Source organism: Aplidium turbinatum, chromosome 10 (genome assembly GCF_918807975.1).
Source record: "Aplidium turbinatum chromosome 10, kaAplTurb1.1, whole genome shotgun sequence".
NCBI lineage: Eukaryota > Metazoa > Chordata > Ascidiacea > Aplousobranchia > Polyclinidae > Aplidium > Aplidium turbinatum.
Genome location: NC_137481.1, coordinates 15,980,815 through 16,100,457, shown reverse-complemented (window position 1 = coordinate 16,100,457; position 119,643 = coordinate 15,980,815). Strand labels below are relative to the sequence as shown.

Sequence of the window (119,643 nt, the reverse complement as noted above, 5' to 3'; positions counted from 1 at the left end):
TTTAATCTCATTTCAAAGATAAAAAAGATGACCTGAGTCCAATCTCCAACAGCCTAACATTAAACCCGGTGCATTGAAAACAAAAAGTGATTGGAGATTGTTTGGAGGGTTTACTGTCTGAGTTTTCTTTTAACAATCACAAGTCCATGAGAGATGACCAAATTGACCAAGCTTGCTTTTTGGCACTAGTGTGCTTCACTTTCATGGATGTTCCACAGATCTTGCTAAAGTCTCTGTTCTAAAAACAAGAGACAATTCATCATGCCAGGTGGCCGACAAAAGTCAGTAGATATTTGAGAATTTTAAACTTCAATCCTTTCGTGTTGACTAAGGGTCGAATGCAAAAAGGTCGCTCAAAATAAACCTACCTTAACGACAAGCTCTTCTCAGGCAAGCGGAGTTTCAGTCAAGCTTTGTTTAAAACTTGAGCGCACTGCAGGAAACTAATTTGCAAGGTTGCTTGGCCAAGCCACCTATTGAGCTGCGCTTCATAATAAAACTTTTAAGCCACGTTTTTGACGCAAAGTGTGACGTCACTCGACTTGCCATGGTGATTTTTGAAACCTACCCGACAAATAAAGTAATTGTCAGTTTAGAAAGTTGTTCGTGTAATTAGAGATGCTTTATTAGTGACATCATAATACATTTTGTTACATCACAATTGAATTTGAAATGCAGTTTCCAGTTGGTGGTAGCAAGTTAGTAGCCTGTTACAAGACAAGCATGTTGACAGTAACTAGCAAGCATGTAGTAGACAACAATTTGTAGGCTACAAGAAGCAGTTGTTTTTTAACAAATTTGTAACTGAAAAATGGCAGTGAACTATAAATATCTGGAGGTTTGTCAAGGGGCTAAATAGGGAGGGGTATTAATAAAAACAAAAATTAGAAGTATTATTGAAGTCTACAAAATGGCAAGAGAGGGATTATGCCTTATGAGAGCCAAAAAATCAACCAGCAAGTATGAACAAACAGCAACTTGTACAAGTAGAGTTTTTTCTTTTATGTGTATAGAACTTCGTTGATAAAAAATGGTTGTAGAAAGGCAGAGCCTCATCTTCCTGAATGTATAGCCATAAAATAGCTCACCTGCATGCTGTACTACAGCCTCTGCAGGTATACTTCGGAAGTAGTTTTTACAACAAAAACAAAAAGTTGCCGAAGTGATAAGCATTGGTTAATCATGCATCCAACATTTTGTTTGCTAGCAAGAGGGGGATAACAAACGTTTGTTTATTTTTTTACCAGAAAACGATTTACTTTTCAGCAATAACATACTTTATGGAGACATTAGACTTGCTTGAAAGATTTATTGAAGATGAAGAACCAAGGGTTAACTTATCACGCTGGATGATTAGGGATGCACAAAATCCATTTGATTATTACGATGATGACCAGTTTCATGCACGCTACAGATTTAGCAAAGCTGTTGTAGTGGAACTGTGCCAGCAACTATACGATAGTTTCACAGAGCGAAGTCAATCCTTCTCACCAATGCTACATTTGCTTGTTACCTTAAGATTCTATGCAACTGGACATTTTCAACGGAGTGATGGTGACTTGATTCAATGTCACCAAACGACTGTATGCCATACAGTAAAAAAGTTTCAGCATATATTGCTGCAAGGAAAAACACATATATACATAAAGTTTCCATCCTCGCCAGCAGAAATTCTACATATCAAAGAGAAGTTTTATGGTATTGCCAATTTTCCTTGTGTAATAGGTGCAATTGATTGCATGACGCACGCATATACCTATAGTTTCACCTGGTGGTGAAAACGCTGAAATTTTCCGGAACAGGAAAGGCTATTTCTCAATAAACACTCAGTGCATTGTTCATGCAGAATTACGCAGCACAAATATTGTCGCATCATGGCCAGGAACAATCCATGATGCACGGATCTTTGATAATAGCCAGATTTGTTACCAATTTCAACAAGGCAATGTTAATGGAATACCGCTAGGAGATGGTGGTTACACTTGCCGAAGTTATTTACAGACTCCGCTACAAAGCCCATTAGGTGCAGCACAAGTGCGCTATAATAGAAGCCATATCCAGACACGAGGAGTTGTGAAAAGAGCTTCATTGGTCATTTCAATTTATGTCAAGCCAACTGCTATAGAAGGGCCAGCTTTGGTGGTGCTAAATCGTGATTTGATGAAATTATCACAACCTGCCATAGTAAAACATACAGAATTTTGTTTTTTGAAACATGCAATGACTTGGTTATCTCCAAAAAATTATTGCATTGTCATGCCATTCTAGCAATCCTCCTGTGAAAGCTGCAGATGTATCAAAAATCTCAACCACTGTGCACAGTAAACATCAGATACTTGCTCTGGAGTAATCGTCCACAGGCTGCTTTTTTGATGTCACAAGCCAATGTTCTCCTTGCATATCATTGGGCTAGCTTAAAGATTGGATTTCATTTAAGAATAATCAGATGGTAAATGAGAGACTCATAGGCAACATTACAAGATGCCTGAGTAGCAAAAAGGTCAAGAACAGTGATGATGAAATGATGCATGATCAAATAAAAGAAATTGATAATAAGATCCGAGCATACATGAATGCAATGACATCCGATCTCGATCAGCTTTGAAAACAGTAGGCTTGGCCTACTGTATTTTAAAGGAGAAGGCTATTCTGAACTGTTAATGTTTTTATTTGTTCAATTGCGTTTAGTGTACACTTTTTCATATTTTCGTGGTGAGCGTGGGACCCCAAAACCTTAAATGTATTGTAATTGAATAAACTAATGAAAAAGTAATTGAAAGTTAACTGCTGAATTAATTCAAATCTAAAGTCTATATTTTATAAGTGAAGTGAGATATCTTAAATTTCGTCATACCATACACATGTGTCAGATTTGTTCAAAGAGTCTTAAGCAAGAGAGAATGTTATCTAAACATGTTTGAAATAAAGTGCAAATTATTATTAGCTAAAGTGTTGTTACATTATTATTAATTAGCATACGACTGGCGTTTTACTAATTGACCAAGAAAGCTTTTAAAGGAAACGAAACGAAGGGTTTCAGACGTCACCCTGGTTAGAAAGGCCAATATCTACCAATAGCCTATGTGATAAAAGACAATATGAAGTCCCTTTGTTTGGTTTCTTGCAATTCAGCAACAAGAAAAAAGCATGTAAGCACTTGTAATATTTATGTCTCTGGGACTTACAATTTTACGAAACTGAAGATATCCAAATATTGTCGTAAACTTTTGAAATAATGTACAATCAACCCCACTCAATCAACTCTACAATTTCTTTTAAAACTATTGAGGTGCCATCTTGCAAGGCACAAACACAAAAACAAAATGTTGATTATAAAGGCCTTTTGGAGGGGCCTAGTTAAGTAGGGAAAATTGCACAAAAAATGGATTCTAATTTGGGAGTGGTCCAAATAGGTGGGGTTAACTGTATTAATATTTTATTTGATTGTACAAAATCATTAAAAAAAAATCTGACTAAACGATATGGGGTAATAAAGTTAATAAACAATTACATTCAGTAAAAACAAGCAATTGGGGAACATTGAGTCAATTTAAATGATGCGCACATTAAACATATAGCCTATCATATACAATAGCAAACTAAACAAACCACTTGCAGACCTTGTTAATTAAAACTTCGAAATAATTGGGCTTTTTTACACTTGCTAAAACAACTTTCTTGAGGTGGTTTATTTCCTGTTATTTGCAATAAAATCAGATAACATTGCTAAACAGAATTGCCAGAAAAAAGTAATGAAAAAGTCTGAATGTGCTTTGAAAATGGTGTTGTGGGTGCCCATTAATTTTCTAGAAGTATGCAGAACTTGAATTAGTTTTTTTTTGGTGCTTTTGTTCTTAATTGAAAAATCAAGATTGTCTTTAGTCAGGTTAAAACTTCCAATTTTTTACATTTTTTAAAAGAATCACGATTGAAATGCTAGTAACTAGCCTAATGAAATGTATACACCAGCACTGCTTGTGCTGCCAAGTATAATGTAACAAAACCAAAACACATGAAAAAATAGATTGCGACATGTGGTATGACCATAAAGTCATTTGATAGAAAAACAAACTGCAAAACATATACCAAACAAAAAAACAACAATAAGAGAAAGTTAGCCTACAAAAGCAGTAGCTTTATTAATCCTTCAAATATACAAAACTGCTGCAAACAAAAAAGTCAATACAGTATAACAAAACTTCTATTGTACAGAATCATGGTGACATTTGGACACAGGCCATGCCAACCTGTAGTTTTAAGTTTGTTAGGATGCTGGTCTGTTAGCAGCCAAAATCACTAGTATAAGTTCAGGCCTCGAAATTCGTTTTTGTTGACGGCGGACAAACGTGTCCGGTCTGAGCAGCTATCTCGGCGGACAAATTAAGTCTTACGGCGGACACACCAGTTTTAACGTCGATCGTCATACTTAATCCCTTTATCTTGATAAGTCTTTGCCATTTGAGAACCATAGCTACGGTTTAGGCTTTTTAAAATTTCAGCAAAGTCACTCTGAAAGGCTTTCATCAGACCAACGCCGTGTAGCTACTAAATATGATGATAATATGATGATTGTTAAAAATTTAAATTCTATGGACTTTTTGTGTCTGATGCAAATAAATAATGAAAAAATAATCCGCCGCACAACTGATTAACTTCCACCGAACGAGGTCGTGTGGCTTCTTGCGTCACAATACTCTGGGCACGAGTCGGAAAACTTCTACACTAACGCGTAACGCTACTATTTTCTAATGTGCAAAGTTTCACTAGGCTTTTTTCTTTAGGTTTATTTTTGCGTGTCATGTGAGCGAAAGTGACAAAAAATTATTTTTTTCCCTCTCCGTGATGCGGTCGCCTCTCCAAAATAGTATCAGTATTCCACGAGACCACGGCAGGCTCGGAGTTATAATCAGCGCAGTCAAGGCCATTCAAACATATTCGCATGATTAGAGCTTCAATAACATCGATCTTCAAAGACGTGCGCCAATCTTCACGAGATCACTGCTTGTCGTTAAGATACGTGATACCGAGATCTATTCCGTGTCTTTTCTCCAGACCGGCTAGTTGAGGAAAAAGCGTAAATGCGAGCTCTTCTTTAGCGATAAAATATGCGATTTCAAACAACCTCTTAATTTTGATTTTTTTTTTGTCACTCATATTGTCGATGGCCTTGATGACCGGAAATTGATGGCTTGGGGTAAACGATGTGTTGTGATCTTTGACAGAGCTAATCCTTACATTCGTTGTTCCTTTCATATATGCGTCTATCACCACTAAAATTCCTAGTACAGTAGTAGGTTCATCGCCCTCATTCTCACTTTCAGAAATTTCCCTGGGCCTCTTCTTTCTTACTGTAATACCAAAACTTAAATTTTGCGGCATCTTGCTGTAGTAGCCTATACTCTTATAATCTAACTTTGTAACCAACCTTGCATTATCAATATTACTCGGAGATCAAAGCCAGACATTGTGACATACCTAAGACTTGAACTAAGTTGCGCGTGATTAGTGTAGAAGTACCGGTACTCCCATCAACTCTTAGCTAAGAATTCACCTCTGTTACGCTGATTCAATGTCATCAATCGTTGAAGCAACGTAAAATTCGAAAGTTTTTCTGCTTGAATGGAAGGTAAGAGATACAGTAATAACTTTTTCTAGATGCGCGCTTGGAATGCGATAATTTCGCAATCCCAGCGCAAATTATATTCTTGCAACAGTTGTTCGTGCTATGCAATGACGATTTGTATCGCCAGTTTCTGCGATATTTCTCGGCGGACACATATGACCGATCTAAAGGGTACTTCCCGCGGACATCACATGCTGTGACGGCGGACATGTCCGCCGTGAATTTCGAGGCCTGAAGTTGATAGGCTACAGTAGTTTGAGTAGAAGAGTAGTTAATAAAGGTAGACTTTGTGTATAATTTGTGGGATCTAAGCTACTTTTGTCCTATGGGCCATACCGGAATGGCTCGTTTCAGCTAGTCCAATTCGGCTAAAGTTTTGAATTGTATTTGTATTTTATTCCACAACATTGTTTCTTTTGCATTCCGACAAAGAAAAATAAATTGAAATGAAATTTAGCGCAAAATGTTTGAACTATTAAATTGAAATGTTAAAATCGACATGTATCCTACGTCACAGTCTGTATGCAAACTTAAAATATATTAGAATCCTCAACTATTAATATTACAAAATTCCAAATCCAACGACGCCTTCGGTTTATTTAGAGAATGTTGTATTTTATTCCACAATATCGTTTCTTTTATAGTTGAAATTATCGAAGCTTTAGATGAGTGGGATTTAGACCTAACCACTGAGATCTTAAAACTAAAAAGCAAATTAAATTTATTTTTGAACTATTAATGTTTGCTTAGATAAACTTTACATGTATATATCCTGCGTCGCTTAGAGAATTTTGTATTTTATTCCACAAAATCGTTTCTTTTATAGTTGAAATTATCGAAGCTTTAGATGAGTGGGGTTTAGACCTAACCACTGAGATCTTAAATCATATTTATGACACCGGAAACATCCCTAGTGAATAGTGATATGTTCCATATTCATAACTTTACCAAAGAAAACCGGAGCAACAGAATGCTCACTCCACAGAACAATTAGCCTTGTGAATCATCTTACAAAGATCTTACTCCGAATCATGATGATGTGATTGAGACCAAAACTAAAATCGGAAATTTCAACAGCACAGTTTGGATTTGTTTCAGACAAAGGGACCACAAAAGGAATTTTTACATTAAAAATGATAACAGAGAGATGTATGTCCGATTCTTCTGTTTATTTAGAGAATTTTGTATTTTATTCCACAATATCATTTCTTTTGCGTTCTTGCATTTTATCCAGCTGTTTACCTTTGAGTGCCTTCCCAGATGGCAAAATCCGTAATTTTACAATGTAAAAATGGCGAATTTTGTTGTCTGGGTTTGTTCAAAATAAGTGTTTTACATCAAAACAACATTTTTCATGATTAACAATAGAGGTTAATGAGACAAAGTCTCAGCGAAAACGTGTCAACGAAGAAAAGACAGTTGCCAAATAGCGTTTGACATAAAAGATGAAGTTAAAACCTAAGTGGCAGTTTAGAATAAACCTGGGTTTTGGCGTTGCATGTCTTTGTCTTAGTTGTCATTGAAGTTGACCATTTAAATGCTTGCATATGTTCGCAGGTCATCCGTCGAAAAAGACTGTAGCCGAATAGGGTAGCCTACTAGCCGAATCGGACTAGCCGAATCGGACTAGCCGAATAGTACCAGACCCGGGCCATACATACCTAGATTTAGGCACTTGTGCTGAAAATCCTACAAGCATCTGGCAACACTGGTAATAGAGCCAGCTTTGTCCTTTACTTGACGTATAATTGCGAATTTTGCAGTAATTTCAAATTCAGTGATTACACTTTAGCGATTTGGATTCTTAAAACTATCATTTCAAAGAGATATAAAATATATTTAGCAACTTCAAAATTGAGATTACATTGGAATCCAATTTACATGTTGGTAAAACCTGTGTACGTACATAGATCTCCATGTAGTCATGCACATAATATACAATAAGATAAGCTGATAAGTTGTACTTACAAACAGAAAATAAGCGGGTAGTCAATTCTTTACACCTCTGTGTACAATCCTACTTATTGCTTTTTTCTTGCCAAGATCTTACGCTCAGACCAAATAAACTAGTTTTGAGCTGACTTACAGTTTATGATTCAAATACTCACGTCACTTTCTTTGTCATTATCTTTATCACCATCATAGAATTCATTGTCGGGCTCAACTCGTTCGTCAATATCATCAGACGTACTTCTAACATCACTGTCATGAATGTCTTCATAGTTATCAAAAGAAAGGAGATCTGGAGGAACTTCATGCATTTGAACACTAGGCGCATGAGCAATCATTTTTAAATTTTCCAAAGTCATTTGTTTTAGTTGGTCTAAATACTGTTTTGTATTTTGATTTTCAATGCCACGACTTGTGTCTGGTCTGAGATTATAGTCTGGGCCAAAATACTCAAAGTATTCATTATATGGAAGCTCGTCATTTATTTCTTCTCCAACAATGATGGAGGTCTCATGAGTCCAACAACGAGCAACGTTTCTCACAGTGTATCCTCCTCCTCCAAGAAACATCAGAGGGACCCCAAATTGCTTCATGTATTTCACACATTCACCATGCCCATCAATTGTAAGGTTAAAACAACCAAGTCTATCACAACCGAGTGAATCAGCACCACATTGCATCACAACACAAGTTGGCTGAAATGACTGCATCACTGCTTCCATGATTGGGCGAAAGAGCTGTAAATATGCTTGATCATTAATGCCATCTTTTAGTGGTACATTAATGGAATAATACCGTCCACTTTCAGCACCAAGTTCATACATGTCTCCGGTTCCAGGAAAAAAGTAGTTTCCGTATTTGTGAAACGAAACAGTCATCACTCGATCGGTTAAATAAAACGCTTCTTGAACACCATCACCATGGTGAACGTCTATATCAAGATAAAGTACTCTTGGATGATATTTCAAAAGTTCCAATATGCCAATGACAATATCATTCACATAACAAAACCCAGAAGCTTCATATTTTTTTGCATGATGAAGACCACCAGACCAATTCACAGCAATGTCACATTTTTTGTTGTTTAGCATAGTAGCTGCTTGAAGAGATGCTCCTGTGTACATGGAACAAAAGTCATACAGACCAGGAAACACAGGGCAGTCATCACCAACGTTAAACATCTGAAGGTTTTTAGTGAATCCAGCTAGATTCATGGGAGTGACTCGCTGGAGAAAATTTATGTACTCTTCCGAATGAAATCTGCTCATGTCATGTTGTGTAGCACGATAAGGTTTGTACATCTGCATTTTATTGTGAAGTCCATAATGAAGTACAAGTGTATGTGTAAGAGCAAGACGATGGGGCTTCATGGGGTGTCCAGGACCATAATGAAACCGGGAAACATCCATATCATAAAAGTAAGCAACCTTACCCTTATTGTCAGCATCAGTCATATTCAACCTTAGTTGGTATAATACAGATAAGGAAATTTAAACCTTTAATGTAGATTTTAACCTTTAACACATAAATCAAAATAACATGTTAGAGTAAGTATAATTGCTAATGAAGTCCCGAAGTCAATTACGACTTAGGTTATTTTCCTTACTAGAAGGTCTTGGCCTCCCTGCAACAAAATTGTGTTTTGAGGCACAATATCCAGTGCAGCTGTGCCCACACTGCCCAGTGTAATCGCATACAGCAATCTGCAGATGAACTAAGGCATATTAATGCATTTTCAAAACACAAACACCTTAAAAAGCAGCTGGGTCAACATATGAAGAGCTTGTTTCCAAAACCGCTTACATCCACTTTCGGTGATTTCGAGAAAACCACGAAAAACGTTTATGAGAGTTTCGCTTGGTAGATGTAATGCGCTTTTGATTTCTAACGATGTATAACTACCTACTGAATTGAGCCATGACGTTTGTCCAGATCTAAGGAATATTAGAAGGCTTAGAATCGCCTTTTTATAAAATTAGAAATGTGGATATAAGCGGTTTTGGAAATAAACTGGAGAATAAAAATTGCCAGAATGACAGAAACCAATTTTTGAAACCATTTTTCCAAGCTGACCACCACTAATTCATCACCACAATCCAAATCTACTTTAAACAAAGCAAAAAAACACAGTTATAAAGCTCAAATAGGCTACTAAGCAGTCTAAGCACCGTTGGTAGCTGCAACAATAGGCTGCAAGCCTATAACAGTGCTTATCAGTGTTGCCAGATAGTAGATGCTTCAAACTACCAAACACATTTCAAATTTTGCCAAACTGACCAGAGACTGACTGTCAACTCACCAAAAATGTTTGCCAAAATTCAGCCAACTTAAAATTTTACTGCCAAACAACGTAAAATTCTGCCAAATCTCGAATTTGGTAGTGAAATTTGCCAAATGGTAACACTGCTGCTTATCACGAAACGATGACGAAAACGGTTTAACAATCAGCGATATGTCACGTGATACAATGGCTTAATATGATTGGTTAATTGTGGATACAAGTGGTTTTGGAAACAAAGTGTGATGGCGCGTAAGCGGTTTTAGAAGAAAACGCAATTTTTAGTGTCGAATTTGAAGCAGAAAGAGAAGGTTTTGGAAAAAAAGGAATTGATAGTAGGTACCTATGGTAATACTCTACCTAATGACACTCTAAACTCAATTTTGGTAAAAGTGGCGCCTAAGCGGTTTTGGAAACAAGCTCTTCATATACACAGGACAAGATTTTGTATCCAATTGAATTGCTTTGCACGACTTCTTACTGCTTGCCATACGTAAGCTATTGCCATGCAATTTGTCCTAATGCTTTGAGCTGTATTGAACATGAGGCTCTTAATAAAAAGTTTAATAATAAAAGCATTACATAAAACATGAAAATCACAATACAAAATAAAGCCAGAAAAACAATTGCAATACTACTGTTTGCTTTTACAACACAATAAGGATAAACTGTTGCATGAGCTTTTCAGGTACCATAAGGCAACAAAGAATTTTTGAAAATCTGTGCCAAGAGGAGGATATCAGTTTTAAAATCCATCAAACTCTTCACTGTCATCATAGTCATAAAAAAGTTTGTTCCATTCTTCTTCAAATGTGATTGTTATATGGAACATCCTGGTTTTTTTTTTGCTGAGACTTTTCGGTCATTTGTCCGAAATAACTTGAAAAAATTCGGTCATTTTTTATTTATTTCGATCATTTTTTCTGATGAAAATATTTCCTTTCAAGTAGCTGATACAAACCAAAATTTGCACTTTCTGACTAGCTACAACATTAAGTTACGCAGAGAAACGTTGTCATGTTTTATCTGAGAAAAGTTAGAACAGACAAACGTTTCTTCAAACATTTTGACCGAGTTGATTATACATTTTTTCCGACATTTTGACCAAATTAACTATATTTTTTTTGGACATTTTGCAAAAAAATCAGTCAATGACCGATAAATGACCGAAAAAAACCCCCAGGGAACATCTGACTCACTTTCGCTATCATCTTAGAAAAAAAACACATCTTCGCTGACATCAAGGGCATTAGAAATGCCACATTTCTTACATGAATTTTCCAAAGTATTTAGCTGGACGCTTTTCCATGCTTCTAACACTCACTCACATGCAGTTAGTAATGATGGTGCATGAATATTGAATACTGCCACCCTTCATAAAACTCTGTTCTGTTTTGAATATCTACAATTCTACATACTCCAGCATTATCGAATGTTGTTTTTGAAAGGTTTATTTAAGCACACATCTAGTGGTTGAAATAAGTTTGTCAACCCACCAGGTGTGAGAGCAGTGTCAACTGTCAGTGTTGCTTTGAGGGAGTGCATCTGTAACAAACGTCATGAGATGGCACCTAAACATGTCCTACCCTACACTAATAAACTTTTTTTCTTTTTGTAAACCACCTGGTGGGTACTCCACACTTTGAGAAAATCTTGATTTTCTTTTTGTCTATCCAACCGTTCTCGTGTACTGTACATGCAGCACCAGCCTAGATGGGAGGTTTAGCTTAGGTAAGGTCGTTCGTTCGTAAATCACCATTGGTTTCAACTGTGTGCAATCGACCAAGTCAAAACGACAGTAAACCGAGCTTGTTTATGACTGGTGGTTTTCACTAAAATAGTGTTATCTCTTGTACCAATCAGTTTACAGACATGTCAAAATTTATAGGCATTTAGTCTACGTTGCTGAGGCATGCCAGCCAGCAATCACTTTAATTACACTGTTTGATGACACAACCTTTTCGTCAAGTTCAGCAGAAAAGTGTTGAAAAAAATGTTTTTTTTTAGGTAAATTGTGCCACTCCATAAACCTAGTGCACCAATGGACGCTTGCTTTGAACACAATATTAATGCTTAATTCTTCAAAGCCAGGAGTCACATCTGTCCTCTGGAGATACTTTGCTCATTTTTCCTGGTATCATTGTTTAATAGCAGCCTATTACACCCATGAGCAGCAGAATTGTTTTTTTTTCGGCAAATTCAAAAATAATTTGAAAAAATTTAACAGGTTATTTATTTATCAATAATGAGATCATAGTAGTGTAATTTTTTTCTTTTTATGCTAACTATGCAACTTGTTCTTTGTTTTTAGAAATGCGTGTTTTTTACAACAAAAAAATGAAAAAACAGTATCCTGACTGTCAAGCGGCTTAAAAATAAATGTGAACAAAGTCGAAAAGTGCTTTTATCACGGTCCAAGGCCGTCCGCACATAGGGGCAAATGGGGTCAGCTGACCCCCCCTGGAAAATTGTTGGATGAAAAATGGAAAAGCGAGAACATGTAAAAATAGGCAATTTTCTGAAAGGGGGAGCGGAGGGGTGAAAGTGATACAAGTGATGACTGGCTGGTCAGGCTCTCCGATTGTGATCATCACCCTTCTTCGGGAGTGTCCCACTTCCTCTATTAATTTACGAAGATACCTACAAGCTACCCGTAATCGCGAAATTCGACAACTTGAGCTCCTGTTCTTTTAGAACAGGGGTCAATCTTAACTTTTTTTTCACTAGCCCACTGGACTAGTTGCTTCCCGTTTTCACTAGCCCTCACGATTTTTCACTAGTCCGACCAGTTTACTGACTTTTCACTTGTCTGATGACGTATTAAGATAAGTGTTTTGGCTTAGACTGAAACTAACTAAAGGCTTTTAGATTTCAGTACGCACAAGAGAGCGACATCATAACGCACAAAAACACCTTCTAGGTCACGGAGGCACACAAGCTCTTCAACTACGACAAGGTAGCAATCCAAAGAAGAGGGAAAAAGTAAAATAAAAGTCAAATAAATTATTGTTTGTAAAAATGTTCAAGCTTGGGGACGTATCAATATTACACAGTGACAAGCTCTTCTACGCTGTCAGAATCAAAGGACATGTCAAAATCAGAAGCTTGCTGGGATGCTGGCTTCTCCGTGTTGGCATGCTTACTACTACCACGTGTCGTGTCTAGCAAAAATGCAAGAAAAAAATAGTCACGTGCTCAGTTGACCGACTTTGCAGCCTTCTTCGTACAATTTCGCCTCTGGCAAGCAAATTTTTGCAGTATTTCAGAGTGACGTCGCCAATCGCCATTTCGTAAACCAAAACTTTTCACCGGTGAATATTTTCACTAGCCAATCGGACTAGTACTGCAACATTTCTACTAGTCCGAGCAAATTTTCACTAGCCATTGGCTAGCGGACTACCGCCAAGATCGAACCCTGCAGAACCACATTACTAGTGCGGGCACTGGCTTTATCTCACATAAATCTGAAGAAGGATAATTCAGTTTCAGATAAAATCACCTCGTATTTTGTGAATTTAATGAAGTTGTTCGTAACATTGAATCATACAGAAAAAAGCAATCAGCAACCAGTTTTGTTAATCAGTTCTTGAATAAAAAGTGAAGTCGACGTTAGTCTTTGCCGAATTTTTTGATGACTTTTTGGATGAACAAATTTTTGCCCGAGTTTATTCAGCTTCTGTGGACACTCATCATATACAGCCCGGATAGCCTGTCGTCAGACATGGTTGATCTGAACCATGTTTTGACCGCTTCATTGTGCTGAATGATCTTTCTACCGTATTACAAGTAGTGGCGGGGAGTGTCAGTAATGTTATCATCGCTTGACGTACAGCTGGAAAAAGTTTCATATTTTTCCCCAAGTCCACAAATTCCAATTCGTCCTGGTCTTCGGACTGAGGAAATTTTCCTTTTATGGTTATGTCATACCACAACATGGCGTCCTGCTGAAAATTGTCAAAGTTGTAGAATTGGTGTGTGGTTTTGACCAGGGCTTTCTAGTCTAAACGTTTAATTTTGTCCATCTGCGCTGGATGCAGTCGGTATAACATGAATGTCAGCATGGTCGTCTCTGAGAAACGGTTTTTCAGAGACTGGATTAAAGAGTCCATGTAAGGAACGTAAATGGAGCGGCGATAGTATTTCTCACTGGTGCCACCAGTATTTGCTCTGAATACTTGATGGACACATTAACATGGGACAGATATGGTGACACCAATTTCTTCGACTGACTTCAATGCCGCTGTATAAATGTTTTCTGCAAAATGTTTCTGCATTTTGCCAGTGATCACAAAACATTGATACGAGTTTGTCAATGTGCTTCTTGACACCTAACATGTTGTTGGACTGCCTGAAGGGCTTGGGTGACAGGCTCCAAAATTGATGAATACTTGGCGATGATATATAGCGTTACTACAAAAGTAGCGGTTCCAGAAGCAGTCCGCAGCTGGTGTGCGGTCTGCCGTCCCTTTGCATTCGATTCGTGTTGCGCTAAATTCTCCAACTGCCTGTGAATTTTGGTGAAATTTTCCGCGAAGAGTCTTACACATTTATATTTCGTGCTCAACTTAATTTCACATAACAATGGCGTGTTTGGTATTAGGCATCTTCGTTTCGGGCTCTCTCTAAAAAATTTGGTGCTCTTCCGCAAGACGCCCTGTTGGTCAACCAGACAAAATGATGACGTCACACATTGGAATGGACTATTATGAAGGAGGAAGTGCGGGGTGGAAATGGAACGAAATACACCAGAAGGAAATTGTCTCCCATTCATTCATTTCTTGTTCAATTTCAACAAATTTGCTATTGTTGGAAAGCACAAGCATAGATCTAACCAACTAAATTAGTACCAAGTCCCAAAATACTACTAGCTTCATCTGGTGGCCACCTAAACTTGACCAAATTCAAACCATCACCAAAACTTCATTTTAAATGATAAACAATCTAAATCAAATCTAATTAAAAGAACTTAGTACCAAGTCCCAAAATACTACTAGCTTCATCTGGTGGCCACCTAAACTTGACCAAATTCAAACCATCACCAAAACTTCATTTTAAATGATAAAAAATCTAAATCAAATCTAATTAAAAGAACATGTTACTGTTTGTTGAAGTGCTAACTTTCATTGTTATATCTTATTCAATATGCGCGCAATCGTGGCCACCTAAACTTGACCAAATTCAAACCATTATCAAAAGTTTATTTGGAATGATCAGAACATTAAACGACAGCCAATTAAAAGAACATGTTACTGTTTATTGAAGTGCTAACTTTCATTGTTATATCTTATTCAATATGCGCGCAATCGTTGTTCGAAGACAGCCCCCCAACGAAGCTTTTGCCCAATGCATTTCAATGGCGAATCGATCGTCTTCCAGTTCACGCCCTGCATGTTCACGATAATTAATTGTCTCCCATTTATTCATTTCTTGCTCAATTTCAACAGATTTGCTATCGTTGAAAAGCACAAGCATAGATCTAACCAACTAAATTAATACCAAGTCCCAAAATACTACTAGCTCCATCTGGTGGCCACCTAAACTTGACCAAATTCAAACCATCACCAAAACTTCATTTTAAATGATAAACAATCTAAATCAAATCCAATTAAAAGAACATGTTACTGTTTATTGAAGTGCTAACTTTCATTGTTATATCTTATTCAATATGCGCGCAATCGTTGTTCGAAGACAGCCCCCCAACGAAGCTTTTGCCCAATGCATTTCAATGGCGAATCGATCGTCTTCCAGTTCACGCCCTGCATGTTCACGATAATTAATTGTCTCCCATTTATTCATTTCTTGCTCAATTTCAACAGATTTGCTATCGTTGAAAAGCACAAGCATAGATCTAACCAACTAAATTAATACCAAGTCCCAAAATACTACTAGCTCCATCTGGTGGCCACCTAAACTTGACCAAATTCAAACCATCACCAAAACTTCATTTTAAATGATAAACAATCTAAATCAAATCCAATTAAAAGAACATGTTACTGTTTATTGAAGTGCTAACTTTCATTGTTATATCTTATTCAATATGCGCGCAATCGTTGTTCGAAGACAGCCCCCTAACGAAGCTTTTGCCCAATGCATTTCAATGGCGAATCGATCGTCTTCCAGTTCACGCCCTGCGTGATCACGATAATTAATTGTCTCCCATTTATTCATTTCTAGCTCAATTTTAACAGATTTGCTATCGTTAAAAAGCACAAGCATAGATTTAACCAACTAAATTAATACCAAGTCCCAAAATACTACTAGCTCCATCTGGTGGCCACCTAAACTTGACCAAATTCAAACCATTATCAAAAGTTTATTTGGAACGATAAGAACATTAAACGACAGCCAATTAAAAGAACATGTTACTGTTTATTGAAGTGCTAACTTTCATTGTTATATCTTATTCAATATGCGCGCAATCGTTGTTCGAAGACAGCCCCCCAACGAAGCTTTTGCCCAATGCATTTCAATGGCGAATCGATCGTCTTCCAGTTCACGCCCTGCATGTTCACGATAATTAATTGTCTCCCATTTATTCATTTCTTGCTCAATTTAAACAGATTTGCTATCGTTGAAAAGCACAAGCATAGATCTAACCAACTAAATTAATACCAAGTCCCAAAATACTACTAGCTCCATCTGGTGGCCACCTAAACTTGACCAAATTCAAACCATCACCAAAACTTCATTTTAAATGATAAACAATCTAAATCAAATCCAATTAAAAGAACATGTTACTGTTTATTGAAGTGGTAACTTTCATTGTTATATCTTATTCAATATGCGCGCAATCGTTGTTCGAAGACAGCCCCCCAACGAAGCTTTTGCCCAATGCATTTCAATAGCGAATCGATCCTCTTCCAGTTCACGCCCTGCATGTTCACGATAATTAATTGTCTCCCATTTATTCATTTTTTGCTCAATTTCAACAGATTTGCTATCGTTAAAAAGCACAAGCATAGATCGAACCAACTAAATTAATACCAAGTCCCAAAATACTACTAGCTCCATCTGGTGGCCACCTAAACTTGACCAAATTCAAACCATCACCAAAACTTCATTTTAAATGATAAACAATCTAAATCAAATCCAATTAAAAGAACATGTTACTGTTGATTGAAGTGCTAACTTTCATTGCTATATCTTATTTAATATGCGCGCAATCGTTGTTCGAAGACAGCCCCCCAACGAAGATTTTGCCCAATGCATTTCAATCGCGAATCGATCCTCTTCCAGTTCACGCCCTGCGTGTTCACGATAATTAATTGTCTCCCACTTATTCATTTCTTGCTCAATTTCAACAGATTTGCTATCGTTGAAAAGCACAAGCATAGATCTAACCAACTAAATTAATACTAAGTCCCAAAATACTACTAGCTCCATCTGGTGGCCACCTAAACTTGACCAAATTCAAACCATTATCAAAAGTTTATTTGCAATGATAAAAACATTAAACGACAACCAATTAAAAGAACATGTTACTGTTTATTGAAGTGATAACTTTCATTTTTATACCTTATTTAATATATGAGCAATCGTTGTTCGAAGACAGCCCCCCAACGAAGCTTTTGCCCAATGCATTTCAATGGCGAATCGATCCTCTTCCAGTTCACGCCCTGCGTGATCAATGGTGAATCGATCGTCTTCCAGTTCACGCCCTGCATGTTCACGATAATTAATTGTCTCCCATTTATTCATTTTTTGCTCAATTTCAACAGATTTGCTATCGTTAAAAAGCACAAGCATAGATCGAACCAACTAAATTAATACCAAGTCCCAAAATACTACTAGCTCCATCTGGTGGCCACCTAAACTTGACCAAATTCAAACCATCACCAAAACTTCATTTTAAATGATAAACAATCTAAATCAAATCCAATTAAAAGAACATGTTACTGTTGATTGAAGTGCTAACTTTCATTGTTATATCTTATTTAATATGCGCGCAATCGTTGTTCGAAGACAGCCCCCCAACGAAGATTTTGCCCAATGCATTTCAATCGCGAATCGATCCTCTTCCAGTTCACGCCCTGCGTGTTCACGATAATTAATTGTCTCCCACTTATTCATTTCTTGCTCAATTTCAACAGATTTGCTATCGTTGAAAAGCACAAGCATAGATCTAACCAACTAAATTAATACTAAGTCCCAAAATACTACTAGCTCCATCTGGTGGCCACCTAAACTTGACCAAATTCAAACCATTATCAAAAGTTTATTTGGAAGGATAGGAACATTAAACGACAGCCATTTAAAAGAACATGTTACTGTTTATTGAAGTGCTAACTTTCATTTTTGTATCTTATTTAATATGCGCGCAATCGTTGTTCGAAGACAGCCCCCCAACGAAGCTTTTGCCCAATGCATTTCAATGGCGAATCGATCCTCTTCCAGTTCACGCCCTGCATGTTCACGATAATTAATTGTCTCCCATTTATTCATTTTTTGCTCAATTTCAACAGATTTGCTATCGTTAAAAAGCACAAGCATAGATCTAACCAACTAAATTAATACCAAGTCCCAAAATACTACTAGCTCCATCTGGTGGCCACCTAAACTTGACCAAATTCAAACCATTATCAAAAGTTTATTTGGAAGGATAGGAACATTAAACGACAGCCATTTAAAAGAACATGTTACTGTTTATTGAAGTGCTAACTTTCATTTTTGTATCTTATTCAATATGCGCGCAATCGTTGTTCGAAGACAGCCCCCCAACGAAGCTTTTGCCCAATGCATTTCAATAGCGAATCGATCCTCTTCCAGTTCACGCCCTGCATGTTCACGATAATTAATTGTCTCCCATTTATTCATTTTTTGCTCAATTTCAACAGATTTGCTATCGTTAAAAAGCACAAGCATAGATCTAACCAACTAAATTAATACCAAGTCCCAAAATACTACTAGCTCCATCTGGTGGCCACCTAAACTTGACCAAATTCAAACCATCACCAAAACTTCATTTTAAATGATAAACAATCTAAATCAAATCCAATTAAAAGAACATGTTACTGTTTATTAAAGTGGTAACTTTCATTGTTATATCTTATTTAATATGCGCGCAATCGTTGTTCGAAGACAGCCCCCCAACGAAGCTTTTGCCCAATGCATTTCAATGGCGAATCGATCGTCTTCCAGTTCACGCCCTGCATGTTCACGATAATTAATTGTCTCCCATTTATTCATTTCTTGCTTAATTTCAACAGATTTGCTATCGTTGAAAAGCACAAGCATAGATCTAACCAACTAAATTAATACCAAGTCCCAAAATACTACTAGCTCCATCTGGTGGCCACCTAAACTTGACCAAATTCAAACCATCACCAAAACTTCATTTTAAATGATAAACAATCTAAATTAAATCCAATTAAAAGAACATGTTACTGTTGATTGAAGTGCTAACTTTCATTGTTATATCTTATTTAATATGCGCGCAATCGTTGTTCGAAGACAGCCCCCCAACGAAGATTTTGCCCAATGCATTTCAATCGCGAATCGATCCTCTTCCAGTTCACGCCCTGCGTGTTCACGATAATTAATTAATAAGCAGAACTTGTTTTCTTGGTTTTCATCAATAAATAGACCCGCTTTTCTTTTCAGACATGATAAAATAAGACACTTTAAAGGTTCAATGAATTGAAATCTAAAAAGGTATATACTTTTGCCATGATCTATAGCAAAGTGTAGTGTAATAAGGCTTTTCAAGATTGTACAAAATAAAGCAGTAGCTCTTATCTACATCCCTAGTGAAAAATACTTTTTAAGTGAAAAAAATTTCTTTCAGCCTTAAAATAACGTAGGAATATGTCCCAAAAGTGATTGCTTGCACAGTCCCATTGGTCATTCAACCACCAGTTTGTGTTTAGCTTGTCTGAAGACATATCACAGTACAATGTGTACTTTTCTGTTGTGATAGCATCAGACCCAACCATTTGGCTTAAACTGTCATGCCAGGTCCCACTTGATACAACTTATTCATAGTGTAGAAACTGTTAACAACAATTAACCATTTAAAGTTACTTTGGGAGCAGAAAAAAAAATCAACTGACCTCGCCACTTAACTGCACAGCTCCTTTTCAAAAAGCACGATGGCTCATGCCAAAACAATTATGCATCCATTAAAAATAAATTTAACAATTTAACATGTTTTTGTTATTTCTATTTGGAAACCGTTGCAGCAAGCATTTTAGGCTGAAATTTATTTAAAGTTGCTTTCGTATTTTTTAGATCTTGGATATCGCCACCAAACGGTCAACCATCACCATCATTATGTTTCGGCCACAGGGGTTCATACGAACCACATTGAAAACCTGTGGCTGAATTGTAAACGGAAATTTAAAAGAATGGGTGGCACCACAAGGCCCATGATACCTGGGTATCTTGATGAATTTATGTGGCGACATCAGTTTCCACGGGGACGACATTTTCCGGAAGTTCTCCGCGCCATAAGGGAGTCCTACCCCTTACTGTAGCCGCCACATCGTCCATTTGCCAAAAAAAAAAAAAACAGCCCTTTTCAGGGCTACCTAATGATAAAAAAGAGTTGCTGCCCACATAGCCTACTTTGTGATATTTATTCTATAACAAACAAACTAGGCTAAAAAAAGTGCAATGTCACATGAAACAAAATAATTTTTTTAACTTACGTTTGTAACATGATTTTTGTGTGTTAACGTTTAAGGTTTGGACCTATGAATCATTTTGTTTACACACACGGATGCCTTTGGGAAAAAGACTTCGTGTGGTAATGAAAGAACACGAGAATGCAAGCCCAAGTCATTTCATTACGGTTTCGTTACTTACCTTTGATCCATATTTAAGCCTAGGTTTATTAGGCTTAGCCTATGTGTTGCGAAAAAATTTCTTGGCTAAGCATTGAACAAAACATAAGTATCCGCACCCACTGTCTCGCTGGTTGTTGTTGCTTTTTATTATTTGCAGAGGTTTCTCCATCCAAATAGGAACAATTTTCTGGCTCCTGCACTTGGAGCTGACATCACTTGCTTCCTCAACCGAGCTTTTCCAATAGATGTCGACTGAGGGCCGAGTGACAAGAATTCTTCCACGACCTCCCAAAGGATCAAAGTTCTACACCGCTCTAGAGCACACATCGCTTTCCTATTGATCAGTGTTTGTTACATTACTTGATTCGGACAAGCCATCACACCACCAACTAGGCTATTTGTGTGCCTGATCCTAATACTTTCTATGACTTTAGCATTTTTTCAATATAAATGGGACACAATTAATTATCGCGATCACGCAATGTGAATCCAGAAAGACGATCGATTCGTAATTGAAATGCATTGTGCAAAAGCTTCGTTGGGGGGCGGTCTTCGAACAACGATTGCGCGCATATTGAATAAGATACAAAAATGAAAGTTAGCACTTCAATAAACAGTAACATGTTCTTTTAAATGGCTGTCGTTTAATGTTCCTATCCTTCCAAATAAACTTTTGATAATGGTTTGAATTTGGTCAAGTTTAGGTGGCCACCAGATGGAGCTAGTAGTATTTTGGGACTTGGTATTAATTTAGTTGGTTAGATCTATGCTTGTGCTTTTTAACGATAGCAAATCTGTTGAAATTGAGCAAAAAATGAATAAATGGGAGACAATTAATTATCGTGAACATGCAGGGCGTGAACTGGAAGAGGATCGATTCGCTATTGAAATGCATTGGGCAAAAGCTTTGTTGGGGGGCTGTCTTCGAACAACGATTGCGCGCATATTGAATAAGATACAAAAATGAAAGTTATCACTTCAATAAACAGTAACATGTTCTTTTAAATGGCTGTCGTTTAATGTTCCTATCCTTCCAAATAAACTTTTGATAATGGTTTGAATTTGGTCAAGTTTAGGTGGCCACCAGATGGAGCTAGTAGTATTTTGGGACTTGGTATTAATTTAGTTGGTTAGATCTATGCTTGTGCTTTTTAACGATAGCAAATCTGTTGAAATTGAGCAAAAAATGAATAAATGGGAGACAATTAATTATCGTGAACATGCAGGGCGTGAACTGGAAGACGATCGATTCGCCATTGAAATGCATTGGGCAAAAGCTTCGTTGGGGGGCTGTCTTCGAACAACGATTGCGCGCATATTGAATAAGATACAAAAATGAAAGTTAGCCCTTCAATAAACAGTAACATGTTCTTTTAATTGGATTTAATTTAGATTGTTTATCATTTAAAATGAAGTTTTGGTGATGGTTTGCATGTGGTCAAGTTTAGGTGGCCACTAGATGGAGCTATTAGCATTTTGGGACTTGGTATTAACTTAGTTGGTTAGATCTATGCTTGTGCTTTTCAACGATAGCAAATCTGTTGAAATTGAGCAAGAAATGAATGAATGGGAGACAATTAATTATCGTGAACATGCAGGGCTTGAACTGGAAGACGATCGATTCGCTATTGATCACGCAGGGCGTGAACTGGAAGACGAACGATTCGCCATTGAAATGCATTGGGCAAAAGCTTCGTTGGGGGACTGTCTTCGAACAACGATTGCTCATATATTAATTAAGGTATAAAAATGAAAGTTAGCACTTCAATAAACAGTAACATGTTCTTTTAATTGGTTGTCGTTTAATGTTTTTATCATTGCAAATAAACTTTTGATAATGGTTTGATTTTGGTCAAGTTTAGGTGGCCACCAGATGGAGCTAGTAGTATTTTGGGACTTGGTTATAACTTAGTTGGTTAGATCCCTGCTTGTGCTTTTCAACGATAGCAAATCTGTTGAAATTGAGCTAGAAATGAATAAATGGGAGACAATTAATTATCGTGAACATGCAGGGCGTGAACTGGAAGACGATCGATTCACCATTGATCACGCAGGGCGTGAACTGGAAGAGGATCGATTCGCCATTGAAATGCATTGGGCAAAAGCTTCGTTGGGGGGCTGTCTTCGAACAACGATTGCTCATATATTAAATAAGGTATAAAAATGAAAGTTAGCACTTCAATAAACAGTAACATGTTCTTTTAATTGGTTGTCGTTTAATGTTTTTATCATTGCAAATAAACTTTTGATAATGGTTTGATTTTGGTCAAGTTTAGGTGGCCACCAGATGGAGCTAGTAGTATTTTGGGACTTGGTTATAACTTAGTTGGTTAGATCCCTGCTTGTGCTTTTCAACGATAGCAAATCTGTTGAAATTGAGCTAGAAATGAATAAATGGGAGACAATTAATTATCGTGAACATGCAGGGCGTGAACTGGAAGACGATCGATTCACCATTGTTCACGCAGGGCGTGAACTGGAAGAGGATCGATTCGCCATTGAAATGCATTGGGCAAAAGCTTCGTTGGGGGGCTGTCTTCGAACAACGATTGCTCATATATTAAATAAGGTATAAAAATGAAAGTTATCACTTCAATAAACAGTAACATGTTCTTTTAATTGTTTGTCGTTTAATGTTTTTATCATTGCAAATAAACTTTTGATAATGGTTTGAATTTGGTCAAGTTTAGGTGGCCACCAGATGGAGCTAGTAGTATTTTGGGACTTAGTATTAACTTACTTGGTTAGATCTATGCTTTTGCTTTTCAACGATAGCAAATCTGTTGAAATTGAGCAAGAAATGAATAAATGGGAGACAATTAATTATCGTGAACATGCAGGGCGTGAACTGGAAGAGGATCGATTCGCCATTGAAATGCATTGGGCAAAAGCTTCGTTGGGGGGCTGTCTTCGAACAACGATTGCTCATATATTAAATAAGGTGTCAAAATGAAAGTTAGCCCTTCAATAAACAGTAACAAGTTCTTTTAATTGGTTGTCGTTTAATGTTTTTATTATTGCAAATAAACTTTTGATAATGGTTTGAATTTGGTCAAGTTTAGGTAGCCACCAGATGGAGCTAGTAGTATTTTGGGACTTGGTATTAATTTAGTTGGTTAGATCTATGCTTGTTCTTTTCAACGATAGCAAATCTGTTGAAATTGAGCAAGAAATGAATAAATGGGAGACAATTAATTATCGTGAACATGCAGGGCGTGAACTGGAAGACGATCGATTCGCCATTGAAATGCATTGGGCAAAAGCTTCGTTGGGGAGCTGTCTTCGAACAACGATTGCGCGCATATTGAATGAGATATAACAATGAAAGTTACCACTTTAATAAACAGTAACATGTTCTTTTAATTGGATTTGATTTAGATTGTTTATCATTTAAAATGAAGTTTTGGTGATGGTTTGAATTTGGTCAAGTTTAGGTGGCCACCAGATGGAGCTAGTAGTATTTTGGGACTTGGTATTAATTTAGTTGGTTAGATCTATGCTTGTGCTTTTCAACGATAGCAAATCTGTTTAAATTGAGCAAGAAATGAATAAATGGGAGACAATTAATTATCGTGAACATGCAGGGCGTGAACTGGAAGACGATCGATTCGCCATTGAAATGCATTGGGCAAAAGCTTCGTTGGGGGGCTGTCTTCGAACAACGATTGCGCGCATATTGAATAAGATATAACAATGAAAGTTAGCACTTCAATAAACAGTAACATGTTCTTTTAATTGGCTGTCGTTTAATGTTCTTATCGTTCCAAATAAACTTTTGATAATGGTTTGAATTTGGTCAAGTTTAGGTGGCCACCAGATGGAGCTAGTAGTATTTTGGGACTTAGTATTAATTTAGTTGGTTAAATCTATGCTTGTGCTTTTTAACGATAGCAAATCTGTTAAAATTGAGCTAGAAATGAATAAATGGGAGACAATTAATTATCGTGATCACGCAGGGCGTGAACTGGAAGACGATCGATTCGCCATTGAAATGCATTGGGCAAAAGCTTCGTTAGGGGGCTGTCTTCGAACAACGATTGCGCGCATATTGAATAAGATATAACAATGAAAGTTAGCACTTCAATAAACAGTAACATGTTCTTTTAATTGGATTTGATTTAGATTGTTTATCATTTAAAATGAAGTTTTGGTGATGGTTTGAATTTGGTCAAGTTTAGGTGGCCACCAGATGGAGCTAGTAGTATTTTGGGACTTGGTATTAATTTAGTTGGTTAGATCTATGCTTGTGCTTTTCAACGATAGCAAATCTGTTTAAATTGAGCAAGAAATGAATAAATGGGAGACAATTAATTATCGTGAACATGCAGGGCGTGAACTGGAAGACGATCGATTCGCCATTGAAATGCATTGGGCAAAAGCTTCGTTGGGGGGCTGTCTTCGAACAACGATTGCGCGCATATTGAATAAGATATAACAATGAAAGTTAGCACTTCAATAAACAGTAACATGTTCTTTTAATTGGCTGTCGTTTAATGTTCTGATCATTCCAAATAAACTTTTGATAATGGTTTGAATTTGGTCAAGTTTAGGTGGCCACGATTGCGCGCATATTGAATAAGATATAACAATGAAAGTTAGCACTTCAACAAACAGTAACATGTTCTTTTAATTAGATTTGATTTAGATTGTTTATCATTTAAAATGAAGTTTTGGTGATGGTTTGAATTTGGTCAAGTTTAGGTGGCCACCAGATGGAGCTAGTAGTATTTTGGGACTTGGTACTAATTTAGTTGGTTAGATCTATGCTTGTGCTTTCCAACAATAGCAAATTTGTTGAAATTGAACAAGAAATGAATGAATGGGAGACAATTTCCTTCTGGTGTATTTCGTTCCATTTCCACCCCGCACTTCCTCCTTCATAATAGTCCATTCCAATGTGTGACGTCATCATTTTGTCTGGTTGACCAACAGGGCGTCTTGTGGAAGAGCACCAAAAATTTAGCAGATTGAAACTAAGCTATTTGAACACTCGCTAATTTTCAAAGTTTCTGTTGATATAATTACAACTCATAACTTTTTTCTGTGTATGGTTTTAAAGATTATAGGGACTCCCAAATACCATCGCGTAATTGAAATGCTTCTTTTTCTCTGTTCTTACCTTTACTATCACTTCTTGGAACTACTAGCTACTAGCAGTCGGTCGCTGCGGAAACCACACAGTTATGACAAAACAAAGTGCATTATTACCCCAAATGTATATATTACACCTTACGCAGGGTTCACTTGAGCACGATAATAGTACATATGCAATAAAACGATTATATAACTCTGATAATTTTTGCTCTGGCCAATTTTGATAAAAATCCGTAGAAATGTAAACACTGATAAAAACCCACCTTGACCCCCCTTAACCGAAAACCTGCGGACGCCCTTGTCACGGTCAGCATGTTGTTTGCACATTCCGCAGAATTATTCTTCCAGAATAACAGTAGTGTTTGAATGCATTTTGGAATAAAAACAGCAATTACAAAATGCGCTAATATTGTAATTTTAATACACACAATACCACCAAATTATTACAGTGCATGTATAAAAAAAATCTTGTCATTTCAGACTCCGAATTCACTCCACTCCATAACGAAATTCTGAGTTGTTAAACTAACCAATGCCTATAAAATAGCTCAGGGAACGCACAAATCTTTGTCTGGTTTAGTAGTACGGAAATGTTTTTAGTGGCGTAGGCTACACTTATAATGTACATGTATCACCGCTTGGTCAAACATTTGGTCCGGTTTTCTTTCTCATCGTATTATTATTATTATGACTGCTCATCCACATCAATATTGGAACTGGCAAATTCAATCCACAACACTTTTCATTAGGCTGTTATTCATTACTACATGTGTGCTTCTCTGTTTTTGTTTTATTTTTTGCTATTTGTTTTTTTGGGTTTTGTGGCCGTGCTAACTACTGATATATATAGCCTACTACCGGTACATACCGTAATTTTTCATTCAGGCACGTTTTAAACCTTTCAAGGTTTTGCCACCTTTTCCCGTTCGTTAACGTGCTAGTAGGTTTATATCAATTTTTGTAGTTAGTATCTTTTTCGTCCCGGACGCGTTAATGACAAAAAATAAAATGATTGTGGGGACAGTTTTATTTATTCCTCTACACACAAAACTAAATGGGCTTACTTGCTTTAACTAAATGCAATGATGCTGAAGCAAACTCCGAATCCACTCCAAAGCTTTGTGGAATATAAAACTCCGAATCCACTCCATTTTCTGGAAACTGGTCGAAGTCCGACTCCGACCCCTCTGTTTCCCCTCCATGCTCAAGTCTAGGTCCAGGAATCGGAGAGGAGACTCAGTGTTGCCAAGATTGCGGTTTTTCTGCAACTTTGGGCTTGTTTTTTTTCGTGTGCGTATTTTTTCATTTCAATTTCAATTTTTTTTAAATTTATTCTTCTTTGTCGGAAAACAATAGCAATGATAAAGTTACTAATAGTTTACGGGAACAAACCAACAAAAGGAAACGGCGGCAAAATTTGAAAATTTTTTTTTTAATTTGCAAGTTGCTTGTTTTAAGTAGCCTAAAAATTTTTTAGCTTGTTTTTGATACTGAAATATTAAAGAGTTTTTTTGTATTTTATCCTTTCTTTTCAACACTTTATCCTTTCTTTTCAATATAATTATTGCGTAAAATGGCGAAAATAAGTCTCATTTTTTGAAATAAACCTGATTTATGGACTGTAAAAGTTATTTCAAAACAAGTTAAAATAAAGTAAATAATATCACACCAAATCAGAATAATTCATTAATAGAGCTTTCGCAACACAAATGTGGTTTCTTCAGTAGCTTATATTCTGCAACAAATATTAAAAAATGCAATAGGCTACTATTGAAATGATTATTAACTTTAAAGAAAGTGTTAAGACTTAAAGTAGGTAATATTGTATAAAAAAATCATAGAAAAGATCAAATATTATACATAACTATAAGACTGTAGGCCAATAAATAAGATTATAAGATGATTACAATCAATCAATCAATGTTTTATTTGTCAGTAACAGGAACGTAGGTACATGTTTGAAATATGCAATAAATACCTAATGCAAAGTTACACAAGTTCCCATACCGACAGGGAGACAACGAGACGACCATACGGTCTACTAGTCAATTACCATCCTACGGAAATGACGATTTTGCCATTTAACATAAGCTTACAAGAGAAAAATAAAATAAAACATTCCGCGCTTCAACATATGCACCAAAAAAAAAAAACATATTTAAGATAACGTAAGCCTAAACACAAAATTCCAAGAAGCAAGCAGAGATTAATCAAGTTTCCGACTGAACATTGTATTGCATAATAATGAAACTGGCAAGTTGGTTTCCGTAACATACCGGTATCACTTACTTATTACAAAAACATAGTAAAAGCAAATCTATTAAAATGTTGTTGAAGAAGAACTTTTAACTATAAAACTGGTTTGCACGTATTAGGCTATAGCTTCTGTCCTTTGCTTTTAAATTTTCTTTTAATTGCCTTTAAATTAAATTTTATGCCAAGTATCCTCCCCTGGATTCGTTATAGCCTCCTCAAGGACAGTCCTGAGCATTTAGCCTACTTACTTTAAGCAACCCCACAAGATCTGCTCTCAGTTTTGAATTGACCTGAAATACAAATTAGTCTTGTTCTTGAAATGACAATTTTTCAAAATTATTAATGTTGATAAGTTCAGGTGATTATAGTTAGAGATGTAGCCTACGTAGGCCTATACCTACGCCGCAAATTCGACGCCATAGACTTGCGGGGTAGACTTTTTGTTTGCGCTAACCAGGGATATCTATAACTACGGGATTGGAAACTCCATGGAACTGAAAACCATTTTATACACCAGTAGGGTCACTTTTCTATGTGCGCTGCTGTGATAAATAATCACATAAATTGACCTCAAAGGACAGCAAGTACTAGGCTAAACGAACAATCAAAAGTGTAACAATCAATTCACCTGCTGTAAAGTGTAAGGTCTACGCTTGCCTGGTTTGTTTATTTGTTTGTATTCCATTAGTGTAGTCATGTTGTATTTTGTTTGCTGCTTAAAAATTTCCAGAATGACTATTGGTTTTAGTTCTGATGACATCGTAAACGTGTTGGTTTCGTATTGGGTTGGTCTGTGAACAAGTTGGTGATATAACAGCATATTTCACTGATTGCTGAACACTCCTCATTTACTTCTGATCCTATTTGCAGTACGCAAAATGCTAAAGAACAACAGTATCCGGTTTTTGGACTCGTTGCATTCATTCATTTTTTGGATTCATTGTTTTTTTTCTAGCAGCGTAAATGTACTTTTATAATCAATTAAGTTTTAATATGAGTGTACATTTTGTATTATTATTGTAAAATCGAATTTTGTACATCTTTTAGTCTGCATTTTATTTTGTTAATCTTTCTGTAGTCGTAGTAATGTGATGACCCTACTGATGTATAGCACTGAATAGAGTTTCCAATCCCGTAGTTATAGATATCCCTGGCGCCGGTCCCACGAATTACCCATAAGTACCCATAAGCACCATAAGTACCCATAAGTACCCATAAGTCGCGTCGAATTACCCATAAGTACCCATAAGTCGCGTCGAATTACCCATACGCCCCATAAGTCGCGTCGAATTACCCATAAGCCCCATAAGTCGCGTCGAATTACCCATAAGCCCCATAAGTCGCGTCGAATTACCCATAAGCCCCATAAGTCGCGTCGAATTACCCATAGGCACCATAAGTAGCATTGAATTACCTAGAAGTAACGTCGAATTACCCATAAGCCTGTATAGTGTAGAGTGTAGTCTATAGCCGTCTAGAAGCCTAGTACCGTAGTCGGCTGCATAGCCGAGTGGTGAGGAGCACGGGCTGGGCGTTCCAAAATATAGTTTGACACCGCTCAAGAGCAGGACACTTGAAGGCATGCCTAAAGGTGGAAACAAAGGTTGGCTTCGTTGCCTTCTCGTCAGCTTATGTGTAATCTGCAGTTTGCTGCAGCAGATGGAGTGTTTTGTCCGATAAAACACCTTAACATTGGGCAATTTTCCCTATGAACCAGGTGACTGCAGCATAGCAATCGTTCTCGCACTCAGCCAGAGACTTAATTCTTGCTTTAAACTTGATAATTAAAGAAAAAAAATAATAATGGCAAGGGTGGGAATCAAACCCGTGTCACCAAATTCAATAGCCTTTGCCTTAACCACTCAGCCACGTAAGCGCTCGTGAAATCTTCGCTTAATTTGTTTATATGGGTAATGTTTCGAGAACGTTCACAATATTATCAGTTTAGTTTGTTTTTATTTCTGACCATCACAACGAAAAAACAATACAAGACAAACTTAGCACAGATCTATAAAAGGTAGAAGCGACAAAACGCGGACGTTATAACGTGCACGATACCAAAGCCTGCAGATTACATATACGCTGACATGAGGCGTAAGTAATTCCACGTTGCTTATGGGTAATTCGACGCAACTTATGGGGCATTTAGGTAATTCGACGCGACTTATGGGGTTTATGGGTAATTCGACGCGACTTATGGGGCTTATGGGTAATTCGACTCGCGTCGAATTACCCATAAGTCGCGTCGAATTACCCATAAGCAACGTGGAATTACTTACGCCTTCATGTCAGCGTATATGTAATCTGCAAGTCGCTGTTGCGACTTGCGATCGTGTCACTTAAACTGATTGTCCTGCTTTGGTATCATGCACGTTATAACGTCCGCGTTTTGTCTCTTCTACCTTTTATAGACCTCTGCTAAGTTTGTCGTATATTGTTTTTTCGTTGTGATGGTCAGAAATAAAAACAAACTAAACTGATAATATTGTGAACGTTCTCGAAACATTACCCATATAAACCAAATTAAGCGAAGATTTCACGAGCTCTTGCGTGGCTGAGTGGTTAAGGCAAAGGCTATTGAATTTGGTGACACGGGTTTGATTCCCACCCTTGCCAATATTATTTTTTTTCTTTAATTATCAAGTTCAAAGCAAGAATTAAGCCTCTAGCTGAGTGCGAGAACGATTGCTATGCTGCAGTCACCTGGTTCATAGGGAAAATTGCCCAATGTTAAGGTGCTTTATCGGACAAAACACTCCATCTGCTGCAGCAAACTGCAGTTTACACATAAGCGGACGGGAAGGCAACGAAGTCAATCTTCGTGTCCACCTTTAGGCATGCCTTCAAGTGTCCTGCTCTTGAGCGGTGTCGAACTATATTTTGGAACGCCCAGCCCGTGCTCCTCACCACTCGGCTATGCAGCCGACTACTATAGGCTTCTAGACGGCTATAGACTACACTCTACACTATACAGGCTTATGGGTAATTCGACGTTACTTCTATGTAATTCAATGTTACTTATGGTGCCTATGGGTAATTCGACGCGACTTATGGGGCTTATGGGTAATTCGACGCGACTTATGGGGCTTATGGGTAATTCGACGCGACTTATGGGGCTTATGGGTAATTCGACGCGACTTATGGGGCTTATGGGTAATTCGACGCGACTTATGGGTAATTCGACGCGACTTATGGTGCTTATGGGTACTTATGGGTACTTATGGGGCTTATGGGTAATTCGTGGGACCCCCTGGCGCTAACGCTTACAGCCACAATTTTTTGGATAGTTGTCGCTTAAGGCTACGCCGTAAAGTTTTTGCGTTTTTTTAGCGCATAGCGTCAACGCATACTTTTTAATGTCTTTTTTTCGTTACAACACGCCAATAGCCTACCTTCCAGCGCTGCAGTTGAAAGAATATTTTTAATGGGCAAAGACATATTGAAACCAAAACGCAGCAAAATGTCAGATGAACAATTTCAGATGCTTGTGTTTCTTCGTGGAAATTCAAAATAAAACTTGTTTGCTTCGAGTGGTTTATACCGTGTAAATGTTTGGCACCCAGCAAACAAAATGAGTTTACTCTAGTGTATGCGCTGACGCTGACAACTTTTTTTACAAGTTACGTTGACGCATACGGCGTATGGTTTTTCGAACGTTTGCGTTTACGCTGACGGCGTCAATATTTGAGTAGGCCTAAACTATTTGAGTAGGCCCTTTTCCGAGTAGGCCTAAACGTTTTCAAAACTTGTTTTTGAAATACAACACACCAGTAGCCTACCATTCAGCGCTGTTGTGGAACGCATGTTTTCACTTGGAAAGGACAATAAGTTATGCGTCCCAAACGCAGCAGATTGTCAGACAAACGTTTTGAAATGCTTGTGTTTTTACCTAGTCCCGGGTTTCTACAAGTAAATAAGTAGGCTAATCAGCTAAGCAACTAATTAGCCTACAATAGCCTACAGTTTCAAACATCCCTGGTCGCAAAACATAAAACCTGCTCTTTATTTATAGCCAGGGTTGCCATGCCGTCCTTATTTCTAAGATTTGTCCTTATTTTGAAGAGCCAGGTCTTAGAAAACTTAAATGTCCTTATTTCTAAGAAATGTCCTTATTTTTGACTTGCGTCCTTATTTTGTCTTATTTCCACCAATTAAAGAACTTCGATCGTTTTCCTCTGGTATCCAGTGTTGCATAATATTCTGAAATTAGTCTAATTAGTTTCCGCTAGTCATCAGATTCTTCAACGCCAAAGTTGGAGTGCGAAGGCGTCTTCTTGACCTGCGATCAATGCCAGGCGAGACCTCGGCACAGGGGCCTAAACATGAAACAGTTGTCATCCTTTTGTGCCGATAAGGCACCAGTGAATTTTGGAGGATCACAGCATAATGGAAAAAACAATGTCTTCTCTCGTCTCAAAGAGCAAAAATTGCATCTGATCGCAGTCGGCTGCCCTGCTCATACTTTGCATAATGCAGCAGAGAAGGGATCAGAGCGCCTCACACTTGACATAGAAACAATCGTACTGAAGATTGGTAGCCACTTCAAAAACCAAACTGGTAGAACGATGAGGCTCAAGCATTTCTGTGAGGAGCTTGAACACACACGCCGACTCAATAGACCACACTTGATGCTGTACTCAAGCGAATGATCGATCTTTGGGAACCACTCAAAGCGCATTTTCTTCCGCTGAAACGTCCACCAAGAATATTGGAGGATTTCTTTAAATTAGAAGAGTCACTGATCACCGTATCATTCCTCCACAGCGCTCTCTTGCTCTTCAATAAACCACTGCTACTCCTGCAAAAGTCAACTGCATTGTTTCCAATTCAATTTTTTTTTTCAATTTAATTTATTTTTCTTTGTCAGAATGCAAAAGAAATGATATTATGAAAAAGAAATACAGTAACAAAACCAACAAAAGGAAAAGGGGGCAAAACCATAATGGTTTAAGACGTGCATGAAAAGATCTAATATTGCGGTAGCACAGCCACCAAACCTGATATTTTAAAACAAGTAAATGAATTAAGATAAAATAGTTAAAAAAAGCTTTGTTTTTAAAATTAATTTCTTGCACATGAAAGAGCATAAGAAGCATGATGATATAGCAGCGTGTTTTTGGTATTGCCAATAAGAGTTGAATCATTTTTTATAGCGTCAGTGAGGGATGGAATGTTTGGTATCGCTAATGAGAGGTGGAGAGTAGGGTGTACCATTTTTCAAAAAGTTTTTAGAAATTATTGCGGCTATGTATTACGGGTTTCCACTTTTGTTAAAAAGTATTTTGGTAGAGTTTCAGAATTTTCCCGCCAAAACTGTGGTTCTGCCGCCATTTTGAAAAAATGGCGTCCAGATAGGATATTATGAAAGTCTACAGCTGTAAACTGGCGCAATGTGATCATATAATATGTCGATTACGGGGTTTTTGGGGTCGCAGAACTCGAATTTGAAGTTAAAAACACTCTACGGCAACAATTTTTCAAAGTGAATTTTGACATATAGATGTGACCACACTGTTTTGGACCGCAGATTTACATGAAAAGAGCATCTTATTGTCATTTTAACCTTGAAATGCATGTAGGCTATGCATAAACTTTTCTAGTCGGTGTGATTATATCAATCAGTATGAGGGAAAAATTAACATGTACTTTCTTGTGTACTTTCACATCCGATGAAAATCTACTAACTAGTCCACAGTATAGCCTATAGCCTGTACTTAGTTACTAACCTACCTGCTTATTAACTAATGGACGGCAACAGAGTACCCCATGGCAGACCAAAAAGTTCGAAAAGCCGAAGTGAACTCTCCCAACTGGGTAAATGCTTTACTTCTACACGACGAAGATCATCATTAGCTCAGTGACTCGAAGAGTAGCTAGTGATCGTACGCAAGTTACAAGATTCCGATCAGTAATAAATGGCACTGAATGAGACGGCCGGTGAAGCACACCACTCACTGGCACAAAAACCAGAAAGAAAGTTCTTCCTCATTGGGAACACTAGCGAAAGACTATAGGTGTTCCAAAGCTTCCTAAAAGCTCTGACGTTCTTGCTAGGCTATTGTTCCTCAGAGACGAAAGTCACAGAACGATCAACCAATCCATCGTGATAGCAAGAAAGGAAATTCCCCTGGTATGGAAACATCATTTTGGCGTGGGTTAGGTATTTGGCAAGAAAAACGAGAAACAATCTGGAAAAGAGAAGTAATCGTGAAAGGTTATTGTTAAAAATGCGGATATAGACCGGCATCTGAAGAATTTGTATGAAACTTGGTATCTAGAACTTGATGCCAGGCGTGAGAGGAATAATAGTGATTCATTTAAAAAAACGTTTGCGTGATATGGAAGAAAAGCTCAAGGATCCTCTGAATATATGTAAGACTACTTAGCGATCAATTTTCATGCATTCCGGTATTATTGACTGGGAGACAGATTTGGAACATCTGAAAAATTAGCTCCAGAGCGATCAAGTAGGCTAGGTTGCGCATTGGGCAGAGATGCTCTGTAGAAGAGACGGGACTGAGCTAGAGAAAAATGACACAGTGCATCTGGTGAAAGGAAACAGAAAGAGGATGTTGCTGACAATCTGAAAACCGTGAAGTTGAACTTAAGTGCAGATGAAGAAACAGAAAGTGACAGTGACAACTGGAAAACTCCTGAATGGAAAAGAAAATGGGTATTACGTCGCCTAGCCTATACCTTTAACATCTGATCGACTTGGATGAGCTATCGGCAAAGAACAATGTTCGCTATGTGGCTCAAGCGTCCGGCATACAAGTCGAAGATACTAATATCAGTCACAGCAGCTCATAGACTGGCTAATAAGACTATAGGTCCTCTCACTCCCAAATTAATTATCAGAGATGAGTTCCAGGCCCCTGATTTGGCAATAATTCACCGGGCCGGTAAGATTCTGAAAATGAGAGGAAATGTTTCATCAGAACAGTGCTGTGTATATGTATCTGGCGTTAGTTTTGATGATGAAGGTAATGCAGAAATGAAAGCTTCTGGGGGTGCATGAGACCAGACGGCACCAGATCATCTCAGGAACAGGCCATTATAAAATTGGTGGAAGACTGGAGAGAGAAAGGTGTCATTGATGGAGGTATTTGATACGACTGCCGTCAATTCAGGGAAGTGGCAAGGTAGGCCTACTTGTAGGCTACATTGCTGGAGGCAACAATTGGGAAAGCAATTTGGAACTTACTGATCAAGAGTGGCAACAAATGCCAGTATCAGAATGGAAAAACTTCAGTGATTATAAGAAACTAAGCAAATTCGTTTTGAACGTAAGGATGGTCAACGATATTGCGGAACGCGGGATTAAGCTAATCACTGATTTTTTTGACAGGTGTTCTGACGAAAGCCACCGGCAAGCTCTCTTGCTTGCCATGCAAAGGCACAGTTCTCAAATTACAAAAAAGGTACCTTAGCCAAACTCAATTGTTAAAGAAATTCTTCAAAAATTCAGTGAATTGAGTGCTTGCATAACTTTGGTAGGCTATTGTGTTGATGAAATACTGAGAATTGAAATCAATCAGGACTGAAGCATAAAGAATAGCATGCAGAAGAAACAGGGATGGATCGTGTTTGAGAGTGATTAACTCAATTTGTTTGTAAATGAATCGTGTTGTTATTTCAACAGTTTGACAATATTTCAGGAATGCTCATTCTGGGGTGAGGTATTCTTGGTCAGGTTGTGTCCATGTCTGCAAAATTTCACCATAAATTTCAAGTGGTAAAATTTCACTTTGCAAAATTGTTGTCGTAGAGCACTTTTGACTTCAGATTCGTGTTCTGCGACCCCAAAAACCCCGTAATCGACATATTATATGATCACATTATGCCAGTTTAAGGCTGCAGATTTTCATAATATCTTATCTGGACGCCATTTTTTCAAAATGGCGGCAGAACCACAGTTTTGGCGGGAAAATTCTGAAACTCTACCAAAATGCTTTTTAACAAAAGTGGAAACCCGTAATACATAGCCGCAATAATTTCTAAAAACTTTTTGCAAAATGGTACACCCTAGTGGAGAGTCTTTGGTAGTGCTGATGAAGGATGTAGTGTCTGAGTTGTTTCAAGCATCTTTTCTAAACAAACCTAAACCATAATCTTACGAAAAGTCAAGCGATCCTCTGAACGAACATAATAGCTTACAATAATCAGGGCGTAGTTAGATGCAAGCTTGTAGTAACTTTGTGATATATTCTTATATGGCAAATATTAAATTATGCAATAAGGTATAGTAGCTTATTCATGGAAGAGTAAAGACAGTACGATAATCAATATCATTCTTATCCATTCGGGTGTGATATATGATAAGATATAGTGTAGCGATCCATTATTTCATCATATAAGTTTTCCTGCCTTTTACTAAAGTTTCTGTAATTTTCCATGCAACTGCTCCCAAAGAAAATAGAAAAAAGGGCGCACACAATAAAATGGTTTGTTCGTCCTTTGACGAGAGCTCTATCACATTAAACCAGCTCAATTAGACAAAGAGCTCTATCAAATCGGACTAGCTTACATCAAACCAGCTCAGTTAGACCAGTTCAGCTCTTAGAAAAACATTAAATTGATTGTTTAATTAAAATGTAATAACTCGTGATAATGTTTCACTATCCTGTAATTTCATTATTCTGTACTGTTTGAATTCAAATTGTGTTATAGACCTACAACATTATACGAACACCTTCTGATAACTTAAAATTATAATTCGAATAACAATTGTGTGGAAGTTAGATTTCATGGAGTCAGATAGCCAAACTAGATAAATTAGATAGATAGAAATTTCATCACCCAGTCAGACAGCCTTACTATTAATTCTTATCAACAACACTTTTATAAGTTACGTAAAATAAATATAACCACAATAGTAAGATGTTAATGTATAGCCTAATATAACTTAGTAATATATGTAGGATAAATTTACAAAAGTGGAATTTGGAAAGTTTCCAAAACTGTCAAAGATATTTGAATCTTTCAAGATCAAAATATTGCAACGCCAGTGTTCATGGTTTTTCGGAGCAACAACAGACAAACTACTAAGAACAGTCGATGAATTGAAGAGCATGCTAAGGTTCTTAAAGCGAGTTTCCAAGAGTTTTACACTATTACTTTGGAATATATCAACAAGTTGTTCCAGACGGTTGTTCGCCTGGTCAAACGTCATGTAGAAACCGTTCGGGTCTACTGAATATTACGTCATGGAAATTCCTAAAACATGAGCCAAAATTGCACCATCGTCCGTAAGACTCGTGTCAAACCTGTTTAAACCGGTTTAAACCTGTTTCAGTTTGAAACCTGTTTGGACATGTTGTTGCGTCGCGCTACTGCTGGCGTGCCTTTGAGTTATCACAAATTTTTCTGATTCATTCTTGAAGTTGTTTGTTGGAAGTCGGTCGCACATTTAACTAGTTTATTTGATGCTTGCTAGCTGGACAAACTCTCCGTCTTTTATCCAAGTAATCTGTATCGTAGTGACAGTTTTAGAGGTGTAGGCATTGCATCTCCATTTCGATAGCCGCGGGCTAATTTTACAGGAATACACTTATTGAATAGACGTTTCAAGAAGTGTTTCTTTTTCGGTCACTATATGCAGACAAACGGATCCGGGAACTTTATGTTACAATTTTCCCACGAAGAGATTATGGTTTACCGCTGTGACCACAAGTGGTATTGATTTAAGAAACATCCAACGCACATCAACTGGACCTGCTGAAAGATCAAGCAATCGAGTACGAGGAAGTCAAGGGATTGGCGAAGCAAGTTGATCCACTAATGGCAATGAAAGATGAGCTGTTCGATGAGGTCTCGGCTGTTAACGCTCTGCTCAAGAAGATTCCAGATGATGTGTTCAGCAAGGATGAACCTGAGGCTATGTGGATGAAGATCTTTACCGGAAACAACTATTTTCCGTTGCTGTACATGCTGGTTAGCATCATTTTCTCCTTTGCGGTCAGCAATGCGTTTGTGGAAAAAGTGTTCTCTCTTGTTTCGGCGCGGCGCGGTGGACCAAGGAAAGAAACAGATTTAATGAAATGACAGTCAAATCCCAGCTACAAGTAAAGATAAACCTATAGCCTACTTGAGCTGCCGTGAGAGCCATGAAGCAATTTCTAATAACAAAGAGTTACTGGAGCACACTGTTTTTGGCAAAAGTATGGAATGTGATATGTCACGACTCGTATAAATACAAAGTATGTACAAAAGCGTTTTTTAAATGTTGATCAAATTTTTCGGTTGTCCTTATATTTGGGTCCATGTCGATGGCAACTCTGTTTATAGCCATTGTTTGCCTGAACTTGGTTGCAATACTCCCGTTTTGCGAGACCCTGGCTGAAATAACGCTAGAAATTAACGTTGGCGCTGACGCCGTCAATTTCTTAAAGAGCTGACACAGTAGGCTACTTTACGCCGTAAAGTTTTTAGGCAATTCGCGCTGACGCCGTCAATTTAATTCACTGACGCGTACATCACTGCTAGTGGGTTCATGCAAGTTTCACTGATGGGCCAGGCAGGTAATGAGATTTTGGCTTTGTCAAACGTTTTAAAAATTGTAATCCTTTTATCAAAAAAATTAAAAAAATCATTTTTTAATGAAAAGAAAGGACATGTCCTATTCTCATCGCGTGAAAACTAACACACCTCAGTGTAGATCAAGGACGAATTTTGAGAACAGCTCAGTGCAATGAAGCGTGACGTGGAAAACAATTACGTTGGCTGTTTCATCTGCAAGCACCAAATTGCTTGTGAAATAAGCTACTTTAATAACTTGTTTAGCACTAAAAGTAGAATTTTCGTAAAACCTCGGAATCAACGAAGGAAGTGACTGTCATATTTTATTCAAATTTCTTTTATAAGAAAAACAGACCAACTAGCCAAATACAATATGACAAGCCACTTATTAATAGGCTCTCGTAACTGTGCAATGCGCATACGCTATGGCGCTTGAAAGAACTGTTGGTAGTGTGTTACTGTGTTGGTGTGAAAGAAAAATAGTGTTGGTCTACAATTCTGATAGACTTGAACTTCCTTTCACGTTAGGCTACTGTTTTTTTATAATAATAAGTGAGAATTATTGTCTTATTTGCTATAATATTTCAGTTGGTTAGCGAGTGACTTCATCAAGGTCAAGCGGCGCTGGTTCGACTCTCGGGGTGTGCGCTTGAGCAACGTACGTTTAAGGACTGCTCTCCATTCAGCGTCATCTATTGGATGGAATAAATCCTCGGCAATAAAATTTTAACAATCGGAAACTTTACTCTGTCAATCTCGGCGACGGGCATGCATCAGTGGTTCAATGCCTCTACAAGTAGCCTACCGTATGCGAAACTGCCAGAATTAAGCTCTCGAAGAAGCTTTCGCAGTCCGAGGATAAAGATTCAATCAGTTAATAAGTAGGCTAAATAGGTATTGGGTGGTTCCATAACCCATATGCGCTGTAGTCAAATTCATAATGAAAGCGTAGCTTAAATGTGTTGCAAACTTGTGATGTGATTGTTCCAATTTCGACAGAGAGTAATAATTGTAAAAAATACAAATGCTGTTTGATTTTGTATAATTCCATAAGAGCAAAATAAGCCGAACCAAACACAAACATTAAGTGGCTAAAAACCTGGAGTGACCCGCCTAAGCATAGGCTAAGCAAGGACAAAAGTATCCACTAATAAAACGATAATACTACACAAAAGATAAAAATGTAGGCTAAATTTGAAATGAAATAATAAAAAGTTTAGGTTACCATACCTATTTTAATTGTTAACTGAAATATTTGAAAAAGAAAATTTATCAATGCGAGATCATTTCGTTGAGTGGCCCCATGCAGTAGGCCAGGGCTTCCCAAAGTGGGGGTCGCGACCCCCAGAGGGGTCGCGTAACGAACTTCGGGGGTCGCAGAAAGTATACAAATTTTACACAAAGCACTGCATATTATCACTTATATGCAAAATGCTGTGAAAGTTATTAACTATTAAGAGTCGTGCACTCAATAGGCTATCCGTATTTTTTAAATTTATATAGCCTAGTGAAACATGGAATAGGAGTTTAAAATCCTCTTTTATGCATTGCAAATGTGGATTTCAAAACTAAAGGCAATGCTTTAACAGATTATTAGTGTTAAAAAATTAAGTCGTGAATTTTCCAACGGAAAAAGTGTAGCCTTTGTCCTAGGGATCCCTACCTTTGTCCACCGTGTTTTGTAAAGACGTTTTGGGAAAGGCTTTTCAAATTATGTTATTTGTCAGGTTTGCCTAAAAAACGGGTTCGAATTTAATTTGTCCTTCCAAGGAGAAAAACATTTATGCTTTTACATGGAAACCTAAAGTTGGAGCGTTCATCAAAAAATTAAACATCTAGAAACAAAACATTGAAAATGATTTATTTGAAATAATCTCATTTACTGAAAAGTTTTTTGGCTAACAATGGCATGGAATCAAACGTTATATTAAGCCTCTGGTTATCGACACTTCTCAAGACTGTTGAAAGAGCTTAAAAGTATTTTCTTCCAGAATTGGACAATACTTTTAGATTTGATCCAAAACCCATTTGGTTGGTTGGTTTTGAATCTTTATCCTCGGACTGACAAAGCCTTGATGGATTATTCCTGGTAGTTTCGCATACTTGCAGAGGCTCTTGACACAGGGCCGGTTACCGAGATTGGCAGAGTGAAGTTTTCCGATTGTTGCCGAAGAAGTATTCCATTCACTAGGTGCCGTTTAATGGAAAGCCGTCCTGAAATGCGTTGCTCAAGCGCACACCCCGAGAGTCGAACTTGCGCCGCATGATCTTGAGCTGGGCGCGTAACCACTGAGCTAACGGGGCGGATCATGCAAAAAAAAAGTACCGATTACCTCTCTTTCAAATTTCAAGAAAAATTTGCAGATCTATCTTTTAACTAAGTTGTGGCTTGAATTTTCTGGAAAAAAGTTTCACACTTTTTGGCTTAGCCTAATGTTAGACCGGAATATACACCATTAGGCCTATATGGCTTAGGAGTGACCGCACTCCTTCCGTTTGTCTCCACGTATATGTGCGTGTCAGTGTTTTCAAAGTTGATAAAATACCGTTCCAGCGCAAATAACATTGAAGCTGCCTTGAGACCAGCATTGACAAACATTGAGTGACGGCTAGACTTGCTTTGTCGCAGCGAGCAGTCGCACCCATTACACTGAATAAATGTGTTTACTGTTGTTTGGTTTTGTTTTCAGCAGGCTACAAGGCCTAGTAAAGTAGTAGGCTTCGAGTACGGAAAACTTGCTTTTAGTTTTCGCTCAAATTAAACCTTTCAATATATATCACAAACGTATATTTCGCATTGTTTATTCCTTTAACCGTAAAGGGGGTCGCGGAAAATTTTAGGAGATTAAAAGGGGTCGCGAGCAAAAAAGTTTGGGAAGCCCTGCAGTAGGCTATAGCGCTGTGTCGGCGGTAGTTAAGTCCATGGGCTACGGCACTGCAGTAAATTTAAGTTTTTTTCTGAAACTATAGGCTATAACTTAATTCTAATACTCAGTCAAAAAAGTACTTTTAGTACAAAACGTACGACTAAAATAAGCGATTGTTTGATCAAAACAACAACTAAAACGTTGAAAAACTGTGCTTCACAACTATGAACTCAGCTCGTGAAGTGCTTTGTTTTCCACGTCACGCTTCATTGGTTGGCTGGTGAATATAAATGGTTTATTTTTACCAACTTGAGAACTTTGATTTGACTCCAATGTAAACGTTGTGCAAAGCATGCAGACTTTTTAAATTAAAAGATACGTCATAGGCTAGCTACCACCGAAAAGATCTTCGAAAGTAGCACTCTGCGAGAGGTAGGAAACCTCTTATTTGAAATCACTGGTCTACACTTGTTTGGAAAGCTTTTTCGCCCTTGTGTAAAAAAGCGATGCACAATGTCTTTTGAACTGTGTGATTTTGCAGGAAGTCGTGACACCAATCAAAGTGTTTTTTATATGATTTCATCTTTCGTTCAACACGAAATCTATCCCGGGAGAAATCTGGCACGCTTTTGCGAGCACTTGAGTGCAGTCTACAGCGTCATACACCATATTAAGCCAATTTTTGTTTGTAACGCAATTATAGCGCAAGAAGCATGAACAGTTTTAGCACTCAAGCTTCCTTTTATGTATTCTACTGATCTTGTAATATTGAGGTAGTAGCCTGCATAGCCTAGCCTACGCGTCATGTTTTCTGTACTGTCCAATGTCCATACTTTAGTTGAGCAGTCAGAAGTTTGTGCAATGAAACAAAAGCTAAAGTTACAATAGGTCTAACTAGAAATGAACACAAAACGAATAAATTATTACGGTTAACCTATAAGCTATAGGCTATAAGCTACTGTAGGCCTATAGCCTATGTTGTAAAGTGTAAACCGAAAGCGTAGTTTTGCTATTAAATTAAATAGCCAACCGTAGGTAGCCTATCAACAAACGTTCTGATATGATAACTCTATGTTTACGCGGCTTCAATTTTAAAACGCTTTATACACTTGATATGAGTTTAAAAATTGGTAGGTAAACCTAATAATAACGAACTGAATTAGTCTTTTAGTCTAAACTTATAAAACTAGAATAGCGTGCTAGATTTGACATGTGGGCTAATTATGTATACCAGTTTAGGTTTTGTTGACTATTGCAATCTTACTCAGTATCTAATTGTTGCAGAGCAAAAAAAAAAAACATATAAAATAAAACTAGAATATTTATTCTAACGGAAAGTAAAACTGAGTCGTAAAAATGCTTGTGGTTTTGTACATTTTAGTTGCTTATGCGTTTCTGTCCTTTGTCGGTTCCGTGGCCTTCGTATATTTAAACAGTGCAGAGTTTGAAGGTAAGTAAAGTAGTGTACAAACATAACCTACTAAATATAAAAGTGCATTTACAAAAGCGAACAAATAACTACAAGGTTTGTCTCTTTTTTTTGAGGGAGGGGAGTGGTAAACTAGCCTACTTGACCAAAGCGCACTCCACCCCCTGTAGGCCTATATCTGTTAGCCTAAGTGTCTCCGGGATAGATATGAAAAGAGGTAACAAAATTTGTTGCCTACTTGCTATTTATTTTTCTCAGATGCCCAAGATATAACTTACTATAATTATCTACTTTGAGCTTTGTTACATTAAACGGTTAAACCTAATCTTCTTGAATTGCAGCAGTTGACAGTAGCCTAAGCTGCATTCTTGATCAAACTGGGCTAACAAAAAAGGAAAGTTTTAGAATAACTGAAGCATAGAGTCGATACAAGCCTGCCTAATTGTTCCCTTTTTTCAGTGCTGTTTTACAACACAACTGTTGACGTAGACCAGAAGTATTTTCAATTTATCACACCTGACGGAGTCGTATTCACCATTATATGGCCAATTATCTATTTGTGGAATGTCATTGGAATTCTTTATATTGTAACCGGAGCATTCCTGCCACCTCGGATGAGTCCAGTGAAGCTCACTCCTACAATCACTCCTGCTGTGCGACACTTAATGCTAATTTTTGTTTCCATTAATGTTTTGCTTACAAGTTCGTGCAGCAGTGAAGATAATCTCATTGCTTTTCTATTATAGCCTTACCGCGTTTTTTCTCACCTCAGAAAGTAGACCTTCTATTTCAATTAATTTTTTGTTGTTGTTGTTGGAACGCTAAAGAAACGATAGGCTACTATGGAAGCAATATAGCCTACAGCAACAAAACCAATAAAAGAAAAAGGTGGCAAAACCGTAATGGTTTAAGACGTTCATGTAGGCTACAAGGTCTAATTTTGTGGTACATGTGTCGATGAATAGGCTATAATTATATCAGTTAGGCAAGGCCACCAAACCTGATATTTGAAATAAGTCGCCTTGATGAATTATTTAAAAGAATCAGTCATCTCCTTGTTCCTAAAATTTTATAAATGCTTAGCCTAAGCATTACATAACAAGTAACCTACCTACGGTATGATTTTTTCTTAGTTTTGACGGGGTAAGTGACCAAATGCCTCCCCAAATCCTGCCACTACACACAAGGAAGTGGAAAAGTAGCCTATTTTTTTTTATAATTTGTTTGTCACTAACGATTATTATTCAAACACAACTTATTATTTGCAGCCATTTTTGATCACATACGGCTTTACGTTCTTGACGACAATAGGATGGGTCTTTTCACATGATGTTGAAATCTTGCCTCTTTCATTTGCTTTCTTGGCGACTGGAGCACTGACGTGTTATATTTGCGTTGGAATCAGTTATAAAAATATCAATGACAACCGTCTGGAATTAGAGATTAAAGGAAATGGTAAGAAAGTTCAATCGAAATTATATTTGTTAATGTAGGACAAGTCGAACCTTTTGTTTTGTTTCTTTTCCTGTTACCGGTACTTCACAGAATGGTTGCACAAAGTATAGCCTATAAGTATTGTTAAAAGGCGACATCAAGTTTATTGTATTTTTGGGTCGATCCTCAACACACGGAGTACCGTAATACGTTAAACAGCGATATATAAGTTATGAATCTATTGTACATTTCAAAACAAAAAATTACTTGGTAATATAACAGTGCATAACTGTAAGCTATATCCTTGGCTCAAGAAGGTCAAACAAAGAAAAAAAAAATGCAGGCCTTTTACCCTTAGCCTACTATACCAGAACCGCAGCAGCATTCTCGTGCGAGAAGAGACAAGAGTAGACAAAAAGAGCCGGTCGACTCATTACAGTATTCATGCAGAAATCGTACTTTAAGAATAATTGGCCTAACATGTAAGCAACCTGAAGGCACAGTTTCAATCTTTTTTTTACATTGGAACAGATCGCTCTTTAGCTGCATTCCTGAATGGCACACCACTATTCGTTTAGGCTACCGTATTTCTTTGTAAAAGATCAAATCATGTCGCCTGCCAAGTCACACAGCCTACGTTTATTTTTTTTCCAAAAATAACTTACAAAACGTGTATCCTGCAGACGGATCATTTATAAATGCCGCAATTTGTTCTTTCAGAAACAATTTAATCTAAATCAAAAACTTTTTTTTTTCAGTGATGATGTGGATGATTCGTATCTTTGTGCAAAACGGTCTCAGCATTCTTGCTTCCTGGCTGACCTTCTCCATGATAGTAAACTTGGCAAATCTTATTATTTTTCGTGACAGTTTTTTCAGTCTAAATGCTGAAGAACGAGGTAAGACAACTCTGAAATGCAAGTGATATCCCAATGTTTATTTTCAAACAATCCTGTTGAAAATCCATGAAATCTGACGTCATAGCTTAAAACTTTAGCCTCGTAAAATCATGGCTTGTTGAAGGGTAAAAAAATGGTGTCTATATTGTTTTGCTGTTCTTATTAGGCCTATTGATGTGAATGTTACGGTTTTTGCATTTTGCATATAGATCTAACGTTGCTTTCAAGAACACTTCTTTATACATCAAAATAACCTACAGCGTACAAGTTTGAAAGATTGAGTTGGAAAACTGATGAGATTTCTTATTCGTACCTTTATTACAGGAATTGTAACAAGAGAAGTCGGGTCACTGATCGGATTAGGGATTTTATTTGTTTTCATAATAGTTTGGTTTATTGTGGAAAACTTCGTTTGGGAAAAGTACTGCCGGTATACCTTCACAATCTATCCTGTGTTCATACTTGCATTAGGAGGCCTTATTGCAAAACTAACTCAAAATATCCAGGAAAACATCGATGTGAATCGTGTCCTGATCCTAGCCTCAGTGGAGTTAGGTGTTTGTGCAATCGCATTTCTTGTTCGAATTGGCTTGTTTGTTTATAAAGTACGAGCCAGAGCTTCACTTACTGCAGCATAGCCTACGTTTTTTGTTGAATATGATCTCTTGACCAAACGATTTCAGTTCCACAGAAAGTTTGTCGCTTCGAGTGGTTAAAAGAACGTTATTGAAATTTCGAGCTTCATGGTTGCTCCTTGTAAACATAGGCTACTGTTGTACACTAAGCTACTGAACTTTGATAAGGTAAGCAAAGTTACCTGCTTTGTTTCCTATGTTATACGTATGTCATTCTGTCATTCCATTGCAAGCCACAATAGGCCCATAAACTATTTTACTCACACCAGTTCTGAGGTAGCCTATACATTAATCCAGGGGTCACCAAACTTTTTTCTCTGAGGGCGGGATTGCTGCGAGATTAACAGCTGCGAGCAGGATGCAAATTTCGAAAAGATATAGGCCTACAACTATTTAGAATCTCCATTGACTTGAATTGAGCACAAGAGTCTTAAATAACAAAGTCAGCGGTGGAATTGCAAAGTTGTGATGAAAATTGAAAAGTTGCTAGAAAAGTCATCCCCTGCTGTGATACACTACAGGGCATCGTGCTCTTGAAAAAACATTACATCTTTTCTAATTTGGCCTAAGCTGCCCCCATTTGTGGTGGCCTAATGATAGAAACAGAACACCAACATGTAGGCTGCCTGGTGGAAAAATGTGCCAATTCAACATACAACAACGAACTATAAGAATGAACAATTTTAACAAAAAACTTTTTCACTTTTTTCCTTAACAGTTGTGCTTCCGCAGCACGTGGCGGGCCGGATGAAATCAGTTCGCGGGCCGGTTCCCGCCCGCGGGCCGTAGTTTGGTGACCTCTGCATTAATCTATCAGCATCAGAGATTTCTGGAAGTTGGAGCTTTGCAATCTAGCCGTATTACTTTCTTTTCGGTTCAAAATTATATGTCAGTTTTTTTGTTTCCTTCTGAAGGTGCCGGAGTGGGCCCTGATGAAACACAATCATTGACCTGAATTCATTTGATCTATAAAAATTTACAGCCTTACAATGTCGGTATTGAGGAGGATTTGATTGCTTTGATACAAAGCCTATTCTCGCAACAGTGTATGAAATGTTTGTGTATTTTGCGAAACGTTTTGTAATGTTCTATAGCTATAACCTGTGTTGACAAAGAACTGTAATAAAATCACTTAGTAGCCTATGTTTAGCTGATGGGTTATCACTATTTTAGTACGGTAGCCTACAGATAGCCTTCTGGAGTTGTTAAATTAGCAAGACTTTCCAGAGTCATTGCTCAAGGTATAAACAGTCGTGGTTTCCCTGTAAATAAAAAAAAACTGTTGAAACTGTCGATGCCATCAGTAGGCAGAGATAGGCAAGATCACCAGTATTGGTGATCTTGAAAGTTAAGATCGTGATCTTGAAGATCAAGATCACTTTCAAGATCACTTTTCGTGTACTTGAAAAAAACAAAGCTTTTAATCAGTGATGTTGCAAAAAATAACTTAATTACTTTAAGCAACCTAGGTAAAGGTATATAGTTGAAAACCTATTGCTAACTTTTACTTTTAACTACTCGATAGCTGGCCTAAGAATTGTAATAAGTTAGTGACTGTTGCTATTAAGCCTATCAATTGTTGACGTAGTTTGCATAGAGTCGCAACGTCACACCCAAGGCCGAGGTTAACTACAGTAGTATAGGCCATAGGGTCTACTGAAAAAGTCGCAAAATTTGTAATTAGTTTTATACTTTTTATTTATAATAAATAAATAAAAATAAACTTTGAACTGCATCATTTTTTACCAAATTTTTGTCTGGTTCATGTGGGAGTTTTTATTAGTGTTACTAAGTAGTTTTAACTTTCACTGCATTATGTCAATGTTTATTGCACCATTTACCCATCTGGCAAGCTTGATACTGTTGTCTGCTATCAAAAAAGTTCAGAGGATTACGGTCAGACAAACCGTCCCATACTCAGACCCTAAACAAGTCTTGGTCTGGTTGATTTGCTGCAATAAACCACTTTACATAACCAAAGTCGGCTAGAGTCCAGATTTTTTAACACCGCCATTCTAGACTTTTGAAACATCTAAAATTGGGTCAAAGAAAGCAAGCATTTTTTTAAATTCACACATGGAAATTGTCAACAAAGTTAAATCAGTTTTTATTATACGTCAACATAAAGTACACGGAAGTTGACTTCTTTATTATGACTAACACAGAACACTTTTTCAATTTTGAAATGGCAACACTGACCAGATTAAATGAAGTCTTTAAATTTAAATCGTCTTTTGTTGGACACATAGCCTAACATATTAACAGTGGATAAATGTTAGTAGTTGCCACTAACTAGGCTACTTTGTACAGTACGAGTTCTAAAAAATGCCTCTATCTAGTACAGGGCTGGGCAAACTTGTTCAAAGAAAGAGCCGCTCGCGGATAAACCATAAACACCAGCGAGCCGCAAAATCAGTTGACATAACATAACAGCAATAAAAACACAATGATTGTTTATCCATATAAGTTATGTACTTGACTCACTAATCTCTGAAAATTTGGACGATAAGTTGTTATTGCTGTGCGAAATAATTCTTCCATTTGTCAAGGTTGCACGATATTTTGATTTTACAAAGTTATAAATTCTTGTAAAAATGAATAAGTAAGTTCTGGTACTACTTTTAAGCCTCAACTAATCGCTGCTTATAGCGACTTTACTAAACTTCCAATTGTTGCTGACTGAACGCAAAATGAGCCAGGAGAAGCACAATGTTGCTTTTGCAAAGTCACAATTCCATTGATTAACAATGGCTACAGTAAAAGAGAGACCCTTGTTTGATCTTTGTGTTGTACTGGCCGCAAATTAGATTTTGAAGAAAGTGTAGGCTAAGTCACAAATTTTAATTTATACCAACCGATTTTTGCGCCCCTATCAATGTGGCGCCAATGGCTCGATCGAGCCATAGGCTACCTGCTATACCCTAAATACGCCACTGCTTGGTTGACAGTCCGAGATACATTTATAAATTATAATCTTAATTTTTTTGTAATATTACGATTCAATACAAGAGCCACACAATTTATGTTGAAAAGCCGCAGTTTGCCCACCGTTGATTCTAGTAAGTAAACTTCAATTTTAAAGTGATCTTGATCTTATTGTTTTTCAAGATCAAGATCACACAAAAAAAAAGTGATCTTAGATCAAGATCACCAAAAAAAAAGTGATCTTCAAGATCAAGATCATGCCCATCTCCGTCAGTAGGCTACCTGTCATCCCTGTCATGAAACACATTTTATTATACGATAACATTTAATCTGCCATATCTTACGGTATCTGCATAAAGCAAATAAAAATTTAAAAAAAGTAGCCTACAAATAGGCAACTACGACCAAAAGAATGAGGAAAAACAAAAAGTTAAGACAATATAACGACCAATTAATTATAGTAGCCTACAGTAGCCTATATAGGCCTAGTTCATCTTATGTTATAGTTAGAGATGGACAATGGTTAGGCCTACCTGGAAGGGTGAGAACTGAGAAGATATTTTGTTGGTGTTTGAATGAGACATTCAGTCACTATCGGCAAGAGGTTGATAATGATGCTGTTAATGGGCGAATATCTGCTCTTCGACCTCACCGAAGTGCACAATGCTCAGTAGTGGGGTGAGCAATTGCAAGGGTTGCTTTGAGCAGGGTTTCGTCACCGTGCGTTGTTTGGTCAAGGGTTGTTAATTTCTTGTGCAGTGGATCCAGGTGTTGACAGAACATAGCCTAACTGTCTTACTCTTAACTTACATAACAACGTTACGTTATTATAGCTTTTATAGTTATTAACAGCTTTTATAGCCTTTTTCCCCCAACGTCAGAAGAAGCGTGAACAGCAGAAAGGAAAGATCTTGTCAGGGCATGGATTTGAGACACCCACTATATGACCAAACCCCACCACGCGGGCGACTGAAACCAAGAAAAAGTTTCCTTTCTTCGGTTGTCCCACTGGATCAAGATGAGGTTGCCGCCAATGTGCTGGTCCAACTGTGGAAGGAGGAGCTGGCAACCGTATAGATATCGGCCAATATGGAGCTCTCTTCTACAGAAGGCCTTCCTTCCGGAAAGCGTAGGCTAAGCTTTGAAAGTATTGGACACGTCTCAACCGCCTGAGGACTGGTGTTGGAAGATGTAAAACGCTGATGCGACACTGGGGTATTCTTTAAAAAAGCACAAGCAGACAAGCTATTAATGTGGGCAGGAGCAAACAGTGTAACATCTAACTTACTCGAATGCCCTGTTTTAAAAGCAAGATGCTCGGCACAAGATTTAACTGAGTTCAACGATAGAGCAAGAGCTTGCATGATGCTCTGGGCTACGAGCCTACGACCGTGTGATACGAAGAAAAAGAAGTATGTTCTTGTTTTTGATCAGCCAAACACAACGAGAAACAACCCATGTCAAACATAGCAGATTCAAGCAGAGATCCAGTAAAAGGTAGAAGCGACAAAATTAGTTTGTTGATAAAGCTTTAGTAGAGAGTTCGCTTTGTTGAACAGACAGACAAAACAAAGTAGGCTAACTAAAACGGGTTTAACATGTTTTATTACACAAAGAGACGTAACATATCTGAAATAAACTCAAACATTTTTCGACACGTTGGGCTACTAATTAGGCTATGTCCCTGTAGCGCACCCAGCATGGGGCTAAGGGGGATCAAGCCCCCCCCAAACCCGCCACTAAAAATAAAGTTTTTGTATGCTCCTCATTTATACATTTTGCTTACAGGTTAGGTATGAATAAGACACAACAATACAACAGGACTTATCATTATTATATTTTTCATATTTTACGTACAAATAGTTTTAACAATCGAACGTTTTCGGTTTAATTAAGCCCTCATCAGGAATCTGAAAATATTTATAAAAATGCAATAAATTTTGACTTCTTAAAGCTAAAATTACATTAAGAAAAGGCAACTACATAAATAACTACGACACAATTTGCTCCACAGGGAAGGTGATACATCAAGTAAATGTTGAGGAGAATGGACTCGCATCCAGCAAATATTTTTTTGTTTAAATTAGAGTTATAACGTTTGATTAATAGTGCTTCCTAAATTTTGGTGTCAAATTGGGATTTGTCTTTGCGTAAAATGTTAAATGAGTCGGCAGAGAATTTTCGATCAGAGCAAAAAGAACACTCCATGATATGGTCTTTAATGGCACTTTTCTTTAACTCCCTAAAGTTCAGATGCTCCTGTACTCTCGTGGTCAAATGTCTCGGACATAGGCTACGTACCGATGTACTTTACGTCAATGCCGAATCACGCGGACATGTAGGCCTATGCGACGTTTGAGCAGAGAGACGAAGGCGTCTGGTACTTTAGTTGAAAATACGAACCAAATTTGAATGTTTTGTAAGTAGAAAAAACGTCCACATCAAATTTACTGTTTACAAAATTAGTGTTTTGTTTCAAACTGTTTTCGTGCTAGTTGCTGTTATTGCACTTAGCCTATTTGTGTTGGTAAACGGAACGCTAATTCTATTTTGTCATACGTGACGAAAACGTCGAGATCTATAGAAGATTGCAAGAGTGGACGTAGGGATGAGGAAGCTGATGCTGCTAGTAGCATGGGGTTCACTAGGCCAACTTCTAATCTCATTGAGAGAACGAATCCTGATGTATCGGCAACCGGTGAGTTGTGGGCTGTAAGCAGTGGCGTAGCCAAGGGGGTGTTGGGGGTTTTAACACCACCCCTTCCCTTTGACACGCATGTTAGGTCAAGATATTGAGAATGATGCTTTCAGTTTTTTTTATCTCTTGAAAACAAAGTTTGCCTAATTTTAAGCGAAACTGCATTAAAAGAGCGAGTTTTGCCCATACCAAACATTCACATATCTCAGCCAGGAATTAGCAACAAGAAAACATAGAGACTTAGCTTTATTTTGGAGAAATGCCGAAGAAAACATGATCTTATCCTTTTGCTATGCCACCTGACAGCACCATGTTACAGGAATATTCATACCCACATTTTTGTTGAAAAGATCTCGGAATGCACCAAATTTAAAGTGATTTTTCAAAATTTTCTGGGAGAGGCCCCCCAGGCCTCCCGCCGCTGGGTGTCGTCTTAGGCGAATACGTCGTCGAGCTTTGCCCGCCGGTCGTCAAAACCTCCCCCTTTCAAAATTCCTGGCTACGCCACTAGCTTTGAGTGCCTTTAAATATTAATCAAAGGGATGGGCATTGTCCTATTGTCACTGTCACTATTGTCGCAAATCACTCGGCCGACATTTCTGAATTAGCTCCCCCCAAACTTTTTTTCTGGGTGCGCTACTGCTATGTCCTCATCAGGAATTAGTTTAAATCTGCAGTAGGCCTATACATTAGCCTATACATAATATTATGTATCCCATGGTTAAAAGCATGGCGACCTTTGTATAGCCTGATGTTCGCCCTTCGTTTCCGAAGATGGCCAATGAGACTGAGATCAAGCTTCTTTTTTTTTAGTGTGGGCTTTGGTCACTGGTCAGTGTAGGCTATATGAGTGCGGAGATGGCTGATGAGGCCTATCTGTGCGGTGAAGCTTCTGCTGCAGGATGGACATTGGAAGAATGGTTGACTAGGTCCAGGGTTTTTTGAGGCTCGGGCCTTGCGATGTTCTCGTTTTCTGACAGCAGATAGCGTACCGGTACCATGTTTCTCAGCTGATTCTGCGCCTTTATAAATAAGACTGCGCCAAGTTGGTCGTTCTGCGGCTAAGTCTTCCCACGTATCTACGTCGATGGCGAATTCTTTCATGGAAGCTTTTAAAGTGTCCTTAATGCGTTTTCTTTGACCACCTACATGACGTTTGCCGTTAGTCAGTTCTCCGTAGAGCAGTTGTTTAGGAATGCGATGGTTCGGCATCCGGTGGACGTGGCCAGCCCATCTTATTTGTGCTTTTTTTATGAGGGTAAGAGTGCTGGGCATGCTCGCTTGAATGAGAACTTCGGTGTCTGGGACTTTGTCCTGCCATCGAATCTTGAGAAGCTTTCGGAGGCAGGAAAGGTGGAAGTGGTTCACCTGCCTTTCGTGTCTCCTATAAAGAGTCGAGGCCTCACATGCATACAGAAGGGTCAACAACGTTACGTTATTATATAGGCTAGGGTCAACAACGTTACGCAGTATATAGCCTACACGCCATGTCAACGTGCAGTTTCAAATTTGACCGGAGGCCGACCTGTTAGTAGGCTACTAGCCAGAATCATAAATGGCCTCCAATTTAGTACGGTACTAGTGGAAGTACCGGTATCAACCTTTTCATTTTAACTTTTTTAAAGGTGTTGTGTTGTAACCGTGACAATTTTTTTAACCTAATAACTTATTTCGATCTTAATCACGTTTAAACGTTCGTGTTTTGTTTAAACGTTTAAACGTCGTCCAGGACGAAAATGGTAGGCTACTAGGCTTACTAACTAGGCCTATACAAAGTCGACTTACCACTACCAGCACGTGGCACAAAAATGAGTTAAACTTACAGTACCGGTACACTAAATTTTCCCAAAGATTATATTTATTTACTGCTACTAAAACTATCAAATATAGCGACCTTCGCTATGCTATCAAATTAGCTACACGTTGACATGCCGTGTGCAATATGCATAAAGGTCGCCATGGTTTGACATCATGTTTGACCTATTTGTTGAGATGGTTTAGCTTTTTTAATTTTTTTTTATTTGGCCACTAGTTTGACAACGGCTCAATCATTTTATTGATGAACCATACAAAATGTACATAACTTTTATGACCATGATGACGTTTTGTAATCACGTGCCTGGAAGTACAAACATTGCAACATCTAGTGGTGATGTTTTCTTCGGGCAATTGGCAAGATTTAAATTTGCTTTCGCTTTGCAGTATTTTGAGATCTAGGCTACGTAAGAACAACGTAGTTTACTTTGAAATTTCCACACAAAGAACTGTCCCAGATTTGCTGAATTAGCAAGTTGACAAAGGAAAGAGTCAACAAGCGTTTTGGAAACAGTCGACGAACAGCGTTTGGGCATTGGGCAAACTGCATCACCCAGAAAAACAAGTTTAGTGGGGTTTGCTTTATGTTATCAAGATTTAGTATAAAACATAATACAGGTATATAATTTTCTTGTAGCCTACAGTCTCCTTACAGCCTTACCTATTTCCTCTTACCAGCCATGTGCACTGTGCAGGCTACACAATTTATTTTTTTTGTTTTTGCCTTAAGCTACTCATTTATTTAGGCAAAGAATTCAAGCGATAACATATGCAACTTATCAAGTTTTGTAGCCTACCTCAAAATTTAGCTTAAACTATGAAATTAGATGTGAGGATTTTTGTCTTGTAGAGATAGACACAGAGGTGCGCTACTTTTGTAGCGGCGCTACTTTTTTGGTAAAAGTAGCGGTAGCAGCGCTACTTTTTAGTTGGAGTAGCGGCTGCAATAGCGGCGCTATTTTTTTCCAAAGTAGCGGTAGCGGGAGAGGCGCTACTTTTTTTCAGTTCCCTAGTCATGTGCTTTGATGAATGGTGTAGAAGTCAGTGAGTGGTTCTTTACTGTGGTTCTTTCGTTTACTGTGGTTCTTTCGTTTACTACGGTTCTTTAATCGAAAGAACCACAGTAAAGAACCACTCACTGACTTCTACACCATTCATCAAAGCACATGACTAGGAAACTGTGTTCCGAAAGCTAGCGCAACTTACTATTGCCACAGCAAATAAGACAGATTGTTTAAATCTACCTTGTGAAGTAAGCAACGATCATGCTGCTAAAAGCGAAACTCAAATCAATTGCAAAAGAAGTTAGTATGTGATATAATGTGCAGACATCACAATTAGGATATTAGTGAATACCAAAGCCATCTGTTAACATCAATAGAAGATTTGAATCATAGCAACAACAATTATATATTGCATATGTGTTGACATGAATATAGATTTTTAAGGATTGACACAAGTTAAAAAATGACTGGCAGTGCTTTGAAAGTAATGGTTGACTGGTTGTAGCTCCCTAATTGTGAAACCAGCAAGAATTCACCTCCAAGCTTCACTCTCATTGATCACATCTAGATAAACGATGTAGTTCATAATAAGAAAACTGATATAGGCTAGGTCAGTGGTGGATTTCCAGAAGATTAGGTTCCGGAGCGCTAGTTTTTTACTTTCCAAATGCGCTAGGTAGGTGCCGTAGAAGAAATATGTCTTTATAAGACTTTGAAACAACACACTTGATGTACCTAAAACGTTGCTAAAGTAAGTATCATAGTTTATAGATTTGAAAAATTTTTGAAAATTTTGAAAAATTCGAAAAGTGCTGGGAAATCATTCCAGACGGCACTATAACTGTGCGGAAACTCGAGGCTACCCAATGTGTGTCCAGTAGGCCTACCCTTCCGATTTTCAACAACTGCACTTCAACAGCCGCTGCACATTCACCCAATTCCCTGCTATTGTTAGGAGAAGCGTGGTAAAGGCTATAGAGTTTGTCCATAAAAGATCGAAATCGATTCAAATTACTGACTGATTTTACAGCATGACAAACCGATAGTTCCAATCTATAGTTGCACAATCAATGTTTTTTACGAAATTCTGTAAAAAACATTGAAAAGAACCTGGTTGTGAACATGCAGGAAAATCCAAAAGCATTCTGGAAACATGTCAAGAGTATGACGAGTCATCAAGAAAAAGTTTCGGAAATTGACACACCAGATGGAAGAGCAACTGACGATACTGAAATTGCTAATGCTCTAAACAGTGCTTTTGCATCTGTATTCACAGAAGAAGAAGAAGATGATAAAATCCCACAACCAGTATGTGTTTCTGTTCCTGTGCCCATGGAGAAACTCCACCAATCTGTTGAAGATGTCGACAAGTTATTACTGTCTCTTGACAGTAACAAGGCTATGGGACCGGATGAAATCCATCCAAGATTGTTAAAAGAGGCTCATTCAGAAATTAAATATCCACTGCAAAAAATCTTCAACCGATCTCTTGCAACATCAAAGTTACCAACAACATGGAAAGAAGCAAATGTCACTGCTGTCTTCAAAAAAGGAAACCGGCACTCTGCTCTTAATTATCGACCGATCAGTCTTACCCCCATTGTATGCAAACTCTTGGAAACTTCTGTCAGGAACCATTTAGTACAACACATGCAGGCAAATGATCTTTTCTCAAAGGATCAGCATGGCTTCAGGGGTCAAAGATCGTGCTTGACTCAACATATTGAAGTCCTAGATGATTGGACAAGAGCGATAGATTCTGGTTCAGGTGTGCATTGTGTATTTGTTGATATTATGAAAGCATTTGATACTGTCCCACACAAGAGATTAGTAGCAAAATTGAAAGCATATGGTGTAGAAGCATCACTCCTGCATTGGATTGAAAACTTCCTGCAATAGAGACAACAAAGAGTCACAATTAAAGGTGCATTCTCCACTTGGACTCCAGTAAAGAGTGGTGTTCCCCAAGGGAGTGTTCTCGGACCCATTTTATTTCTGTGCTACATTAATGATCTGCCAAATGACATGAAAACCACTGTGAAGATGTTTGCAGATGACACAAAAATCTATAAAAATGTTAAGTCCATAAATGACTGCCTGTCCTTGCAATGCGATTTAGATAAACTTGTTGCATGGGGACAGAAATGGAAATTGAAATTTCATCCAAAAAAGTGCACCACAATGTCTATTGGGAAACACACTCCCAGCTTTGATTATAAATTTAAAAATACCAGTGGAACATCTACAGTCCTCAAATGCATTGAGAATGAAAAAGACCTTGGAGTGATTTTTGACAACAATTTAACCTTCAACACCCACATTCAATCGGTAGTATCTGGTGCAAACAGGCTTGTTGGATTAATCAAGAGATCATTTACATTTCTCGACATAAAGATGTTTCTTATCCTGTTCAAAACATTAAAACGACCCAAACTAGAATACAACAACACCATTTGGCACCCATACCTCAAATACAACATTGTATCTTTAGAAAGTGTGCAGCGCCGAGCAACAAAACTTGTCCCATGTCTCCATGACCTGCCTTACGATGAAAGACTAAAAAGACTAGACCTACCAACACTAACATTTAGAAGACTCCGAAATGACATGATTCAAACTTTCAAGTATCTTCAAAATTTTTATGATGTTAATGAAAAAGAAATTTTTTTCTTACATGAAGGTGTCCACAACACTCGAGGTCACAAATTTAAATTAAAAGTCAGTACCTTCAAAACAACAAAGCGAAGAAATTTTTTTCCGAATCGGATCGTAAATGAATGGAATAAGTTACCCGAGCAAATTGTCACAGCACCTAGTTTAAACAGCTTCAAAGCAAGACTGGATCACCACTGGCGAAATAGAGAAGTTAAATTTGACCCAATTGGGTAGTCATATTTTGCAAGTACTGGCCGCCTCCACTAATGCTGACATTCAGTACATCTTGTAACTTGTACAGTATATAACGTATGTAGCCCATTATTGTATGATGTATTGTATACCTATCTCTACTGACAGTTATATTCTATCTTATATGGTGTCTCCAGCCCCAGGTGTTTTGTTTGATTTTAGTGTTATGCTGTGCCTTAAATAAGATATGTATCATCTAGGTAGTATTGACTCGTTTTTCTTGGTGTTTTGTCTCTTGTTTATGACTTCCTTGTTGGTATTCTATTTCGTTTTTTTTTTATTTATTTAATATTGATACGTAAGTTATGAAGGTGAAAAAGCACTGCTGTGCTTGCAACACCATTATTATTATTATTATAATACCACACCACAATGTCTGGAAATTAATCACGAAGCCATTTTGCTACACCATTTTTGCGACCTATCATCACAGCCGCGCCATCACATACAGCACCAATCAAACAAGAAGATAAAAATGTTGTAGACATGCCATATGATTTTAGGCAGTTCTTCAAGGAATCAAAGATGCCATTCGCCGTAAGACTAGCGAGTTCAACAAGACAAATACATTCACAGGTTCGCTTCCGTCAAGACTGGTACGAAGATATATTACACTAGTCTACACGATTTTTGCTCTACGAACTTTGAAAACAGATTTAGAGTAATTTTGGGGTGCTGAATCCGAATCTGACCTCAGATTTATCCTATCACGTCAGGTTTGTGCGATATGATAGCAGCAAATTGTTACTTTTGTCAAAAGTGGAAGATTTGACGTTGCGTTTATTGTACATACACATTGTGCTATATCCAGAAATCCAGGTCATGTGGTCCATGAGTAGCTCAAATACACCCACAAACTACAATTTTGATACCAATTTGTTTTCTAAGCAACATTAATAACAATGCAGTAATAACAAGCTAAAAGGGAGGCTAAAAGTATAACTGACCCCCTCCCCGTCAATGTTTTGCATAAAACCACAAAGATTTAAGCAGGCCTATGGCAATGCTTGTCCAGTAACCTTATTTAGGTTGTGTTGGCCTGTCTAACATTAACCTTTCGTTATAGCACTGCATATGTTGGTGATAAACGCAACGGCAAATCTTCCACTTTTGACAAAAGTAACAATTTGTTGTTATCATATCTCACAAACCTGACGTGATAGGATAAATCTGAGGTCAGATTCGGATTCAGCACCCCAAAATTACTCTGAATCTGTCTTCAAAGTTCATGGAGCAAAAAATAAATCTTTGTTTGTAGACCAGTGTTATCACCTACCCGATTTAATGTGTTTTGACTCATCAAGAATTATGGATATACTGTTACTGAACAGGGCAAAGCATAATAAGAGTATAAAATATTTGAGCTTCCGGAGCGCCGTTCCGGAGAAGTCAATTTTTTGACCGAGCTTCCGGAGCGGCGCTCCGGACCGCTCCGGCTGAAATCCAGCCCTGAGCTAGGTACTGCTAAGTGACATATCCGATCATCTTCCAATTAGACTTGACTAAACCTAAATGTGATGCACACACTAGTCTCATTCATGATATACAAATTAACCCTGAACAGTGAACAGTTTCTGTGTGATCTAGAAAACCTGAAAAAAATGATTGATATATAAACTAGAAATAGCAAAATACATGCATAAGTCCATTTAAATTTATTACCAGAAACAGAATGTGATATCTTCCACAGACTATCCGAATGCCACTCATGCAATATTTGCCAATCATCTAGCAGTAACTATTTTGTTTCAATCGTGTGTACTGCACTGGGTCAAAGGCAGATCTTAATAAAGAGTTGTAATGTATGGCGTGAGGTTTCAGGTGAATTTACAGGTCTTCAACTTCTTTTAAAGAAAGTTCATGCGCTACCCGTCTACGCTAGGCTACCTTCTTGATATAAATGAAGCTGAATGAATATTAACTGTTTTGTGTATAATAATTACATTTTACTATTTGCTTCATTTCGTTGGTATTTTTTATGTGTTATAATTGTCAATTGATATCGTTTTTTTTTTGTATCTTTTGTGTGTTACTCTACCATATTAAATGTGTATGTTAGTTTCATCATTTATCATGAGGTGGCAGCTGACTCGATGATCAACTGGTCTTTTGCTATCTCCTCGTCATATGGCACATTTCTCAGTTTATGGCGTATCTCTTATTCTTAAACTTTATTTTTCATGGTTGCTTCGTAACATGTCAGGATACGCTATTAGTGTAGGTTCAAATGAGTTCTCATTAACAGGTAATCTAGGATGCTTTAAGATATATATATATCTATTTTACCTTACAGAAGTTGTAAAATTAAGTATATACTGTTTAAAGCAAGAAAATTAAAAAATATAATGGTAACTAGGCCAATTGTTTATGTGTTGGTTGTTGTGGCTCTGTTGGCTAATGTGGCTTCAATAGTGTTTGGAATCCTAAATGCTACAAATGCTGGAGGTAAGACCTTCATACTTTATTTTATACGAATATATAGATTTGACTTTAATAAGACCTTCTGATGATCCGTTAGGTGAAACAGGCTGTTAAGGATTCAGATAGATTTGACTTTATATGACAGATTTGTCCGACCACGATAGCTCAGTTGGTTAGCATGTGACTTCGTGAAGGAAGAAATTTCAAGATCAAGCGGCGCTGTTCCTGTTTTGACTCTCGGGGAGTGTGCTCGAACAATGCGTTCTAAGGACTGTTCTGCATTCAGCGGCACCTAATAGATGGAATAATTCCCCGACAACAACACTTCAACAATTGGAAACTTCACTGTGTCAATCTTGGTAACCATCCCTCCCTGCGTCAAAAGCCTCTAGAAGTATGCGAAGCTACCAGATAGAAAAATTCCTGGTAGTTTAAATAACTAGTTAGAATAACCTGTCAAGGCTTTGTCAGTCCGAGGATAAAGATTCAAAACGAAACCACCAATCTACGGCAGTATAAATCTAGTTTGTTGAATTGAAACAACATATGACACGCAGTCCCTAAAGCATGTTGCCACATTTTTCAAATTCAAAGCAAACCTTAATGTACAGTAAGCGTATGTATACCAAGTTGTATATACAGTTTATACACCAGACAATGTGTAAAGAAGTGTAAGCTACTCTCTGTTTACTGTGTTTATTTGTTTTCGTCACATCAAAATAAGTTTTTTTAACAGTTGAATGATGTCTGGTTTTGGAATTGTAAAACTATAATATTATTGTTCTGGAGGCTCATTTGCCTTATGTGCTGAGTTAGACCTGTTTGTCGGCTCTGGTCAAAATTTGTTGTGTGCACGCCTCGCTTTTAAATTTATTGTTAGTGTCTTCACCTGCGAGAAAGGCGCTTTCTCAAAGGAAAGGCAACACCAACACTCTTTGGTTTTCTTTAATTCAGTGTTATGTTAAATCCTGTCCGGATGGCTGTGGCTTAAATTCTGCATTCTATTTTTGTGTTCTATGTAAAAGTCTAATTTTAAGCCTAGTTTGATAGAAAAAGCAAAAATAAAAATGAACAAGTTGGTGATGGTTTTAAGTCTGCCAGACAGGATAGAGAGACTTATTTAACAAGCTCCCTAAATGCAGCAAGTGTTTTTTGACAGTTTTGAGGGATGCTCCAATTGTATAATATGGGTATTTCTACAAAATCAATTCTTTAAAAATAGTAAAGTACTGTAGTGCTTATACGGTATGCTATAAATGGCCATACCTTTTCTTTTCAGGTTTGTTTCGTAACACTCAGTTGAATTTGAGTGTAAAATATGTCACTGAGCTGAAACCAGTTCCTGTTGCTTTCTCCATCATCTGGCCAATTGTCTTTTTGTGGACTTCTGCCATCAGTGTTTATTTTGTTGTTTCTCTTTGCCTTCCAAATCATGAAAGTCCAGTGAAAGTAACACCAACTCTGACGCCAAAAGTAAGTTTTGAAGTGCTGATACTGCAATAATATCGATAGAATTTTATATGCTTATGTTGTGCAAGTGGCCCACCTCTTTGTTTTTATTTAGATCGGTGATGGGATGTATGTTTTTTACAATGTTAACCTACTTATCGTACGTAATTTCTGCATCTCAATTTTTCTATAAAAGCATTTTATGTCGTATTTTTGGTGGAAACCTAATCTAACTTATGCTCATCCGTAATATATTGTTTCAATACATAACGTTAAAATTGAGTTAAGTAGGCTAATGTAGTTTAGTTAATTAAGTTTAAAATGAAACGCTACAAAATCGATTGTTTTGATTACCGGTACTACTAACAGAACACACTGTTTTTCAGACTTTCTTGGTTGCTTTAACAGTAGGATTTTTATCTACTGTTGCTTGGCTGTTTGTGTTTGATCGTGAGTTGCTGGTATTATCCTTTGCCATTCTTTTTGTTGGAACTACAGCCTTGTGGCAAGCCATCATACAATCTCTGACTCTTGTTTATGATAACCAGAAAAAATTGGAATTCTACAGTGAAAGTAGGGTCTTTTTTCATTTTTAGCTATTTTTTATATGCGAAAATGTTTGATGTGATGACTTATTAGTTATTAATCAATGCAAATTGCGTAAACAGACCAATTAAATAAGGAGTTTCAGCCTTTCATGGTTTATAACTCCCTTGCAAAAACTTCATCTGTGCCCTTTTCTCATTTAATGAAAGATGTAGACCTTAAGACCTGTGTAACATTTTCTCTATAATGTTATGTTCGAAGTGCTAATTGGATAGTCACAAACACTAAGGCAGTGATTATCAATCTTTTTGTTTTGGCGGACCCCATTTGGTGCTTTCGAAGCGATTGCGGACCCCTACAAATTTTGTCTGAATTTTGGTATATCGCATCTCTTAACAGAAACAAATGTTACATGAGTTTCAAAGTGGCACACTTAGAATATCTTTATGAACTCGACAATTCGACATGCGTTTATGACGATTGAAGAGATCGACGGAGTTATGTCATGAGCTATATGTAGGCACATAGGATCATAAAGCAGTGATGCTAATTTAAAGTTTTTCTATAATTTCTATCGAAAATTAATAGAATTTTGCCATCCTTACAAAGAAATTCTCCCGTTTTCATGTGTAATCGTCTGCCCCGATAGCTCAGTTGGTTAGCGCATGACTTCGTGAACGAAGAAACTTCATGAACGAAGAAAGATCAAGCGACTTCGTGAACGAAGAAAGATCAAGCGGCGCTGGTTCGACTCTCGGGGTGTGCGCTTGAGCAACGCATTATAAGGACTGCTCTTCATTTAGCGGCACTTAATAGAGGGAATAATGCAACAACACTTCCACACAATTGGAAACATCACTCTATCAATCTCGGTAACCGACCTTGTGTCAAAAGGTACAACTCTGCGAAACTACCAGGAATAACCTATCAAGGCTTTGTCACTTCGAGGATAAAGATTTAAAACCAATCAAGTAGGCTAATTAAATTGCTGTGGACAAAGAAATAAAAAAGTTATATTCCGAGGAGTCGGAGTCGTACATTTTTCGCTTGACTCTATGTCCATAGCCTGGTTGTAACAATCGACATGAATGTTACCCAAACAGAAAGATTCAACATTTTTTTTCATTTTTGATAGCTCAGTTGGTTCAGCGTCCATTTTTATGAATAAAAAATTGGCAAGATCAAGCGGCGCTGGTTCGACTTGGTTTGTGCGCTTGAGCAACACATTTCTAGGAAAGTTTTCCTTTCAGCCTCACCTAATGGTTAACTTCACTTTGTCAGACTCGATAACTGGGTCTGTGTCATTGTTCTAAAGCTTCTACAATTTTGCAAAAATTACCAGAATAAAGTCTTCGTCAGAGCTTTTTCAGTCCAACTGCACAGATTCCCACTTTACATTTATCAAAATATTATTATTTTTATTTGGGCAAGGTCGCTTTATAGCTGAGCAGCAAACATATGAATTGTAGTTATCAGAAGTTAAAGACATGTTCTTTGTTCAAGTCAGAGTCATCATCGAATTTCTACTCTGTTAGCTCCTCGGCTTCTTAATCTTGTATGCATATTGCATATTGCTGGTTTTTATTCTGTGAGCATAAAACGAACACGTGTGCTTTACTGAAATAAGACCAATGCTCAGTTAGAAACCATTTTAAGCTTTACAGTTACAAGTTTTTATAATGTCAGAAAAATTCTTCCAGAAAAAATAAAGTGTTTTTGTTGAAATTCTTTTAATAAAAGTATCATTACATCTTTTATTAGCAGTGAACCACTCAGTTTGAAAGTTATATTATTTTCTGCATAAATCCTAAACTACTTTTACTAGTCATCTATCAATTTTGTGGTTTTTTTCACTTCAAGAATATACTTCTATTTGTATCATACAGCCATGCTTTTGGTGGTTCGCATATTGGTACACAATGGTTTATGCCTCTTTGCAACTTGGATGACAGTGGCTACCTTCTTGGGTTTTACCACTGCACTCATTTATGTGGACAGTGCCGGAGAAGACACAGCAATGTTTAGAGGTGGGTGGAAAATCTTGCTATCCGACTTGAAAGTTTTACTGTTTCATTACTGTACTACCACATTTACTAAGTTTTAGTAGTGTAATGAGACGCTACGTTATTGAATGAATTACTGATGGTGATTTGTTACCAACCACCGGTACGCCGAAATTAAGTTACGGAGCTTTCATGTAAGCATTGCGCTGCAAGCTTATTTTACCTCCTTTTCATAGGGATTGCCAACGAAAAAAAACATTTTATTAAATTTTAGTCATTTTAGTGGGCCTAACCGATAGTATCTCGGTACCCTTTGCACCGTGAGATATTTAACAGATTTTGAAAGCGTAAATTCAAATGAAAAGCTGTGATATTTTTGCTTACGTTTCCAGGGCTAGTTGGGATGGAGATAGGATCAACCATTGGTCTGGTTTTGATATTCGTGGTGATGCTTGCGTTGTTCGTGGCTGAAAACTTCAAATACGAACCGTACTTTCGCTACGTGTTCAGTATCTCCCCGGTTTTCGTCTTTGCTTTTGCCACTGTCGTCGCTCAGTTGCAGGCCACCCATCCCGGAGGTCGCAACATGTTGCTGGCATCGGTTCAGCTTGGCGTGGCAAGTCTTTGTTTCCTTGCTAGAGTCGCTCTAGGCGTTTATCGTCTCGTACGACCAGCTCCTGACAGCTATTATTACCCAACCAAGAAAGGCGACAAAGCCCCACTTGTGTGAGCTGTAGCCTGCACAAGTGCACATAGACTGATGAATTGTGATTGGACAATTTTTATTCTGTGACATTTATGTGTGCCCTATATGTATGGCTAATTGGCTATGTATAGAGTAGTATTCATTAATGAAGTAGGCTAATTTCTGCAAAATTGAACTCACACAGGCAAGCGTCATTGTGTGGAATTGTTGGATTGATCACTGCTGTATTTACCCTACTGTGTTATGTGTTTTTTCGTCAAGTATAAGTATTTAGTACGTACTTAAATCAATTAAATATACTTTGAAACTATATACTTCAATAATTGTGTTACGGTTCCAGTGGCTTACTTTTTGTTGATTTATTGTAAAAATATGTTCCACCAATCAATGCAAACATGCTAATGGCAGTGACTCGCCAAATACGTTTTCTGGACTTGGGCAAGTAAAAAGCAGTTGAAGCGCTATGTGCTTAATTATCGACTATCGTCGTCGCAAATGCTATTGCATAGCATAGCTGCATTATTCTGCTTTGCATTTGCAAAATGTAAATATACTCAATGACACTGCAATTGTGTGTTAATGGCAGCATGCAACCATGTAAAGTTATTAACCTTTAACTCGTATCATTTGAATCTTAGATCAAATGTTAACATTTTTACAACGTAAAACTGTGTCCTTGTGTTAGCTAAGATGGGTCGATCATCTGGATAGTCATTTCAACCACGAACGTTTATTTTAAAGCGATAAGTTACTATTTATAGCTGGTGAGGAATAAGTTACTCTATCTTTTCGCCCAAAACATGTGTAGGCTAACACAAAACCAAACGAATCTGTCCAATAGCCAATGAGTTTTATTGACACAGTTATATAAAGCTTAACAAAGCAGTTGTTATTCAATAGCCTATGTATTGTGTGTTTGTAGAAGTCATAAAAACCTGATGCTCTGTTTATGACGAAATATTGTGCTGATTATTCAAGTAGCCTACCTTACATGATAATGTCCGGGTATACCCAAATGGATGACAATATTGACTACGGTACGAAATTGAATGATAATACCATAGTGATCTATCTAATTCTAAACTAAGGCTACAGTAGCCTATGTTCAGATCTTGCCAATGTGCAAACTGCAGGTCGATGTATTTTCATTTTGAACTCCTAGCTAAATTTTCCTTATATGCTATCCCTTTAAAATTATAATTTTGAGAATCAAATTTGTCCAAGTGCTTAAATCACTGCAAAAAATCCTCATATTAAGTTAAAAAATATAATCTAATCCTTTCTATTATAGGCTACAGTATAATCTTTTCCTATTACCAGTGTTGCCATACGCTTTTTGAATTTCCAACACAAGTGCCAAAATCTAGTCCATTATCTGTATGGTACCGTAACATAACAATTATACAAAAGTAGCTCATCGTCACACAAATATACAGTACTGGTGCACAAAAACTTCCTCTCCGAGGCTAGAGATTTAGAGAATAGTCGTTTCGATGGCGTGGGTTCAATCAATGGTTTATTTGTCAGGAACATAGTACATGTTTAAAATATGAAAGAAGTAATATACACAATGCAAAAGTTACACAAGTTTCCATAACGACAACGAGACGACTATACGGTCTACTAGTCAATTGTCACCCTACGGAAATGACGATTTTGCCATTTAAAAAAAAAGAGAAAAAAATAAAACGTTCTCGCGCTTCAACATACGCACCAAAAAAAAACATAACTCTATTTAAGATAACGTAAACACAAAATTCCAAGAAGCAAGCAGAGATTACTCAAGTTTCCGACTGATAATGTTATATTGGTACTGCTAATTTGCATTCATCAAATGCTGGCATTTGCACAACAATCTAACCTCTTAGTGTAATAGCATCTTCAGCTAGCACATGTAAAAAAAGAAGAAAATTTGAAAAATACGTAAAACGAACAAATAAAGCAAACTCCGATGTTATCAACACGCATAAAAATTATATTTTAAATAGATGGTTACATAATATTAAAATCAAAACCTGCAAGCCTAAATCTTAACTGGTGTTCTCCCACGATTTCCAACAATATACTGGTACAAAATTCAAGAAATACATTAACTTGATCATCCGTCTAGTAAATTACAACAGTTTAAGAAGGCGAATACAAAGAAAAAACGCAATTTAGTTTCAGTCCATTGCCGTAAGTTTATATCGATAAAGCGTCAATAAAGAATAAGTGTAAATGGGCATCCATCTAGTAAATTACAACATTGCATATGAAACTGACAAGTTGATTTCCATAACATATCACTTACGAATCGTAAGTTACGATGCACTGTAGCTTTGTAAAATTAACGTTTTGATCTCTTTTTTGAAACAATGAAATGAAACAATAAAACGGGTTCGATTCACATCCCTGTCTAGTGGCGTACGCAGGATTTTCTCAAGGGGGGGGCCATTGAGAGTAGCGTAGCCAGGAATTTTGAAAGGGGGTTTTTTGACGACCAGCAGACGAAGCCCGACGGCGTTTTTGCTTAAGACGACACCCAGCGGCGGGGGGTCTGGGGGGCCTCCCACAGAAAATTTTGAAAAATTACTTTGAATTTGGTGCATTCTGAGAGCATTTTCAACAAAAATGTGGGTATGAATATTCCTGTAAAATGGTGCTGTCAGGTGGCATAGCAAAAGGATAAGATCATGTTTTCTTCGGCATTTTTCGGAAATAAAGCTAAGTTTCTATGTTTTCTTGTTGTTAATTCCTGGCTGAGATGTTTGAATGTTTGGTATGGGCAAAACTCGCTCTTTTAATGCAGTTTTGTTTAAAATTAGGCAAGTTTTTTTTAGACTGAAACCATCATTCCCAAGCATAAAGAAACTGAAAGCATCATTCTCAATATCGTGACGTCACACGCGTGCCAAAGTGGGCCTGTAACCCTCAAGGCCCACCCCCCCCCCCTTTGGCTATGCCACTGGCCATTGATATCCCAGACGTCTTCATGATATCCCAGTATGGTTTTAGTTTAGACTTTATCCATTTCTCTCTCACTAATCACTATAATAGGCTTACAGAACACTATGCTACATTGGCATACCCGGGGTGGGGTAGGTGGATTGGGCCATGTATTTCGTATTGGCTTAGTCTATAAAACAACATTGTTACAGTAATTGCTTTGACAGAGCAATGCAAAACATATTAAATGCCTTAATCTACATCGTTAACTACTAAAACATTTTTAAGGGGGGGGGGGGGTGCCATAGCCCAATGCCCCCCCCCCGCGTACACCACTGTCCCTGTCATTACTTTTCTTCTGTAGCCTATGCAGTGGCGGCTCGTGCCATGGGGCTGCAGTCCCACCTGAAAGAAAGAGAAGGGGAAAAATATGTTTTCCGCTGTGTTTGTCCGACCCGGTTACTTTTTTCATTTAAGGATTGCTGATCGAAAATTAAAATATTAAAAGTTTCGTTTGGCAACATGGATTTTAGGCAAACTTCTCTGGTAGGCACTTTAACATTACCCACTCGGCGAAAAGCGTACTCGCGATTCAGCTGATTTCAGTCATGTGACTCGACACGTGATATTCTGATCGAAAAATTTTGATACAAACAAATTAACTGAATGCTTCGCTACAACCAGCGTTGCCTAATGGTTAGGGCAGAGGAGTAGTAATTTCGATTTCATGGATTCGATTCCCACCCTCCGCTAATACTATTTTTTCTTCTGCAACTGAACTGAGTGCAAGAAGGATCTTAATGACTGCAATCAATGGAGTTTATAAGGAAAATTGTGACTAAAACACAAAGCAATTTCACATTGAAAAGCAGGCACTCTTCGACGTGTGGGTGATGTTTAAGTGCCTACCAACTTCTCTGCAGCCCAAGATTCCGGATTTCAAGCGCTCTGATTGGCTAAGCAGGGTGACCAATTTGGCTTTTTTGAAGCCAGATTTTGAGAATCTGGCTGTTTTTCAACTCCCTTGGCTTATTTTTTTTAAATAAAAAAAGCCAGAAAAATTAGGCTTTTTCTGGCTTTTTTTCATGTTTCATCGATTTTTTGTCAACTTAATAAAAAGCCAACATAATTTTGGCTTTTTTTGGCTTAATTTTATCTTTCCGGTTTTTTTTAGAAAAAAAATTCAGTCAGCGTCAATCGGAGCAGTAATTTCTAACTTATATTTGGTTGTAGTGTCCGACCGAATGTCGTTTTGAAGCCGAAACGAGAAAATTTTCTAGTTGCTTGTCTTTTCATTAACTATGTTTCTGCGTTGTCGCTGAAGTCAAAGTTCGGTGGAACACTATTTGGTTGTGCAATTTTTATATGTGTATGTTTAATGAATACTAATTGGCTTTTTCTTGGCTGTTTCAGCTATTTTATACTGGCTTTTTCAGCTATTTTCTTCTGGCTTTTTTTAGGCTTTTTTTGTGACTAGGTCTGGCTTTTTTTGGTGAAGACAGGTTGGCAACCCTGGCTAAAAGTTAGCCTTGTAGCTGCACCTCTTTTGATATTTTACACTTAACAGACACAGAACAGAACAGCAATTTTTGAATTATTTGGGGCTGCATGGAAAACAGTTCCCCTAACCGAATAACTTTACAGACTTTTTAAAGTTAGTTTTTAATTTGCAGAATAGCGAGAGCTATGAATGTAAAAGTGTTAGCTGTAGAGTTGGGTATTCAACAGGTTAGTGCTAGCTAAGGCATCTCAAAACCACCTTCAAGAGCCTTGTATGCAACGTTTAATACTAGTAAAGTTTGTCTCCTAAGCAATACCGCTAGTTTTTGTAAATATAGCTTCTGGCTAATAACGTTAGGGAGTGGCAACAAGATTTTTTTCAAAATTTGGAGTAAAAACATGCTCAAACGCACCCAATTTCATGATATTTTACACGGGGGAGACCCCCCCCCCCCCGCAAAATTGTTTGCCTTCGGCAAACTCAGCGGCGGGTTTCGTCCCCCGGACTATTTATTGCAGCCCCACTGCTCACAAACAGCATCAGCTTTATTTGAAAGTCTGAGCTATGTAAGAACTATGTACGGTAGTTTGCTTTGAAATTTTTATACAAAGAATTGCAACAGATTTTCTGATTTGGCATATATAGTAGGCTACTGTAATTGATGACATCCAAAGTGGCTCTCTGTGAGCTTTGTGCATTTGCAGTGTGTGTACTATTTCGTTGAACATTTTGGATATGGACAGCTTTGTCTGACGCAAATAAATAATAATAATTAAATAGGCTAGTCAACAAGCGTTTTAGCCAAGGTTGCCCGTTCTGCAGAATTGTGCATGTTTTGTTTTAAAGTTGCAGAAAAGTTTTAGCATTTTCGTTTCTTTATTTGAGTTCGTTCCAATTGCACAGAAATTTTTTCGATTTTCTGTTATGTTTTAAGCTTGTTTTATCAATTGTGACGATTTGTCTACGTTTGCAGTAGCAATTGGGTTGGAAATTTTGAAAACATCTAGCAACTTTGGCTTTTGTTAACAGGGGACACTAGAGTCTAGACTAGACTTAAGCATTTTGCAAACAGTCATCTCGGTCGAGTCAGCAGCATGTCACAAACTCTATCAACCAGAGTAAAGGTTTTTGAAGTTTGCTTGAGTTTCACAAGCTATCAATCAACAAAGATGCACCTAACAGACTGCAATAATAAATGTTGATTAACCCATTTATGCCTAGCGTCCTATATGTAGGACACCTACTCAAATTAAAATTTTTCTTTGCACGTTCAGTTTTTAGATTTAGCTGAAGTCAAAATACGTTTATGAGTGTTTTTGCAGCATATATCACAACTTTTTTCAAAGATTGCTTGTTTTGTTGAGACTTGACATCATTTTCAATTTCCTCGATTTTGCTAATTCTGAAATTTTGAAGATGCATGTCGAATTATATCAATAAATCTGCATATGCAAATAAGCTTCCAAAAATATTTGTCATTGTCTTTATTCGTTATGTATCAACATATTTTACAGCAAATGTTTAAATTTAATTGACAGCAACATTTTCGAGAAAATTGATTGAAAAGATTGGTGTCCTAGATATAGGCCGCTAGGCACACGTGTTAGCAAAATGAAGCAAAAGTGACAATCAATTCCCACGCATCCAGTGGTATCAAATAGCGATTCCCTATGATTTCCACGCTGTATATCAAAGTAGTTGTGTTTGTTTTTAGAATAACATAATTATCGTAATTTACTGAAATTTTGGTAATTGTTTAGTTTTTGTTGGCGTTTTTACATGGAGGGCATCTTGACGTAGGCGAATTCGGCCTCACAGTGATTTCAATCCGCTAAATGACTTATTTCAGTGATGTGTTGCTTTTCTAATTTTCATCTTCGTATTTTGTGAACTTTCGCTTCAATAAAATGCTTGATGACAAGAGATTTCCCATTTATCGTGCTTTGAGCGATGACGATTAGGCCTACGCATTACGCACAAGAAACTTGCGAAATTTGATAGCGGATTTGCCTAGCGTCCTATATGTAGGACGGTCTTTTTCTCGACCAGTACTAACATAATTAAGAAAAAATTAATTGTGAAATGTTTTTTAGGTCATGATTATGCAATACTTAAATTTTCAAAAAAATTTTTTAAGCACTTTTACTTTCGGCACAAATGGGTTAAGCATAAAACAAAAGTTTTTTCTTGCTCACTTCATCAGATACGGTAGCCTACTTCCTCTTATCAGCCATATGTCTAGACTACTGGCTACAGCACTGTATTATACAGTAGCTAACAATATATCTTTCCTTTACTTGTTTGGGCAAAGAATTCCAGCAATTGGCTACTATATATATCAGGCCTCAAAACAACTTTTTTTTTCCGGCGGCCAAACGTGTCCGACTGAAGCAAGCTGTTCGGCGGCCAATCACAAGCACATGGCGGCCATCAGAACTTCGACACGCATCAACGTACAGTCTTCAAAATTAGCACATTTTTACTTCGGCAGAAACGTTGCCGAGGCCAAATGACAAAAGTTGAAATTGCCTCGGCAATTGCTGTAAACGTTTATCACGAAACAGTTGTACTAAAACATGTAAAACGAGAAGCGAAAAATATACTAGAATAGTCTATCACTACCGCACTGTTTGATTTGTTGTGATGTAATAATACCAAAAGTAGCGATAAAGCGAGCAACAAGATACGCACGTCTCACGTAACACGTAATTCACCTTAAATAAATCTCGGGGAGAAAAGTAAGTTAATTTTAGGTTGATTCAACGTTCGAGTCAGCACAAATCGATTTAATTTTTCGGCGTGTTATATTGCGTAACAACAATGCCCTATAAGAAATTTACGTTTGTTTTACATTAATTTGACATCTAACAACGTTGAATGATCCATTCACGCATTGCCGACGCTAATTTCGAAGACTGAATATATCGCAGCAATGAAGTATATTGTGATGTCACTTGCATCCTGCTTATGTCAGACATCACCGTCCTGCTGGGTCAATCAATAATAACAATTCAAGCATAGACAGTGTCAGTGTGTATTGTGATTTATCGAGTGCTTTGGTTGCTTTCTAATCCTTTGTGATTATAAGTGGCTAAGTACTTTATTCACAAGGTCGTTTGCGTAATTTTTTTTTCCGATTTTTATGGCGGACAAATGCGGCCGACGGAAGGGCGAGACCCGGCGGACAAAATGTTGGTTTTTGTAGGTTAATCGCGGCCATGGCCGCGATGGCCGCCTTCAGTTTCGAGGCCTGTATATACAACTTATCAAGTTTTGTGGACCGAAGAATTTGCCTAAAATATATACAAAAGTAGCTATGGAAGTGGATGAAACATTTCTGTTTTCAATTTCTGTTCAAGTTCTGTCCAGTTTCTGTTCAAGTTTATTTCTGAAAAAACATTTCTGTTCATGACTTATACAATACAGTAACATACTAGCGCCCTAACCCTCCCATGTTTGTGCCACCTTAGAGAATCTTAACCCTTTCAAGGGAGGCAAAATCTCTCATTTAAGGGCCACTGCTTTAGGCTATCCTCGGACTAAGAAAAACTTCAAAATGTTATTCCTGGCAGTTTCATATATATATATACTACTTGTGTTGTAAAGGTTTTGAATCATTGACGCAGGGCTGGTTACTGAGTAGACAAGGTAAAGTTTTAAATTGTTGTTTTTTGTGAATTATTCCATCCACTAGGTGCCGCTGAATGTAGAACAGTTCTTGAAATGCATTGCTAAATACACCTCAAGAGTCGAACCAGCTCTACTTGATATTGTAGTTTCTTTGCAGATTTTGCAGCCTCCCACTGCTGTAGATATCATCATTTTTATTCGTTTTTTTATTGTAATCTTGTCTACAGTTTTATTGTACATTATGTTTTGATTTATTGTACATCTTTTTTGCAGCGGCCAATAAACAACTATCTATTTATCATTGTAGGTGACCTTGTACTTAAATTTATGTTAATTTTTACCCACATACACTTGACATAATTCACAAGCAGTTGGTGTAGTATCAAATTCAAAGGAATGTACCGGTATCCTGTATCCTAGACTCAATTATTCAAACTTTTATTTTTTGTGTTGCACATTGTCAGGATTTTCTACAGGTAGAGGTTCCAATGAGTTATAAGTAACAGGCATTCTAGGATGCTTTAAGATACCTATTTTCCCTCACAGAAGTTGTAAAATCAAGTTTGTTATGAAGCAAGACAATTAAGAAATATGAAAGTAACTACACCAAATGTTTATGTGTTTGTTCTTGTGGTTCTGTTAGCTAATGTGGCTTCAATAGTGTTTGGAATCCTAGATGCTACAAATGCTGGAGGTAAGGCCTGATATGATACTTTTCTTTCATTATTTTATATGTAGGCCTATTAAGATTTTATGACAAATGTATAGCGTAACTTACCGTAAATCTAGTTTGTGGAACTAAAATGTAATAAAAATAAAATGATTGCAACATGTGTACACACAGTGCCTGAAGCATGTCTGCCTCAATTTTTCTCATTTTAACTAAAATTTTAGATATATAATACTGTATAATATATGGTTCCTGTCCATTGTCCGTGATGTACATCAGACAACATACAAAGATGTATATAAACTTCTTGTTTACTGTGTTTTAACTTTTTTGTAAGATAAAAATAAGTTTTTGAACATTTATATACATAATGTCTGCTATTGGAACTCTAAAGCCAAGGTTTTATATTGTATAATATGGGCATTTCTGCAAAAACTACCCTTTGCTAATTTTAGCAAATATGCTCTATCAAAAAGCATGCATTTTTCTTTTCAGGTTTGTTTCATAACACTGAGTTGAATTTGAGTGTAAAATATGTCACTGAGCTTGAACCTGTTCCTGTTGCTTTCTCCATCATCTGGCCAATTGTCTTTTTGTGGACTTCTGCCATCAGTGTTTACTTTGTTGTTTCTCTTTGCCTTCCAAATCATGAAAGTCCAGTGAAAGTAACACCAACTCTGACGCCAAAAGTAGGTTTTGAAGTGCTGATACTGCAATAATATCGATAAAATTCTATATGCTTCTAATCTACACTCTACACTACAGTGTAAGAATAGCACATCAATTTCTGCAAGCACACCACTTCACTTTAAGTTAGTTCAGTCAGTAATAGAATTTATGTTTTTTACAATGCTAACTGTACTTTTCATTAGTAATTTTTGCATGTCTGTTGTCATCTTTTCTATAGAAATATTATATGTCATACCTTTTGGTGGAAACTTAATCTGACATTACATTTGCCAATTTGTGTTTGTCATAGAGATTTATAGGAAATAAGAGTAGATAGTAGTAGAGATAAGTAGATTAAGAGATTAAGTAGAGATAATCTTTCAAAGCATGTGTTGTTTTTCTGTGTAGTTTACAAACAAGCTTATTCTTTCGTTTCATATCAATAACAACTGAGTTGCAATGCAGTTAATTAAGTTGAATTAACAGCCTAAAATAATTGTTTGAATTACTAACAGAAGACAATGTTTTTCAGACTTTCTTGGTTGCTTTAACAGTAGGATTTTTATCTACTGTTGCTTTTATGTTTGCGTTTGATCGTGAATTGCTGGTACCATCCTTTGCCATTCTTTTTGTTGGAACTGCAGCCTTGTGGCAAGCTATCGTGCAATCTCTTGGTCTTGTCTATGAAAAGCAGAAATTGTACAGCAAGAGTAAGAAATTTTTGTTGTTGTTTTTGTTAGCAGGGCTGTGGAGTCGGAGGGGTTTTAGCAGGTCCGGAGTCGTTGAAAATAGGGTCGACTCCAGCTTAATGCAAAATGATGAACAATAAACATTTTGGTTTGCAACCTTTTTCAAAATATTGTACCTTGTTTTTCGTATTACTCCAAATATTTCCCCTTGAAAGTTAAATGATTTATGCACATCATGCGCTGATTATTATTTTTTACATTAAGAATAGTTACACACTTGTAATCTTGTATTTCTTTGTATACAGCTATGCTTCTGGTGGTTCGCATATTGGTACACAATGGTTTATGCCTCTTTGCAACTTGGATGACAGTGGCTACCTTCTTGGGTTTTACCACTGCACTCATTTATGTGGACAGTGCCGGAGAAAACACAGCAATGTTTAGAGGTGGGTGGAAAACCTCGCTAACGACTTCGAAAGTTTTACTGTTTTCGTCCTGTCACATTCATTGTTTTTTAATGATGTAACGAGATGTTGAATAGCTAATGGCAGGGTTCCCACGCAGTCGGGAAAGTAGGGAAAAGGTAGGGAATTTGAAAACCCGTTTTCCAGACCGGGAAAAGGTCGGGAATTTTGTGAAACCTCCCTCGTGGTATTGAAAAAGTATGGAAAACCTTGATGACTAAATTGTAGATAAAAAATCCGATGTATTGGTATCGGTGATATCGGCCATTGTTTGAGTAGCCTATCGGTATCGGCAAAATTTGGCCGATACTAAACATGTAAAAAAGGCGCTTGCTGCGGATTTTCTACAGAAGCAAAGATATAGATTTTTTAAAGTAGTAACTAACGTCAGATTGATATAGAAAAATAACAACCTGTTAAATTTTTGATATCTCACATTCCCGTGACTTCTTGCGCGCGCATTTTGGCATTGGTTGCTTGCAGTGATTCTTTCACTCAAACAAAACGTTTTATTTCAGCAGTTTTGCCTTGTTTGATTTTTAAGTTGTAAAGGAGACTCAATTTCTCCAATATTTATCATTTGTGTTTCTTTTTTACTCTCAGCAGAGTATAAAACTTGTAAAAGTTTTTCATCCATACAACGTCATGAATGAAATATCTCAAATCGGCGTAATGACGTGACATCATCTAAACATTTTATCGAATAAGGAATTAACAAATTCGATCGTCACAAGTGGTTTGGTTGTGGTAAACAAATACGTTTTGACTTTGAAGTTCAGTGAAACAAAATATCCATTAATCGATATGTAATATATGTAGTCAAATTCCATATCAAGAATAAGTCCATATTTTCTCAGGTTTATGTCAGCTCCAGAGATCAGTAGGCACAACAAGACCTTTTACTGATTGGTTCAGTGAGGATTTGTAGTCCCGTTGCTTTCATATTTAGTGAATAGACTCGTTTTCAATTCATTTTTATAAGACATTACGTAATGAAAAAATATGTGATAAGGATGGAAGACATTACGTCGTGTATTTTCAATACAAATTGAAGTTTAAAATTTATTCTTTTGTTTATAATCGTAATCCTCCTTCAAAGCGGTATTACAAAGAACAATTTTCGATAAGGGGGGCATCAAGAATAAGTCGACATGACTTTTAAGGTTTACGTCAGCTCCGGAGATCAGTAACATATAGTATAAGGTTGTCCTCTTAGATACAACAAGACCATTGGTTTAGTGAGGATTCGTAGTTCCATTACTTTCATTTTGAGTGATCATACTGATTTTCAATTTATTCCTACAAGACATTATGACTACGTAATGAAAAAATATATGATAACTAAGGATGGAAGACATTACGTCATTTCTTTTCAATTCAAAATGAAGTTTAAAAGTTATTCTTTTGTTCATACTCGTAATCCTCCTTCAAAGCGGTATCACAAAGAACAATGTTGTGGCGCAACATGCAGTTTTTCAATAAAGTTCGGGAACTGTTTTTTTCTTGTTCATCTGCCCTTTAAATACCGGTCATTCTACTGTACAGACAGTGGTGTAGCGTAACCATGGCGTGACTTATTTAATTGTGGGGCACTCCAGAAGCAGAAATATTATGAAAATTTAGCCTCGGGCGATTTTTGTTCTGTAGCCTAACATTCAAAATTTTACTTATCGTATATACTAGAGTGCAGTTTGAGATTTTCGCAAGTGGTTTTCACCTCAAAAAGCCAGGTTCGACTTATACACGGGACAATCTGTTTCCAACTCGGCAGCCTTCAAAATTAACGTATATTTGCTGCGGCAAAATTATTGCCGACCAGACACTGAGTGTGAAACAGCGTCGGCTGAAGTAAAAGTTTTGAATACGTTTATTTGCCGTGATTCAAACTTCAGTTTCAACTTCAAATTTTAATGATTTCTTGTTAATTCTAAACTTTATACACTTGTTGAGCAATACGCAAAGCTCACGAGACAAAAGAGTTGATTTAAGCAATCGATTTTTTTATTTTTGCGTGTATAATTGTTCTTATTACGTAACATTCCATGATCGTTGAAGTCGATTAGCGGCCGCATAAAACAATGATGTCAGGTTGGCTAGGTGATAATAGCGGTAAGAGACATCGTTAATGCAGGCAATATCTGCGACCAAGACCACAATACCTCAGTCCTCAATCACGGTGGCCATTCATTACTAAAACCTACTCATGACACCAGGCCCGGATTTAGGGGGGGGGCAGAGGGGGCAGTTGCCCCGGGCCCCCCGACTTTTGAAGGGCCCCCTACGTGGAAAAAAATGTGATTTTGTGTTATTTTTTTCTCTTTGGCCTTTAAAGTTTCTGCAAAATGCTGTGCAGTACTGGACTGATGCTACTGTAGACGTAGAGATGGTTTTTCGCGCCGTAGGCGCAAAAAAGTTTTTTGCACGGGGGCCACCCGATCTAAAAGTGCCCCGGGCCCCCCATCAGCTAAATCCGGCCCTGCATGACACAACAAAAAAGACAATATCATTCATAAATCCTATTTACTGTACAATGTTTTTGTAATTCAGTGTTCAGAATCACAAAGACAGTGTTCAGTGTTCTTTTCACTTACTTCAGTTTGTCAGTAGTGTGGTTTTTAATTGTTTTGGTTTGGCTTATGGCAGGTTGCCATGTCCGATGGAATGAGGCTTTGAATTGCAGTTTTAGTATTATAAATGTGACAGTTTATTCAAACTGATTTCAGTTCGGGTCTTTTGGAAAAAAAAAGAGTTTTTTCTTCAAACAGGAATCTTCTACTGCATATTATTATTATTTTTCATACTGATTCGAATGTAATAGAGTCCGGATATACAATTTTAAACCTGTGCATGATCGTGTTTGGAAATAATACAGCACAGAAATTTTCATTGATTAAACACTGTTAATGCGCAATTTAGATCAAAATCAGGTTGGGAATTTTTTAATTTAGTGTTGAAAAAGTAGGGAATTTTTAGAATTTAGTATTGAAAAAGTAGGGAATTTGTTTATAAAAAATGTGTGGGAACCCTGTAATGGTGATTTGCCACCTATTACGGGTGAGCCGAAATTGATATACAGAGCTTACGTGTAGACTACAGCATTGTGCTGCATGTCATTCATTTTATCTCGTAGTCCTTGGATTCCCAACAAATAAAAAATAGCGTTCATCTGTTTTGCCATTCTAGTGAGCCTTCCTGTTTTATGTTGGCACGTTTTGTAGTGTGGGATTTCGATAAGTTTTAAAAGCGTAGGCTATATTCGAATGAATAGCTGTGATATTTTTGTTTACGTTTTCAGGGCTAGTTGGGATGGAGATGGGATCAACCATTGGTCTGGTTTTGATATTCGTGGTGATGCTTGCGTTGTTCGTGGCTGAAAACTTCAAATACGAACCGTACTTTCGCTACGTGTTCAGTATCTCCCCGGTTTTCGTCTTTGCTTTTGCCACTGTCGTCGCTCAGTTGCAGGCCACCCACCCCGGAGGTCGCAACATGTTGCTGGCATCGGTTCAGCTTGGCGTGGCAAGTCTTTGTTTCCTTGCTAGAGTCGCCTTAGGCGTTTATCGTCTCGTACGACCAGCTCCCGACAGCTATTATTACCCAACCAAGAAAGGCGACAAAGCCCCACTTGTGTGAGCTGTAGGCTACGTATCGTATGAGCTGGTGGATTGTGAATATAGGACTGTTATGATATTCATGTGTTTATGTATGTATACAGTATTATTAAAGTACATTATCTGTTGCAAAATTGAACTCACACAGGCAAGCGTCATTGTGTAGATTTGTTGTGGTCTGACTGAAACTTAAATTTATCACTGCTGTATGTAGTGTACCCCACCGTATTGTGTGTTTGTTTGTCAAGTTCAAGTATATAATTAAACCAGTCAAATAAACTTTAAAACTGTAGTTCAATAACAATTCCTTCATGACAATGTTGCGGTTCCAATGGCTTACGTTTTGTGAATTTGTTGTAAAAATATGTTCCATCAATCAATGCAAATCGCAGTTGTTTGTCAAAGGCGTACTATGAACTCGTGCAATTAAAAAAAACTACGGAAGCGCTGAAGCCGAGAAGTATTGTACTGTGTGTTTGTTTATCGTTGCCACATATTGCTACAGTGTTCTGCTTTGCGTTTTTAAAATGTAAATACACACAATAACACTGCGCTTGTACGTTTATGGCAGCATCCAACTTGACCAACTTATTTAGCTAAACCTTTAAACGTTCTGGAATCTGTGTGGTAAGTTATTTTATGTTATAACGAGGCGCTTTTGCCACTTTAACAAACTTTCAAATGATACAACTGTTAGTGAAACTGCTTTTAGTAAGAGGATAATAACCAAGAAGAAGTATTAGCCTTGTTACTTAACGCAACAAACAGTTTAGGCCTACCAGCCTTAATTTTTAATCATGAATCGATTTCGCTATCACATCATCCTCAGTATGATCATGTCAAGAGCAAAAATAGTTTCTGTTGGCTTGTTTTTGATTATTTAAACAAAATTTCTACGAGTAGCCTATAGGCCTAGTTCGTGGTAAGACTGACACGGTAAGTAGGCCTATGCTGCCAATTGACTACTGTTCTCAACACAGCTAGCCCATACTTCCGGAAATTGAAGTCACAAAAGCATGTGAGTGAGCATTGCTATTTGCAGAAACGAGGCGAGACCTTTGGACTGTTTTACATTTTTGCCTTGTCGCCTTTTGTGGTAGGCTGAGCGTGGATGTTGCAAAAATAGCATCTGGATTGGCAGCTAAACGTGAAACTTTACCACTTACCAGGGTGTGGTCGTTAGTAGGCTATGCATTACCAACTAAGCCTACGTGGGAGGAGCCAAAAATGAGACTTTAGCCTACCCACACCAGGGATGCGCAACTGGTAGGAACTGAGATAATTTTGAAGAATTTATTTTTGCAAAAATATTTTAAGTGAAGTGATGGAGACCTTCCTAACCCTTAAACTGTAATTACTGTTCTATGACACAAACAGCGATTACGAGCCTATCAGGCCCGATACTAATATACAAGGAAAAAGCGAGTTAATGGTATTTCAGTTCGTTATTGCAGGCTTAGTTGTTTTATAACATGATTTTAGACCAAACTTGCCTATACCGTAATTAACAAAGAGTAAGTAATTTACATATAAGTTGTAGAAACAATATAACTTATTCCGCCTATCTTGTCAAAATCACAAAACCGTGATAGCCTACTCTGCAGTAAGTATGATACAGTTCAGTAACGTTTGTTTTGCGTTATGGTTATTGCCTTAGTTAGTGCATTGCACCGAGTCACGTGCGCTTGATTACATCGTGCCGTCCTGTGGCGGTGAGTAGTTCGTAATAATTGCAGCAGGACTTGGTAGGCCACTCACTACACAGTGATTTGTACACTTAGCTTTAAGTTACTAGTGTTAAGACCACTTTTCCATTCCTTTGCGTTTGTGGGTTTCTGTAGCCTACCTATTCTGCAGTAAGCTACCTACAAGCGTAACAAATTAGGCTAAATCTCGTGCAGTGAAGTTGACTTTTGTATCACCATCAACTTGTGCTGATCTTCCTTCATCTGAACCACCTGCTTCTTATTCTTTCACTTAAATTTTCCTCTAGGCTACATCTGCCTCTAAATGATAGCCTAACTATCTGAGGGCACATATTCATCTCCTGACGACGTTTCGCTGTTGTCAATAGGCCTATCATCATAATGAAGTTCAGCTTGAAGCATTTGAAATACATTTCTAAAAAAGTTGTGAATTAAAATAAAGTTCAACCAGCCTCATGTTTAAAAAGAATACATGTTTCGCTACATAGTAGCCTAATGAGAATCTTCATTTCTGCAATCAAACAAAATTGTTTGTTTGTTTGCAGAACTGAAGATGCTCATTACTATGTAGCGAAATATATATTCTTTTTAAACGTGAGGCTGGTTGAACTTTATTTTAATTCTCAACTTTTTTCGATGTGATCAAGTCAACCGCTTCTTGCTGACGGCGTGCCAGGGTTAGGTCTCGGTGTTTTGTTTGTTTGTTTTATTATCTTTATCTTGCATTGCAGGAAAGCGGACTTGAGCGCTATGCATCGGTCAGTGCCGGTCTTTGGGATGTGCAAACCGTGCGATCGCACAGGGCCCGCAAATTAGGGGGCCCGCAATTTACTCAGAAAATGCAGTAATTTTGTCATTTTCAAAGGAAAAGTTCAACAAGTGAATTCAGTAAAGGAATTCGCAACAAGAAAACATAGAGACTCAACGAATTCAACCTATTTCGTCGCCTAAATATTTCGTACCCTGAAAAGATCGAGAAAAAAAAACGACATAGCCGAAATCGCTGATCGGAGTTGCCGCAAACATTTCAAAATTTCTCGATCTTTTCAGGGGACGAAATAAGTCGAAATTTAATTTTGTTACACGATTTCAGGGGACGAAATAGGTTGCATCCAGACTCAACATACTGTAGAGACATAGCTTTATTTCCGAAAAATGCCAAAGAAAGCATGATCTTATCCTTTTGCTATGCCACCGGACAGCACCATTTCACAGTAATATTCATACCTAAATTTTTGTTGAACATGCTCTCAGAATGTCCCAAATTCAAAGTAATTTTTCAAAATTTTCTGGGGGTGGCCCCCCAGACCCCCCCGCCGCTGGTTGTCGTCTTTGGCGATCACGCCGCCACTGCCGCCCCCTTTCAAAGTACCTAGCTACGTCACTGATATGGATTATTGTCATTGGGGCCCACAAAAGCATATTCCGCACAGGGCCCGAAAAACCCTAAGACCGGCACTGCATCGGTGTACTCCTTCCGACGTACACCTGACCCACGCTGCAGCCGACTGCAATGCCTGTTTCTGCTTGTCTAACTTACTCTACTTATGACTTAAATTTGGTACTACCCATTACTCGAAATCGATCACTGGGTAGAGGCAATTATCGTAAAGTTTCTTGCCCAGAGAAACAACAGCAAGTGCGGGTGGCTGGAGTCGAACATGCAGGCTCTCGACTGCGAGCGCAACGCGCTAACCACTCGGCCACTGCTGCCTCAGATGACATTCACTTTATCAAATACATTTCTATTAGCCATATTTAAAATTCTAAAAAGTAAATTAACAAAACGAACGGCCTGTAATCATAATTTGGGGTGTGCCTCTGGTATCAGAGTTAGACATAGGCTACTAAATTTTTTGGGTTTGTTAACTCCCAAATTTTGGTTTTAAGTTTTGCAGAAGAAACCATTTGAGGCATTTCTGAGGCGACAGCTCTAAAAATCAAAAAACGAATAAATTCTGTAGGCTACATTTTTTTCCTCACCGGGCCTCCCAGGTCCTAATAAGTTATAATTACTGTTTTAATGATTAAAGCTGCTAACTAGCATAGGCGTAGCCAGGGGGGGGCGAAAGGGGCCATGGCCCCCCCCAAATTTTCAAAGTTTGGATTCCGAAGTTGAACCCTTTGTTGAAAATATAATATAATTTTTACAAATTTATATTGTTTTTCAAAACATCTGGCTATTAACACCCCCCAGGACTTTTGTGTTTTTTTGTGTTCTCTAATTTTAGCCGCAATTTTTGCCCGTTTGTGTGTAACAGCTACCTTTAATAAGTTAATAGCTGTTTATCTGTCGATCAATTTCATACAAATATTACCCTGAAAGTGTTTCCAGGAAGCTCTATAATTCATTACTTGAGCGTAATTTTGCAAAAATTTTCCGGGGGAGCATGCCCCCGGACCCCCCTAGAATACGCGTGCCTTCGGCACGCTCTAACCTCTCATCAGGTTTATTGCTTAACCCACCAGGAAACGCCACTGCAGTCTTCAATTAAACACTTTGTCGTTCTCTTCAATTCATCAAATATTTGGCCCCCCCCAAATTTTTTTTCTGGCTACGCCACTGGTTGTGAACCTTTTTAAGCTAAAAAATCCCTAAGAAAAGCTTTGTGGATTTCACTTAGGTCTATGCCCTTTTTAAAAAATAAGTGCGGTAGCACAATGGCTAAAATCGCTTTTATGAGCCCGAAATATAAACATCACTATAAAACTAACAATGAATAGGTTTAAGTCCCGAGTTTAACCAAGCGGTTATAGGTCCTATTAACATTTTCCTAAATGCGCAGACGTTGTGAAATTAATTTGGGAAGATACAAATGACATTCTGGGCCCCTAAAACATGACACTGCTAAAAAGCACTTATTGAAATAAATGAAGGAAAGGAAATATTAGTAAAATCATCCAAGAAAAAAGAACTTTTTCCAAAAAAGCAAAAATTGTTTCCAAGCTAAAATAAGCTTGATGGAAATGCACTACAGAAAACAAATAGGCTACGGTACATGCCAAGTTTTTTACAACTTTTCTAGCTTCTTGGAAACGTCTTTGAGCTCTAAAATCCTTCCAAGTCCAAAAGTACTTCTAGTATAAGCTGTTTAAGCTAATGGCCAAATGCTATAGCCTATGCGTTAACTCTAATGAAGTGGTTCTCAACGGGGGCGGTACCGCCCCCCAGGGGGCGTTTTGACTTTGCAGGGGGGCGGTATGATTACCTCGGATTAAGGGAGGCGTTTTGATTATTAAGGGGTTTTCTGGTTTAATTTATCTACCGTCCAGCGTTACGATTTCGTCAAAGAGCTCGTATCTTCGTGATAGCATTTCCTACCTCATACCTGGTGGAAAAGGGATTCAGCTGTGTTGTTCTGCTACATATCAAACAGCGAAACCCACTTGACATAAGTTATCCATAAAAGGTGATCTTCGAATGTTTCTCACAGGCTTTACACAGGATGTGTTGTGTACCAAGCTCAAGGTTCACACTGACTACCAGTAGGCCTATAGGCCTACTGTTTTCACGCTCGCAAATATATATTTGCTTTTCATCAAATATAGTTAGGCTACTATTCTCTAAAACCCTTACAGCCTGTTTCACCCTAAAAGGGGGGTCATCAAAAGGTCCTTATTCTAATAGAAATGTAATTCTATTTGAATAAGGACCTTCTGATGACCCCCCTTTTAGGGTAAAACAGGCTGTAAGGGTGTTAGAGACTGGTAACTAGCCTATATTTGATGTAATTTGCTCTGCTTGGCATTGAGCATTTTTTGTAGTATATATTAGCTTTTCGTAATTAATCGTTTTTGTTGGGGGGCGGTAAAATTTTGCCAGTTTATGAAGGGGGCGTTGGGCCAAAAAAGGTTGAGAAACACTGCTCTAATGCAATGTTTATCAACACAACTTAAACAAATGCTAGTAATTTCGCGGTTTTTCTTCGAAGATTAACCTTAGCAGTTTAACGTTCTTGCATGACTTGCACAATTTAATTTCTTTTTGTCGTTAAAACTGCGTAATTTTTGTGTGAGCCTAACATGAATTAATATAACTGTTATGCAACAGCCAGTGTGGACAAGCGCAGTTGAATGCCATAGATTGCTAAGATAAATATTGTAAACGTGTCCATGAAACATTCCTACTTAGTGTCTTACGGCTTACGCAACCGTCTACAGCAGGGGTACTCAAAATTTTGTAGCCACGGGCGCATAATTATTTTTTTCATTTATTTTTGTCCTTGAAATTCGGTTTAAGCTTTAGGATTGTATATTGTAGTTGTAGGGTAACCAATTACGAAGCGTTTGTTTGGTAATGCATGTAACTCTAACTGCCTAACTAACAATAATACAATTAGACTACTGCAGGGTTGCAAGTATCGGTTTCAAATCGCTATTCGATAGCGCTATTCTCTACTTTTTCAATATCGATTACGTCATAGTCTTTTCTTTTTTCCGCCAATATCATTTATGGTTTTTCTTTATTTTTTTTTACTGAATCGATATTCTTTCTTCGATTGTTTTGCAACTTTTTTCAAGGTTTTATTTCTAATAACATGCGACGGACAAAGATATCATAACGTATTTTTACTCTCATGCGAGAAAAACGATAATTGAACAATACTGATCAAGCGGAGTTGAAAGGATAAGCATTTTGTTTGAAGTTATGCATGAGCAGAAAGGGAACACTGGTAGGCAGTATAAAATCAGATACTTGATTTGTATTTTTTTAAATTGCGTTTAATATCGATTAGCCTATGCTTTATTCTCTACTTTTTTGGGAGGCTATTGAAATCTAATATTTCTCTACTTTTTTGGGAGACTATCGAAATCGGGTATTTCTCTACTTTTTTGGAGGCTATCGAAATCGGATATTTCTCTACTTTTTTGTTTGACTATCGATATCGATTTATCCCCTATTTTTTTCAATATTGACTTGCAACCCTGGGCTACTGTATATTACATCGTCTTTGAGTTATATGAATATTACGCAGACTTATCAGAATGACTGCAGTTACAAACCAAAAGTCAAGCACGTAAGCTTGTCTTCGTTATTTTCACTTGTTGGTCTTGCGGGATAAAAAAGACCTTGAGAAAGTTGAGCCTAGACATAGGCCGTAGATATTGTTCCCAAAGGCCGCACTTTGGGCACCCCTGACCTATAGAGAAGTGACTGCGTGATCAACTTTACCATTTCATGGTTCAATGGATAGCTCGCCGTGGTTATGTAACTCACTTCCATTTCCGTTATGTAACGCATAGGATTTAAAGCCTGGTGTCAGTAGCCTAAGCGTCGTTATACATTTTCAAGTCACCTTAGTAAACTAACTGAAGTTCTGATAAATATGGCAAAGAAAAACAATAACTGTCAAGCAGTAATTTCGTATGTCTTGGTGTTTGTTGCTTTAGCAAGCAATGTGGCGTCGCTGGCTTTAGGAACTATCAATGGAATTGGCGGAGGTAAGCAAGACTGCTATAATAATATCAGCTTAGAACTACCATTTTACTATGATTTTGTAAATTCACTAAATGTAGTTATCTATTTCAAGTCATTTGATTAAATCCTAAAAGAAGTAATTTTCTACTCAGTAACTCCTATTATGTCTGAACAAAAGTAGACATTTGTTTTCCAGCCTGCTTAAAGATTTTTCGTTAGCCCTGGTTAATACTTTTTCATAACTTAAAAATTCTTACGCAGGCATCTTTCGCAATCGGACTGGAACGATCAGTGATAAGTATTACACCGAAGTGACTCCAGCGTCCTATGTGTTTGGCACAATCTGGCCGCTGATTTTCTTTTGGACTTTGCTGGGAATTTCATACTTTGTTGTGTCCATATTTCTTCCAGTTGACCACAGTCCACTCAAAAGAAGACCTACGTTAGTCCCAAATGTAAGATACTCATCCTTAACCCGACATTGAAGCTTTGTGCCTGATTTCATTGAATGTGGTGGTGATCGTTTTCGCTTTGTGTGTATAGTAAGCTTAAGCAATTTTTATTTTTAATAGATAGCTTAAGCCTTATTATTCTGTACCTGCGAGCTAAACCTTATTATCGGTGTTCATTTAACTATTTGGAGAAGGCAGAAACACATGCTACAACTACAAGGCACATGTTACAGTATTTTCTTTGTATACAAACTTTTTGTGAAAATTAGATTGATGTTGTGGATATCTCTACCCTATCTAAAAATCAAAGGATTGTGATATCGATTGGTGGTGGAATTGCAACACCATAACAAAATTACAAAACCAGTCTAGTTCACTAGGCTATACATGTTGTATTGTAGTTTGAACCATAAACCAAACAGAAGCTAAAACAACGCTCTGGTGTTACAAAACATTACGATTCTTTACGGTAAATTTACGTAGTATCTTGTGATTTGCTTATTTCTCCATATTCTTTTTGTTATATAATATATTCTGAATGTAGCAACCGTGGTCACGCTTTAAATCCAGTAAAACGCTGGCAACCACTTCAGCAACTCATGCTTTGTGCTTATGTCCTTGATCGTCGCTGCTCTACTGTACAACGGTAGATCGCCCAGGCGCGGATTTATGGGGGGGGCCCAGGGGGCCCGGCCCCCCCCCCCAAAAATTTTGTAAAAAATTGTATGTTTCCGCATCAAATGGTTTGATATGCTTCTAAACAGCTGATATTAGTCCCTCGGCATCACAATTGATGAAAATGATTGTTTTAATGTCTATTTTCTAGCATATCGTGTATGTCGTAGTATCATTGTTCACATCTGTTTAGCTTTTTCTTTCTTTTTAATCGATTTTCAAATTTTCTGGCCCCCCCCCCCCCGAAAAAAACTCTTAGATTCGCGCCTGAGATCGCCTATACTTTGGCAGATATGATTAGAGTGAAAACCAGTGAATTAATGTGCATCTTTTTGTTCAGGTCTATCTCATACTCTTTGCTTGGGGTTATGGATCTACAGTCGGCTGGTACTTTGCTTTTGATCGTGAGAGTTTGGGATGGTCACTGGCGCTATTAATTTCAACAGTAGTCGGCATCTATGGAGCCATTGGAGTGTCACTAAAGCGTCTTTATGATAACGTAAAAGAACTAGAAAGCAATAATAAAGGTATAAATTCTATTGCGTTCATTTTTATTTGTATAAGGCTCCCAATATTAATTAATTAAATCGCCCAATAACCATGTCGTCATAATAATCTTTACTGCCGTGCAAGTTTTGCTGGCTCCGGATTGCGTTACTTTATAATTAACATAATCGATTGCACTTTTTGTTTGTTGAATCAGAAAAATAGCTTCCAACTTCATAAACATGATTTTACAGATAAATAAGGTACAAAATGATCCACAGACAAAAATATTTCACAAACAAATTGGAATATTGACATTAAGAGGGTGTTGTGGCTTGTGGATGTTCCACAGAACTGTTCTAACATTTTCATCATTTTTCAGTTATGCTTTGGCTGGTTCGAATCATGGTACAAAACGGTCTTTGCGTTTTGGCCACTTGGGTAACAATTGCAACTTCACTCGGCGTATTATTTGTTATTCTTTACAAAGATAGTGCTGGACATGCCACTGCGATCCAAAGAGGTACGCGTTTGCGTTTCGTTTTTAAACTTGTTCGTATGTGTAGTGCAGTATAGATAGTGATAGTGTTCTGCCAAAGCTAGAACAGAATCCAGAAGACATGTGTGTGTACAAGCGGATTTTTATTTTCAACAATGTCATAGTTTGATGCGAAAGAAGTCATGTGTTAACGTTCCTTCACAATTACTAATGGGTTTGCCATGATGTTCGCCATTCGCTTTCTGAAGATGGCCAACCAGACTGATTCAAGATGTAGTAGTGTGTGATTGGTGTTCACCATAACGCAAGTTTGATGTACTCCAGCATGACCAAGTTAGCTGAACAAACGAATGATAACGTCACATTCGTCAGTGCAAACACGTCGTGCTATAGGTTCTAATACTATTTCTTACTTTGCAGGATTAGTCAGCGTCGAAGACGGCTCTTCAATTATTATTGGACTGCTAATGGGCGTCATTTTAGTGTGGTTCGTCTTGGAAAACTTCGTTTTTGAAAAGTATTTTCGATATATCTTTACCATCTATCCTGTTTTCATCTTTGCGTTTTCTGGTGTAGTGGTGAGATTGTCTTCACTGGGTGCAGGGCGAAATCTTATCATGGCGTCAGTAGCCCTTGGTTTATCAGGGATTGTGTTTATTGTTCGCATTGTTCTGTCAGTATATCGATGCTTTGCGCGTGATAGCGATATTTCTTATTCTAAAGATCGCAGTTTTCTAGCGTAATCGCACTCAAGTTCAGTCGCACTTTAAACGCTCACCGTTGCACTAAAAAGCAGAGCTTGGCTAGTGCAAAAAAATAGCATACAACAGTTGTACTGCAAATGACGTTAAGATTACACAGTTGCTTGGTTGTTCATTTTGGGCAAAACTTTGATTTTGCGCGGATTTTGTGCGAGAGGTGATATTAAATATATTTCTTTTTTTCAGTAGCCTATGATTGATGTATTTTTTGTGCTTATATACATTTACTCAATTAAAACCTTTCTTTTTTCTTTTTTAACAATCCTAAACACTAATTTGTGATTTTCTTTTTGCTGACCGAACGTTTCCATACGTTTATTGGACAGTCAACTTTCTTTTTTAAGAAAAACCAGTCGCTCTTTAGCAAGCTGCTGTGTATAGCATAACTCAAACCAAAACATCTTGTTGTTTTTAAAATGCAGTAATACTATCGCTTATTCGTAAAAAAACAATTATAATAAAATAAATCATTTTAAAGGTTTGAGCTTTGAAACTCAGACGAGCAACCGATTTAACCAAACTGTTAATTGCTGCTGATAAAAAGTAGGTTACGTCGTGCTCAACTGCTAAAATTAAACTTGGCATTTAAAATATTTTAATGAAACAAATGTGCAAACACACTTAGTTTTTTTTATAGTACAACAAATTTAACACTTTACTATCCTTTCACATTCTTAAAACTCAGTGGTTTGGTTGAATTCGTTTTATGCGATAACCAGTGGCTAATCTCAATAGCTACTGCAATATTGTGAAGTGTAGCTTATTAATAGAATCGGCCAGTACAAAAGCCGTCAGTATATTCGTCACATAATCGTATATGTTTCAGTACATCGTATATTACAGTGGTTGCATCTTACATATTTTGCATTTTAATTGTCATCCTTAACTGATTTGTGCCTTGCTTCGTGCAGTTTTAATTTTGGTTCAACTTTCATATGTTTATGTCGTAATTAAAAAAAAAAATACTTTTAACACATGTGCATCGAAGAATGTTCCTTGAGATCTTCAGATATCGACACATTAGAAAATTAGAAAAAAATCTGGAGTTGTTTTAATTAGAATCGGTATCGCTTTGGAATCGCTATTTTATGTCAGAAAAAAATCAGCCAGAAAAACATAAATGCACTGTCCGACTCGTGCCAAGTGTTTGTCAACAGTGTTATGCTATTTCAGGATTTTGTTTTTGGAAAATTATTTTTCATTTGCGTGCGAGTTTAAAAACAATCGGACTGGTAAAAGCTTGTGTTTACTGGGATCGGTTTGAAAGCCAGTAATGCTATATTCCTGCCAGCAAATTCGTTTTTATTATCACAACGTTTGCTACGCTGCAACATCGATTTATATAAAAATGACAAAATTTGCCTGCAAGGATAGAATAGAACTGAATTTTTTTTCTAGAAAACATTTTGCTCGGTATTTCATACCTTCCTCGGTCATAAACTCATACAAAACCGTTAAACAATTTTTAAATTGCTTAAAGACTAGTATTACAGCCTTACTAAATTAACTGAGCAATTCTGCTTATCCGGTCACAAAGGACTTCATCGCGTGTAAAATTTCTAAACATATTTTTCTAACTTCAAAATGAATTAAAAATGGTCTCAAAGTTTTCATTAACTTTTTAATTTGATACTATTTTGGTAAAATGGCAAATTAAAATTTGTTTAACCGTTAGTGAACCAAGCAACATTTCCGCGTTTATCGCGATATAAAAAGATTAAAAAACACGAGATGTTTCGATCACACACGTAACTCTTGTCAGCAAGAATACACAATCTGTTTTTCATCGCACTAGCATGAGAACTGTCCAACTTTATTATTATTTATTTGCATCAGACAAAGCTGTCCATATCCAAAACAAAACAACGAAATAATACACACACTGCAAATGCACAAAGGTTACAGAGAGCCAGTTTGGATGGCGTCAGTTTAAGAGTATAAATTATTTATAAAAGACAAGACGACAATATCAAGGGACAATGATTCAATTCCGAAGAATTTTGAGAAGCTTGTTTCATGAGCAGCTCAAACAGCATATCAACAACGAAAAACTTTGTTTGTCATTGACCGGGTGCGTATTTGTAATCTGTAGGTCGCTGCAGCAGATGAGATATTTTGACCGGTACGGTAGACACTTTAAAATAGGACAATTTTCCTTATGAACCAGCTGACTGCAGCATTGTGAGCCATCTAGCACTCAACCAGAGAGTTGATTCTTGCTTTGAAATTTGTTTGGTAATTACAGAAGAAAGAAGAGTAATGGCAGAGGTGTGAATTAAACTCACGCCAAACCACTATTTTCTAGCGGTAACCCTCTAGACCAGGGCTTCCCAAACTTTTTTGCTCGCGACCCCTTTTAATCTTCTAAAATGTTTCTCGGCCCCTTACGATTAAAACGACAAACAGTGCAAAATATATTGTACATTTGTGATATTTATTGAAAAGCTTAAAGCTAACGACAACCAAAAACAATTTACCGTTCTTAGTTCAATTTGTTTTTAGTTATTTCTGACCATCACAACGAGGCCTATGGGCATTGGGCAGTCTACTGGAGAAAAAAATCAAACACATTTATTCAATGTGATGGGTGTGACTGCTTTCTGCCACAAAGCAAGTCCAGCCGTGGCCTTGGTTTGTTAATGCAGGTATTAAGCTGGCCAGGATTTAGGGGGGGGCAGAGGGTGCAGTTGCCCCGGGCCTCCTTTTTGAAGGGCCCCCTGACGTGGAAAAATGTGATTTTGTGTCATTATTATTATTTTCTCTCAGCCTTTGAAGTTTCTGCAAAACGCCTCCTTTTTCTCTCAAGGTTAATTTTTAGTCACAAAGTGGTGACTGAGTTTGGCGTAAAGGCATTAGCGGTGTGGGTGACTTTCAAGTTACCTTGTAAAGTTTTTCGCGCCAACAGCGCGAAAAATTTTATTGCACGAGGCCCCCCATCAGTTCGCCAACTCGCCCTTTGGCGTAGTAGTCTAATAGTTTTTGCACGGGGCCCCCCATCAACTAAACCCGGCCCTGGTCTCAAGGCGGTTTCAATGTTGTTTAGGTTGGAAGGTAGGCGAAGTGAGAACATTTCAGATAAATCGTTTTGAAGTATTTGTTTCCAGATGTTCAATTTTTTGACGAACGCATGAATTTTAGATTTCAATTCAAAATGTTGATGTCTTCACTTAGGAGAGACAAATTAAATTCGTTCAGTTTTCAAGCAAATCTGACATTTGGCATAATTCCAAAAGCTATAAGTCATTGCGAAAATAGTGGACCAAGACTAAATTTTATTCTGTTGGAAAAATCACAATTTCGGTTTTCAACGTTAATTGGCTATTTTAAAGCTTTGACTTTTGACAGCCACCTCACTTCACAATGCAGTAAAAGCGTTTTTAACTCCGATTCCATTTCACCTCTTTAATTTTCCAAAATATTGGCAGCCTATTGAGTGCGCGACTCTTAATAAAGTTAATAACTGTCACATCAGCATCTCTCACAGAAGTGTTAATATGAAAATTGGTACAGTACCTTGTGAAAATTGGTATACTTTCTGCTACCCCTGAAGTTCGTTACGCGACCCCTTGGATGGTCGCGACTCCCAGTTTGGGAAGCCCTGCTCTAGACCACGCTGGGGACGACGAAACGTTGATTTTAACCTTGCCTTCTGATTGGTTAATGAACCTCATCTGATGCAGCAACCTGCAGATTACAAATACGCTGACCGGTAGGCTAATTGTGAGCAGTTTAAAAATCCTTCCCAAGTGTGCGAGCTGCGATGATAATGCTTTCAACGAGGTTGTATCAGTCCAAAGATAGCCATTTATCAATTATAGCATAAATTATGTTTAGTATGACTATGACAAACATTAAACAAACAGTTCCCCTCGTCACCAGGAAACTGTGTTCTGAAAGCTAGTGCAATCCGCTTTTACCACAGCGAACTCGCAGCATCAGATTAAAACAGTTTGTTAAAATCTACATGGTGAAGTTATGGTTTTAATTATGGTCGCTCTACAACGGCTGGCAGCAGTCGGCAGCAGTGGCCGAGTGGTTAGCGCGTTAGGCTCGCAGTCGAGAGCCTGCATGTTCGACTCCAGCCACCCGCACCTGCTGTTGTTTCTCTTGGCAAGAACCTTTACGATAATTGCCTCTACCCAGTGAGCAATTTCGAGTAGGCTATAATGGATAGAACCAAATTTAAGTCATAAATAGAGTAGACAACCGGAAACAGACATTGCCGTCGGCTGCAGCGTGGGTCAGGTGTAGGCCTACGTCGGAAGGCGTACACCGATGCATAGCGCTCAAGTCCGCTTTTCCGCAATGCAGGATAAAGATATGAACAACAAAGCTAAAAAGTCTTTTAGCGACAGAGCTCATTTTACATTTTATATAAGATTGGCTTCCTTGCCTTCCCGTCCACTTAATCTAAATCTTCAACCACCGGGTGTACGCCTGGATATGACAAACAAATCAGGTATTACGATGTCATCACATTTTTACCTAACTTATTCTCACTGCCTTACGCAAACAGGAGTATAATCAGTGCCGTTTTTAAAGTCTTCGGTTTGACCCGACCTGAAATCGATCTCAGATCTGCCTGCACTAGAGCTGAAGGCGATAACCACTCAGCCACTGAGCTGGTGATCGCATGCAATCAATCAAGCTACGCAAGTGCGTGCTTCTTGATTGCAGATTCAGTAGCGAAAAGTCAATTTGCATTAAATTTGACACTTACGCTATATTCAAATTATCGCTTCAAAAGGGCAGTTGGGAGCCCCAACCCTTCAAAGATTCGCCACTGATTGTTACCACGTTTAACGACGTTGAAACAACTGTAAATCTACTTTTCTGTACATTTAAGTTGGTCATGATAGCGCAGTCGCCGCCAGACTTTGCGCACAAACGGCAAGTTTAAAAAAACGATGGTGTTATTTTCCGATTGTGAGCTTTTGCAACTAAATTCAAGCACAGCTCTTCACTCGCCGCCACCGAATAGTTGAACTTATTCACAGTCAACGTTTCAGAAACGAACTAAAAAACTTCACTCTGTTAATCTCGGTGATCTGACTTAGGTCAATGGTTTATTTAAGCCTAGTCATACCAGTGAGCTATACAAAACTGCCAAGAATGAGCTTCCATGAAATGGATGGGCCTACAAGCCTACTAAACAGGTAGACTAAGTAGCTTTACGTTGCTACCACCTTGTTGCTATCACATTTATGTTTCTGAGCGAAAGTAAACGTTAAATCATAGTTTTATTATAGTCTATTGATGTTAAGAATAGTTGTTTGCGTAGGACTAATCCTAAGTGTTTAAAATGGATGTGGTTTGAAAGTTGAACACGCTTTTGGAAGTGGTGACCCCAAAAGACATTTCATTTGAATTACAGTATACCAATATATAAATTTAAATAAATCATTTTTTTTAATTATAGGCTAACAATAAATTACAATAATAGTTTAATTGAATTACAATATATAAATTTCACAATGACTCAGCAGCGTATACTTTTCCACGAGATAGCGCAAGACTTTAACGTTTCTGTGAAAAATGATGCTGCAGGCTTGTCACGTAGAAAAAAAAGCAGAAAATATCACGTAGAAAGCTATATTCGCTCCAAAGCATGACATGCTATACGCAAGATTTGTTACATAAGATATGATACAAAAGTGGAAGAATCCACCGAATCTATAGACAGCTTTTGAGTTAGTCAGTAAGTTGAAAAGATATCACAATGGGCAATTGCAGTATTTCCATCAAAGAGTTTTTCTCCTATTTGACCTTGTTTATTGCATTTGTGCTCAATGTGCTCAACATAGGAATCGGAACTTTGTATGGCACACAGTCGACTGGTAAGTAATGCAAGCTTTCTAATTACTTACTGTAGCCTTCATTACTGTATCAAAAATAGGCTATAGGCTTCCCGTGTGAATATACAAAAAGTTACAACAGGCAAAAAGTTACAACAGTTGGAAAAACTCTTATAGCTTAGTAGGTAACTTATAAGTATTCAGAAAATAAAGGCATGCATTGAATTGACAGTGATGGAACTTCTTCCCTGCAGCTTGACAATTTTATTTTTTGTTTGATAGATACCCTACAGTGCAACTATCGGACAGCTATGTTTAGGGTTGGTCGAAACGATTGTTTTGATCAAAAAAGCAAAATTCTTCAATACATAGTTTGCAACAAAACGCAATACAAGACAGAAAGTTTGTGTCGGAATGAAAAATATGTTTCAAGCTGTTTTGTTTTTAACAGCCCTAGCCTTGTTATTGGTAGAATCATGATGTTCAAAGCAGAGACTTATGTAGACAATTATTCTCAATTTATTCTTTTAATTGTTGAGCAAAGTTGGTTAGTTGGTTGATTTGAATCTTTATCCTCGGACTGACAAAGCCTTTGATAGGTTATTCCTGGTAATTTTGCATACGGTACCCTGCTTGTAGTTGATAACCATTGATGCAGTGCCGGTTATCGAGATTGATACAGTGAAGGTTTTATTTATTATTGAAGTGTTGTTGCGTGTGAAAATTATCCAACCAATAGGTGCCGCTGAATCGAGAGCAGTCATGGCACTTTAACGTAGCCTAACAACTTTTCTAAGAGCTTGCAAGGCATGGACCAATCAGAACATGGTCTGGTTATCGTCTAATTGTGACCCTTCTGGCACTTAGCTAGATAGTTGATCAGTGCTTTGAACATTGTTTGGAAATTACATAAGAAAAATAGTTATGACAGAATGGGCGTCGAGCCCACGTCATCTAAATCATCTAGCCCTAACCCTCTAAGACAAGCTGGCTACGGAGAAAAATTCACATGATTTACTTTCTATCAGAACTAGTAACTGGCCCCAGTTTACTTTGGCTGACCACAAACTTTCTTCTTTATAAAAACGAGGAGGACGAAAATGATTGAACATTATCAGCAAAAGTTAACATACTAATTTATTGGAAAAAATGTGTAAATCCCAATGTGTTGCCAACGTATTCCAAACTGCTGCATTACGGAGTGGGAACGTAGGATATATTGTTGCCGTACTGATGGTCAAAAATGAAAACTGACCAGAGCTAGACTATAGCGTCAGCAGGCATAGGCTACAATCACTTCAGAGCAAGCTTACAAATTTTATGCATTGCTGGTAGCAGAGATTGTTATAAAATAGGCTTCAACTAAAATAACGTTTAGCCAAATTCTTTTTTTTTTTAAACAGCAACATAACTTTTTCAGGCGGCAGACTAACTTGCAACAACGATAGCCTGGTTTTGTTACTGTATTTCTTTTTCACGATATCATTTCTTTTGCATTCTGACAAAGAAAAATAAATTGAATTGAATTGGACTTAGAAGGGCCGTTGAGAGGATAATTTGGGCCTGTGCCAATGAGATCTTCGGGCACCAATTCAAGACACTTATAAAAAATGTGCTACATCCACAGAACACGCGGTGGTTTCTTCAAACTCCCGGGCTCCTTGGAAAGGTTTCGGGTCCCTAAAATCATGCTGAGTTCGGGTCTAAAAGTAACCTCTGGATCCCTTATCAAAGTTACCGTCTCTCAGTCTCAGTATTCTACTTTAACTGAATGCGGTTTTAACTTTGCATTTATTAACACGGCTTTTGACATATTTTTGCAGATATATTTGCGAACACGAACACTGACTTGGGAAAAAAGTATTCGAATGAACATACCCCAGCGCCTTTTGTGTTCAACATCATCTGGCCAATTATACTAATCTGGACTCTAATCGGAATCACTTATTTTCTGGTATCGATATTTATTCCAGCCAAGAATAGCCCTGTGAAAAGAGAGCCCACTTTAGCACCAATTGTAAGTTGCCAATACATTGTTACTGTTTTACTTTTATTGAAATTTGGTAAATAAGTGGTTTAATAGGCTACCTACACCTATTTCATTTTACAATGCAATCAGGTGTGACGCGGACAGGAGCTTCGAGAGAAACAAAGGCTGGTCGGGAAACAATACGAAAAAGGGCCCCCCAAAAAAACAAGTTTTAGCAAAAATAAAAGCAACCAGTTTGTATCGTGGGTTGCATCACGTGTCTTAAGCTGAACTTAGATACTTTCCTCAGCGTAAAATTGAATTCTTTCGAAGTTTAGATTTTAACAACATATCATGAAGAAAAAAAAAAAAACTTTTTTCAATATGAAAATCAATAAAAACCACTCGACTACAATTGCAGCAAAATTGCTATTGTTGCTCACTATTTTGTCGAAAAATTGTAATAGGCCTATGCCCTATAGTGGTATGGTGTGCAAGTTTCATATGCGGTGTCTTTGGAGCTTCAACCAGTAGGATACCGGTAGCCTATATAAAAATATCGGGTGTAGGCTAGTGCTCCATTCCATATCCGCCACTGATTTGGTGGCTAGGCAATCTTTGACCAAGTGACCGACGTTCTGAATGTTAGATTCGCAGTTTGGGCATCTAAGGCTGCTGATTTGAAGTGCGGCATCCAGTACCCCACCTACAGTAGGCTATCTATCTAGTGTTTGGGCAGTGCGAGCGTGTTTGCTGATGATCCTGTTAGCTGTTACACATTCTCGTTTGTTTGTTAAGTGGAATCCTGGAAGAGAAGTTGTTTGGTCAGTGATAATTGATAACGGACTCCTCCCCTTGACAAGTTCGCGTGACAGGCCAGTATTGGTTCCGATCATGATGCCAATCGAATTTGTTGTCTCTGGTAATTTTAGCATAGATGAAAAAAAATGTTGACACACAATACAGGGAATAAAAATAGCTCAACAAATCATCAGTTTCCCACCTTTTGCAATGCAACGTTACGGATCACAGCATCAAATAATGAAAATTTTGATTCTTAACATGCATAGGCTGTCCAATCAATTTTAAATCGTGATGAAGCGTAAACAATTCTTCATAAATTTCTGTGTGCTAAAACCATGTTGTCAACTCGAAACCGTTGGAGGTGCCGGTTGACGTAAAAGATCCTCAAAGCAACAAAAATACTTGAAAAAGTGTTTCGAAAGTTGCAATTAATGGTTTCCTTGAGTAGAGATGACGAGGTGGTGCGTTCCGGTTTGCAGCTCAAGTTTACTGTGTATAGCGTCAATTAACACTGTACAGTGTACACTATGAACTCCAGCTAGATTTAAGCAATAGGCATAAAGCGTTTACTTCTCTTAATTTTGCTTGAACATCTTTCACCTTTTCAGACATGTTGGATCAATATGCCTGGCCAACGCAGCTTTTGAAGTCAAGATTCAGTTGGTCATACAAAAATAGTAGGCTACACGCTCAGCAAATGTAGCACCAATTTCTAAGTTAAAACAACAGAAACTGTTTAGTGATACAGAAATCAATAGATTTAACTGCATCAGATTTTACGTCTTACAGCAATTTTTATAGCCTATCTCAATACAAAAACGATTTGTTTTTGATAAAAAACAACTAAAGTAGCATCTACATTCTAAAATGATCAAAAAATACTTGAAACAAAATATTTCACTCAAAAAATTATTTATTTTTAGGTTCATACATTTTTATTTTGATAGCAAAAGTGGGCCCCCTCAAAAGTGTAAAAAACAAAAAACTACTCGTTTTTCATTTACAACGTTATACTAGGGGGAAAACGGAAAAGTTACCCGTCTTCTCCCCACTCTCGAAGCCCCTGGATGCAGGTGAGATTTTTTCACCAGCTAAAATCTGGTGAAATGAAAGTAAAGAAGTGAAGACTATCGCAATATCAAGATTAAGCCGATTTGCAGAAATTCTGTAAAAATTTTACGTTTAATTTTGCACAGCCGATAGCACACCAGTAGCCTACTGTGCCTAACTTTTCGCCCGTATACAGAAAGCTTACGTGGTTAAAACGGTTGCAAAAACTTGTCCAGATGGCGTAGCCTATTGAAACAATATGTGTAGTTACTCACCAGATTACTGGACATAAAAAGGAAACTTCAAATGTTAGGGAAAAATAAAGTGCATTTGAACCATTAAATTAACAACTTTTCATTCAAAAAGATGGATGCTTATTTTTGATACAGAAATAATCCACGTGAAAACTTTGGTTGATGGAAAAGATTTTATTTGAGCAAGATAATATTGTTTTCCATAAAACGTGATTCGAAGGATGAACTTTCATAATTCAGAAGCTTATGTATTTCAGAATAGAATAGTGCCTCACTAAACACCCGTCCCACAGCAGTAGGTCACTGAAGATATAATTCATTGCACCATTAGCAGTGATTACACTGAAGTCATTGATTTAGGGACAGTGGATAGTAGTGCATCAACGTGGCAACAGCCAAATAATGCAAGGGCCTATTAAGTTTTGGCAACTAACAGGTATTAGGCGTAAAAAAGGCGTCTTTGCATGACTTATTCTAACAAACAAAATAATACTTCTGGATTAGAAAACAAATTTTTTAACATACCGGTACTGAGTGTTTTGAAAGTTGGATCACTCTTGATTTCGTGTACCTTGATTCTGTTGATATCTTGATTCTCATGGTATTCTTAACATGTAGGTATTGTCTTGCTATTTTACCACTTATTTAATAATATTTCATCTTAATTACGTTTTGGCACTGTATTTACAATTTTTAGGCTAAAAAACATTACTTGACCAATGAAAATTGCAGATTATATGTTGTAACACTTATCTCAGTTGGTAAATTGAATTTTCGTATAGGCCCCCACATTATTTGGCTGTTGCCACGTTGGAAAGGCCAGTAGTATAGATCGCCATGTAGTGCATTGATTGCTTGTACAAGTCTGTGCATGTACCGAAGGTAATTGTTCTAAAATACAATAATGTACTCTACTGGATTTAAGAAACACGTATGACCTTACCAGCTCAGTGGCCGAGTGGTTTCGCCTTTGGCTCTGATGCTGTTAGATTCTGGGGTCGATTTCAGGTCGGGTCGCACCGATCAAAGACTCAGATTCAGGTTCTGACTAAGACTTTAAAAACGGTACCGATTGTGTTCTTTCTTGCATAGCGCAGTGAGAATAAATCGGGTAATAATGTGATAACATTGTAAACCTGATATAAAATTAAAAATGAGCCTGTCGCTAAATGACCCTAGCTAGCGTAGAGCGACAATAAACAAAACCGCAGCATGACGTGTGACCTTTCAAACTGTAAACTTGTTCTTACCATTGCAGCCCTATCAAGCTTGTTTCAGCGTCAGTTACGCTGCTACTCTTGCTTGGTTTTTCGTCCAAGACAGAGAGAACCACCCAGTGTCATTGGTCCTGTTGGTTCTAGGATGGGTATTTATGTGGGGTGCCATAGGGATTTCTCTGCATCGGCTTTATCACAATACCCCCAAATTGGAATCTCAAAACAAAGGTAAGAAAAAAAACTAGCTAGCTCTTGAAGTACAGTCAACTGAGTCTAAGCTACTTGTGTCATTTATAGGGGTGTTTGGATTTCATCTTTATGAATCCTACTTGCAACGAAACGAAAATTGTCGATGTTTGTTATTTTGGCTCGAGTTGACAATGAAACGAAATTACTTCTGTTTCGAAATAAATCGAAGAAAACTTTGCACTGAAAAAATTAATTCGAAATGTGGAAAACTCAACCAAACAAAGAACTAGAGCGAAACGAAAACTTTAGTTTCTGACAGTGGTGAAATGTAGAAGTTACGAATTGTGTTGCATTAATAACCTACAGCTACCAGATTAGTAGCCTAACTACTAATTTTAAATTATTTCTGTAAATAAGAAAGGACATTCCGCTTTTCAGTTATGCTTTGGCTCGTTCGGATTCTGGTTCACAATGGACTCTGCCTGCTTGGAACATGGCTCACTATTGCCACGTCTCTGGGTATTGGTCTGGTTATCCAATACGAAGGAAATTTTGGTGAACAAATTGCAATTCAAAAAGGTAATCTTTTCAATTTTCTTGAATTTTTCAGTCCATATATATATTTTAAACGTGCATTGCACTGCGTGATCAAAGCGGCGGAGTGGAGATCTGAGATAGCAGTTCTGTTTAGATTTCCAAATCCTATCAGCATAGCGTAGGAGATGGGGGAGCAGGGGGGCGATCGCCCCCTGCTGAAAAAAAAACATCACGAATTTGGGCAAAAAATGTCCATTTATTTGGGCAAATCAATCGTTCCATATCTCGACATCTTACAAGTTTAAGAACTTTGCATAATCATTATCATTTATGAGATAGCCGACATTACCATTTTGCAATGAATGTAAAATGTAGGCCTAGTCTATTATGGATTTTGGAAACTATGGCATGCGGTATTGCAATTTGGGCAGAATGATAACTTTCGATTCGACAGCCTTGTTTTGGTTTTGTACGTTTTTTTGCTTGTGTTTTCGTACACAGCCAAGTTGATGCCTGTGGAGTTATTACACAGCACTACCTCAGCAATTGAGTAACGTTACTTTTCTGGAAACATTTTTGCAAAGACAAAATTTGGGCAAAGTTTAAAAAATTTGGGCAAATTTTGTTTGCCCTCCCAAAAGGTTTTACTCTCCTACGGCTATGCCTATCAGTGTTCGGCCTGCTAGGTTGCAATGCCCTGCATGGGGTTATGAAATCGCACAAAAAACAAACTGAAACAAACTAAAAATGTGCAATATTTTAAGGACCAGTTCCGACTTTGGACATATCAAGCGTTCTTCCCACTCAATAGCTTTGTAGCCTACAAATTTTGCCTGCTATTAGGCAACTTTTAAAGAAAGAACATTCTTTACTTGCATATAGCCTCCAATAATCAATAAGACTATAAGTGGTATGCAGCACATTTTGATGTTCATGAAATGCAGTCTATCGTTTCACCTCGGCCAGAAACTTGAGCAAACCAAAAGTAGGCCTGCTGGAAAAAATGCGAATGTTATGGTCTACTAGGGTAAGCTACTGTAGTTATCGCAACATTAAAATTAATGTGATTTATAGTTTTCCATGTAGAAGGCAAACCTCACATTGACTTTGTTGAAACGCCCATTGATCTCATTTAAACTGTCACATTGAAACGAGAGTTGTAATCGAGTAAGAGTTGTTATCATATCATAAATGTGACTATATAAAATAAAATCATAATGAAAAATAACAGCTTATATAAAAAAAATAATAAATAAGTATTTAAAAAAAATATATATATAAGTTGTATAATATGAAAAATAAAATCATATCATAAATATAACTATATTTTCAGAGCTTGTTACTCTTGAAGACGGATCATCCATCATTTTTGGATTGCTTTTTTCAGCTCTTGTGATTTGGTTTGTTTTGGAAAACTTCATCTTGGAAAAATATTGCCGATACTTGTTTACAATTTACCCAGTCTTTATTTTTGGGTTTTCTGGTATTGTTGTTAGACTTATTTCTATTGAGGCTCAACGTAATTTGATTTTAGCTTCAATTGGTTTAGGTCTTGCCGTTCTTGCTTTTTTTGCCAAAATAGCGTTATCGATTTACCGCATTGGGTGTAATGGAAGTCGTCGCAATGCTTCTAAGCTCTCTGATGACATTCCTCTCTAGATGGTGGTTGTTTTTTTCACTTGTAGTGCATTTGTTGTTGATTTTATGTTCAATTGCAAAACGCTTTATTTTTTGGAATAATTAATGAGTTTGGATTAATATTAAAACTTCAAACAGAGGCAATCTAGCAACTATGATGAACACTTTTGTTTATTAGCTTCGCGTTTGTTATCTCAAATCAATGGTAGGCTAGCAGAAGTATGACTATTTTGTGGTACATTTTGTCACTATACTTTACAGTGACTTACTGATATGTGTTGCTATATGAGATAGCCTAGGCTACCGTACAGCATTGCGGCCATCTCAGCCAACAACTCTGGGAAGTTAACTTTGATTTTATTTGTTATCATTACAGAAAACAACAATACGTAGCCTACCAAACATTACAGAATCATTACATTACATTAGCCTACTCATTACATTACAGAATTTGTCAGATCGTATTTATTCATATTGGATCATATTAATCGTCCGCCCCGTTAGCTCAGTGGTTACGCGCCCGGCTCAAGATCAAGCGGCGTAAGTTCGACTCTCGGGGTGTGCGCTTGAGCAACGCATTTCAGGACTGCTCTCAATTCAGCTGCACCTAGTGAGTGGAATAATTCCCCAGCAACAACACCTCAACAATCGGAAAACTTCACTCTGCTAATCTCGGCATAACTGGCCCTGCGTCAAAAGCCTCTACAAGTATGCGAAACTACCAGGAATAGCCAATCAAGGCTTTGTTAATCCGTGGATAAAGATTCAAAACCAATTAAACCAACCAACAGAAGCCCAAAAGAATGGTAGAAGCGACAAAGCGTTATACTGTAACATGCCTAGATCGAAATACAATAATTAGTTTAAAGTTTGGCAAGGTCGCAACACTTTTCAGTTTGTTTCTGTGTTGATTCAACTTTTGTGAACGATTTGAATTTAAACACAGAGAAATAATTTTATTTGCGGCATTTTGTAAGGTCGGATTAATGATGTCCTACACATCACTGAGTTTTGTTGAAATCTGACTGAAATGAACATCTAGTTCTGAGACAGTAGCAGAGCTAGAAAAATAATCCATTCAGGATTCTTGGGGAATGCTTTCCCAGCCAAATTTGACAAATTTATCTTTTTTTGTCTCGTCTTTGCGTATTTTGTGATCTTTTGATGTTTTTTGTTTTGCTTCATACACCGGGTCAAATAAAAGCTATATTTCCATTAACCCTGGAGAACTTTAATGTAGGCCTACAAGGCATGCCGTATTTTAATAGGTCGATATCTCTACATGGTCACAGCGGTAAACCATAATTTCTTCGTGGGAAAATTGTAACTTAAAGTTCCCGGATCCTTTCGTCTGCATATAATGACCGAAGAAACACACACTTGAACTTCTTTTCAAAAAGTGTATTTCTGTAAAAATTAGCCCACGGCTACCGAAAACGATGGGGTGCAACGCGTACACCACTGAAAACTGTCACTACAGAACAGATTACTTGGATAAAAGACGGAACCTTTGTCCAGCTAGCAAGCACTAAGCCAACAGTTAAATGTGCGGCCAACTTTCAAACAATCATTTTACGAATGACCAGAATAGATATCAATATCTCAAATTCACGTATGCAGTACTGTGACGCAATAAATGAAAGACAATTATGAAGTCATTCCAACAGGTGTTTAAAGCTGATGTAATATTCCTGTTTAAACAGGCCCAAACAAGTCCAAACAAGTTTGACACAAGTCTATGAACGATGGTGCAATTTTGGCACATTTTCTAGCAACTTCCATGACGTAATATTCAGTAGACTTGAACGGTTTTATATGACGTTTGATTTGTACAGAGATTGGCCGTAACATAGCGGCCCCTAGTTATGACAGTCTAACATGGCATAACTAAAAAAGAATTGAAGGACAATCGTGAGCCAATGAATAAAACACACGATACACAAATTGGTACCATAGGTACACGCTAAATGACGCTATATACAATAGTTGCGATAATAACCGACTGTTCCGGGCTCAGACAAGTATCGGCCACCGCAGACAAAACCAGGCTCAAACCCTAACACTTAGGTGTTCTTTACGGGGGCGAGGCACGAAATATCCCTCAACACGTAGTCTACTTTCACTTTCCCCGTACTCTCATCATAGTTGCAGACGGCAACTTTGGCTCTACGAACCACAGGCTTCCCTTTCCTAATTTGTGGAACTACCTCATGCACCCTCCCAAGTTGATACTTCCCACGTTTACCAATGTCTTGGAGAGAACCTACCACTACAAGTTGACCAGGCTCCAAATTCTCGGCCATTTTTAGCCAGTTTTTCCGGCCCTGAAGACCTGGCAAGTAAAAATCGATCCATTTATTCCAAAACTGCTGAGAAAGTGACAAATTGAACCGATAATCCCTTCTTAATTGGTCACGATCATGTGGTTGCCCAACAGCACAGTATGGGTCTAAGTATGGGGTCAAAAGTGAGGCAGGGGTGATGACAGTAAAATCCCTAGGGTCGTCACTCAAAGGTACCAAAGGGCGTTCGTTCACGATCCGAACGGCACTGCCTGTGTACGTAAGCAGTTCAATAAAACTGGGCTTACGTATTGAAGAGTCCAAAATGTGAAAAAAGTATTTGGTCACATCAGCCATGAAACCAAATCTTTCAAGCCGAAATCTAGCCAAGACATCTGCCAGAGGGTTTAACAAGTCAGACAATTCAGGACAAGAAGACATTACATCATTTACACAAGTTCCTCGGAATTCAGATTGTTTTAAAGCCTTCTTCTTTAAATCAGCAGCTCTATCTGACGCCAACACAAATTTGTTAGGTAAATCAATAACTTCCTTCAACGGAACAGGTATCTCAAATCGACCATCTTTCAACTCAATATTCGGTTCGACAAGTTCTCTAGCCAAAATATCATTGCGAGACAATTCACAGGTTTCATTTTGCAAGGTCAAATCCTGAATGACTTTATTCAGGTCTGCTATTTCCATATCGCGAGACTCAATTTTACGCTGAAAGCCAGAGATGACATCCGACTCTGAAGACGTCTGCACTCTGCACACTTTAGCAACGCTTTCAACTAAGGGTGACTTACCACCACAAGCCAACCAACCGAGAGGAGTGAGCAAAGCATGCGGTTCACTACGATTGTCACCAACACGCTCTTCTTTTGCACACATCAAATAAGCGTTGTCGTTGCCAATCAGTACATCTACAGTACTACAATCATTCAAATGAAACATATTCACGTCATGAAAATGACGGAAACCACTTAAATCTTGTTTATGGGGTAAAGTTTTAACATCGTCAGCCCAAGCTGGGTTAACCACCGAGGTTATATCATAAAACAGTTCATCAGTCTCTAACGACTGGATGTTGAGTTTAACAAGGTCAGCACAAGTAGGTTTCTGACCAGCCAGAGTATCCATTTTAAACGACGCTTTATCATACGGTTTAAGACCAAGTTCGCACACCAAGTCACTCGAAACAAAGGTCAACTGCGAACCAGGATCATGCTGACAATACACCAACTTCGATTTGCCAGTCATTGGATTCAAAACACGAGCAGCAGTAACGCGGTTAAAGGCTGCTTTAACATTTCCAATCTTAACATTACGCACAGGAGCTCTGGCACCAGCCTCATCTTTACCGACCAAATCCAGAGAATCACGTGACGTCACATAAAAATCATGCAGAAGAAAATAGTGTTTCCTATCGTTGGTAGGTCCACACTTACGACAGTTATTTGCATGATTACAGTCTCTAACCATATGCTGGCGCAAACAATTCAAGCATTTGCCAGCTTTCACAATGACATCTCTCCGATCTTTAGGTGTCAAGCGCAAAAATTCTTTACAATTAGACAAAAAATGATATTCAACTTGACCACGTGACGAACAACAAAAACACGCCGGTATGTCACTATGTCTGGCCACACCGCCGCGCGGTGCGCCAACAGCAGTCGAGTACTGCGAACTCCCTGAAATCACATTATCATGGGGTTTTACCGACGTCTGCCTAACCGGACATGAAGGCAATTTTCCTTTGCCAAACTTTTTAAAATGCTGCGACTCACCAGAATCGCCCATTAGCATAATGCTAAAATCAGTCGACTTGCGCGTTTCCTCCCGTACTACAAAATCAAACAAACTCTGAAAAGTAGGTTCCTCAGTGCTACCATACTGATCACCTAAAAAGTCAAGATAACGCTGCTTAGCGTCAAACGGGAGTCGTTTAGCCAAATCCAAAACAAAACGTCCTTCTAATTTATCACGCTGACCATAAGCTTTCGCGTAAAGCAAACACTGCGACAATTCATCTTTAAACTCTTTCAAATCACTGGAAGAGATAGAAGTCAATTTGCTACCATAGCGATACTTTCTAATTTCTGGTTCTGCGAAAAGACCTCCACGAACTCCAAAACGTTGGGACAAGCGAGCTAATGACATTTCTATCCTGTCTTCCTCTGACAAGCCAGGAGTGTCAGAAACCAAATTAGCAATCGTTTGTGCAGCTGTTCTAACACAAGCTGCTTGCAACAAAGTCAAACGAGTTCCCTTAAAGGGCGAAGCTGCCATCAAGGCCATAACACGATTTTTAAAGAAGACAAATGGCATATTATTACCATCGTAACCAATCAAGGCCGCCTTATCGAAGAACGTCCTACTATTTTGGTATTCAAAAAAGCAATCCTGCTGTTGAGAACTCGATTTAGCGGGAGAAGACAAGCTATATCCCTTAAGGGGCTGAGTGGGCTCAGTCACATGCACAGCCTGATCACGATCCTCAAACACGTTAAAATCAGGAGACACGATACGCCTCTCACAACCACCTAAATTACGTGTAGCTGGGCGATCAGCAACTAGCGGCGCAGAAAACTTTGAAGGGGGCAAAGCATTACTGCTAATGGCGGCCCCGTGACCTGTACGCTCTGGGGGAGGAGTTCGGTTGTAATTTGCAGACCTTGGCTCTACAGCCTTCGGAAGACCCTTAGCCGCGGCCCCGAGACCTCCTGAAACAGCTGGAAAACATGTGGATTGTACAGGTCCACTTACAGATTGAACAGGCGTCTGGAAAAGGTTAGGTAAATTAAACTGCGATTGATGTTCACTTCTGGAATGCCTAGAAGAGCCCTTCCTAGAGCTACGCCGGGAGCCCAACTCAGAACGATATTCAGCTAAAACTACCTCTTTACGTTGTTCAGCCCTCAACTGAGCGTCTTTGAGTGCGAACTCAGCAGCTCTGGCTTCGGCCTGAGCTCTCGCGGCAGCCTCAGCTCGTACGGCCTCAGCTCTCGCGGCGGCCTCAACTCGTATGGCTTCAGTTCTCGCGGCGGCCTCAGCAGCTCTCGCTTCGGCCTCAGCAGCTCTCGCTTCGGCCTCAGCAGCTCTCGCTTCGGCCTCAGCTCTCACGGCGGCCTCAGCAGCTCTTGCTTCGGCCTCGGCTTGTATCTGGAGCTCCTCTCGTCTTAGCTGTAGGTTAATTTGTGCAACTATCCGTGACGAGCTCTCAGACATCCTAGTGCTTACATTTGAGGCGCTATCCTCAGGATGTATGTCAGCATCTAACCTATCTGAGAAATCACTTTCTTTTTGTTCGAAGTTATTTTTTAACGAGTTAAATTCGGGATCTACCCTATCACGAAGTTCTGCCAAGATTGCAGAGTTAACAATTTTACTCAAAAGAGCATGGAAATGCCTTAATTCCTCTTCTAAAGTAGATAAGTTAGATCTAAAAATTAACAGTTCCGGCTTATCACTCAAAGAACCTAGGGCCACAGAAAGTTTCCCAATTTGAGTCAAAATATCCCGTCTAAGATGCCGGGCCTCTCGAACTGACTTAGCCTCATCGTTAATGGGTCCCTCCCCAGAATGGCCTGCCCGACCGCAAAGAACATCATCAGGCTTAAACTCAGTCGAGTCGACGGCGGTCGAGTCCCTGTCACCACCGAGTGTAGACATATTAAATGTTAGGGCTAAATTTAACAATTAAAAAATTAAGTTACACAAACACACAAAATTACAGTAGTTATAAAAAACTTAACTGCAAAGACCGTAAAAAATACAAAAAAAAAGAATTTAAATGCACGATACCGTAGCTGTACGAGTATGTGAAGTCCAAACGTCCACAAAACTTGCTTGGATTCTTCCACTTGAATCTTCAAGCACAGATGGATTGCCTTTAATCTTCTTTCTTGCCAATAAATGTCAAAGTTATTTTTCTTCTGTACCAAACTGAGAAGAAATGTCTTTACTTTTTAGCTTAAAGTTCTTCAGTTGCCTACCGAGAAGAAATGTCTTTAATTTTCTTTGCTTCTTTAGACTACCAACCAATAAGATCTTCTTTTATTATTTCTTTGCTTCTAAGTGCTTCTTGGCCTACCAACTAACTAACTTCGTCTTTTATTTTTTATGCTTTTAGTGCTTCTTGGCCTACCAGCTAACAAGAACTCGTCTTTTATTTTTTATGGTCACAGCGGTAAACCATAATTTCTTCGTGGGAAAATTGTAACTTAAAGTTCCCGGATCCTTTCGTCTGCATATAATGACCGAAGAAACACACACTTGAACTTCTTTTCAAAAAGTGTATTTCTGTAAAAATTAGCCCACGGCTACCGAAAACGATGGGGTGCAACGCGTACACCACTGAAAACTGTCACTACAGAACAGATTACTTGGATAAAAGACGGAACCTTTGTCCAGCTAGCAAGCACTAAGCCAACAGTTAAATGTGCGGCCAACTTTCAAACAATCATTTTACGAATGACCAGAATAGATATCAATATCTCAAATTCACGTATGCAGTACTGTGACGCAATAAATGAAAGACAATTATGAAGTCATTCCAACAGGTGTTTAAAGCTGATGTAATATTCCTGTTTAAACAGGCCCAAACAAGTCCAAACAAGTTTGACACAAGTCTATGAACGATGGTGCAATTTTGGCACATTTTCTAGCAACTTCCATGACGTAATATTCAGTAGACTTGAACGGTTTTATATGACGTTTGATTTGTACAGAGATTGGCCGTAACACTACATAAAAATAGATTAATTTAATAGTTAAAAGGCAGCTTATATAATGTGGTTATATAATATAAAGCGGGACATGCACTTTCACCCTACAAACTATAGGCGTAGGCCTAGGCCTAATGCGTAGGCTACTGCAACAGCGGAAATGTAGGCTAGTTTTTCAGAAGAAAGCTCCGAAATTCATATAGCTTGGGCTATGGACCATATTAGGCCAACAAATGTAGGCTACAGAAGTTTTGTCCTCCGATGCTTGGATCAAGTGGCCTATGGGACTCACCTTTTTGCTTGTCTTGTAGACTATAGGCCTGCGTGGTTTAAAATTTCTGTAGCCTACATTTTCTTTCGGCTGTCTTTCCTTCAGAAACTTCTCCAGCCCACTTTCTTGCACCCTAGATAGAGCTGAGCGGTGTTTTTCAACAACCAGCTGCGAGGAGTCGAACCAAGATTGCATGATTGGAAAACGACCGCCTCATAGCGCTGCGCCATCACAACAACACAAAAATTTTTATTTTTTTTTGAAGAAACTGATAAAAGCATTAACTCCAAGACAACTCATTTTTCTTGGACATATTATCTAGTCTAGAAAGACATGCCTGTGTCCGGCAGCGAATTACATTTTTATCAAAATTTTGACAAAATAAACCAATCAGCCATCCAAAAACACAGTTTTTTTTTGGCGTGTTTCAATAGGTTTCGTGTTGGTTATAAACTGTGCAGGGGTGTGTAGGCTATAGAATTTGATAGGCCTACCTCATGACTCATAGGTAGCCTAGGCTATAAAGTATCAAACTGTCTTTAAACGAGTTTAACCATGCAGCGGCAGGCCATCTGTAAATTCTAGATAAATCCAAATGCGCAGATCTTTGGGCGTTTTGCATTAACCTTTGGCCTATAGCCAGGGCCGTAGCCAGACCGCAGAGCAAGGGGGCCAACTTTTTTTAGGGGGGGCGGAAAAAATTTAAATGATTTTGGCATTTTATCTCTTAAATATCGGTAGGCTATCTACAAAAATTGCAATATATCAGATTAGTGTTAAGACCAACACTGGTCTCTCATATTTTATCCGCTAGTTAGGCTAAATCACGGCAACCACATTACAATGACCAACATAACACAGCAATTGTTGACTTGTTGTATGAATAGCGGTACTTGCTATGAGCAAAAACTTTAACTGGCTCGAAGAAACTAGTGCCGAGGATTTTGATATATATGATTAGCCTATACACCCGTGAGCTAGTCTATTGCAACTGCAGTCGCGGATGTTTGGATGCAAACCGTCTCACAAACAAGTCCAAATTGATAGATTTTGATACAGAATGTTCAAAGGCTATAAGCACCAAGTTTGCCTGTCTTGGTTGTAACATGCTCCGTCTAGTGGGAGTGTCAACCCTTGTTAACACTTAGAATCCACACTCACAAACGGCAGTGCTAGATCCAAATGTAGCAATATCTGCTGCAAGGTGAAACACTTTCGGAAAGGCAATTTTTTGTTCATGTAGTTTAACTAATACAAAGTTGGAGTCCTGTTTTTCAGCAATGGGAACATTATTACTATTCGCCAGATAGGCCCTACACTTTGGCAATTCCAAGTTCAGCTGATGAAGGCATAGGCTATCTAACCCCATTAGCGTGTAGACAATGCAAGAAGTGCTTCACGGTTTAGAAAGTTTGTAGAATGTCGCGACATTGCCTCCACTTTAGAATACAACCAGCTATTATCCGTAAATCTTGATTTGAAGTCTTCCAAAACTTTGTCAAGAACCTCAAAAAACGTAAGTTAGCTTTTTGCATAACTCTTGCACTGTTGTCTTCATCCTCAGATGTTCCAGACAGTGTGTGTTTCAAATGTTCTGTTGTGACAAAATCATTCAAGCTTCTGTTTGTCACACGTCTTCGTTTAGCTCGAAGTGACTCTGCTACGTCTGTAGAAACACCAGACATAGGCTATCTTTCATGTTTTCTTAGGATTTCTTGATAGCCTATCCTTCTTCACTGCGGAGGAGCGAAGAACAACTGCTGCAGCATCGATTAGTTTTATCGATTCATTGATATCCGTTTCTCGTTGCTGCAGAGCAGCATCAGCCGGTTTAATTGCATGTTAATTGAATGTTGGAATCTTGCCGGGGGGGGGGGGGGGGGGGGGCGAGACCCCTCTGCCCCCAGGCTGGCTATGGCCTGCCTATAGCCTAGCGTAGCGGACGCTGCTTTCAGCATATCCACCCATACACAGCCATCAGTGGGATGGCAACATTCCTGGGCGAAGTCGGCAAGGAATGATAGGACACGAGGTCGACTACGCTGCTGTATTGTTGCTAATTCAAACTCAGAAGATCGATGCTTGCTCACAACGTAATTGTTTATAGGTTTTAATCTTCGATCCAGCAACACAGAAAGTAAAGGAAAACACCAGAATCATTAAAGCTCCACCACCAACAACTGGATACGAAATGTTGTCGCTGCTACATTATTAACAATAAACTGATCCAAACGTCATCCTGGCAGTGCCAAAAAATATAGAAACAGTAGCAACAACGAAACTGATATATTGCTTTAGAATTACCAAGACTGATTGCTTGATACTGGTTTTAAAGTTCTGATTTTAGATATTGCATTCAACTGATTTTCATATTGAAAGAAACGACTTTTCATATTGAACAAAAACTCAACAACAAACTCATATCGCAAAACTGAACAAACTCTGATAACTCTGGTAACTCTGATTTAGAATCATGAGCTAAACTTCTAGAAGGTTCTAGTGTGGGATTGCGAGTTTTACATACGATCACACAACGCAACACGACTGCAAATCTACATAACGATGAACCAAGGTAGGAATTCGGCATAGTGAAGTTGATTACTGAAGTTGCATTCCCGATTACTGGATTGAATTCCCGAGACGTGCAGTTATGCGCTCAAGGCGGAGCCTTCTGGACAAATATAGTGACGTGTACGAGTGACGTCAGAGACGACAGAGCTCTCTAGCGCTACAGACACCCCCGCAAGAAGGAAAACGGGGTGGCCGTTTGACTTCTGATGAGACGTTTGCAGCATGAAATGAAACAGGCGAGGCACAAAATGCGTATTACAACATTGACACACGGTGAACGACAAGACGGGGTCGGATCCTCTCCGCACGGCGCGAGCGCTAACAGTTCCTCTGATTCCGGGGAGCGGCTGGTCGGCTCTCGATTGGTTGAAGCAGAGGTCTCGTGCGGCGGACATCCGGCTACGATGATTTCTGATTAACACAAAAAAATGTGGGAAGTTACAATGACAAACACAATCTAATCACTACGGTTATCACTAATCAATCACAGGTGAACACTGACGATGCAGATAATGTTTATATGCAGTACACGAAGTTTAAGTTGTGAAAATTGATGAAGCATGCCAGAGGGCACAGAGCGCACTCTCTCTACGACACGGAAGGGCAGTCCGGACAACGGCCGTGCGAAGCAGTCGCACAAACTGCCACACACCGCGACGCGAGAGCAAAGTGTCATGACAGCAGGATGGGTATTCTAACCAAACGGAAAAGGTGAAAAAACGGACAAACGTTTTGATCAAACCAGACCAGGACTGTAATACCAGCAGACAAACCAGGGGGAGCGACGAGGCAAGGAGTGCCCAGCCTCACGACAACCTGCAAACATAGGAACTGAAAGATGGATAGACTGAAAGCATGCTAGCTATGCGAAGCGACTGAGCGGGGAACCGGTCCAACAGAGCAGGAAGCGGTGGACAGATGAATGCGAGCAGCTGTGACGAAACAAGGCCAAAAAGGCAGAAAGCGACGGGCAAGCTAGTCGCAAGCAGCATGTTGACTTATATCTATGATACCGCCTTAACAAGCAATTCCCGACAACAGTGGCCACAAGAATAACAAGGCGCTACGTGAACAACCGACTCCTACGGATGACCAATGGTCAGACAAGGATTATAACAAGTACTATATACAGGAAGTGTGCTGCGTCGCACGCCTATCTGAGGGAAGCGCAGCTCCTAAAGACACAACTCCTAAAGCTCTTAAAGACAACTACAGAGCAGAGAACTGCTAAACGAGGGAGTGATTAACTGAGGAAATGTATGCAGTTTCAAGTCTTACCCAGGACTAAGAAGTGGTTGAGAGCTACCGTAATTCATTAGATGACTGTATGCAAGAGCGATGACTAGCTAACTAAGGAAAGGTGGAATGGATGGATAGATGGAGTTTTACGTCGTGTCCAGGACGACGACTGCTGTAATTAATACAATAACAAGAACGGCACCTAGCTGATGAAAGATGGGATGAATGGATGCAGTTTTACGTCATGCCCAGGACGACTGGATGGATGCAGTTTTACGTCATGCCCAGGACGGGGAAATGGTTAAGATAAATCATAGTCTTTCAAGTATGCGGGTGCAACGATGTTCCTGCCGGCACGGGAGACGACGGAACTGTAATGACGCTCGCCAACGTCCACAAGCGGAGCCCCAGAGCATTGCGCATTTTCGCGTTCTACCGTGGGACCAGGTCCAGTCTGAGGCGAAAGCGCCTCCGAGTTCTCTATTCCTACTATGGGGTGAAGCACCGCGGCTTTAAGTCTGTCGATCGATACTGTATCAGCCCTGCCCTTGATGCTCAGGGTGAAATACTTATCACTGCGGTTGAGGATGAGATACGGTCCTTGGTATGACCGTTGCAGGCTGCTCAACACTCTGTCCGTTTGGACGAACACATGCGTACATGATAGCAGGGCGTCGTCTAAAAAGGTGGCTCGCTTGTTGGGATGCCTAGGGCGAGTGTAGCGAAGCGTTTGCATGAAGTATGACAGGTTCTGAGCATACAGTGAGTGTTGAACGTCCTTCCCGTCACGAGCATCGAAGAATTCGCCGGGAAGCCTTAGTGAAGTGCCCATAGTCATTTGCGCGGCGGAACAGGATAGGTCTTCCTTCAGCGCAGAACGCAGTCCTAACATAACGAGACCCAGATTACTACACCAGGCAGCGGGGTTGTGCTGAGTTTTTAAAGAGACTTTTAGACTCCGGTTGAAGCGTTCATTGATACCGTTGGACGCAGGGTGGTATGCCGTGGTGTGCACAATTTTACTTCCCAAGAATGTGGCCATCTCGTGCCAAAGGACAGAGGTGAATTGCCTACCACGATCCGATGATATTACGCAATTGGTTCCGAACCTGGAGACCCAATGTAGTATGAATGCGTCGGCGCAGACCTTCGCGCTGATCTCTGGCAGGGGTATGGCTTCCGGCCAGCGAGTAAATCTATCGATGACGGTTAAGATGTAACAGTATCCACCTGAATTCGGAAGGGGTCCTACCAGATCGACGTGTACATGTGAGAAACGAGCATCAGGAGCATTAAAGTGTTGTGGTGGGGCAACGTTATGGCGTCCTATTTTGGTCTGCTGACAGGGCAAGCATTCCCTACACCATTGCCGTAAATCGGACCTCATTTTCGGCCAGACGAACCGTGCGGCTACAAGATTACGGGTTGCTCTAATTCCCGGATGAGCCAAGTTGTGCAACGTTTGAAACACGAGGGACCTGTACAACTTGGGCACTAAAGGTCGATACCTCCCGGTGCTGATGTCACAAATTAAGGAGACCCCGTGGTCGGGTAGAGTTTTTCTTTCTAACTTCAAGGAGTGTTCGGATCTACAGAATTCAGCCACTGAATTGTCATCCTCCTGCTCGATGGCTAGTTTGAGTAAGTCAATACCCGGAAGGTCTTCGAAGATGGCATTTATCTGGGGGCGACTTAAGCAGTCAGCTACGACGTTATCTTCACCCTTTATGTACTGTAGATCAGACGTGAATTCCGAGATGTAAGAGAAATGTCGAGACTGCCTACCTGTAGCATGGGCAAGCGTACCCTTGAAGGCAGTGATGAGAGGTTTGTGATCCGTGAATATGGCGAACTTACGACCTTCCAGGAAGTACTTAAAGTGCCTTAAGGCGAGGTATATTGCCAACAACTCACGGTCGAATGTAAAATAGCGTCTCTGAGTATTATTCAGACATTTGGAAAAGAAAGTAATGGGCTTCTGTTTACCATCGATTTCCTGTTGGACCACGGCACCGACAGCAGTGGAAGGTGCATCTACGACGAGAGAGGTCGCGGCGCCGGGGGCTGGATACGCTAACAGTGAAATGCTCTTTAAGCCTTCCTTCGACCTGTCGAAGGCTGAGATTGCATCATCGGTCCAAGGTATCGGTTTCTGACCGGATAGCTTAGGAGTTAAGATGCCGTGTAGCGGCTGCAAGAGCCGTGCACAATCGGGAATGAATTTACGGTAGAAGTTCACCATGCCAAGATACCTCCTGAGCTGCCCTGCCTGTAGTGGGCGCTGAAACTTCTGGATTGCTTCCACCTTGCCAGAAAGGGGTTGAATGCCTTCAGAGTTGAGCTCATGACCTAAGAATTTTACCTTCGGAACACCAAACACACATTTTCCCTTATTGAGAATGAGCCCGTAGTGAGTCAAGCGTCGAAAAACTGCCCTCAGGTGGATCGCATGTTCTTCTTTATTTTTGGAGAAGATTAACACATCATCGACATAGCAAAACACGAAGTTCAATCCACGTAAAACCTCGTTCATGAAGCGTTGAAACGTTTGACTAGCATTACACAGACCCATGCTTAATTTACAAAATTCGAAGCCGCCAATGGGCGTAACGATGGCCGTTTTTGGAATGTCCCGTTCGGCGACACGGATTTGATGGTAAGACTTGAACAAATCCAGACTAGAGAAGATGGTAGAGCCATGCAACGCGTCGACGAAGTCATGCAAGAAGGGTAGCGGATAAGTGTCGCGCCGGGTCTGACGGTTGAGATTTCTATAGTCCCCGGTGATGCGGTAGCGACCTATGTCCCCTTTTGGGACCATGTGAACAGGGGAGGCCCAGGGAGAATTGGAAGGACGAATGACACCCAGATCTAAGAGGTGCTGTATCTCCTCGCGCAGATGTATTAACTTTTCGGGCGATAACCTGCGCACGCGCGACGCTGTGGGAGGACCAGAAGTGAGAATATGATGACACGTTTCATGTTTAGACGGACGATGATAGTTTTCCAGAGCAAAAACCTTCGGGAAATCGACGTTTAAGAATGCGTAGGCGCCTAGCTCGGCAACATTGGAGTCCTTGCCTTTCGGTCCGCTAGAAGGTGCGGTGTGTCGCACATGATTAGCATAGTTATCACGATTCGGCATAATCAGGCGCCTATTAGGAATGTCAATGGACAGGCCAAAATGCAACAAAAAGTCTATGCCTATTATGGGTGCAGGCAGGTTAGCGAGCTTAAAAGTCCATTCAAATTGGACGGGTAGGCCAAGTGAGAGCCGCTTGCGCACGCTGCCGAACACCCGAATGGGCGAGCCGTTCACAGCGGTAAGAACACTAGAGGGTTTAGCACGATTAAAGGAACGGCAAGGAAGTATACTTAGGCTACTACCGGTGTCAATAAGAAAAGTTATATTCGTGTGTGGGTCGTAGAGCCGAAGCATCGCGGCGGAGTTTAAGTTGATAGTCCCCACTTCGCCCGCTCTGCTGAAGTGGGACTCGATACGTTTTTTGCTCCTTCCCAGTTGCAAGGAGGGGCGCAGCGACGGGCCCTAGGACCAAACCTATCGTGATAGAAACAGAGTGAGGGGCGACCTCGAAGATTGTCACGTGAGGGCGTGGGCCTCCGAGCGGCGAGAAAGGGGGGACGCCCGACATTCAGGCATCCTGAAACTCCCAGAAATCTCACTACCGGAAGAGTTCATCCTGCGATCGAATGACTGTACAGACTCAGACAATGCGGAGACACGCCTATCCAAAGATTGATTAATGTCTGCCTACGAGGAAAGACTGCGTGAACCCTGTACAACGGCACCATCGCCGCTTGAAATTTTAACTATTTCATCCGCTCGGCGCGCCAACGTCTCCAAATCATCACCCGCATGCGCGGCTAGAATGCGCCTAACGTCAGTCGGTAACTTGCCCAAAAACAATTCACGCAACAAGGATGTATTTTCTCTAGCAGCACTACCCAAAAGTCGTCTTATTTTAGTTAAATGAATCGATGGCCTTTCCGCTCCGAGAGGAGTCTTGTGGAACAAGGCACTCACACGGTCTCCCTCAGTGAGACCAAACTCGCGCAGGAGGGCCCGTTTAAGTATGGCATAGGGGTCGTCACAACCGTCACGGTCGACGACGGCGTCGGCGACCCTATGCAATTGCTGCTCGTTGAGTGCCTGTATAACTAAGTCATATCGTTCGTCAGTATTATCAATGGCTCTATTTCTAAAGAAGCTTTCGACTAGCTCAATCCAAAGGGATACGTCCGTCTCGAAGAACCTCGGCAACGACATGCCATAGGGCCTGGGATGCCTGCAGACACCACAATCCAGTGTCTGAAGGGAGTCGTCCGGACGGGGGCGAAACACATTGTCATCTCTGCTGTCAAGACGCCCCGATCGCGCGCCACGAGTAAGGCGACGACCAAGGACGACAACGACGAGGGAGATAAAAAGGCTTACGGCTACTACGATAATGTAAAAAGAGTATTCAAACATCATGAATTAATGTTACTTAACTTGAATCCCACGGCGTCGTCGTTAAAGGAACGTCCGATGAAAGGCAGGCTTGTTATAATCCGTGATGTAATCCAGAATAATCCAGTGCATCCAGTGATCAGTTCACATTTAGTCAATTCACAGTTAAGTCAAGTGGTTAATTCACAGTGAGATCACGTCGTTACAATTCACAGTTAGCAAATCACGTCGGGGTCACCATAAATATGTAGCGGACGCTGCTTTCAGCATATCCAGTTATCCACCCATACACAGCCATCAGTGGGACGGCAACATTCCTGGGCGAAGTCGGCAAGGAATGATAGCACACGAGGTCGACTACGCTGCTGTATTGTTGCTAATTCAAACTCAGAAGATCGATGCTTGCTCACAACGTAATTGTTTATAGGTTTTAATCTTCGATCCAGCAACACAGAAAGTAAAGGAAAACACCAGAATCATTAAAGCTCCACCACCAACAACAACTGGATACGAAATGTTGTCGCTGCTACATTATTAACAATAAACTGATCCAAACGTCATCCTGGCAGTGCCAAAAAATATAGAAACAGTAGCAACAACGAAACTGATATATTGCTTTAGAATTACCAAGACTGATTGCTTAATACTGGTTTTAAAGTTCTGATTTTAAATATTGCATTCAACTGATTTTCATATTGAAAGAAACGACTTTTCATATTGAACAAAAACTCAACAACAAACTCATATCGCAAAACTGAACAAACTCTGATAACTCTGATTTAGAATCATGAGCTAAACTTCTTTAAGAAGGTTCTAGTGTGGGATTGCGAGTTTTACATACGATCACACAACGCAACACGACTGCAAATCTACATAACGATGAACCAAGGTAGGAATTCGGCATAGTGAAGTTGATTACTGAAGTTGCATTCCCGATTACTGGATTGAATTCCCGAGACGTGCAGTTATGCGCTCAAGGCGGAGCCTTCTGGACAAATCTAGTGACGTGTACGTGTGACGTCAGAGACGACAGAGCTCTCTAGCGCTACACCTAGCATATTGGCTTCCAACTTTAACTTTGTGCTGAAATAAAATAATCAAGTTTAAAAACTTGGTAGGCCTTGATTTCAGCAATCGCAGAGTTTCTCATTTTATCAGTGTTAAAATAACAATAAAAATTCATCAAGTTTTGTAGCCCAAATGGAAGAAATTACCGTACAGGTAACAATGGAAACATGACCTCATAACCACATCTACTTTAGGAGTTGAGCTTCTATAAGTTATGTATAAATCTAAAAACGTATTTCTTGTAAGGTAAACTTTCTCCAATCAATCTTTCAAGGTTCTTCCATTCAGAACTCTGCCTTTAAGTTTTCCTTTGCGCAAATAACAAAAATGGGTTGTTGGAGTTGTTTACGCCATCGAGCGGACATGTCAAAAAACTGGGCTGCCAAGTGCTGACCTGCATTTTCCATTCATAAAAACTCAGTGGCTTATGTTTCGTTTAGACGTTGGATGCACTCTCATGTAAAAAAAAAATGGAAAGATTTGAATTATGTCAGTGCACTTAGTGGTTGTTTAAGATCAATAAATTGATCCAATAGCGACTGTTATTTTTTAAAAGAAACGTTTGCTTTTCATTGAGGATCTACAGTACTGGTACCCTAGGTCCAGCTATTTTTTAAGCAGGAGCTACCCTAGGCCAACTTTCTGCTAAAACCCTGGTGGACTATCGTCATTTTGGCTCATGTTGTCTGAAAACATTGTCCTCGCTAGGACAGATGTCACATTAAAAATGGTTCTAAAGGTATTACCTTATTATGAAACAAAGTTGATAATTTTTGATTAATTGTTTGTAATTTGATCTTTGTATATGTCACGTTAAAATCGCATTCATTTGTAGATTTGATCCTAGCCATGCCAACAAAAACAGTGTGTTGTTGATTAGTTTCATAAACTCATATTATTCTTTCCAGGGTGGCAACTGACTGACTAGTAAACCGTATGGTCGTTTCGTTGTCTCCCTATCAATAACAAAACCTTAACATTTTATGTATTATTGTTTTATGTCACTTTTGTTTTTTGATAAATAAACAATTGATTGATTGATAGTTGGTAACCAATATATAATACATATGCGAATTCTGATATATTACTTGTTCTATTTGCTTTTCATATACAGTGAGATTGAGTGAGTTGTCGATTGTATCAGTTGTCATACATTTGAC

At 38.5% G+C, this 119,643-nt stretch overlaps 5 protein-coding genes across 5 annotated transcripts; 4 read left to right on the top strand and 1 right to left on the bottom strand.

Annotated features, from left to right (window-relative positions):
- Positions 1-7,719: 7,719 nt before the first annotated feature.
- LOC145778485 (histone deacetylase 3-like) lies at positions 7,720-9,027 on the bottom strand. The gene has a single exon (XM_082589971.1). It carries the CDS (start codon positions 9,025-9,027, stop codon positions 7,720-7,722), a length of 1,308 nt encoding a protein of 435 aa, XP_082446097.1.
- A 33,699-nt stretch (positions 9,028-42,726) lies between these two features.
- Positions 42,727-46,897, top strand: LOC145779003 (uncharacterized). Its single transcript, XM_082590584.1, has 5 exons — positions 42,727-42,820; positions 43,259-43,452; positions 44,068-44,254; positions 44,992-45,132; positions 45,457-46,897. Exons 1-5 carry the CDS (start codon positions 42,727-42,729, stop codon positions 45,768-45,770), a joined length of 930 nt encoding a protein of 309 aa, XP_082446710.1. The 3' UTR covers positions 45,771-46,897.
- Positions 46,898-58,638: 11,741 nt separating this feature from the next.
- Positions 58,639-64,810, top strand: LOC145778360 (uncharacterized). Its single transcript, XM_082589834.1, has 5 exons — positions 58,639-59,561; positions 60,817-61,010; positions 61,373-61,559; positions 63,419-63,559; positions 63,928-64,810. Exons 1-5 carry the CDS (start codon positions 59,462-59,464, stop codon positions 64,263-64,265), a joined length of 960 nt encoding a protein of 319 aa, XP_082445960.1. The 5' UTR covers positions 58,639-59,461; the 3' UTR covers positions 64,266-64,810.
- A 7,773-nt stretch (positions 64,811-72,583) lies between these two features.
- Positions 72,584-89,372, top strand: LOC145779001 (uncharacterized). Its single transcript, XM_082590583.1, has 10 exons — positions 72,584-72,991; positions 73,463-73,656; positions 74,169-74,346; positions 74,631-74,771; positions 78,085-78,419; positions 85,374-85,548; positions 85,787-85,980; positions 86,993-87,179; positions 87,521-87,661; positions 88,058-89,372. Exons 1-10 carry the CDS (start codon positions 72,889-72,891, stop codon positions 88,378-88,380), a joined length of 1,971 nt encoding a protein of 656 aa, XP_082446709.1. The 5' UTR covers positions 72,584-72,888; the 3' UTR covers positions 88,381-89,372.
- A 4,745-nt stretch (positions 89,373-94,117) lies between these two features.
- LOC145779000 (uncharacterized) lies at positions 94,118-102,026 on the top strand. Its single transcript, XM_082590582.1, has 5 exons — positions 94,118-94,235; positions 96,017-96,210; positions 99,529-99,715; positions 100,115-100,255; positions 101,547-102,026. Exons 1-5 carry the CDS (start codon positions 94,118-94,120, stop codon positions 101,870-101,872), a joined length of 966 nt encoding a protein of 321 aa, XP_082446708.1. The 3' UTR covers positions 101,873-102,026.
- Positions 102,027-119,643: the final 17,617 nt, after the last annotated feature.

What these genes read in the sequence shown, in the direction of transcription:
- LOC145779000 (XM_082590582.1), top strand. Translation starts at nt 94,118, where the DNA reads ATGGGCAATTGCAGTATTTCCATCAAAGAGTTTTTCTCCTATTTGACC. An exon ending in GTATGGCACACAGTCGACTG is followed by an intron (nt 94,236 to 96,016) that starts GTAAGTAATGCA and finishes ATATTTTTGCAG; the next exon opens with ATATATTTGCGAACACGAAC. An exon ending in ACAAATTGCAATTCAAAAAG is followed by an intron (nt 100,256 to 101,546) that starts GTAATCTTTTCA and finishes CTATATTTTCAG; the next exon opens with AGCTTGTTACTCTTGAAGAC.
- LOC145779003 (XM_082590584.1), top strand. Translation starts at nt 42,727, where the DNA reads ATGCTTGTGGTTTTGTACATTTTAGTTGCTTATGCGTTTCTGTCCTTT. An exon ending in ATTAGAGATTAAAGGAAATG is followed by an intron (nt 44,255 to 44,991) that starts GTAAGAAAGTTC and finishes TTTTTTTTTCAG; the next exon opens with TGATGATGTGGATGATTCGT. An exon ending in TCTAAATGCTGAAGAACGAG is followed by an intron (nt 45,133 to 45,456) that starts GTAAGACAACTC and finishes CCTTTATTACAG; the next exon opens with GAATTGTAACAAGAGAAGTC.
- LOC145779001 (XM_082590583.1), top strand. Translation starts at nt 72,889, where the DNA reads ATGAAAGTAACTACACCAAATGTTTATGTGTTTGTTCTTGTGGTTCTG. An exon ending in CACCAACTCTGACGCCAAAA is followed by an intron (nt 73,657 to 74,168) that starts GTAGGTTTTGAA and finishes AATGTTTTTCAG; the next exon opens with ACTTTCTTGGTTGCTTTAAC. An exon ending in GCAGAAATTGTACAGCAAGA is followed by an intron (nt 74,347 to 74,630) that starts GTAAGAAATTTT and finishes CTTTGTATACAG; the next exon opens with CTATGCTTCTGGTGGTTCGC.
- LOC145778485 (XM_082589971.1), bottom strand. Translation starts at nt 9,027, where the DNA reads ATGACTGATGCTGACAATAAGGGTAAGGTTGCTTACTTTTATGATATG.
- LOC145778360 (XM_082589834.1), top strand. Translation starts at nt 59,462, where the DNA reads ATGGTAACTAGGCCAATTGTTTATGTGTTGGTTGTTGTGGCTCTGTTG. An exon ending in AAATGCTACAAATGCTGGAG is followed by an intron (nt 59,562 to 60,816) that starts GTAAGACCTTCA and finishes TTTTCTTTTCAG; the next exon opens with GTTTGTTTCGTAACACTCAG. An exon ending in ATTGGAATTCTACAGTGAAA is followed by an intron (nt 61,560 to 63,418) that starts GTAGGGTCTTTT and finishes TGTATCATACAG; the next exon opens with CCATGCTTTTGGTGGTTCGC.